Genomic DNA, 141,981 nt, shown 5'->3' with positions numbered 1-141,981 from the left:
TGGGTGGAGGGATCGTCTAGAAGCCAGGAACACACATCCTATCTGAGGCACAAATCCCTCCCGACCCCCAGCAGCCTTCCTCTCCCTGCCTGATTCCCATCCAAGGGTCTTATTGCTCAGGCACGCTCTGAGCTTCCTAGCTGCTGAGACCTTGTCCTCTGGCCGCTGGCTGCTGCCCAAGGTGCTTCACAGTCCAGCCCTATTTTCCTTCCACCCTCTCCATCCAATCCTTAAAGATACCGGAAGCCAGTCCTATCTTCCTGCCTTGCTCCCGTGGTCTCCTCTGCCCAGCTTGCCCTTCCCTTCTCTCCTCACCTCCCCACGTCTCCCTGTTAAGAGGCTAGCCCTTTGTCAAGGGTCTCCCCAAACGTCACCTGCACAAGGATGTGCTCCTGTGTTCCTGAGTGGCGGTTCACAGCCCTCCTTTATCCTCATGCCTACAGATCACCTCATGTCTGCAAACTCCTTCAAGTCTCAGAGCCTCAGTCTCAGCACCTGTCAAATGAGGAGAAGAAAAGCATGCCCCTCAAAGGGTTGTTGTGGGAATGAAATTCTTTAACACAGAAAATACTCAGCCCAGAACCTGACACAGGAGAGGAGCTCAGCCAACATGAGCTAAAGACCTCAGGAGGCATGCTGGCTCCAGAGCCCTGGCTGGTTACACCAGATCGGGGCCTCCATGGGCAAATGCAGAACCAACTGAATGAGCTGTTGAGCCTGAGCCCAGGAAGAAGGGAAGTGCGCACCTGGCAGGGAGGTGCCCATCCAGGATGACTCCCTGAAAGAGGATAGATTGCTTCTGCCAGGAACTATTTAGATGATGGCAGAAGATGAGGGTGAGATGTGGTGTGGGATCACCACGTGATTTCACCCCAGCACTGGAGTAAGAGACACATGGTGTTGGGCGGAGTAAATCATCAAGCCAGTGTCAATCATCAAGCCCATTTGAGGAGTAAGAGCTTTGTCCTGAAAGTCAAGGAAAGAAAACAAGGAAAAGAACCACGCATTTGTTGAGCACTTACTGTTTGCCTAGTGTTATGCTAAACACTTGATGGGTTCTGGTTTGGTTCACACCAAAGCTAGCATCAGGAGTGAAAGTATAACAGAAGAGCCAGTTCGAATCCCATTAAGAGCTGGGTTTGAATCCCAGCTCTACCTTGTGCTGGCTGTGTGACCTTGGGTAGGTCGCTTCCCCTCTCTGAGCCTCAGTGTCCTCATCTGTAACATAGGGTAGCAAAGGAAAAGACTTTTCCTTCTACCCTCCTAGGTTCTTGATTGGAGCTCCTGTAACAGAAAAAAACAGATTAACAAGGAGAAAGCATATAAATGTATTTAATATAAATTTTACATGACACAGGAGCCTTCATAAGGAAATGAAGACCCACAGAAGCAGTTGTAGCTAAGCACTTTGTTGCTGAGTTGGATGAAGGGCAGGGAGTCATGGGAAAATGTGAAGGACAGAAGGATCTGAGCTAAGGGCAGTAAACTGGGAACACCCAGCAGGGCGGCTTGTTGGATTCCCTGTCCCTCTGTCTTCAGAGATGAAGATGCTCCTTTCCTCTAGGTACAGGGAGGGCACCTCTCACGTGAAGGTCTTGTGATCTGCTTCAGGGAAAGTTCCAAGAGTCCTTCCTGTGCCTGCCAGTTCTCAAATTCTTTCGGTTTCAAATATTCAATATCCAAGGTACCATATTTTGGGGTAGTACATTCTGAATCCTCTCAACAGGGATAATAATATTAGGCTAAACCAAGTAAATTTGTCAACATTTAACTCTTTTGACCTATAATAATGGCAATTTCACACAGATCTGCTCTGGAAAGTTTTGGGGAGAATTACATTAATTAATCCATCTAATCACCTTAGCTCGGTGTCTGGCACATAATAAGTGCTCCATAGGCAGTAACTCTTCTTATTTATTTGTAGTCCTCGTCCTCACGTAATAGATTTTAAAAACTGATGCTCAGAGAGGTTAGGTAACTTGTGCAAGGCCAGCCAGCTGGCAGGCGGCAGAGCAAGGATTCAAACCCAGATGCGACTGGGTGCGGTGGTTCACGCCTGTAATCCCAACACTTTGGGAGGCCAAGGTGGGTGGATCACTTGAGGTCAGGAGTTCTTGACCAGACTGGCCAACATAGTGAAACCCTGTCTCTACTAAAAAAAAAAATACAAAAATTAGCTAGGCGTGAAGGTGCGCATCATCTGTAATCCCAGCTGAGGCAGAAGAATCGCTTGAACCTGGGAGGCGGAGGTTGCAGTGAGCCGAGATCACACTACTGCACTCCAGCCTGGGCAACAGAGTGAGACTACATCTCAAAAAAAGAAGGAAAAAATGCAAGTCCAGTGCCCCAATCTCCTTTCTGGAGGGGAGCTTCATCTCTGCAGGGCAAGCAAGGAACAGTCTGTGCAGCTCAGGCCCGCCTTCCCCCACCGCCTGCCAGATCCTGAGGGCTGGGGCTCGTGTTACCCCATTTCCATGAACCATTGGCTGGGTCCCCCTTCCCACCAGATCCCTTGCTTCAGGACCCTGACCCACAGCCACCTGAGTGGCATGTGACAATGGTGAGTGCTGGGTTGCCCTGGGAGAGGATGGAGGGGTCACTCTGAAGATCTCCGCAGGCAGCGGAAGGATGACAGGAGATTGGGGTCAGAGTCAGAGCCGGCTACACGCTTTTCTACAGACTTCCTTCCCAGGCACAAAGAACGTGACTCTGCCTGTGCGTAGGAGACTGAGAGAGTGAGCGTGTGTGCGTGTGTGTGTATGTGTGCCTATGCACACTAGGTGTGTGGGTGTACGCACCTGTGTGAGGATGAGTGGATGCAGGGGCACCGGGCGGAGAAGAGGGAGGTATGCATGCATAGGCGTGCCTGTGTGTGCACGAGGACGTTGATGGGGATGCACCCCTCTCATGTATGTTTCATGCGTGTGTTGGTGTTGTATGTGGAGAGTATGGGGCTACAGCTGGCAGCTTAGTGGAACATCTGGAGCACAGATTCTGGAGCGCAAAGCCTAGTCTGCACCCTGGCTCTGCAGCTTGCTAGTGAAGGGTACCAGCCACCCTAAAACAGGCCTCTTTGGCACATGGATTATTTTGAGCTAAAGGCCATTGAGAACCAGCCACCACAGGAAAAGCTGCTTACCTCCTCCTAACTGCCTAAAAATAGAGTGCAGACAATCCCCAACTTACCGTGGTCCAATCTGGGGTTTTTCGGCTGTGTGATGGTGCATTCGGTACGTTCCTGGACTTTGGGTTAACTCAGAATAAACCCATTGTAAATGGAAAATATTGTAAGTCGAAAAGGCACCCTCATAAGTCATGGAGCAGCTGCACAAATAGACCCTTCTGTAAGGGAAATTTCCGTTTGTAAAGATGTCTCATACCGGGAAGAGAGCTGCTCCTGGGGAGCCCTGCTCTCACCTGAGGTTTTTCTGCAGAACAAGATGACTCTTATTTACCTACACCTCCTCCTGACCCCTTCCCAGAACAGCCCTCCCCAGCCCAGAAACTCAAAACCCCTTTTCCTTTGTTGATATTTAAACCCCAGTCCCACCCACCCGTTTGGTTACTGATCGCTGGATGCTCTCATGTGTATGCACAATGCGCTTATTAATGAACGTCTGTTTGTTTTTCGCTTGTTCATCTGTCTTTTTCAAGTCTCCCCATGGGGCCCCAGCCAGAAAGCAGAAGGTGGGTGGAGGAAAAGGATCATCCCCCCGCCGATGCTGCAGGGGGGGCATGCTCTCCTCGAGGGGTGCTAGCCACCCCAAAATATGTCTCTTCGGCACATAGACTATTTTGAGCTAAAGGCCATTGAGAACCAGCACAAGGTGCAGGAGAAAGGCCACAAACAGTGTCAAGGAGGCCACCAGGAGCTCACACTTCCTAAAGCTCAACAGGCTTCAGGCAGGACACGCTGTGTGTGGGAACTGTGTGGGGGTGGGTGGGAGGCGGGGGAGGATGGAGGAAGAGATTGTGTGTGCATGGGGGAGGTACGCGGGTGTCCGAGTGTGTGCACGGGTGTTCTGTGAGTAGGGGTAGAGGGCTGTGGGTGTGTATGTGCATGTGGGTGGGGGTGCACAGGTGTGTGGCTGTGCATAGAGGTGTTCTGTGAGTAGGTGTAGGAGTAAGTGTGTGCGTGTGCATGTGTGTGTGCATGTGGGTGCATGGTGTGTGGGTGTGTGCATAGGTGTGTGGGTAGGTAAGGGTGTGTGTGTATGTGTGAAAGTGTGTGTGTACATGTGGGTACAGAGGTGTGTGTATGTGCACAGGTGTTGTGTGGGTAGGTAAGGGTGTGTGCATATGTGTGTGTGAATATGTGTGTGTGCATGTGAGGGATGCACAGGTGTGTGGGTGTGTGTGCACAGGTGTTGTGTAGGTAGCCCCTAAGGGGTGTGTGTGTGTGTGCATGTGGGGATGCACAGGTGTGTGGGTAGGTAGTGGTGTGTGTGTATGTGTGAGAGAGTATGTGTACATGTGGGGGGTACAGAGGTGTGTGTATGTGCACAGGTGTGTGGGTAGGTAGGGGTGTGTGCATATGTGTGTGTGCCTGTGAGGAGTGCATAGGTGTGTGGGTGTGTGTGCACAGGTGTGTGGGTAGGTAAGGGGGTGTGTGTGCGCATGTGGGGGTGCACAGGTGTGTGGGTGTGTGTGTACAGGTGTGTGGGTAGGTTAGGGTGTGTGTGTGTGCATGTGGGGGTGCACAGGTGTGTGGGTGTGTGTGCACAGGTGTGGTGTAGGTAGCCCCTAAGGGGTGTGTGTGTGTGTGCATGTGGGGGGGTACACAGGTGTGTGGGTGTGTGTGCACAGGTGTGTGGGGAGGTAAGGGTGTGTGTGTGTGTGCATGTGGGGGTGCACAGGTGTGTGGGTGTGTGTGCACAGGTGTGTGGGGAGGTGTGGGCAAGTTTTGTGTAGGTAGCCCCATGGGGTATGTGTGTGTGTGCATGGGGGGGGTGCACAGGTATGTGGGTGTGTGTGCACAGGTGTGTGGGTAGGTAAGGGCATGCGTGTGTGTGTGTGCATGTGGGGGGTGCACAGGTGTGTGGGGGTGTGTGCACAGTTGTATAGGTATCCCCCAAAGGGGGGGTGTGTGTGTGTGCGCACATGTGCATGCATGTGTCTGGGCCGGGTGAGACTGTCGGCACATCTGTGCACACACAGTCAGCTCCATCAAGGCTGAAGTTGAGGCTGTGACCCCTCACGGGGCCCCTAGGAATCCAGGCCTTGCTGCCATTCCTCAGCTGCAGGCCAGGCATCCACCCCAAGCCGTGGCTGAGGAGCAAGGTGAGAAAAAAGGGAAATTTTGTATCTGAGGAATGTGAGCCCCTTTAAACGATCAGGCCCAGAGAAGCATTGAAACATGACAGCAGCCATGTCTCTCTCCTGCCGTGAGCTAAATAATGACCTCTTGAAGCCACTTGCTATGTGGACTGACTGACACCAGGTAGCCACAAAATGCCATCTGGACACCATACGTCATACCCTATCATTCAACAATGCACAGCCAATCACGGCTCAGGGTCATCTCTGCAACCCAGTGAGAATGCTTGTCAAACAACTGTGTATCCGCTTCAAAAACCTGCTTGTAATGAAGGCTGGACGGAGCACTCCCCAAGGCACCTTAGAAGTGTGTCCTGGGCTGCTGTCCTCAACTTTGGCCCAAATAAACTCTCTATCTTAATTTTTGCCTCAGTTTCTTTATTTCAGTCAACAAAAGGTGACTCCATGCAGCTCAGCCCCACGGGAGACCCCAGGGCCCCTGCTCGGAGTCTGTGAGAGCCTGTGAGGGCAGGAGGTCGCCCTCCTGATCCCAAGGGAAGACACATTTCTGCAGCCCGCCTGTGTGACCTTTGTGTCCTCTCCTGGACCTCCGGAAGCCATGCCCTGAGTGGGCACTGGGATTCCACAGGGCTCGGGACGCACTCCACCTGGCTGTGGGGCCATCTCGACCTCAGGATGGTGGGGCAGACAGTGTGTCAGGGCTCAGAGGCACCGCAGAGCCTTCCCGGCCAGGGTCCCCACCGGTCCCAGCCACACACTGTAAGACACTGGAAAAACCAACTCAACAGGCCGGGCACGGTGGCTCAAGCCTGTAATCCCAGCACTTTACGGGTGGATCACGAGGTCAGGAGATCGAGACCATTCTGGCTAACACGGTGAAACCCCGTCTCTACTAAAACAATACAAAAAACTAGCCGGGCGAGGTGGTGGGCGCCTGTAGTCCCAGCTACTCGGGAGGCTGAGGCAGGAGAATGGTGTAAACCCGGGAGGCGGAGCTTGCAGTGAGCTGAGATCCGGCCACTGCACTCCAGCCTGGGTGACAGAGCGAGACTCCGTCTCAAAAAAAANAACCCAGTCAGAGTCCAGGCAGCCGCAAGAAGAAAACTCAGTGTCGAACTCAGTGAAGAGACTCACTCTGATGTCTTCATAGATTGCCAAGGACAACCCCCCCCAAAAAGGGAGGACCAGTCTGAGCCAGAAATGCCCCAGGGGGACACATGCCCTCCAGAGGCAGCCGGCTTCTCAGTCACATCCCTGACCTTCTTGGGAAGAGCCAACGCCTGCCTTCCTGTAGTACTCCCTCTGCACCCGCTGCTAACCAGGGACCTCTCTCAGGTCCTGAAATCATTCATTCATTCACAGAGCAGCTACCATGAGCTGGGTCCTTCACAGGGCACCAAGAACACAGCAATGAACAAGACAGAGACAGACTGAGCCCTCGGGGGCTTATGGGGTATTTGCGGAGAATGCAGAACAGGCAATGATTGACATAAGTAAGGTTGCCAGACAAACGACAGCAAGCCCAGTCAAATGTGCAGCGTGGAGAAACGATGAATGTCCCATGCAATATTTTGAACCTGGAAAAATTATTTGGTGTTTACCTGAAATTCAGATGTAACCGGGTGTCTTGTGTTCTTGTTTGCCTACATAAGATATTTGCAGCTGGTGACAAAGAGTCTGAGGAAAATAATCGAGGCTAGAGAGTGAAGGAAGGGGTCTATTTTAGCCTGAGTGGTCAGGGAAGCCAAAGCCTGAATAGAAAAGAGGCCTCCACCCCAGACTCCGCCTCCACTCCCCCAACTCATTATTGGTAAAGAGTGTGCAACTCACTCATTACCACGAGGAGAGCACCAAGCCCTTCTTCTCTTTTCTTTTCTTTCTTTTTTTTTTTTTTTTTTTTTTTTTTGAGACAGGGTCTCTGTCCCCCAGGCTGGAATGCCATGCAGTGGTGTGATCGTCGCTCACTACAGTGTTGACCTCCTGGGCTCAAGCAATCCTCCCACCTCAGCCTCCAGAGTAGCCGGGCCTACAGTACAGGTGTGCACCACCCAATTTCTTTAGCTGAGTCCTAGCTGCTTAAGCTGTGACTCACTGTCCCCATATAAACCTTAGAACTGTCCCCAGGAACCAGACAAAGGGAGGAGGTTCCATTGGATGTCATGTAAATACCTGTAGCTGAGTGGTCCCCAACAGATAAAAAGTCTTTGAACAGAATCCAGAATAGGATCAAGCAGTAAATCCATCTGCTGGCACCATGCCTCTGGTGAGGGCTTCAAGAAACTTCTAATCATGGCAGAATCAAGAAGCTTCCAATCATGGTGGAAGGTGAATGGGGGTGGGCATGTCACATGGCAAGAGAAGAAACAAGAGAGAGGGAAGGGTGTTATATGCTTTTAAACAGCCGACTGTCATGTGAACGAATAGAGTGAGAACTACACATGACCACAAGGAGGGCACAAATCCCTTCATGAGGGATCTGCTCTCATGACCCAAACACCTCCCTCTAGCCCCATTTCCAATATTGGGGATCACATTTCCATATGAGATTTGGAAGGAACAAATATTCAAACTGGATCATTGTGCCCCTGGCCCCCAAATCTCATGGCCTTCTTATATTGCAAAATACAATCACCCCTTCCCAAAAGTCCCCAAAAGTCTTAACTCATTCCACTGCCAACTCAAAAGTCCAAAGTTCCATCTAAGACACAAGGCGAGTTTCTACCACCTACGATCCTATAAAATGAAAACCAAGTTATTTGCTTCTAAGATACAATGGCGGTACTGGCATTGGGTGAAGATTCCCATTCCAAAAGGCAAAAAGTGGCCAAAACAAAGGGGAACAGGCCACTTTGGGAGGCCAAGGTGGGCAGATCACCTGAGTTCAGGAGTTCGAGACCAGCCTGACCAACATGGAGAAACCCCGTCTCTACTTAAAAAAAAAAAAAAATTAGCCAGGCATGGCGGCGAATGCCTGTAATCCCAGCTACTCGGGAGGCTGAGGTAGGAGAATTGCTTGAACCCAGAAGGTGGAGGTTGCAGTGAGCCAAGATTGTGCCACTGCACTCCAGCATGGGCAACAACAGCAAAACTCTGTCTCAAAAAAAAAAAGAAAGGAGAACAGGCCACATACAAATCCAAAACCCAGCAAGGCAGACATGAAATCTTAAAACTCCAAAATAATCTCCCTTGACTCCATATCCTACATCCAGGGCGCTCTGCCACAAGGAGTGGGCTCCCAAGGCCTCGGGCAGCCCCAGCCCCATGGCTTTGCTGGGTGGGCACAGCCCACGTAGCTGTTATCACAGGTTGGAGTTGAGCTTTTCCAGGCTGAGGGTGCAAGCTGCCAGTGGCTCTACTATTCTGGAGTCTGGAGAGCAGTGGCCCTGTTCTCCCAGCTGTGCTAGGCAGTGCCCTTGTGGGTACTCTCTGTGGGGGCTCCAACCCCACATTTCCCCTCACCACTCCCTTAGTAGAGTCTCTTCTGGGGCTCTACCCCAGCGCTATGTTTCTTTCTGTCTTTTTTTTTTTTTTTTTTTTGAGATGGAGTCTCGCTCTGTCACCCAGGCTGGAGATCTGTGGCGCGATCTCGGCTCACTGCAACCTCCACCTCCCAGATTCAAGCAATTCTCCTGCCTCAGACTCCTGAGTAGCTGGAATTACGGGCACCCACCACCACACCTGGCTGATTTTTGTATTTTTAGTAGAGATGGGGTTTCACCATGTTGGCCAGGCTGCTCTCAAATTCCTGACCTCAGGTGATCCACCCGCCTCGGCCTCCCAAAGTGCTGGGACTACAGGCATGAGCTACCTACCACACCCTGCCAATGCTTCTTTTTTATTTTTTTCTTGCTTTTAGTATTTTGCCAAGCCTGGGTCACCCAGGCATAACGCTTCTTATACAGCTTGCAGAACTATGAGCCAAATAAACCTCTTTTCGTTATCAGTTACCCAGCCTCAGGTATTCCTATAATGCCAAGTGGACTAGAACACCAACTGAATCCAAACTAGTGGTGAAGCCACCTGGGAGGGTATTACTTAGCCCCAAATCTGACTTAAGAAATAAGAAATGCATATGCCGAAGCCTGGGGACACAGGCTACGTCTCCGCCCTTTTTAGGTTATGGGAAATCCTGTTTAAATGACTAACAATAGGACTTGTGTCCTATCAAGACCTTGGACAAAACCTCCATCAAAGCCTGAAGTTTCCGTGGACATTAAGGAATCTTAGAGGAGGTAGGAACCCCAAAAATGGGTTGGAAAACTAATCTCGAAATTTTCTTGGTGTGACAACATCATTGCCTTAGCAGGCTCTCATTTTTTAAGCTTGACAAGAATTGAGTAAAGAAATGATGCAGAGAATCAAACAATTTCAACTTTGGAATTTGAAATGCTTTTAATATTTAAGAGAATATGGGCTATGTTAAGCTTGTCCAACCCTTGGCCAGTGGCTTTGGATGCAGCTGTGGTTTTAAATGCGGCCCAACACAAATTCGCAAACTTTCTTAAAACATTATGAGATTTTTGTTTTTGCAATTCTTTTTTTTTTTTTTTTTTAGCTCATCAGCTATTGTTAGTGTTAGTGTATTTGTATTTTATGTGTGGCCCAAGACAATGCTTCCCCTTCCAATGTGACCCAGGGAAGGCAAAAGATTGCACACCCCTAGTCTGTGTGAATAAAAGGTCAGTCTTAAGGTTTTAATTTAAAATGCACAAATGAAGCCGGGCACAGTGGCTCACGCCTGTAATCCCAGCACTTTGGGAGGCTGAGGCGGGCGTATCACCTGAGGTCAGGAGTTCGAGACCAGCCTGGCCAACATGGTAAAATCCTGTCTTTACTAAAAATACAAAAATTAGCCAGGTGTGGTAGTGGATGCCTATAATCCCAGCTACTTGGGAGGCTGACAGAGGAGACTCGCTTGAACCTGGGAGACGGAGGTTGCAGTGAGCCGAGATCGTGCCACTGCACTCCAGTCTGGGTGACAGAGTGAGACTCCACCTCAAAAATAAAGTAAAATGCACAAATGAATCATTGATTGATTTAGACTTGCGATATTTTAAGTTGAAATCTTACTATGTTTGTCAGAAGTGTTAAAAAGTTATAAAAATTTAAATTCATGATAAGCATACGTTACCAGATTTCTAAGAATAATTTAAGTGCTTGAGAACGTTGTGTTTGTTATTAAGGCAACTGAAGTATTTTAAAAAGAAATTGAATATATTAAATTTATACATGCAGTTAAAAATGTTTAAATATATGTCAACCTGAAATAACCAAGAGCGTCAGAGTGTAATTTAAAAAGAGTTTAGGCCAGGCACAGCGGCTCACACCAATAATCTTAGCACTTTGGGAAGCTGAATGTGAGTGGATCCCTTGAGTCCAGGACTTTGAGACCATCCTGGGCAACATAGTGGGACACCGTCTCTACAAAAAATTTTAAAAATTAGCTAGGTGTGGTGGCCCACACCTGTAGTCCCAGCTACTGAGGCCGAGGTGCGAGGACTGTTTGAGCCCAGAAGGTTGAGGCTGTAGTGAACCGTGATTGTGCCACTGCACACCAGCCTGGGCAACAGAGTGAGACCCTGTCTCAAAAAATCATAATAATAAAATAAAATATAAAAAACACTAAAATAAAACAAAATAGAGTTTATTCAAGCACAAGGTGTGAGGATGGCCACCCAGATACCCCAACTCCAAAGTAATGAACTCAGCATTCCGAAGTAGGGAAGTGACAGTTTCATTTATAGAGGCAGGGACAGAGGAATTTTTAGCCGGATTACAGCATTTTTCCCACAAGGCTGGCGCACAGTTACAGCCATTTGACTGGTTATGGGCAGTGTTTCTTTTCGGGGAGGGTACATTTCACATTTTTTGTGAAGGGTATGATAGCTATGCGTTTCCTGGCATCTGTTCCACGCAGAGCAGGACAACAAAGGAGAAGTGGATGAGTCACAGGGTCATTAATTAAGAAAGTAGGAGGGGTTTGTCCCTGACATTCTTTAATTCTCTCCAGTCATTGAACAGAACAAGAAAAATAAGAAAGCGAGTTCATCTACAATCTGAGGAACAAGAGGCACATGACTCAGATCTGTCACAGCTCTCTCAAGGCTGAAGTGTCTTGGGGGGTTCCGACAGCTTTTACATTATATTTTCATGCATGTTTAATTAGCCAAGATTATAAATGGAACCAAATATTCAGTTGAGGCATTTTAATAATTTAATAATAATTTTTAAAGTTTTTTTTTTTCTTTTAGAGACAGAGTCTCACCTGTCGCCCAGGCTGGAGTGCAGTGGTGCGATCTCCACTCACTGAAACCTCTGCCTCCCAGGTTCAAGCGATTCTCCTGCATCCGCCTCCCAAGTAGCTGGGATTACAGGCACGTGCCACCATGCCTGGCTAATTTTTGTATTTTTAGTAGAGACGGGGTTTCACCATATTGACCAGGCTGCTCTTGAACTCCTGACCTCAGGTGATCCACCTGCGTTGGCCTCCCAAAGTGCTGGGATTACAGGCGTGAACCACCATGCCTGGCCTACTAAAGTTGTTATATTTTAAAAGAATACTTTTTCTAAATTTTTTTTTTAATTTTTAATCGTGGTAAAATATACATACCGTACAATGTGCCATCTAAGCCATTTGTAAGTGTGCAGTTCAGCAGTGTTAAGTACGTTCACGTTGTTAAATGTAGCCAATCTCCAAGACTCTTTTCATCTTGCAAAACTAGAATTCTATGCCCACTAAATGACAATTTGCCATTCCCCTCTCTCTGCAGCCCCCAGGGCAACCTCCTTTCTACTCTCCGTCCCTGTGAATCTGACTATTGTAGGCACCTCATTGAAGTGGAATCATATAGGCCAGGCACAGCGGCTCATGCCTGTAATCCCAGCACTTTGGGAGGCTGAGGTTGGAGAATTATTTGAGCCTAGGAGTTCAAGACCAGCAACATAGTGAGACTCCATCTCTAGCAAATAAAAGAAAAAACATGGAATTTGTCCATAAGAGAAGATTTTTAACCTGAAATCAAAGCTAAAGTGGGATCGTTGAATTTGAAATGACAGTAAGTGGAATAATAATTTTTGAAAACCAAAGGAGATCCTTTTTTTTTTTTTTTTTTTTTGAGACAGGGTCTCACTCTGTCATCCAGGCTGGAGTGCGGTGGCTGACCTCGGCTCACTGCAACCTCTACCTCCCAGGCTCAAGCAATCTTCCCACCTTAACCTCTGGAGTAGCTGGGATCACAGGCATACACCAACACGACCAGCTAATGTTTTTGCATTTTTGTTAGAGATGGGGTTTCACCATATTGCCCACGCTGGTCTCCAACTCCTGAACTCAAGCGATCTGCCTGCCTCCGCCTCCCACAGTGCTGGGATTATAGGCATGAGCCACTGCTCCCAGCCAAAAACCAAAGGAGACTGATAATCCATTCTTGACACAAAAGCCTCAAGCCTCAAGGGTGCCAAAAATCAGCACTCACAGTCATGTAACGATGGCCATGAAAATTAAGAGCAGGTTTCCCCCTCCCACTTGCCCAGAGACTTAGGGTCACCACAAGGTCTGAATAGACCAGACATCATCAAGCCAGGCCCTAGTGACTTGTTCCTCTCCAGACAGACCAGGCTGGCTTCAGCCAGCATGGGTAATGCCTGTTTTCAGTTCCTGCCCACCAATAACAACAGCAGCAAACCAACGCCGACCCTTTTCTAAGCACCTACTACGTGCTAGGGCTTTATGTGCATCATCTCATTTCGTTCTTAAAACGATCACAGGAAGAAGGTACTTTAATCACCCCCATTTTATAGATGGGAGCATCAAGGCACAGACAGGAAAAGGCAGCGCTAGGATTCAAATGCAGCTCCAGGGTTCTCCACTGTGTCCTGTTAGACCTCAAGCTCCCTGCCCTGACAAAGAATGGGATCCCGGTAATTACTTCCTCAGAGTGAGCCCCTTTTTCCTTCCTTCCTTAAGCTCTGAGAGGTTGCGCCAGGTGCCTTTGCTCCTGGCGCCTCCTGCTGGAAGCTGTGTGTATGCACAGCCATGCCCATTGCTCAGGGAGGAGCTCATTGAGGCTTCTAAACAGGGGAAGGGCAGAGAAGCCTCCACGTTCCAAGATCTCTAGAATCTGCCCCAGAAAATTCCTTAACTTTCAGTTTGCGTCTCTCAAAGGCCAGTCCTATTGTCCCATCTCATCAGGGCCTCTTCACTTGTCACCTAGAGCGCAGCCTCCCACCTGCTCTCAGAATCCCTGAAACCCATTCTCACCAACACTCAGGGGTTCCTCCCTTTCATGGCTCTCTCCTTCCACAGAACCCAGTCGAATGCTCTGTGGCCTGGCACTCAAGGCGCCCATGGCTTAGCCCCAGACTATTTTCTTGGTTTTATACCCAAAATCTCCTCCTACAATTTACCCTACATACCCCCTGAGCTTCCACACTCCCCTCACTTGGCTGAGCTCTGCCTCCTGCCAGGAACGTCCTTCCCCTACCTCTGCTTGTCAAACTCCTACCTGTTCTTCAAAGGGGAGCTCAAAGGCCACCTCTTCCATGAAGCCTTCCCTTCTTGCCTTAGCTAGTATTAACCTTTCCTCTTCTGTTGAAGCCAAGACTGCACAAGAGCCTGACTCCGGACAGCATTGGCATCTCTGCCTGAAGGTTTTCTCTACCTTCGAGGAACAGACCTGGAGTGCAGGGGAAATACTCCACCCCACCCCATCCAAGCACAGCCCTGGACCCATGACTGGTGGAAGATAAATACCCCAGCTCCCTCACTCCTCACTGCAATAACTCTAAGTTTCTTTTTCCACAGTCTCCCAGAGACCCCCAGTGGGATCAAGCTCCAGTTGCCCATGGCCCTCGATTGCTTGACACTGCACTCTTTATCAACTCCCTAATCTCTACTGTCTCAATTCCTCACTCCACTATCAATATTTCCTGGGACTGACTCTCAAATGAACAATTTATGCTGAATTTCTGTCTCAGGATCTGTGTCAGGGGAACCCACACCCAGATACTGGTACATTCCCTCCCTGGTATTTAAAATTTTTTAAGGGATGGGGTCTGTGTTGCCCAGGCTGGTTTTGAATTCCTAAGCTCAAGTGATCCTCCTGCCTCAGCCTCCCAAGTGCTAGGATTATAGCCATGAGCCACCCCACAAGGCCCCTCACAGGCATTTAGCCTTTGCTGCCGCCCTATCCACCAGCGGCCTTGAGTAAGGCCGTTAAAACCACAGGCTGGATGGACCGAGCATTTTCTATGTGCTTGACCCTATGTATTATCTTGTTTGTTTATTTGTTTCGAGACAGGGTTTTGCTCTGTCACCCAGGCTGGAGTGCAGTGGCACCATCTTGGCTCACTGCAACCTCCATGGGCTCAAGCGATCTTCCCACCTCAGCCTCCTGAGTAGCTGGGACTGCAGGCACATGCCATCACGCCCAGGTAATTTTTGTATTTTTCATAGAGACAGGGTTTTGCTACGTTGCCCAGGCAGGTCTCAAGCCCCTGGGCTCAAGCAATCCTCCTCAGCCTCCCAAAATAGTGGGATTACAGGCGTGAGCCACCGTACCCAGCCTATTTTTTTTTTTTTTTTTTTTTTTTTTGAGATGGAGTCTCGCTCTGTCGCCCCAGCTGGAGTGCAGTGGTGCGATCTCGGCTCACTGCAAATTCCACCTGCCAGGTTCACGCCATTCTCCTGCCTCAGCCTCCCGAGTAGCTGGGACTACAGGCGTCCACCACTACATCTGGCTAAGGTTTTTTTTGTATTTTTAGTAGAGACGGGGTTTCACCGTGTTAGCCAGGATGGTCTCGATCTCCTGACCTCGTGATCCGCCTACCTCGGCCGCCCAAAGTGCTGGGATTACAGGTGTGAGTCACCACGCCCGGCCTATTATCTTGTTTAAACCTCACAACCACCTGGGAAGGAGGTGTCATAATTAACTCCCATTTCACAGATAAGAAAACTGAGACTCAAGTGAGATGACTTGTCCAAGGTCTCCTAAGCCAGGAAGGGCTAGGATGTCAATCCAGGTGAACTGATTCTCGAGATGGAAAATGTGACCACCTCATGGGGTATGGCAGAAATGATTATAGCGCCTTCTTCCAATGTGGTTGTAAATGACTACGTGGTGTTCTTCCTACACAAGGGTATGTGTGTGTGCATGTGTGCAAGTGTGCGTGTGTGCACGTGTTTGTGTGCATGTGTGTGTGAGCATCCGTGCATGTTTTTTGTTCCCACTAGGTTGCTCATAAGGATGGACCTGTGTCCCCACGCCCGCCCGCACAGCACCTGACTCTGTGATTTGTTTATTAAGTGGTTTTTAAAATTGAATCAACGACCCAGGCTCACAAGACAAAGGCATTGAGGTAACAGGACAGGCCTGAAGGATGAAACACAAAAGACCTCCCTCTTTTACCAACTGGCTCTGCGCCCTTGGGCCGGGCACTGCCCCTCTTTGGGCCCCACTCATCCTTCTCGGGGCTTCAGTTGCCCCTCTGTCCAGCGAGAAGTTCCCACTCTAAGGGACCTGCCACTGACCTCCCACAAAGGTGGCCCCTGAATTCTGACCCAAACCATCAGGACAAAGAGAGTCCCAAAAGCTGAAGGAAGGTGCTGAGTAGGGTGGGACAGAGGCGGAGGCATTCCAATCTCTCGGGCTCAGGCCGGCCAGCGCCTCCTCCCTGCTTCCAAGATGGGGATCTGGCGCCACCTTGTGGTCTCCGCCTCTTGAGGCCTTCGTGACTTGTTTTTAACTCTTGCTCTAACCCCACTGCTGCCCTCTGGGAACTCTGAAGCAATTCCACTCTCTTCACCAAATATTTATCTACTGTGCCCAGCTGTGCCCAGCTGTGCCCAGGCTCGACCCAGAAAAATCATGAACAAGTCCCTGCCTAACCGTTTAGAGGCGTGTGGATCTGCACCACCTATAGAAAAATGATGCAAACCAGCCGGGTGTAGTGGCTCACACCTGTAATCCCAGCAGTTTGGAAGGCTGAGGTGGGCGGATTACTTGAAGTCAGGAGTTCGAGACCAGCCTGGCCAACATGGCGAAACCCTGTCTCTACTAAAAATACAAAAATTAGCCGGGCACAGGGGCGCGTGCCTGTAGTCCCAGCTACTCCAGAGGCTGAGGCATGAGAATCACTTAAACCCAGGAGGCGGGGGTTGCAGTGAGACAAGATCATGCCACTGCATTCCAGCCTAGGTGACAGGGCAAGACCCTGTCTCAAAAAAACAAAAAAAGAAAGAAAGAAAGAAAAGAAAAAGAGAAAGAAAAATGGTGCCAACCACAAATGTGTGCCTCACAGTTAACCACATTTTCTAGTAACCACATCTTTTTTAAAGCTGAAATAAACAGATACAATTAATTTTAACAATACGTCTTTGGGCTTTTTGATGTTTGTTTGTTTGAGACAGGCTCTCGCTGTCACCCAGGTTGGCGTGCAGTGGCACAGTCACTTCTCACTTGCAGCCTCAACCTCCTGGGCTCGAGAGATTCCCCCCACCGTGGCCTCCTGAGTAGCTGGGAGTACAGGGTGCACCACCATGCCTGGCTAATTTTTAATTTTTTTTGTAGAGTTGGGGTCTTGCTATGTTGTCCAGGCTTATCTCAAACTCCTGAATGTAAGTGATCCTCCCTCCTCAGCCTCCCAAAGTGTTGGGATTACAGGCGTGAGCCACCACATCCAGCTAATAATACATTTGCATTTAATGAAATACATTCACCATATTATCATTCCAACATGGAGTCAATTATTTGTAAAATTACCTTCTTTTTCTCTTTCTAACTCCTTGAAACCTGTGTGTATTTTACACCAGGGGTCCCCAACCCCCGGGCTATGGACCATTACTGGTCTGTGGCCTGTTAGGAACTGGGCACACAGCAGGAGGTGAGCGGTGGGCTAGCAAGGAAAGCTTTATCTTTAGATTCTCGTAGGAGCACAAACTCTATTGTGAACTGCACATGCGAGGGATCTAGGTTGCACGCTCCTGATGAGAATCTAATGCCTCATGACCTGTCACTGTCTCCCATCACCCCCACATGGGACTGTCTAGTTGCAGGAAAACAAGCTCAGGACTCCCACTGATTCTATATTACGGTGAATTGTAGAATTGCTTCATTATGTATTACAATGTAATAATAATAGAAATAAAGTGCACGAGAAATGTAATGAGCTCGAATCATCCGGAAACCATCCCCCCCCCATCCATGGAAAACCTGTCTTCCACAAAACAGGTCCCTGGTGCCAAAAAGGTTGGGGACCACTGTTTTACACCTACAGCACATGTCAGCTAGGATTAGCCACATGAACCTCGTGTGGCAATGGCTACATGTTGGAAAAAATGGGTCTAGGACCTCCCGGGCTTACTCTGGCCACCTGGCAGCCCTTCAGACAACTGGTTTGTTACATCTTCTCCAGAATTCACCTTTCTAGCTTTGCTTCACTGACTAATGATAGAATCCTGGTCTGGACAAGTCATCTTACCCTTGGATGTGTAAAATAAGGGTAGTAAAAATACTTACTTCTGGGATTGTAGCAAGAATTCAATGGGATAACACACACAAAGTGCTTAGCACAGGTGCCAGGCAGGAAATAAATGCTCCATAAATGACGACCTAATGAATGAAAGCCTTAGCCCACCTTTCAGCGTGGTGATGGTTAATTTTCTGTGTAGAGTTGGCCAGGCTATGGTACCCCATCATCTAGTCAAACACCAGTCTGAATCAGTTGCTGTGAAGATATTCCTCAGATGTGATAAACGTTTAAATCAGTAGACTTTGAGTAAAGTAGATTGCACTCCAAAATGTTGGTGGGCCTCATCCAATCAGTTGAAGGCCTTAAGAGCAAAGACTGAGGTTTCCCGAAGAAGAGGCAATTCAGCCTCCAGAATGCAACATAGAAACCGTGTTGTTTCCAACCTGTAGATTCAGTCTCAAGACCGCGACATCAATTCTTCCCCCATTTCTGACTGGCCAACTCTACAAAATTTCAGGCTTGCCAGCCCCCGCAATCATGTGAGCCAATTTCTTAAAATAAATCTCTCTCTCTCTCTCTCTCTCTCTCTCTCTCTGCATATATAAATGTACCCCCGGGTGGGGTACAGCCACAGCAGCATGCAGAACAGACACGACTTCCTCATTCTGAACTCACACAGTATTAGAACAATGGAGCACCCCAGCCCTTCCCTCCCTCTGAGCGCGACGTCTCTCAGGACCAAGACCTGAGGCAGAGGTTGAATCAATGCCCCCATCCCAGAGACTCTTCTCAAGGGAGTGAAACCAAAGGGTGGGCTTTGCCAGGGGAAAGGGAGTGTGAGGGGGCCAGGCAGGGCCAGGGTTATGGGGATCTGCTCTTGAGGGTACGCCTGCAGGTCCTCATGGTGCAGAGGCAGGGGCTGGGGTGGTCCCTGGCCACAGAGGGATTGCTTTGGGGATCCATGGCCCAGACCCCGACCCCCTCCTTTCTCTGGTCTCCTGCCAGAATTCCTGTCAAATTTAGCTGCCCACAGCAGCCACAGTGATTTCCCTAAAGTACACATCGTGCCGTTGACACCTTCCAAAGTCCTTCCCAGGCTTCCCCCATGACCCCATAAAGAGAAAGCCCAAAAGCCTTTTCCACGACTTACAATGTTCTGTGTGACCTGGCCACAGCCAGCCCAGCCTCTCACGTTGTAGAAGCTTTGAAGTGTGTTATAAAACAGCATGTAGTCAGAAGCCCAGGTTTACAAAAACTTAAAATAACTACATGCGCATAGGAAATAACTACCGTCTATTGGAACTTGGGTCTGTGCCAGGCCACGATGCGCAGTACTTTACTGGGTATCATCTTGTTATTCCTTGTTCCTTATAACAATTTCTAGCATCTCCTTTATAGAAGAAGAAACTGAGGCCCAGAGAGGCCCCCAGCTAGTGAGGGACAGAGCCAGACTTGACCCCAGGTCCACCAAGGCCAAAGTCCACGCTCTTCACTGCCAGCCTGGTTGGTGCCTCTGTGCAAATGGAAGATAATAATAGCTCCCACCTCATAGGGCTGTCGTGAGGATTAAATAGGTTGAGATGTGTGTGTGAATGGGCTCAGAACAGCTCCTGGCATGGCACAAGGGCTCAGGAAGTGTGTTCACCCACAGCAGCCTATGGGCAGCCCGGCCAGATCATACTCAGACAGATTCAGACTGATCTGTGCTACCAGGGTCATGGGTGATCATGGTTTTTGGTTTTTTGTTGTTTTTTTTTTTTAACTTTTCCACAATGACCAGGTAATACTTGTGCATTTCTTTCTTTTTAAATTATTGTATGTATAGTGCTCTTGGTGAGCTGTTAGTTTCCTCAAAGCAGGCCTGTTGAAGTTTGAGTGGCTTCCCAGGTTCCCCCAAGGCCTGGCACAGAGACCCCACACCCAGTAAAGGAACCTAAAAAAAACAAAAGCACTCTGCCCACAGGTTTGGCAGGGGCGGGTGTTGGAGGGGTGGGTGCAGGTCAGTGCCAGGAACCGGCCTGAGCTAAGTCCCCAAAAGACACCGTGAGATGCTTTGTGGCTCTTCCGGACCCCAGGGGAGAGGGGGGAGCAGCCGTGATGCCTGCGACCTCCGGCCCTGAATCCACCAACAGCTGTGACCACTTCAGCTATTTTAAACCTCTGGGCACCAGGAAACTCCTGTCTCATCCACCAGGCTCTGGGCCCAACATCATGACCTGAGCCCAGGCAGGAGCCCTGAGTGTGAGTGGCCAGGTCTGAGTTGAGTTTTTAAGGGGAAGGGGCTTCATTTCTAGAGCCTTGTGCCAGGCTCCGTGCTAGTATTTTCTGCGCCTTGTTATCTCATTTAATACCGTCCTTACACCGTGCTGAGGGATCAGTTATTTCACAGAGGCAGAAAATGGGGCTCTGAATGGCAAGGTACATGTCTCGAGGCTGCACAAAAGCGAGCTGGGCCTAGAACCGCGACTTCCTCATCTGCAAAGCACGGACAATATTCTGCCCCTGCCCTCACTCGGCCTTGCCCCTGCCTCCACCCCAGTGGCTGTGCAAGTTCCTCCCTCTGCCACTCTTAGGAGCTCTGCAACCCAGAGTCGATTCCCCCACCTGCTCACAGCTCACTTTCTTCATCTGTAAAGTGGCGGAGTTACTGGGAGGGTTCAGTGATCTAACTCTAACACATGAAAAGCGCCGCTTGGAACAGTTCCTGACCCACAGAAAGAACACAGTAAGCGCCCGCTCTTACTCCTGCTCCCCTGGGTATTGCGGTCCGATGTTATCACTACCTTGCGCAATGTCCTGTTATTAGCCTCCCGGGGTCTCCGTCAGTGGGGGCACAGTGTCCTCCCCTACTCTGGCCCCAGTATCCCCGTGAGTGAAATGAAAGAACCCCAGGAAGGTAAGAACCCTAGTGGGTGTCCATTATCTGCTGCACAGCAAGGGCTCCAAAGTCACTCGTGGCAGAGGGGTGCCCAGACACGAGCTCACCTCTGGGGGCACCTCAAAGTCTCTCCAAGCCACACAAGTTTTGTCCCAGTTTGGCAGGTGGCCCCCAAGAGACTCCTCCTGATTGGAGGATGTGCTCAGCCGGTGCCTGGAGCTCATCAGAAGTTACTGGCTTCAGCCGGGCGCTGTGGCTCACACCTGTAATCCCTGCACTTTGGGAGGCCGAGGTGGGTGGATCACCTGAGGTCAGGAATTTGAAACCAGCCTGGCCAACACGGAGAAACCCTGTCTCTACTAAAAATACAAAAGTAGCCGGGTGTGGTGGTGCATGCCTGTAATCCCAGCTACTTGGGAGGCTGAGGCAGGAGAATCAATTAAACCTGGGAGGCAGAGGTTGCAATGAGCTGAGATGGCACCATTGTCCTCCAGCCTGGGCAACAAGAGCAAAATTATGTCTCAAAAAAAAAAAAAAAAAAGTTACTGGCCCGTCCCTGGGTCTGTGTGCTGTGCCTTTGGGGGACAAATGACCTCCTGGCTAAAATTCAGGCCTTCCCTCTTCCCCACTCACATTCCTGCCAAATTCCTGCCACTCAGAAGCAGCTGGGCTCTTCACCATCTCCTAATTTGGGCCGCCTCAGGGAGAAGGTTGGAGTCCAAGGGCTGGGTGTGTCTGCACTGGGCACTTGTGGGCCTCACCCCTCTTGTCTGGGGGCACCCCTTCCTGGAGCTCCATCTTCCATCAGCCCTAACTCCTTCCCAAACATGCATCCCCTCTGCCCCACTCCTTCCCTCCCACAGCCTCTGCCCACCCACCCTCAGGTTCTGTCCTCAGCTACCAAAGACCACTTCCTCATGCAGGCCTGATGTATGTGTCTGAACAGCGCTCTGATTGGGTCGGAGGGGAAGGGCTGGAACGCGGGTGAGGCTGGCTGAGGCCTGCACTGATTGTCATTCTACATCTCTGCCTCTATGGGACACACGATGACCTCTGTGTGGCACCCCCCTTCCCTTGGTGGCCCAGGCCAGAACCGGGGCCCTAATTGTTACCCCTCCCCTTTCCCTCAACCCACACATCCTGTCAGTCACCAGGTGCCACCAAAATCCCAGTCCATAAGCAGTGGCCGGATCAATCCCCACCTCTCCAGCTTTAGCCACAGCCAGGGGCTTCCTTGCCCATCCCCAGCCCAGCCTCCTGTCCAGGAGCAGCCGGCAGCCCGAAAGACCCATTTCACGAGCACACCCGACCGCGGCTTGCTGAGGCAGCCACTCCAAGATCCCACTCCCACCCTCTAATGCCTTGGATTGGCGTCCTGTCCCTGTCAGCTGCCGGGTTCCCCATCCCCACCGCTTCCCATTTTTCCTATGGTGAGGTCCATCTGACTGTTGGCGGGCGGGGGTATCGGGCTGTACCCAGATTTACACAGGCGGCTCCCTCTCCTCGCCTTCAGTTTGCAAACGCCTCCTTTAAGAAGGCTCGGGGATCCTCTTCTCTGGGAAGGCTTCCTGGCCCCCAGGCTGAGTTAGGGCACCCTCTTTGTGCTCCCACATTTGCATTTCCTGCCCCACTGGGCCAGGGCGTCCGGAGGGGAACCAGGGCCCCGCGTCCTGGCGCCCAACACCTGGGCGCCCACCGAAAGTTTGTTGAATGAAGGAATGAACAAACAAGCACAAAAGTGGTCCCTGATGACTTCACCACGACCGCAGCGGGGCGGGACGAGTTAGGGGCGGGACCACGCTTGACCGACAGGCCCGCAGCCCACTGCGAGAGGACTGGGGCGGGCCGCCCCGCCCACCGGCCACTGGATAAGGTGGCAAGCCCGGCCGTGGGGCGCAGGCTGCTGGAGAAGGCGCACCTGCTGCAGGTACTCCCGGCCGCCCCGGGCCAGCGAGCGCGGGCACTGCGGCGCGGAGGATGCTGCGCGAGCGGACCGTGCGGCTGCAGTACGGGAGCCGCGTGGAGGCGGTGTACGTGCTGGGCACCTACCTCTGGACCGATGTCTACAGGTGAGCCGGCCCACCGTGGTGCCCGGGCGGAGATCTCGCGCCCAGAAATCCTGAGACGCGCTCATACTCGGGGACGTGGACTGCCTTTGTCCAGCCCGAGTTGTCCCTAATCCAGAGGCCCCCGCGCCCAGAAATCCTAAGAACCTCATCCAGAAACCTGACAACCCCTGAACCTTGTGTCCACCTTCCTGAAACCCTGAGACTCTCCTAGACCCCCTAACACGGCCTCAGCCCCACCTCCCTCACGACCCCTTTTGCAGACCCTCCCTTTCACCCGTGACCCTCCGTCTGGCCCTCTCCAGTTCTTCTCCCGGGGGACCTCACACCCCTTCAGCTTCCCCGCCGTCCTCTCCCCTTTCACTTCCCCTCCGCACATCACTTCCCCTCGGACCCACCTCATCCCAGCCCCTCTCCTGCTTCCCACTCCCAGTTCAGCGGAGCTCCCGCGGAGACTTGCCCGGGACTGGGGCAGGACCCGAAGGGAGCTGCCCTGAGGCTGAATCTGGCCCTGGAGGTTACTCAGGCTCCGATTTCGCCCAGTGGGGGCTGCTGGAGGTTGCTTGTCCCCAGGCACTGGCCCTGAGCTCCGTGTCCCCAGATGCCTTCCCCTGAGTTCATTCTGAGACCGCAGAGGGACCATATTCCACCCAGCTGACAACAGGGACTTGGGGTATATAGTGGGGTACTTTGTTGGAAAAGGATCCTGATTCCGAATTCTACTCCCTCCCCTTCTCTCTGTCCAAGAACTTGGTTGAGTGCAGGATGTCTGAGACAGCTGAAGATAGGGCAGGGCCCTACCACTCCCCCCAAATCCCAGTAAGCAGCCAAGTCCAATGATCTGTCTCCCTAAGTACATGGGACAGGGCCTTGGAAAGGTGTAGCTGGTGTGAATGAAGGGCTGGGGTTATGCTGGGGTTTGATCCGCCCCCCTCTATTCCAAGTATTTAAAATGCTCCCATTGCTAGGGTTGGAGGGGTCAGTGCTGGGGGCAGGGGGCATGCAGGACTCTGAGGTGGGGCCCTGTGCTGACACCAGATGGGTCCCCTATCCTCTCTCTGCCTCAAGCTGAACTCACACAGCGGCACCATCATGGTTTATAGCTCCCCAATCATCCTGACACTTGGAGCACCCTTCCTCTCCCAGACCCCCCGAAGCCATCATGTGTCTCCCCACACAGCCCTGACAGCCCTCCCACCTGCCCAACCAGTCTCCTGCCACCTCTGCAGAGGCACTGGCCACACTGATACCTCCAAGCCCTGGGATCAGGGACCCGCCCCACGCCTCTGCCCCTGGCCTCAACCTCTGCCTCCCCCTGGGCCTGGGCTTCAGTTGTCCCTCATGTAAACCTCAGAGGCGGACTGGGTGGTCTCTGAGGACAAGAACACAGCAGTGGAGGGTGGTAGGGGCACCGGTGGGCTGGAAGAGCTCCCCTGCCTTCCCCACCCCCAGCTCTGAGCTGGCGCCGCTAGGGAGTGGGCACGGAGCCAGAGTGCTCAGGTCTCTAAGCCTCAGCTGTCACCATACCCACCTGTTTATTTGCTGGAGCATGGTTGGTGCAGCATGAAAGACTGGCATGATCCTCCCAGTTGGGGGTGGGGAGCAAAGGAGGGTTCCTGCTCAGGCCCCCTGCCATCGCTCTATCCTGGCAAAGAGAGGCCCAGCTGGGGTAGGGGCAGGCAGTGGGGCAGATGTGGACTCAGCCTCCCTCTAGCAGGGGGCAGCAGTGTGACAATTCCCCTTGTCCTGTCTCAATGACCACAAAGACCCTCACCCTTAAGAGCACTTAAGATTCTCTGCCACCATAGAGAGGGGCAGTGCGCTCTAGACCAGTACTGTCCAGAAAAGTCCAGTGTGAACCACAATAAAACCACAATTCCATTTTAAATCTTCTAGTAGTCCACATCTTTTTAAAAGTTAAAACAACAGGCATAATTTTAATAATATATTTTATTTAACCCAATATTTTAAAATATTATCATTTCAACATGCAATCAATATAAAAATTATTAAGGAAATGGTTTACCTTCTTTTTTTCATGCTAAGTCTTTGTAATCCAGTGCACATTTTACACTTCAGCACGTCTCAGCGTAGACTGAGTGCGTCTCAGGTGCTTACTGGCCACCGTGCTGGCGGCCACTGTCCTGGACAGCACAGGTCTAGTGCAGAGTTTCTCAATCTCGGCACTATTGCATTTTGGGCTTGATATTTCTTTATTGTAGCGGGATGTTTAGTGGCATCCCTGAACTCTGTCCCCTAGATGCCAGTAGCAACCCCCAAATTGTGACAACCAAAAATGTCTCCAGACAGTGCCAGCAGTCCCCTGGCAGGGGGGCAAAGTCACAGCCAGTTGAGGACTCACTGGTCCAGTGGAAGGAAGCCTCTTCCAGGACTGAGGAGCTTGAGTTGCTATTGCTATTGTGACTCGAATTCCTTGTAGTAATGAGAGCAATTGTCAGTATTGATAACAGGAGGAGGTATTAGTGGGCACTTAGGAACTGAACCCACCACCTCCTTTCTTCCTCACCATAGACCCTGGAGGGTTCATTGATCATCCCATTTTACAGATGAGGAAGGTAAGGTGCAGAGAGACGGAGCCATTTGTCCAGTGTCACACAGGACTCGGGTCCAGGTCTGTTTGACTCAGGACTCATGCTCTTATCTCCTGCTCTGTCCTATGTGACCCTAAAACCAGCAGGTTGAACTGGACGGCCCTCTCAACCTGTGTCTCTTCCACCCTGGCCATGAGCCCACTGTCCCCAGAGACTTCACCAACTCCCATTTGACCTTCCACTCTTCCCTGAGTCCTTTGCTGCCCAGACACAGGTCCTGGCTCAAGACCCCAAGTGATGTCCCCAGAGCCTCCAAGTAGACCCCAAGGATCAAGGCCCGGGGCTGCTGGGCCCAGTTAATTAGGGAGTGGCGTCCTGACCCTCACTCCTGAGTCACAAAGGTGAGCGAACCGGCCTCAGCACCCACTCCCCTTCCCAGGGGCTCTGGGCTCCCTTTCCTGTGATGCTGACACAGCCTGTTCCCCTCCAGACACACAGCAGGGGCCTCCCCAGCCCCATTCCTCAATAGACCTTGTGGTCCTGGCAGGCACTGCCCTACCAGCTTCCATCCATGGGCTGTGCGACCTTGAGTAAATCACTTCACTTCTCTGAGCCTCCACTGACCCAAATGAGGGTCGATCAGAGAACAGGAGGAGGGATTTTGTGTTCAATAGAAGTTGTACACTCAGGGTCACAGTGATGAACAATCGACCTCTTTGCTGCCCCATGAGGGGTCATCCAGGTCACCAAGGGCAGGGGTGCTCTGGGCCACCCATGCTCTCCCAGCAAAACTGGCCCCCCTGGGGATGGATGCCTTGACCTAGCCTCATTCTGACTGCTAGTCTCCAGCAAGCAATGAGCAGATACACAGAAAGAAGGAAGTAGGGTGTTTCTTAGAAATTGTACTTTGTGATTGTTGTTAAAGATACTCACAAGTGCCAGGAGGGCAGCCCAGCAGAGAAAGCAGGGGCCTGGGCTCTGCACCCCACAGTTTACCAGCTGTGCCATCCTGGACAAACATTCCTTCCTTCAGTTTCCCCAGCTGCGAAAAGGGGGCAATAATTGTACCTAACTCATAAAGTTGTTGCAAGGTTTAAATATGTAAATTATTAAATGCCCGTGAGATGAGCATGCAAAGTGCTGAGAAGGCTGCCGGGCGCAAAATAAGTGTTCAATAAATGTAAACTAGCAATATTAAGAAACAATGAGAAGTTGTGCAAAGAAAAAAATGTGATGAGACAGAGTAAAGAGTATCTTTACTCTGCTCTTCCCAAATGTACTCATCTTAGTCTTGGCACAGGTACACCTGGCCCACACAATCTCCTCCGGTGGCCCCTTTAGCCGAAAGCCGTGTCTTCAAGGGGGCTAGCCTGGGTCCCCATCTGATTCGGGCTTGACGTTGGAGAGAGGGCACAGAGGGAGTCCCTAGGTTGGTTCCATCCTGGCCACCCACCTCTTGTGAGCCCTGGAGGCATGGACACCCCCGGAGTCTGGAAGGATTAGAGAGAGGGCAGCCTCGGAGTAAAGTAGGTAGCAGGGTGGTCACCCTCTGCCCACAAGCTGGGCCTTGGGAATGGCTTCTTCTGTCCCTCCCTCAGCTTATGCCTCTGTCAGTGAGAGTTCTCAAGAAGGCAGGGCTCTTCTTTTCCTCCCTGGTGGACAGGGGCCAGGATCCGGATCCTGAGGTCTGCAGGAGCTTCAGGACACTGGAATGATGTTAACATTGTCCCTTTGCTGTGCAGAGCAGTCTCCTGGTTCCAGCTGCATCTGTGAGGTGGAGATGGGAGGAATCCCTTCCCTGGGATTCCCCAAGGCAGAGGCTGACCAGCCATTGTCCCAGCAGAAGACAGAAAGAAGATAAATGTCAGCTAGTAATATCAAGTAAATAATAATGATTTGCCCATAACTCGCTGGCAGAAGATAGGAAGAAGGTATCAGGCAGGCGCTCCTAGACACTGGCACAGACTCACTCCCAGACTTTCTGTCTCTTGGTTGGTGTGAGGGCTACAGATGTATTTGTTTTTTTGTTTTGTTTTTTGTTTTTTTTTTTGAGACAGAGTCTCGCTCTGTCGCCCAGGCTGGAGTGCAGTGGCGCGATCTCGACTCACTGCAAGCTCCGCCTCCCGGGTTCACGCCCTTCTCCTGCCCCAGCCTCCGAGTAGCTGGACTACAGGCGCCCGCCACCACGCCCAGCTAATTTTTTTGTATTTTTAGTAGAGACGAGGTTTCACCATGTTAGCCAGGATGGTCTCGATATCCTGACCTTGTGATCCACCCACCTCCACCTCCCAAAGTGCTGGGATTACAGGGTATTTGCTTTTTTTAAAAGTGTCATTAAGACAAAGGCCAGGAGGGTCTGAGATCCAGTTTGCCGTGATGGGGGCCTGAGGTGCTATGGGCTCCCCTCCCCATAGTGTGCCAGGCCCCACCTCACTGATTTCCTCTCCTGGCAATTCCTCAGCACACACTCCATTCCGGCCACTCTGGTTTTGTAGATGCTGTTAGCCTTTGGCTGTGCCAAGCTCGTTCCCACCTCAGGGCCTTTGCAGTTGCTGTTCCCTCTGCCTGGAACACCATCCACCAGATCCCCACAAGCCTGACTTTCATCAGCCAAGTCTCAGCTCCAATGTCACCTCCTCCAGGCAGCTTTCTTTGACTACCCATATGGTGCCCTACCCTGAGTCCCGAGAACTTCTGTCTCATCACATTTTTTTCTTTGCACAACGTCTCATTGTTTCTTAATATTGCTAGTTTACATTTATTGAACACTTATTTTGCGCCCGGCAGCCTTCTCAGCACTTTGCATGCTCATCTCACGGGCATTTAATAATTTACGTATTTAAACCTTGCAATAACTTTATGAGTTAGGTACGATTATTGCCCCCTTTTCGCAGCTGGGGAAACTGAAGGAAGGAATGTTTGTCCAGGATGGCACAGCTGGTAAACTGTGGGGTGCAGAGCCCAGGCCCCTGCTTGCTCTGCTGGGCTGCCCTCCTGGCACTCGTGTTTCAGGCATACCTCCTCCTTGTTTGTGATCCTCCCTGGAGTCAATGAAGGGCTCCCTGGATGGATGGATGGATGGATGGATGGATGGATGGATGGATGGATGAATGAATGAATGAATGAATGAATGAATGTGGCCTGTGATGCCTGTGGACTGGCCTGTCATGGGGCTGAGCTCCCCACCCCCAGCCTCAAGGGACAGGCACTGTTGGATGGGCCTGTGGAAGGTCAAGGGCACGTGGCCAAGCTTGGCCCGAGCAGCACTTGTTCCTGAGAGAATGACGGTGGGAGGAATTCAGGCCGGGTCAGGTGGCCCATAAATTAGAACAGCACCCAGAGCCCTCAACTCCAAACCGGAGGCCTTGCCAGGAGCTGCTCCAGGGCTCCGGTTTCAGACTAGTTCCCTGGGGTTGGGAGTGTTCTAAGGAGGACCAGGCCCACGGTCCCTGCATAGCTGGGGTCCCTGAGACCTTCCCTCGTTGCCTGCAGGGCCCTGAATTGGGATGGGAGCACAGTGGCAGGGGCTCACCCCAGTGCCCACCCCTAGCTGGCCAGACACACCTGCTACACTTTGGAGGAGGCAGTTTTTGAAGGCAGCTCTCTCCTGCCCAGCCACGCCAGACCTTGCACCCAGGGGCTTTGATGGGCCCAGGCCTGCTTCTCTATGTCATTTACCCAAGAACCCAGGACAGGAAGCCAGTCTTTGGTGTCCTTTCTCTGAGTCTCAGACTCCCACCTGTGAAATAAGTAAGGGGCTCTCATTTGGTCCCCTTCAGAGCCAGGCCTGACCCTCCCCTCTGCCCCACACCAGACACAGCTACCTGGCAGACCTCAGGGAAGACTCCAGACTTTGAATTCTCTTCCAGGGAGGGGGCAGCCAGGCCCAGGTCTCAGAGAGCTTGAGTTCTCCTCACACTCGGCCATGACTGTCCCTGAGACTTGAAGTGGGTGCTTGCCCTCTACAGGCCTCATGGGGTTATCAAAAGAATGGACTGAGGTCATGTAGGCCATGGGCTTGGTACAATCCCTGAGACATAATGAATACTCAGTTCCCTGGTGGTCTAGTGGTTAGAAAAATAATAATAATAATTGTAAATACTCAGTAAGTTGTTACGTATTAGTATTGAGTTTCTTTTGAAAACAAATAATAATGAGACCTGATCCCTGTCCTCAAAGAGTTTATAGCACTTACGGGAAAGAAATGTTGAACCACATTTATTAAGTGTTGTTTGAGACACCAATAAATGGAGGGAGAGATATATTCTGGCTGATGAGATCAGGGATGACTTCCTGGAAGAGGTGGCAACTGAGCTGGGTCTTGAAGGATGGACTGGGGTTCAGAGTGAGACCAAGAACATGCTACTCAGGGCCAGAGATAACTGGCAGGAAAGTTGGGGCACACAGAAGGGGCACAGTTTCAGTGGCCTGGAGTATAAGGCTGGAGGGTTGATGAGCTCTAACCGGGCTTTGAACGCATTGTTGAGGCATTGGACTTTGTTCTGTGAGTAGCAGGGAGTCATTGAAGGTTTCTGAGGACAGGAGCAGCTATAGATCAGATTGTTTCTTCTCTAATGAGAGGCCTGGGACAGCTGGATGCACCAGGTGGTGAGGGAAGCTGGCTGAAGGCAGACGTCATGGTTTGCCTCCACTGATCCCTGTTCAAGGCAGCTGCTCACCCACAGGGCTGCAGACATCACCAAGCCGAGCACCAGGTGTGAGGTCTGGACTGAGGTTATTCTCCCCCCGGTCCTTGCCTGCCTCTTGCTCGCCATGGGGTTACATGCCAGGCTGGCACCCACAACTCCCCCCCCCCAGACTCCTCTAAAGCCCCAATAGCAGGATGTCACACCCAGGCTGCCAGGAGCCGGGGTCACTCTGGGGATGAGCCCCGGCTGGTGTTAATGAGGCCCAGGCCAGGCGGGCAAGCTAAGAGAGCCAGATGCCAGTGAGGAACAGGCGCTTCATGCCCTCAAGTCTGGGGCTGGTGAGCCACCCCAGCCCTGCAAGGCCAAGCCAGTGACCCTCCCCACTGACTGAGCCAAGACCAGAGAGGACCCATGGCTCCTAGAGACCACGAGGCATTTGTGGGGCTGGGCAGATGTCCTTTGTTTGACACCAAGTGACCATTTCTATTTCCACCGCCACTGTCTGGTCCCAAGACACCATCATTGCTCACGTGGGCAGCTGTAGCCATCCCCTCCCTCACTTCCTCTGTTGCTCTCCTGAAATCCATCCCCCACCCTGCATTCTGGGTGACCCTGCACCCTGGATGATCTATCTACAGCGCAAAATTGATCATGCCACCCCTGCTTAGAAACCTTCAGTGACTTCCCTCTACAATCAGAGGAAGGCCAGCTCCTCACTGTTATCTAAAACCCCTGCTCCCACCACTCTCCCTCCCCCTTGCTCACAAAGTCCAGATACACTCCCCCTCTTTCCAGCTTCTCGAACATGCAGGACTAACTTCCACCTTGGGCCATCAAGCAAGCTGTCCTGTTGCTTGGAAATCTGTGCTCCTCTTCCTCTCCTCCCTTGTCCAACTCAGTGGTTTTCAAACTGTGGTCCCTGGACCAGCAGCATCAACATCACCTGGGAGCTTGTTAGAAATGCAGTTTCTCAGGTCCCACTCCATAGCTGATAGATCAGAGACTCAGGGGCTGGGCCCATTCACCTGTATTTTAGCAGGCCCTGTAGGGAGTGGGAATGCACACTCAAACTTAAGAATCTCTGGTTTAATTCTTTTTTTTTTTTTTTTTTTTTTACAGTCAGCACTGCAATGGTGTAATTAATTCCCACCTGTCCTTTAGAGTATAAAGTTTGGACCTTAGTTCAAATGCCACTTTCTCAGGGAATCCCTCTTTGAACCCCAGACTGGGGGCTCGTGGCACCCTCTCCCTCTCCTTTATAGCAATTATCACAGCTGTAATCGTGTCATCCATTGAAAGTCTATCTTTTCTGGACAGGCACGGTGGCTCACACCTGTAATGCCAGCACTTTGGGAGGCTGAGGTGGGCAGATCACTTGAAGTCAGGAGTTCCAAACCAGCCTGGACAACATGGTGAAACCCCGTCTCTACTAAAAAATATAAAAATTAGCCAGGCATCATGGTGGCATGCGCCTGTAATCCCAGCTACTCAGGAGGCTGAAGCAGGAGAATCGCTTGAACCTGGGAGGCGGGGATTGCAGTGAGCCAAGATCGTGCCACTGCACTCCAGCCTGGGCAACAGAGCGAGACTCCGTCTCAAACAAAAAAAAAAGGGTCTGTCTTTTCCATGGGCCCAGGGAAGGTGTTCACTTTTTCACCAATCTACCCCCCAACACCTAGAACTGTGCCTGGCACGTTGTAAGTGTTCAGTAAATACATGTTGAGTGAATGAATGACCATATAAGTAAGTCCTTCCTCCTCCAGCCCTCCTTCAGCAAACGTTTACACTTAAGGTGTGCCCATACTAGGCCAGGTGCTGAAACAAACAAACAAACAAACAAACAAGAAGATACAATCCCTACCTTCAAGGAGTGAACTGCCTAAAGGGCCAGTAACTGTGGGGGCAAATGGATTGAGTTAGGTCTTCAAGGAGAGATGGACATTTGCCAGGCAGAGAAGTCAGGAGAAAGTCTTGCTGGTAAAAGGAACAACATATGTCAAAATGCACAGTGAGATGGAACAATGCAGGGAGTTGAAGTGGTGGAAGGAACCACAGAAAATGAAACCAGAGAATCAAGCTGAGTTGCAATGGCCAAATGCCCCTAGTTCAACATGAGGATGAAGAGTTTGGATATTCTTGTATGGGCAGGCACTGAGGAGCCAGTGAATATCTTCAAGAAAGCAAATGACCTGATTTCTGTTTTTTGTTTTTTTTTTTTAAATCACTTGGGTAATACAGTTTGCAAAGCCAAGAAGGGCAGGTGCATTCATTCATGTATTGCCAAAGACTACATTGAGTGTAACCATGTCCTGGGTTCTGGGATTCCTTGGTAGGCAGAAGAGACCTGGCCACAGGGATTGGCAGCCTGTCCCTCCATCCATGCTCTCCTTAGCCTCTCTCTAATAAGCAAGAGGGTCATAACCACCCCCAAGGCCCCTCCCTTTCCCTCAGTACTGTCCTGGGCCCCTCCCTGCAGCCTCCAGGGACAATCCTGGTGCCTGAAGCCCCTGGCTCTCGGGTTTCTGCTTTCTGCGAGAGGGATTCTAAAGGGTTCTTCCTGGGCAGGAAGGCAGCCAACAGGATCTGCAGGGGCACAATGGGCCCCTTTGTTGCTTTGCCCAGAGCCACTCCAAGAATAGCTGTTTGCTCAGCTCAGACAGGGCTGGTGCTGGGGCATAGGAGGGTGTGGGGCCCTGGAGCTTCGATGTGGGCTGGGCGTTAACCCTCTGGAGCCTCTGAGGCCTCCTTTGGTTTCTCACTGGTCCAGAGGAATGAAGGTGGGCAGGAAGCATCACTTACAGTAACTGAGTCAGGGTCCTAAGAGATCATCTTGTAAAACATTTTTTCCTAAATAGAATTGTGTGCAGAAGCTCAATATATAAAACCAGATGAAATAATGGTGGCTCTGGGTCAGGTGTGGTGGCTCACTCCTGTAGTCGCAGCACTTTGGGAGGCCAAGGCAAATGGATCATTTGAGGTCAGAAGCTCAAGACCGGACAGGCCAACATAGTGAAACCCCATCTCTACTAAAAATACAAAAATTAGCCAGGCGTGGTGGTGCATGCCTATAGTCCCAACTACTTGGGAGGCTGAGGCAGGAGAATCACTTGAACCTAGGAGGCGGAGGTTGCAGTGAGCCGAGATAGCACCGCTGCACTCCAGCCTGAGTGACAGAGCAAGACTCTGTCTCAATTTAAGAAAATAAATAAATAAATAAATAAATAGTAGTAGTAGTGGCTCTGGTTAAGGCAGGGAGGAGGTGAGTGGCAGGAATCCAGCAGAGATATCCCAAGCTTTCTTTTTTTTTCTCTTTTTTTCAGACAGAGTCTCGCTCTGTCACCCAGGCTGGAGTGCAGTGGCACAATCTCAACTCACTGCAACCTTCACCTCCCAGGTTCAAGTGATTCTCCTGCCTCAGCCTCCCGAGTAGCTGGGACTACAGGCACACGCCACTATGCTCGGCTAATTTTTGTACTTTTTTTAGTAAAGATAGGGTTTTGCCATGTTGACCAGGCTGGTCTTGAACTCCTGACCTCAAGTGATCCACCCACCTCAGCCTCCAAAGTGCTGGGGTTGCAGGTGTGAGCCACTGCACCCAGCCATCCCCAGCTTTCTAGAGCCTTCTTCCTCACCCCTTTGCCCAGGACCTCTTCTCTGCACTCTGGACTCAGCTGCCTCTGCTCTGGTTCCATCCTCTCACCTAACACTCGATGAAACTGAGAGAGAGAAAGTCCCTGGCCCAAGGCCACCCAGCATATTGATGAGCAAAGCTGAGACTTGCAGGAGAGGAATGCTTCCCAGACCTGTGGCCACAGTTTCCCAGACTCTCATGGCTTTGGCCAAAATCATCTTCAACCTGTCGTACTATTAATACTTTTCTTTAACCCAACTCACATTTTTCTTAATAACTTTATTTTAAACAGAGATTTTGTAGCATTACCATAAATAGCAAGACTTTATCAGTCACCATAAAAAGATACTGTGTTTGATAAACACATAAGTCTTCTAGATTGTTCCTCCCTGTGCCACCTAAAGCATCCAGGGTGTGTATTCACACCTCTCCTTGGGAGCGGCTCACCTTCCATCCCACTCACCGCTGCCCCTTCCCTTGGGTGTGTATGATGGGCCAAGCCCTGTGCTAGACTCTGAAGAACGAGGATGGGAGAGGCCGGACCATACCCTCAGGGGACTTATAACCCAAAGGAGGGCAGGTACCACGTGGCAACACCACTCAGCAAAACGTGGCCCCAGCCCTAGGAGGAGTGAGAGGAGAACTATGGGCAGGAGGGCGGCAGTCCTCCTGAGGCGTAAGGACTAACAGATGAACACTCAGAATGTGCAGACCCCCTCAAGTCAGGGGCAAAGCTGGACTCAAACCCAGGTCCTCTGCACGTGCACCCTTAGTCCAGGGCTTTTGTCCAGACTCTGCACCCCTCTTAATGATGGATGTGGCCAGGCGCAGTGGCTCACGTCTGTAATCCCAACTCTTTGGGAGGCTGAGGCAGGTGGATCACCTGAGGTCAGGTGTTCAAGACCAGCCTGGCCAACATGGTGAAACCCCAGCTCTACTAAAAATACAAAAATTAACCAGGTGTGGTGGCGGGCACCTGTAATTCCAGCTACTCTGGAGGCTGAGGCAGGAGAATCGCTTGAACCAAGGCAATGGAGGTTGCAAGAAGCTGAGATCATGCCACTACACTCCAGCCTGGGTGACAGAGAGAGACTCCTCCTTAAAAAAATAAAAAATTTTAAAAAAAGATGGATGCAGAGAGGGGACAGCCGCAGGCCATGACCAAGAGGTTCCAGTCTCACATCATCCCAGGACAGGCTGTGGAGTTTGGAAGGGGGCAGGACAAGAACCAGAGTGACCTTGGGGTGTCTTCATTGAGCTCCTCTCCCAGCACTGGCCACAGGCTGCCGGGTCCTTCCCCATGCTCCTATCAGAGCACAAGACCAGGAGTCTTTGCCCGTAGCCCCTGAAGTCTGTGGCCCAGGTCAGAGAGACGCTGCCCGGCAGCCTCTACAGATTCACGCTCGCGGCTTTGGCCGGCCCAGGGCTCTGAACAGTGGTCCACAGTGCTGATTGTCTGGACTAGTGGTTCTCAAGGTGTGGTGCTGGGATCGGCAGCATCAACAGTTCCTGGAAGTAAGTTAGAAATGCAGATTATCGGGCTCCACGCCAGACCTCCTGAATCGGATGCTCTGAGATGGGGCCCCACAGTCTGTGTTGTGACCAGACCTCCAGGTGCCGCCGCCCCAGCCACTGCTGCTGCGCTTTGACAGCCACTGGCCTATACCTGTCATTCAACCCTGGCCACTGTTTCCGTCTTCAGCTGCCCCAGCACCCTCAGCCTCCGCCATGCCGGCCAGCCTCTCCAGAGATGGGATCCACAGATCTGCAGCCTTCAAAGAAAAACGCCCTATAGATTTAAACAGCACCCCTCATGATTCTGATGCCTGCTGCAGTTGAGAACTCCTGGAGCCCAAAAGCGCCAGGCCCCCAAAATAGCAGCTGTGCCTTTGAGACAGGCTTACACCTATGTGTTAGTCACAAATCCCACGAGAATCCCACCTAAGTCCCTCTGAGCCCTCTTGGGCCTTCAGACCAGTGGCTGGATTTAGCAAAGCCGCCAGCCCTGAGCACCTTCCTCCCTTAGTCCCCTGTCCTTCCTGTCACCTCTCCTTAAGCCAACAACACACCATGGACAGGGTGGCTTAAAAACAAATTCATCTTCTCACAGTTCTGGAGGCTGGAAGTCCGAGATCAGGGTGGCGGCATGGTCCGGTTCTGGTGACGGCTTTCCTCCTGGCCTGCAAATGGCCACCTTGTCGCTGTGTCCTCACATGATCTTTCGTCAGTCCATGGAGAGAGATCTCTACCTACCTATCCCTCCCTCTCTTGCTGCTCCTCCTCCTCCTTTCTCATCTTTCTTCTCCTATTTGATTAGAAGCCTGCCCTTGGCCAGGGTGGCTCACGCCTGTAAACCCAGCACTTTGGGAGGCTGAGGTGAGTGGATCACCTGAGGTCAGGAGTTCGAGACCAGCCTGGCCAACATGGCGAAACCCCGTCTGAACTAAAAATACAAAAATTATCTGGGTGTGGTGGTGCACGCCTGTAATCCCAGCTACTCGGAAGGCTGAGGCAGGAGAATCACTTGAACCCGGGAGGCAGAGGTTGTGGTGAGCCGAGATCATGCCATTGCACTCCAATCTGGGAAACAAGAGTAAAACTCTGTCTTACAAAAAAAAAGAAGAAGAAGAAAGAAGAGACAGGGTCTTGCTCTGTTGCTCAGGCTGGAGTGCAGTGGCACAGTCATAGCTCGCTGCAGCCTCAACCTCCCAGACTTAAGCAATTCTCCCACCTCAGTCTCCTGAGTAGTTGGGACCGCAGGCGCATACTAGCATGCCCAGCTAATTTTTTAATTTATGTAAAGACAAAATCTCACTATGTTGCCCAGGCTGGTCTCAAACTCCTGGGCTCAAGTGATTCTCCGGCTTTGACCTCCCAAAGTGCTGGAAGCAGGAGTCTCCTCTTAAAGCCCCCCCATCTCACCTGCCCCAGGGCTCCCCCTAACCCTCTCTCATCTCTCCCCACAGCGCGGCCCCAGCCGGGGCCCAAACCTTCAGCCTGAAGCACTCGGAACGCGTGCGGGTAGAGGTGGTGCGCGATGGGGAGGCCGAGGAGGTGGCCACCAATGGCAAGCAACGCTGGCTTGTCTCGCCCAGCACCACCCTGCGGGTCACCATGAGCCAGGCGAGCACCGAGGCCAGCAGTGACAAGGTACCACGGCAGGAAGTCCAGCCTCCGCGGGCCGGGGGCCATGCTGGGATAGAGGCAGGCTGGACCAGCCCTGTCCCTAGAAACCGCATGTGAGCCATGTGTCATTTTCAGTTCTGCAGTAACCACATTGAAAAGGCAAAAAGAAACAGGTCACATTAATTGTCTTAATAGATATTACTTAATCCCATCTATCAAAATATTATCATTTTGACATGCCATCTATATAAAAAATATTAACAAAATTGTTGTTTTTTGTTTGTTTGTTTGTTTGAGACAGAGTCTCACTCTGTCGCCCAGGCTAGAGTGCAGTGACACGATCTTGGCTCACCGCAAGCTCCGCCTCCCAGGTTCACACCATTCTCCTGCCTCAGCCTCCCGAGTAGCTGGGCCTACAGGTGCCCGCCAACATGCCCAGCTAATTTTTTTTTTTTTTTGTATTTTTAGTAGAGACGGGGTTTCACTGTGTTAGCCAGGATGGTGTCAATCTCCTGACCTTGTGATCCACCCGCCTTGGACTCCCAAAGTGCTGGGATTACAGGCGTGAGCCACTGCGCTCGCCTGTTTGTTTGTTTTTAAGAGACAGGATCTCACTCTGATGCCCAGGCTGGAGTGTAGTGGTGCGATCATAGCTCACTGCAACCTCAAGCTACTGGGCTCAAGCAGTCCTTCTGCCCCAGCCTCCCAAGTAGCTGGGACTCCAGGCACCTGCCATCATACCTGGCTAATTTTTTTTTTTTTTTTTTTTTTTTTTTTTTTGTGGAAACGGGTTCTTACTATATTGCCCAGGCTGGTAGTTTGTATTCTAAGAGGCTGGGACTCCAGGCACCTGCCATGATACCCAGCTAATTTTTTTTTTTTTTTTTCTGTAGAGACAGGGGTCTTACTATATTGCCCAGGGACTCCAAGCACCTGCCATTGTGCCCAGCTAATTTTTTTTTTTTTTTTTTTTGAGAGACAGGTCTTACTGTATTGCCCAGGCTGGTAGTTCATATTCCTTTTCCATACCAAATTTAAAATTAGTGTGAGTTTTACACCTTATAACACATCTCCATTCAGAACAGCCGCATTCCCAGCACTCGGTAGTCATGTGGATGTTGTGAGGTTAGACCATGGAATGATGGTTTCATAAAGGATGAAAAGTATAGACAGCTGAGTGATAGAAAGTTTAGGGGCTCAGAACCACAGAATCGTTGGAGCTTACAGTCACAAGTGTCCTTGGTCTCTCTGTAAAATGGGGTGCTGAACGCCTATGGGTGATTTGTCCAAGGGGTGAGGCTGAGACCAGAACTGTCTCCTTGCTGGGTTCTGTAATTATGAACTTTACCATGTGCCCCATCACAGTGATGGCACTGAACATGGTCCAGAGAAAATAGCCTCAGCCCTGTCCCCTCAGTAAGCACTAGGCATGCAACATGGCAGATATGGGCCCCCTCCCCCCGCCAGGCAGCAGAATGCACACAGTGGCACAGGAAGGCAGACGGCACCCTGACTGCACTCTCAGCCAGCAGGAGGGGAGTCCACAGTCTAGTTCAGTTAGCTGAGGGAAGCTGCCCGCCAACCCAGGAGTGCTTCCTGGAGGAGAGGGTTCTAATGCTTGGAGAGGATTGGCTTGACAGGCTGTGAGGGACAGCAGTTGCTTCAGGTTTTCCTGCTTGTGATCTGTGATCTCTGCTCTCTTTTCTCTCTATCCCAATGTGCCTCCTCCCCATCAAGGTCACCGTCAACTACTACGATGAGGAAGGCAGCATTCCCATTGACCAGGCGGGGCTCTTCCTCACGGCCATTGGTGAGTTAGCGTGGCTGCTGTCTCGGTGCCTTCATCTCCCAGGGCCTGGCACTGTTGTCCTTCTCTGGGGCACTTAGGCTGTTCTCAGTGCGGCTGACCTGGTACTTGGAGCTTCTTCTGAATGGCACAGTCCTGGGGAGGGATGTCACATGTCCCCTGCCCCGGCTCTTCCGTACTGGGGTGGGGACTTATCTGCAGGAAGAGGCACTCCCTGATTCATTAGTAATTCCCCCCAGTGTCAAGGTCCCCTTCCCAGGCTCTGTGGACCCTAAAAGAGAGAAAGGAAAGTGTGTCCCTCCCGCCCCCACTTCTCCCCTGCAGCCTAGAGAAGAGTGTCCCTCTCATGGCAAGCAGAATGGCCACAGTCTATAAAACTAGCAGCTGTTCTTGACAATCCCAGCTGCCCCCTGGTTCTCCCCACATTCAGCCCTGAGGGTGCATAGTCCTTTATCTGATCCACAGGATGGTGAGGCCCAGAGAGGTTAGGGAATTCATTCAACATCACACAGCAACTGGGTGGCAAGTTGAGTCCAGAACCCAGGATTATCCCTGTCTCAGGTTCTGTCCATGGCATCACACTGTCCTGCGCTGGGTGCCAGGCCTGCACGCCAGGGAGGCAGAGCCTAGCCTGGCTCTACAGGACACTGGACTGTGATCATCTGAACTCTCCATCACCCCACCCCCTGAAATTGAGGCATTACTTTTATGGCATTTTATTTCATTCTTTAATCATAGAATGTTAAAGCCAGGAGGACATTTCAGAGAGCCATTTTGTTCATCCAGCCTTGGTTTAACATTGACAGAGTTGCCACATGGCAGAGGAAGGGAACTACCGGTTATTGAGAGTCAACTGCATGCTGAGTGCTTTAAAAATAATGATGTGGCCTCCTTATTGCAAACCTACTCTGTGTCTAGAGCTGTGCTGGGCACTTTGATGAGGAGCAGGAGGGGGAGGATGATAAACACCTGATATCAATTGAGCTCCTATGGTGTGCCAGGCTCCAGTACTCAATGTTTTACCGTCACGATTTCAATCTCTTCTTCCAACTGTTTCAAGGATAGACATTATTATCATCCCCATTTTATAGATGAGAAAGTCAAGGCTCAGAAAAGGTAAAACAAAGAAATACTTGCCTGCAGCCACATCTCCGGAAAACGGTTGGTGAGATGCCAAGTCATTCCAGTTATCCCACATTCTCAGGGTGGGTCTCAGAACCTCCCCAAAATACAACCAGCTCCCAAGCCAGCCCCTCCCTCTCTAGCCCTGTGCTCTCAGCTGCTGAAATAGGCTTAGCAGCATGGCCCTTCTCATTCTTGGCTAATCCCAAATGGGCTTGGTTGCTGGTCCCCCTGTCCCTCTTTCTGCACCAAGGAGGTGCCCAGCCCTGGGGTAGGGAACCTCGGGATGACCTTGGTGAGGGCGGCAGATGATAACCAAAGACTCCTGGGTTGTGCTGAGCCCTGGCACGTGTGTGAACCTTGCATGCACACAGCACACAGGCAGTCTCAGATGACAGTCCCTGAGGAAACCTAATCCCACTGAGACAGGGACACCTGAGGACGGGGGCAGGAAGGACAGGGGCCTGACACCTATCAAACGACAGTGATCCCAGAAGACTGACTGCACCATTAACAAGACTTCCACCAAAGCAAGACAGCCTTAGGATAGATGGCAAAATAAGGGTCTATAAGGAGGCAGGACTGGACTTTTCCTGCTCGCTAGAAGATGATAAAGCTGTGCTTAGAGGAAGCCCACGCAGAGTTGGCAGCATGGCTGAGTCCCAAAAGATGCCACATGTGCCCAGGACAAGTGACCGAGTTCATCCGTCCGAGGTCTCTTAATAATTATTTAACCGCCACAAGTTCCAGATATTTAGATTCCATGGGCCAATCAAATGTCCCCTCTCCCCACCCCCCAAAAATGAGAAGACTAACAGTTTTGACGCTTGGCAAAAAAGAAAAAAAAATACGTTAATAAAACAATTTGAGGCCAGGCATAGTGGCTCACGCCTGTAATCCCAACACTTTGGGAGGCCAAGGTGGGCAGATCATGAGGTCAGGAGTTTGAGACCAGCCTGGCCAACATGGCGAAACCACATCTCTACTAAAAATACAAAAATTAGCCGGGCGTGGTGGCATGCACCTGTAGTCCCAGCTACTCAGGAGGCTGAGGCAGAAGAATTGCTTGAACCCGAGAGGTGGAGGTTGCAATGGGCCGAGATGGTGCCACTGCACTCCAGCCTGGGCGACAGAGCGAGATTCTGTCTCAAAAAGAAAAAAATTACTATCAACTATCACCATCATTTTAACTCCTAAGTAATAGGCAAGGCATAATCTCAGAATAAAAGACAGTCATGGCCGGGCATGGTGGCTCACGCCTGTAATCCCAGCACTTTGGGAGGCCGAGGCGAGAGGATCACCTGAGGTCAGGAGTTCAAGACCAGCCTGGCCAACATGGTGAAACCCTGTCTCTACTAAAAGTACAAAAACTAGCCAGGCGTGGTGGTGGCCGCCTGTAATCCCAGCTACTCAGGAGGCTGAGACCGGAGAATTGCTTGAACCCAGGAGACAGGGGTTGCAGTGAGCTGACACAGTGCCACCGCACTCCAGCCTCGGCGACAGAGTGAGACTCTGTCTCAAAAACAAAACAAAACAAAACAAACAAACAAAAAACAGAATAAAAGACAGTCATTCAATTACAAAAAGAAAACTTTATGAGAAACTAACCCCATTGAACTACTGTTTCCTGTTCCAACAGAGACCAGGGTGAAAATCTGGTTTCCCTTGGGAACCACTGTTACGTCTGTCCCTTCTGGGTCTTCTCTTTCGTCGAGCATCTGCCCCAGGAGCCCTTGAGCCCCTCATCCTGAGTAATCAGTCACTCAGGGACAGTGCCTCAGAGGCAAGGATACCCCAAATATCTCGAGATGCTGGGACTGTCCCCCAGGCACAAAAATATATCTGAATCTCTCTCACCCTGGTCCTATCCTGAGTCCACATTGAGCGGAAAGAGCCTTGGCTTCAGAGTAGACAGAAGTAAGCCTAAGATCTTTCTCTGCCCACCTCCAACCACCTTGTGACCTTGGACGAGTCACATCATCCCCCTGAGCCTTGGCTTCCTCATCTACAAAATGCACTTCACAGAGCAGCCTTGCATGGCGTTTGCAAGGATTCAGTGGGATGCTGTGTGCTAAGGGCCTGGCACAGAGTGAGTGCTCAGTCAATGCTCTGCCTGCTTTTCTCCGTTGCTCTTGGGGTAGCCACATTTTCTCTCTGCCTGGGTGAAGTTAAAGAAACGTAAGGTCTGTCTATCTTCCTCCTGGAATTTGGGAACAAATTCATGATTCCTTTGGCCAAATCAGGCTCTGGGTCTTGGTCCCAATCCTGCTAAGGACTTGCTGTGTGACCTTAACAAGTAGCCACTCCCACTAGGACTCACTTTTTGCAAACTATAAAATGAGGGGTTTGAGCTAATTAATCCCTAAGGACCTTCAAGACTCTGGGTAGGGTTGATTTGCAAAGACTTCCTTTTTTTGGGAGGGATGGGGGAGAGGGAGAGGTGAGGTGTGGGGAGGGAGGAAGAATCCCACCCTATTTGAGGTCCTGGCAGTGGAAGGAGTACCCACACGCGGGCCTCAAAAAATTTTAACATCAGCCTGAGGGGCTTGATCCTATGCCTTCTCGCCAGAGCCTGGGATACTTGCCCTGGTTGGCTGTGGGGGAGGGAGTCCTTCCTTTCCACAACACCTCAGGCTGCTTAGTAAGGCAAGAAGGCCAGGCACCCTGCCACTCTCTGGCGACCCTCCAAAATGCCAGTGCCTCTCGGTCACAGCTGAGGCCTCAGTGTCTTCATTCTCAGGGCAGACTGCCTTGAACCCAATCCTAGTGACATTTCCCGTCAATCTGCCCCACACCCAGGGGCCACCTGACGCCTTGGGGCTATTCTGGGGAGCTGAGGTGGGATCCAGAGCCTCTGGGAAATGTTGTCTGGAGCCCAGAGGCCCTGAAGCGGAGGTCCTCTCCCTCCTCCCCCTCGGGAAGGCAGAGCCATCCCAACAGGCAATGCTCTGGGCATGTTCTCTGCCCCTCCCCGCAGCATCCCCCTGGAATCTAGTTAAATCAGACACTGGGGGAGGCCTTACAGGGGTGAAGTCCTAGGGGCATGACTACGGGGTGGGAGGTCTCTGAGGGTGAAGGGGCCAGAAGGTCATTTCAGTGGATTACGGGGACAGGTCATGGGTCATGAGAGAGGAGTTATGAAACCCTGTGAGAGGTTGGGAGGACGATAAGGGAGCCACGCTGTGAAATGCCCACATTTCATAACAGGAAGGTAACAAAACCTGTCTGAATTCAATAAATGAAGAAATCACAATAAGCATGAGTATTTAGTATTAGGGAGGTTGCCTCAGGCAGCCAAGGAGAAGGGCTGGACAAGGAACTGCTGTCTTTCTTTAGAAAGTGTGTTACTGTTTTATTTGATTTTGTTTGCACTGTGTCCAAATATTACATAAATAAAATGTTTACATTTAAGAATTCGTAATGAAATAAAGCAGTCTAGAGTGCACCATAATCTCTCTCCTAGCCCATGGCCCCACTGCTATAATGAACCCACCACAAGGAGTCCCAATGTAATGTCACCTTGCAGCCTAGAGACGAAGGCCACAGGGCTGCCAAGGTGGGGACGTGGGCACTTCCTCTGGGAATGACCTTCAAGGGAGCAAGTCTTGGGTCTTTGACTTTGGGCTGGGCTTTTGGAAATGGCTTGTGGGGAAGTCAGCCTGTGTTCCTTGCAGGGAATAGCAGAGAGAAGGCATCTGGAGCCTGAGGCCCTGCTGAGAACCTGGCTCTGCTCTGGGAACTTCGGTGGTCACTTCCCTGCTGGGAGCCTGGGTTTCCTCATCTGTATCGTTAGGGGGTGGGGGTGATCACACCTCCCCTGGGGTGGCCGAGAGAGCACGCCATGGAAAACGCTGTGCACCTGCAGAGCAGGATGCCCGCAAGGGAGAGATCGTTACCTTGAAACGGACAGAGTGGCTCCCTAAAGAGGCTGGACCTGCAGCTCTTCCCAGGGAGGAGTTTCAGGAAGCTGAGTTCCCTGAAAGGCAGCATTCAGTGGGCGTGACCGGCTGGAAAGTTCACAAAGGTGCAGGAGCCAAAACCAATCTTATTCCTGCCCCTGCACCCCAGCCTCTTTACCAGCCCCTGGTGGTACCGCCTTCCCTTCTTTCCCCTGGGGTCCTTATCCTGCAGCGGCCTCCCAGATTACCAGCCCGATTTGCTGACAAGTGGCTTCTCTGAACCTGGGTTTGCTGCCCTGTGAAACGGGAGCCATGCTATTTATCTCATGGGACTGTGGACGCCTTGAGAGCAGGTGCTGTGCCTCCATTGCCCATTGCCTAGTACAGTTTCCGGAGCACAGTAGCTCCTCAGCAGTGAAATGTGGAGTGAATGCAATTGGAGGCAGGAGGTTACAAATTATGCCTTACAGCACCTAACTCACCGCAGGGCCGCAGAGGCGGGGACACAGAGGGCTGCCTCTCCCAAGGGCCAGGCGCCCTTGCAGCCTCCTTCTAGACCAGAGAAGTCACGTGCAGGCCTAGGGTATGCAGGCTATAGGCAAAGGGAGGACCTGAACGTGATCTCTGGACTCAATTGGGCTCGGTTGGCCCAGAGAAGGGTGACATCAGTGCGCTTCGTGTGCCAGGACCCTCCTTTCCATGCCCTCCAGGCAGAGGGTGTGCCTGCCAAGGGGACTAACCAGGAATGCATTCATTACCACCCAGCACCCACCAGGTCCAAGTCATGCTCAGCGTGAGACGAGCCCACTCGGGCAGCTCTAGGGGCCTGGAACCTGCACACGTCACGTATGTGACACTCGCAACACCTTCCCAACCACATCCCTACTCAACCCCATCCGTCTCCAACTCAAGGCAATTTCACCTCCCAAGGGACATTTGACAATACCCGGAGACATTTTTGGCTGTCGTGACTGGGAGGGATGTTACTGGCATCTGGTAGGTAGAAACCAGGTGTGCTGTTAAACATCCTCCAATGCACAGGCTGTACCCACACAAAGAATTATTTGGCTCAAAAATGTCAGTAGTGCCTTCCATTGCAGTTAATGCACCTGCTGTAACCAGGAAGGGCCCCATGTTACAGGTGAGGAAACTGGGGCTCATAGAGGTTGTCTAACCTGCCCAAAGTCACACAGCTTATAAGCAGAGAACCAGGGTCTAAACTCCACCTTATCTGATGACAAACCTTTTCATTTCCCTACAGTCTCCACAAAGCCTGTCTCCATGGCAGGCCTAGGGATGCTGAAGGTCCCTTCACCAAAAGAAGGGATAAGTGGGGGCCTGGCCCTGGTTCCTCCATCTGGACTCACAGGTGCCCTCAGACCAAGAGGGGTTAGAGACAGCTTCCCACCCACAGTAAAACCCTCAGTCCTTGAAGGTGGGATCTAGACCACTGGAAGTTCTTGGAGAGAAAGAGACATGCACACACAGGTGCACGTGTGCACACCTATGCGCATGCCCGGGTAGACTGAGAAAGGCAGTTTGGGAATGCTATGCCTGTAAGTTTTCAGAATATGAACTATGAATCAGACCAACTGCACTGTGTACCCCAGTTCTGCTAGCATCCCTATGTGACTTTGGGCATGTGACTTCACCCCTGAACTGAGGCTCCCAGATCTGTGCATCGAGGATCATTCCCCAACCCCCAGCAAGAACAAAGAAGTGGTGGGAGGACCTGGACCTCCCCGATGGCAGCTCTTGCAGCCATAAGCTACAAAGTCCACCCAGTGTCTGCCGATGGTCTTCAGTGGGTAGTGGAATGTTGAGGCAGGGGGTTGTGTAAGATGATGTCAGCGAGGTCCTCCCTTTCCCGTGAATGACTGAGACGCACCCTAATCCCACAGGTCTTCCTCGTGCCCCTGCCCCACCCTGCCTGGCAGGCTTAGCAACTCACCCATGTCTCTTCTCCCCAGAGATCTCCCTGGATGTGGACGCAGACCGGGATGGCGTGGTGGAGAAGAACAACCCAAAGAAGGTACCTAGCTATCAGGGCAGGCACCACCCTGAACCCCGGGGCTTCTGAGGGCACAGCCCCAGATCGTGCAGGCAGCCATGGTTCTCCCACCAAGCAGGCAATTCCCATTTCACAGCTCAGGAGACCGAGGCCCAAGACAGGCTCCCAGACACACAGCATACCAATGATGGAACCCACAGACGAGCTCAGGCATCTTATAGAGACGGCTACAGAGCAGGCTCCTGAGTCCTAGTTTCTCCATCCTGTGATGGGGATGTCCAGTTCATGGAACTATTGGAAAGGATAAATGTGCCTGCTGCAGAGGAAGCACTGTGAAGGAATTTGCTCTTGTTATTTTGCCTCTTTTTTTAAGACTGGGGAGGTGGGGGAGACAGACCCTCAGGACAGAGGGTTGCATTCATCATTCTCAGTTCCAGATGCGGTATTATCTCTGCTGGTGCATGCACAGCTCCTCTCCTCTTTCTATTTATTCATTCATTCACCATTCATTCATTTGTTCCCTCATTCATTTACTTATTTTCTTTTATCTTGCGTTCCCCACTCCCATTCTGCTGCCCCACAGAGGACCATTTTGCTGGGTTTAATGTGTCTCTTTCTGCTGTGGTGACTCTCAGGAGGCATGTGGTGTGGTTGGTGTGCATGTATTTTTAATTTGTGCAGACAGCATGGTTTCTCCATCTCGTTCTCTTTTGTACTTTTCCCTCAACACAGTTTTTAGGCTCCATCAGTCTTGCTCTGTGTACATTCAGGCTGTTGCTTCTAACTGCTTTCCGTTTTCTGCCCTTCTGTATCATCTAAATTTTTGCTGTGGGCATATGTGACTTTTATAATAACACTCTGAAGCCTAGGGTAAAGTATACATAGCGGGGTACTTATGAAGTGAAATAAACACAGCCTGATGAGAAGAAGCCTGGGTCCTAGAAGCCTGTTCCCTTGACTCTCTACAGGTCAGGAGAGGGTTCTCAGCCCTGTGGGAGAGTCCCTTCTTCTAGGATCGTGAGCAAGGCTTGCGTGAGACCAGGGCCAGCCTTGCACACTCATTCTCTGAGTCTGTGGCCAAGCCATATGAAAATGAACTCCACAGAGGCCTCTGAGGCCCAGCAGCCCCAGGTGAACAGCTTCCAACCTCCCCCAAGGGGCTGTGCAGTCTTGGCAAAGTCACACAATCCCATGAGCCTGAACTTGACCAGAATTTCTAAATCTGGGCCAGTGAAGTTTTCACATTTTCTTCAGTCATCCCATAAATATTTGCTGAGCATCTTTTATGTTCCAGGAGTGGGTCAGGCCCAGGGGATGCAGAAAGAATAAGAGAAACACAGCCCTGGCCTTAAGGAGCCCATGGTCCACATTAAAAATTGAGTGTTGTGGATGGCTGTCTCATCACAATTGTCCTAAGTCCTCCCAAAAAGGATGTGTACCGTGCCAGATGTGGATCTGGAAAAGCTGCTCTGTCCTAGAGAATCAGAAAGGCCTCCAGGAAGAAGAGACAGTTATGATGTAATAAAGGAAGGGTAGAGTGGGCCAGGTGGAAAGGGGCAGGACGGCAGCAGAGGAACTGGCATGGGCAAAGGGCTGGGAGCTTGAGTCTTTTGGGAGCAGAAAGGCGCCAGGATGGGTGGGGCAGAGTGAGCGAGGGGCAAGGTGGAGGAGATGAGATAGAGAGGAAGGCAAGTTTCACCAGGCCTTCCAGGCCACAGCAAGGAATCAGGGCTTCATCCTAATTCAACCAGGAGCCCCTGACCTGGCTTCAAGCAGGGAAGCAACACGATCTGGCCCGAGTTTGTTCTAGTAGCGCTCTGGCTGCAGTGTAGAAAGTGGAGCACCGTGCAGGTCCTATTTGGAGCACTAGGAGGGCGTCTGGAAACAGCTGGGTGTCATCCATCCAGGCATCTCCTCCTGAGCTCCCCTAGGGACCTCGGGACCTGTGGTAGAATGTCCGTCTGCTCATTTCTCTGGCCAGCCTCCACCTCCCTGCCTCCACCCATGCCAGATACCAGCCGCATCAGACAGGAGGCCCGTAAATGCCTCGGTCAGCCTTCCTGTCTCTGCGCCTTTACTGAATTTGCCTTTGATGCCCACGTTCATCTTCTGTGGACATCAGTCTTGAGATTCACATTTGCCAAGTCACAGCTGCCCCAGTAGGTGGTGGCTACTCTTTACCCTCATCCTGGGGCTGTCTCTCCGGTGTCCCATGGGGTCTATACAAGCCTAGAGAAGAGAGCACTGACCTTTCTTCCTGCCACTGTAGGCATCCTGGACCTGGGGCCCCGAGGGCCAGGGGGCCATCCTGCTGGTGAACTGTGACCGAGAGACACCCTGGTTGCCCAAGGAGGACTGCCGTGACGAGAAGGTCTACAGCAAGGAAGGTGCCAGCAGGCCCTGCACTTGGGGGGCAGGATGGGAGGAGTGAAAAGATTTATGCCCAGTCCTGGGCTGGGCTGAGGGTGAGGCAGGTGTGGACTCAGGCCTCTGGGGATGGTGGACACAAATACCACTCTTGCTTAAAGCCAAAGGCAAAACCATAGGAAATACATGAGGGCCGGGCGTAGTGGCTCACACATGTAATCCCAGCATTTTGGGAAGCCAAGGCAGGTGGATCATGAGCTCAGGAGTTCAAGATCAGGCTGATCAATATGGTGAAGCCCCATCTCTACTAAAAATACAAAAATTGGCCAGGCATGGTGGCATGCACCTGTAATCCCAGCTACTCAGGAGGCAGAGGCAGAAGAATCATTTGAACCCAGGAAGCAGAGATTGCAGTGAGCCAAGATCACACCACTGCACTCCAGCCTAGGCAACAGAGCAAGACTCTGTCTTGGGAAAAAAAAAGAATAAAAAGAAAATAGACTAGAAGGAAATTCCCCAAAAGGTTAATCATCTCCAGTGTTGGAAATGACAACTAGTTTTTATTCTGTTTTATGCTTTGCTTTGCTTTTTTCTTTTCTTTTCTTTCTTTTTTTTATTTATTTTTATTTATTTATTTATTTTTTTTCTGAGACAAGGCCTTGTTCTGTTGCCTAGGCTGGAGTACAGTGGCATGATCATAGCTCACTACAGCCTCAACCTCCTGGGTTCAAGCCATCCTCCTGCCTTAGCTTCCTGAGTAGCCAGGATTACAGGCACACGCCACCATGCATGGCTAATTTTTTTTATTTTTGTAAAGATGGGGTCTTGCTATGTTGCCCAGTCTGGTGTTTGTCTCCTGGCCTTAAGCGATCTACCCACCTCATCCTCCCAAAGCACTGGGATTACAGGTGTGAGCCACAGCACATGGTCTCTTTATGCTTTTCTATAGTTTCCATTAATACACATCCATGGGGACTTTTTCCTGATTATCAAAGTAAAAGGCATTGGGAAGCTGAGGCTCCAGCAGCAGATCTCTTCATTCTCACCTCCTGTCCCTCAGATCTCAAGGACATGTCCCAGATGATCCTGCGGACCAAAGGCCCCGACCGCCTCCCCGCCGGATACGAGATGGTTCTGTACATTTCCATGTCAGACTCAGACAAAGTGGGCGTGTTCTACGTGGAGAGTGAGTGACCCCAGCCCAGCCCAGCCCTTTCTAGCCACCCATCCTCCTCCCCTTAGCATCTGTGGCCTTCACAGGTGCAGGTGCCTGGAGAAGACCTGGATTGGTCTCTGGGTGATTGTAACATGGCAATGCTGCTGTCCCATGAAGTTGAAAGACTCCATGGGGACACATCGCTCCTCCTCTCAAAGGAGTCTGGAGTGACATGGGTCTATGTAGAACCCAGAGGCCCTTCTTCCCGACGAATCAGGGGAGGAAGGGCATTTGGGCACTTCTTTTCTGGAGTCATGTCACCTTCAGGATGCCTGAGGCAGGGCAGGCACCACCTCCAGGTATTTTCTGCCATCTCTGACTTTCAAAGACCCCCTAAAGATGCAGTGGGCACCCTCGAAGAGTTGACCCCTTGCTCCTCTTGATGGCAACAAGTGTCCTGGGCCCCCACTGTGTAGGGCACGGACTCCTGCCCTGGAGCTAGTCCTTGTAGCTGCCGGCTCTGCCTCACCCTTTCTGTGAATATGTGTTGAGCTCTTCGGTGCCAGGCGCTGTTCTCAGCTTTGAGATCTCTGCAGTAAACACGACAATCACACCCTGCCCTCGAGGAGCTGCCAGTCTAGCAAGAGAGACATAATCAGTACTACAATTGGAGGAAATGAAATAGAATAAGTGAGGAGAATGGCAGGGAAGAGGCACTACTAGATGGGTGCCTCTGGAAAGGCCTCTCTGAGGAGGTGACATCTGAGCTGAGACTCAAACGAACGATAAGAAGGAACCAGCCACTTGTGAGCTGAGGGAAGAGTGTTCTAAGCAGAGGGAACAGCATCTGCAAAGCCTGGAGGAGGAGACCAGTTTGGAGTGTGGGAAGAGCAGATGGAAGCCCAGAGCAGGGTTGGGAGTCAAGGTCAGTGAGCTGGGCCAGGGGCCAGAGCATGCAGACTGGGTTTGGATTTTATTCTGAGTGCAATGGAATGCCATTAGAGGGTTTTATGCAAGGGACTGTCATAATAATGATGTATGTATTCTAAAAGCTCCCTCAGCAAAATAGTCGGCATTGCAATCTGCCATGGTACAAGGCGGGTTGTGGGGTGGCGGGCGGGGGGGTGCTTCTGCATGCTCAGCTGCCTAGTGGGGCCAGGATCTCTGGCCCGGCCCTGGACCCACCTCTAGACAGGCCCACTAGATCCAGGGCACTTGCCAGGAAGTGAGTAGGGACCCCGGACCCTCCCATCAGAGAAGTATTTAGCCAGGATGGCAGTGGCCAGCAGTCACCCAATGCCAGTCCGCCTTCTGATCCACCCTGGGCTACAAGCAGTGACCTCACACAGGTTGGAATGTGCCCAGAATCAGGCTGGCTCCGCTGCCGCAGGGGGCCGGAGATGTTGATGTTTACACCATCCAGGCTAAGGTTGTCATGGAGGATGGGGTCACCAGCAGAAGCAGGAGGGATGCAAGCAGGACCTCAACCTTGGCCTCTTGACCTTGGTGTCGTGACATGAGACCTGTGGCAAATCATGATGTCTGGACATTATCTAGACGTTTCTTCTCTTTGCTAAAGGGAGTGGACTTTGGTCTGTTTCCATAATCTCGTCCCTCCCCATCACTTGCCATTTGAGACGGGTCCTGAGCAAACAAGAGAAAAGAGGAACTACTACTGCAAGGGCTTTGAGAATGTCCCTCGGAGCCTGTTATCTGGGCTGCCCATCCTGTGGGGAGCAGCCATGACTGAGACGGTGGAGACCCAGAAGAGACAGTTTCCCAATAATGCTGACTCTGGGTGAAAACTCTTCGACAGACACACACACACACACACACACACACACAAGCAAAGGATGACAGATAATTGACCAGTAGCACAGTCTCCTTTTCTTCCAGGTAAACACTTTGGAGTTATGTCAAATTCCAGGTACCCCTATAGATGAGTGAATGTCAGGTGTCCTGGTAGGGTCAGACCAGCTCTCCCCAAGGGCAGGGAGCTGGGTTGGAGACTGAACGACCCCTACAGGGAGTGCTGGAGTCAGGGAGCTACAATTCTGGGTCCAGGCAAGTCTCCTCACCAGCCCCAGCCTTGGGGTGCTCATCTCTGATGTGGCATGGGAATAGCAAGAGTCCCAACTGTCCCGACTATCCTGGTATGCTGGGTGTCCCAGATGGTGGTGGGGATCAAATGAGGAAGGTGTGTCAGGCACTGAGTGCGGTAGCTGGCCTTTGGAAAGCTCTCCATAAATGGCAATTAAGGCTTTTGTTGAAATTATGATGATGACTGTTGGTTATAATGATTGGAGTGGACAGAAGGCTTCAGTTTTCCTAGGAAGACCTGGTGACTGCCTCCGCCTCAAATTCTGCCCAGAACACCAAGCACTGGGGCCTTGCCTCTTTATACAGGGATATGGTAATCCAGTTTGCCCAGGACTTTCCTTGCTTTAGCACTGAGGGCCCCTCATGCCAGGAAACCCCTCAGTCCTAGGGAAACCAAATCAGCTGGTCACACTATCAAGGAGTCTCACTGGGAAGTGGAATCATTCCAAAGTAGCTGGAAAGGTTAAGGCAAATCATACCACGTGCTGGCCAACACCTGGGGCAGAGAGGTCACCGTGGTCAATGGGCCCAGCCCAAGGCACGAGGACCACTCAATAGAGCGGCATTGTTGGTTCCTGCAGAAAGAGCTGGCCACGCTCAGTGTGGGGTCTGTGCCGAGCCAGGGATGGAGGACGGGGGAAAGGAGGCTCCTGGGGACAATGGCTGAATTGTTCCCACCAAGGAATCAGTCCACCCGGAGCTGGCCCCAACTGTCAGAAAGCAGCCCAGAACAGAGGTGCATTGTGAATCACAGGCCACGGGCCACATCGGGAGGGAGAAAGCTGCCGGCAGACGGACTAGAACGTGTCCTCCACCTGCCCCACCACCACCCCGGCCAGATCCCTGTTCCTACCCCAGAATTTGGGGGAGACCCCCAGGTGCTCTGAGCCCTGGGAAAGCTTTGGCTGTGTGGCTTCTGCCAGGACAAGTTGGCTTCTAGGCCTGACTCTCCCCTGAGCATCAGTTCAAGTGCAGCCTGGGGCCTGTGGGCATGGGAGGGCGTAAGTGCTTGGAAGAAAATGTTTGCGTGATGCTAATCTATCTGAATCCACTGAGTGATAGGGCTGTAGGGTGCACACTGTTGTTTCTGGGTGAGCAGGACCTCACTTTCTATTCTTTGGGACTTTCAGTATCTGAATTTTTCCACCTTATTTCTTGGACTCCTCCTTCCCAAGGGAGGATGAGATGGGACATGGTTTCCCTGCCTTCTGTCCGGAAACTATTCAATGAAAACTCCTTCACGTCCTTGTAATACAGGTCCAAGCAGTGTTATCGATGGTTACCCATGGTTACTGAGGTTACTGAAGTTACTGAGGCTGTGTCATTTGCATTGACCCTGTGGCGTGGGTATCATTATCTCCCACTTAACAGATGAGTAAACTGGAGCTCAGGGAGGTTAAGTGAATTCTCTGAGGTTTGGTTTTTTTGTTTGTTTGTTTGTTTTTTGAGATGGAGTCTCGCTCTGTTGCCCAGGCTGGAATGCAGTGGTGTGATATCGGTTCACCACAACCTCTGCCTCCTGGGTTCAAGAGATTTTCCTGCCTCAGCCTCCCAAGTAGCTGGGATTACAGGCGTGCGCCACCATGTCTGGCTAATTTTTGTATTTTTAGTAGAAATGGGGTTTCGCTATGTTGGCCAGTCTGGTCTCAAACTCCTGACCTCGTGATTCGCCTGCCTCGTCCTCCCAAAGTGCTGGGATTACAGGTATGAGCCACTGCGCCCGGCTCCCTGAGGTTTTATAGCTTGTAAAGCCAGAGCAGTATTTAAACCAGGTCCCTCTGACATTGGAAGTCATAACCACCAAGGGAAGCACCCTTAGTGAGATTTATAACCCGGGTCTAATTCGGCACATTGTCCCACAAGAGGAACCCTCCCAAGCCCTGGCTTCGTGGTTCATTCACTTATTTCACACGTTTTAATCAAGCACCTGGTTTGTGCCAGGCTATTCTGGTTACGTGTTCTAACCCTTGAGCATCTGGTCATTAACCATTATCATTGTCGTTGAAAGCACTAAGCTGAGGCTGATTCTGCCCTTCCAGCTCTACAGGGCATAAAGAAATTCCTTCTGGAACTGCGTAGGGTCCTATCTCCATGCCTTTACCAATGCAAGTATCTCCTCTCCCCACCACACCCATTTCTGCCGCCCCACGAGGGCATCTCAAAGGCTGCCTTCCTCTGCTCAAATGCTTCCCATCTCGCCTCCTCTGCCCTCCCCACCCTACCCCAAGTAACCAGACTGGATCTCACCCATAGCTGCCGTTATGACGCTCCCCACATCTGCTGCATCTTATCATCAGCTGAGCACTGCTCTTAGAGAGGCTGCATCTGGACCACCTCTGTCTCCCCGAAGGTCCTTGCCTGATTCATGTGCTCTCAATCTGCCTGAAAATTCCCCCTTGGTCTCTCCCACAGGGAGTGTTGTGGGAGTCATTGGTTCGTTCAGTAGACATTTGTTAAACATGACCATGTGCCAGGCAGGCCCTGGGCCCCACTGGGCCTGTCTCTACCCTCGCACAGGTCACCCACATTTAAAAAGGCTGTGATGAGGCCAGGTGTGGTGGCTTACACCTGTAATAGCAGCACTTTGGGAGTGTGAGGCAGGCAAATCACTTAAGGCACGGGGTTCGAGACCAGCCTGACCAAGATGGCGACGAGACCCTGTCTCTGCTAAAAATACAAAAATTAGCCAGATATGGTGGTGTGCCCTGTAATCCCAGCTACTTGGGAGGTTGCAGTGGGCAGAGGTTGCAGTGAGCCAAGATCGCGCCACTGCACTCCAGCCTAGGCTACAGAGCGAGACTCTGTCTATAAATAAATAAATAAATAAATAAACAAATAAGTAAATAAATAAAGGCTGTGATGGAGACGGCAGGGGACTGTGGGAGCTCCAAGCAGAGCCCCTGGCTTTGTCTCTGGGGGATCTGGGCCGGATTGTTGCAAGTGACACAAACCAAGGCCTGAGGGAAGAAGGGACACGATTGTTTCAGGCAGACGGGACAGCACAAGTCGAACTGGGAGCTTTCAGGAGGGCAGGAGCACTGGAGGAACCTGCCTTTCCGCCCAGCCACAAAAATGGACAGCCCATGCACTGGCCTTTACACCAACACGGTTTCCATGATATGGAGGGAATTTTTGGTACTAATGGGCACGTTTGTGTTTTGTTTATACAAAGGGGATGAGAACTTGGGATTCAGAATTGGACTTGAACCTGAGTCCCAGCTCAGCTATTTACTGGCTCTCTGACTTCGGACAAGCCACTCCTCCTTTCTGAGATCGGTTTCCTCATTTGTGAAATGGAAACAATTATATCCTCCCCTGACACCACTAACTGCTCAGCTGGCAATTTCCTATCGGCCATTCACGAGAGAGCTTGTTCATTTCATAGATGGGGAAGCCAAAAGCCAGAGAGGGTGACTGTCTGGCAAAGCGCCACACAGCCAGCACACAGCAGTGCTGAGAAAATGACGATGACTCCTAGCCATGGCCACTCTGGTGGCATTTTCTGCTTGTGCTTTTCTCTCTGTCTAGAGAACAAACTACTTTGCCCTTTTGTCCCCATCAGTGATACCACCCCACTGACCTCTTTCTGATGTGAGTGGGAGTCTGACGTTGGTCCTTTCCCCTCCAGACCCGTTCTTCGGCCAACGCTATATCCACATCCTGGGCCGGCGGAAGCTCTACCATGTGGTCAAGTACACGGGTGGCTCCGCGGAGCTGCTCTTCTTCGTAGAAGGCCTCTGTTTCCCCGACGAGGGCTTCTCAGGCCTGGTCTCCATCCATGTCAGCCTGCTGGAGTACATGGCCCAGGTGAGGGCTCCAAGCTTCCACCACAGGGGGCTACCCCCGGGGGCCAGGGTGCGGCTTTTACCAGTGGGCCATTCCTAGGAGCCCACACTATGCTCCACCCCGCTCAAAGCGCCAAGGGGGTGGGTCCAGGCTAGGAGACCTCGATGACCCCTGCAAAGCCTGCATGTGGCTGCCAGGGTCCTCTGAGCCATGCTCCTGGGTCCTCTGAGCCAGTCTCCTTGCTGCTCCTGCTCCCCATGGATTCCCTGTGGGCAATGTTTTCTGACACATTCCACACCTGTGCCCTGGCCTTCCCTGCTCCCTGCCTAGGTCTGAGGCCCAGAGTCCTGCTGATTAGCACAAGGCTCTAAGCAGCCACCCGGGTGGGGTTTGCTGACCACCTACTGTGCGCTCTGTACTTCCTGCCCTACTCTGATCCCTCCCCCATCTGTGGGTTATACCATCTCTGACTGCAGGCTGAACCCCAAATCCCAGTTTCAGGTTGTGCCCTACCCTGGGGCCCGGCGTCTCAGCTAGCTTTGCTCTTGCTTTCGGGAGAAGCTGGATGAGAAGAAGAGGTCCTGTCCCTCTAGGGAAGCCCGCCTCACTGAGGGCATGCTGTGTGCACAAGAACCTCTCATCACAAAGACCTTTCATCCCCAGACCCTAGTCTCTCAGGCCCACCCTGTTTCACTCAGAACAAAAGGGAGGGACCTGACTGCTCTCACAGACACAAGAGCCCCTCATTTTTATCCCCAGGTCACTTTGGGAAAGGATACAATGGGTGCTATACAAGGGTGAGGCTGGATCTAGCTGAGATGTATGAGAATGAGCCCTGGCAGCAGACTTCCCAGGTTCAACTCCTGGTTTAACCACCACAAGACACTAGGCAAGTGAATTAAGCTTCCTGTTAATTTCCTTAGTTAAGGGTAATATGCCATAGTTTCTCCATCTATAAGACAGAAAATCTAAAAAGCATCTGCTGCCTGGGGTGGTTGTGAGCATCCAAACTTGTAAAGTTCTACTTACAAGGCACCCTCAAGCTCCCTGGGAAGTGCAAAAGGCAAAGCCAACAGGATAGAGGACAGGGATGGGGCTTCTGATGGCACCCATGCCCAGGGCAACCGGAACCCCAGGATCTCTCAAGCACCCACAGAGACTCAAAAGGCAGACCACGGCAAGCAAGCAAGCCATGCAACAGTCCCCCCACCCCCGCACCTCCCCACCAAGGATGGGGTCCATTTCCTATAGCTTTTGAAAGCCAGCCCCACAAAGGAACCCTGGAATCAGACCTCACTTTCCCTCGGGTTCCAGGCAAGCTGCTTGACCATTCCTTAAAACAAAACAGTCTGTACATAGCAAAACTGACCCAAAACAATGCCAAAATGCCTACACACAGAAAAGGGCAAGGTGCCCAGGGCAAAAACAGAGGAAGGCGTGGGGCTGGTTCAACCGTTGCGTGGGGCGATTTCAGGAAGAGAAGTTTGATTGGACAAGATAGGACAGTGGTTAAGAGTGTGAACTCAGCAGCTGACTGCCTGGGTGTAAAGCCTGGCTCTACCACTTACCAACCATGTGACCTTGGGCAGTTAACAGCCCCATGACTCAGTTTCCCCATCTGAAAAGTGAGGATCATAGCAGTATCTACCTCCTGCGGTGGTCGGAAGACAGAAAAGGATTGGCACATGTGAAAGTACTTAGCACAGTCTTGGTGCACAGCAAGTACTCAGGAAATGTATTCACTGTCATCAATTTCACCCGCTTTGAAAGGCAGGCAAAGAAAGCACCCTGACAAGACCTGTTGACCCCCCACGCCTTGTCTCTCACACCCAGGACATTCCCCTGACACCCATCTTCACGGACACCGTGATATTCCGGATTGCTCCATGGATCATGACCCCCAACATCCTGCCTCCTGTGTCGGTGTTTGTGTGCTGGTAAGGGGTGGCCCCAGCCCGGAGAGGCAGCATGGCAGAGTGGCCAAGAGCCAAGTCAGATGGACATGAGTCTAGTTCCTGGCCCCATCACTTACCACTGTGTTACCTTGAGCAACTTTCTCGGCCTCTCTGAAATGCCCACATCATAGAGTCACGGTGAGGATTAAATGAGGCGAAGCAGGCAAAGCATTTATCCAAGATCCAGCATGCAGGGTATACTCTAAAAATAATAGCTGCCATTCTGTTCTCTTGCTTAACCCCCTACCACGCACTTAGCAACCTCCTCTGCAGTGGAAATGCAGCTCATCTGACTCATTCATTAAACAGACTTTTATTGACCACCTATTATGAGCTAGGTCCACAACAGCAAGATGAGAACCAAGGGAAAAAGTGCCTATGATTAGATGTCTGGCAACCCAAAAGGGACCACTCGGGTCCTCACATGCATCCCATCTTCATGCCAGGCATAGCTCTTAATTGAAAATCTGTGGAGTCAGAGGTGTAAGGCATTGGGACAGGTGGGGGTGAGAGTTCCCCTCCTCATTTTATTTGTTCATGACCTTGACAAGCACCACATGAATGAGTGGGTTTACTTGGCCTTGGATTCCAGCAGCCTTTATAAAGGTGGCCGTGAGCACAGGTGTAGATTGATCTGCCCAGCATAGCCCAAAGATACCAGCTGCTGTCACCATCTCAGGGCGATGACTCTGGCCCCTCCTCACCCTTTCTCTTGGTCTCTCCTTCTTCCCCCAATTTCTCAGCATGAAGGATAATTACCTGTTCCTGAAAGAGGTGAAGAACCTGGTGGAGAAAACCAACTGTGACCTGAAGGTCTGCTTCCAGTACATAAACCGAGGTGATCGCTGGATCCAGGTAAGGAGCCCAGGTCCAGGCTGGGAAGGACATGACCCTGGGGTCAGGCAAAGAAGAATCGGCTTCATGTAAACTGCCTGGACCCAGCAGCTCTGCAGATGGAGATTCTTCTGTCAGCTCATATCTGCACACATGCACAAAGACATGAACATACAAGGCAGCGCACTGCAGTGCTGCTTCTTGTAGTAGCAAAAGATTGCAAAGCAACCTAAATGTCCATCCGTGGAGGACTGAGTAACAGCCTTCCCGGAGGTTCTGTGCAACTGCTACAAAGGATGAAGCCAATCTCTCAATATGGATACAGGATATGCTTCGAGTTAAGTTGTTACTCAAAGGAAAACATATTCAGGATGCTGTTTGCTATTTGTGTGTTTTGTTTTGTTTGAGACAGGGTCTCGCTCTGTCACCCAGGCTGAAGTGCAGTGGCACGATCTCAGCTCACTTTAACTTCCGCCTTCCGGGCTCAATCAATCCTCCCACCTCAGCCTCCCAAGTAGCTGGGACTACAGGCGTGCACCACCACGCCTGGTTATTGTGTTTTTTAAAGTGAGGTCTAGGCCATGCATGGTGGATAATGCCTGTAATCCCAGCACTTTGGGAGACTGAGGTGGGAGGATTGCCTGAGACCAGGAATTCAAGACATGCTTGGGCAACATAGCAAGACCCTGTCTCCACAAAAAATTTTAAAATTAGCCTGGCATGGTAGTGCACACCTGTAGTCCTAGCTAATCAGAGGCTGAGGCAGGAAGACCGCTTGAGCCTAGGAGTTTGAGGCTGCAGCGGGCCATAATCATGACACTGCACTCCAGCCTGGGCAACAGAGTGAGACTCTGTCTCAAAAAAAAAAAAAAAAAATGGAGCTGATATCGGTAAGAAACCTGCTTGTGATGTGCAGAGACCACCTGTGGACACCTATGCTGCCATCGTCAGTGTGAGGGGAGGAGGATGGGGGACCAGGGGATGGGGAACAAGATAGACATTCTTTTTCCTTGGTGCTCTTGTGTTTCTCGAGTTTTCTGCCCATGTGCACAAATTGTCCCTTGGGCTCATCTAACAGTTCTCCTTGGTGTCCCTGCAGGATGAAATTGAGTTTGGCTACATCGAGGCCCCCCACAAAGGCTTCCCCGTGGTGCTGGACTCCCCCCGAGATGGAAACCTAAAGGACTTTCCTGTGAAGGAGCTCCTGGTAAGATGCTTAGGGCCACTTGGGGATGGAGGATGATCCCGGAGACTCTCATAAGACAGAGTGGTCAGGAGACCCTGGGCCACCTTGACACATTCGTCTGCTGCCCAGAGCCTCTGTTTCTCCTCTGCAAAACGGGTCACTTGGGATAGCTGCCTCTGAGGTCCTTTCCTGCTCTGATAACTGATGTTTTTCCAAAACATGGAGCGTTTTCTAGTGGGAAATGGGAACTAAGGGAAATAGAGTAAGATCTAGTTCCAGAGGCCCTGGTCCCTGCTGCTGCCCTTCCCCTCCAAATTGCAGCAAAGTGAGTTAAGTAAGTTTCAAAGAAGAAAAAAACATAGTTATGCAGTTGTCAAAAATCATGGTTCCGACTTCCAAGTTCATCAGCACCTTGAGGCTATGGTTTTCATGTGTGGGTGTGTTCTTGTTTTTGTTTTCCGAGACAGAGTCTTGCCCTGTCACCCAGGCTGAAATGCAGTGGCTCACTGCAACTTCCATCTCCCGGGTTCAAGCGATTCTTCTGCCTCAGCCTCCCAAGTAGCTGGGATTACAGGCATGCACCATCACGCCCGGCTAATTTTCGTATTTGTACTAGAGATGGGGTTTCACCATATTGGCCAGGCTGGCCTCAAACTCCTGACCTCAGGTGATCTGCCCAACTTGGCCTCCCAAAGTGCTGGGATTAGAGGCGTGAGCCACTGTACTCGGCCATGTTTTTTGTGTGTTTGTTTTTAAGCCATCTGACTCCTCCCATTCTGGAAGCCATTCTCACTCCCCTTTTAGGCCCTCAACAACCTAGTGTGTGAGGGCAGAACTGAAATCAATCTTTCTTTTGTCTGCACTCTTCTGCCCTGAACACGCTGGGGGAGGTTTGAACAGGGCATGAAACAAGAGACTGGAGTAGGTCAGGGGACTTTTCCCAAGGTCACATGCAGGACAGCGTTCCTGTCAGATGCCAGGGCTGCCCAGAGCTGACCCTATGCCAGGTTCACACCTGTTCTGCCCCACATTCCTAACCCAGTGCCCTGTTCACAAGGAGATGCTAGAGCCAATGGTGTCGGCACAGAGCTTTGGAATGTCAGGCGGACCTGGTCTTGAGTCCTAATTGCACCTCTTAGCAGCCATGTGACCTTGGGCAAGCAATTACCTTCCACAAGCCTCAGTTTCCTCATCTGTAAAATGGGGATAGAAATGATATCAGTCTCACAGAATGTTGTGAAGATTGAAAGCGTTATATAAGGCATCAGTGCCATGGCTGACATAATAACCATTATTCGCTGTTGTTATGATTATCATTCCCTGGGCCCTGTCCTCAGTGAGCCTATTGTCCACTTTCCCTAACACTATCATGAGTATAGTCAAACCAACCACCAGCAATGGTTGCCACAGGCATGAGAAACGAGGCCTTTCCAGGTCACCACCTGCCTTCAGTACTCCAGGCTGGCCTGGTTCCAAGGCCCCCGGCTGCGTTGTTCCTTGAGGCCCAGACCAGGCCCAGCTTTGTGCTGCATACCTGCCCACCTGTATGGTGCTGCAGAGCCCCAGCACCCCAGCCTCGGCAAGCTCCCATGTTGCCAGCTGGGGCCCCAAGGTGAGAAAGTGCTAAGCTGCTGCCGTCCACCCCATGGGCTCAGCTGTCCCTGGAGCCTCTCAGCTGAGCCAGGATAAGCCACATCCTCCTACTCCACTGGATTTTGTCAGGCAAGCTTCATCCCAAGCCCAGTGCAAGCTCCCAAACAAGATTCCTGTATTTGTACCCCAAAAGTCATGAGAGGAATCTTAAATTTCAGGGGCCAATGGGGTTATGTCTTGTGTGCTAACTCCAGTTTTTTGGAGCTCTGTGTGAAGAAGGGTTCTGAGGCTTCCTCTGGGCTCAGTGGCAAGTCTGGCAGGTTGAGACTGGGTTGAGATGGCATGTATATTCATAGCTGCCACTTTCGCATGTATTGGTCAGCTTCACCAAGTAACAAACCAACCCGAAATCTCCATGACTGACAACAGCAAAGGCCTGTGTCTTGCTGGCATTCCATGTTGATTGCTGCTGCTGGTCTGCCACTCTGCTTCTTCATGCCTTCCTCACTCTAGCACTCAAGGTGCCAGAGCAGCCCCAGTCTGGGAAATGCCATTCTCCTAGCACAGGGAGAAGTCAAAGAGTTGGCAGACACACGTGGGGGTTCCTATGGCTTCTGCTGTTCACTGGCATGCATCCCTTCTGCTCACATTTCATTGGCCAAAGCAAGTCATGTGACCAAGTCTGACACTGGGCAGGGAAGTATATTCCTTTTGCAGGAAGATGCCAGAAGTCACATGACAATGGGTCAGGATGCAAAATTCTCTTACTGCACAGTACTAATACAAGCTGCTCCCCTTCCTCAGGTTACCTAATCTGGTATCTCTTTATAGATGGGGAAATGGGCCAGATGCAGTGGCTCACCCCTGTAATCCCAGCACTTTGGGAGGCCAAGGTGGGTGGATCACTTGAGGTCAGGAGTTCGAGACCAGCCTAGGCAACCCAGTGAAACCCCATCTCACTAAAAATACAAAAATTAGCCAGGGATAGTGCTTGCCTGTAATCCTAGCCACTGGGGAGGCTGAGGCAGGAGAATCACTTGAACCAGGAGGCAGAGGTCGCAGTGAGCTGAGATCGCACTACCACACTCCAGCCTAGGCGACAGAGCAAGACTCCATCTCAAAAAACAAACAAACAACAACAACAACAACAACACAAAAAAAACAGTTGGGGAAACTGAAAGTGCATAACATAAAATGGGGACTAATCCTGAAATCGCCAATATGTATCTGTGCTTGGGAAATAGAGGCACACACAGGAATGCAGATGCCCACACACTCACATTCACACTCCCACTCACTCTCACATGCACTCTCACCTGCACTCTCACACTTACACCGACATGCTCACACACTCAGCCTCCCCATGCCCAGGCCCCCTGCTCTTTATTAATCATAGGAAGACCATGGACAACCTGCCTAGAAACTAAGTGCCCACAGACCCAGACTGAAGGTGGTAAAAGAGGGTAGCTGGCTTGGGGGCTGAGGACCCTGGCTGCAGAAGACTAATGCAGGTGTGTGCCCTCTGCCTAGGGCCCAGATTTTGGCTACGTGACCCGGGAGCCCCTCTTTGAGCCTGTCACCAGCCTTGACTCATTTGGAAACCTGGAGGTCAGTCCCCCAGTGACCGTGAACGGCAAGACATACCCTCTTGGCCGCATCCTCATCGGGAGCAGCTTTCCTCTGTAAGAGAAGCCAGGCTGGGGCTGGGGGCTGTGGGAGTGGGGAGGTCACTGTTTCTCTTTTAGGGTGGCCTGGGTTGCTCACACATGGAGCAAGTGGCTGGGAGAATTATTCCCTCCCACGACTTCCTGTTAAGAGACTGACACCCTTGGAAAGAAAATTAAGCGAACCTTTACATCTTCGTGTGATTTAGGATCTAATATATAACTCAATAAACAACTCTCTTCCCCACATGGAAAGGTGTATAATGAGGTTATAAATCAGCTGGATGGCCGGGCACGGTAGATCTCACCTGTAATCCCAACACTTTGGGAGGCCAAGGTGGGCAGATCATTCGAGTCCAGGGCTTTGAGACCAGCTTGGGTAACACGGCAAACCCTGTCTCTACAAAAAATATGAAAATTAGCCAGCCATGGTGGCATGCACCTGTAGTCCCAGCTACTCAGGAGGCTGAGTTGGGAGGATCACCTGAGCCTGGGAGGTGGAGGTTGCAGTGAGCTGAGATCAGGCCACTGCACTACAGCCTGGGCAACAGAAAGAGACCTCATCTCAAAGATAGATAGATAGATAGATAGATAGATAGATAGATAGATAGATAGACAGACAGATAGATAGGCTGGGCACAGTGGCTCATGCCTGTAATCCCAGTACTTTGGGAGGCAGAGGCAGGCAGATTGCTTAAGGCCAGGAGTTCAAGACCAGCCTGGACAACATGGCAAAACTTCGTCTCTACTAAAAATACAAGTATTAGCAGGCATAGTGGTAATCCCAGCTTCTTGGGAGGCTGAGGCATGAGAATTGTTTGAACCTGGGAGGTAGAGGTTGCAGTGAGCTGAGATCATGCCCCTGTACTCCAGCCTGGGTGACAGAGAGAGATTTTGTCTCAAAAAAAATTAGGCCAGGTGCGGTGGCTCACGCCTGTAATCCCAGTACTTTGGGAGGCTGAGGTGGGCGGATCACCTGAGGTCCAGAGTTTGAGACCAGCCTGACCAACATGGACAAACCTCGTCTCTACTAAAAATACAAAATTAGCTGGGCGTGGTGGCGCACGCCTGTACTCCCAGCTACTCAGGAGGCTGAGGCAGGAGAATCACTTGAACCCAGGAGGCAGAGGTTGCAGTGAACCGAGCTTGTGCCATTGCACTCCAGCCTGGGCCACAAGGGTGAAACTGCGTCTCAGAAAACAAAATTAAATTCAATTAAATATTAAATAAATCAGCTGGGGAAGGGAGGGAGGAGTCCGGAAAAGGAACACTGACAGGTATGAGTGGGAGCACACCAATGAGTCCTCAGGAATACCGTACTTAAAAGAGGTATGAGCAGATGTGGTCCTGCCCCAGAAATGTGAGTCCCTGGCTCCCAGGCCTGTGCATGATTCTCCTCACTCCCTGCCCGGTTGATCCACCAGCCAGTGAAAAGATTCTTCCTTGTCAGGGCAGTCGCTGGGGAGAGAGTGAATACCTTAGGTTCTCGTGCCACAAAAGGGCTGCCAGGAGCCTGCACAGATGGGATCAGCCAGGATTTGGGCACCAGGTTCCTCCGAGTCACATGGGATGCTCAACCTTCTGTGGGAAGGCCACTGGCACAGGCAGCGATTGTTTGCCCACTCTTGCCTCCTTCTCCCTCCACTCAGTGGCCACTCATTCACTCAGCAACCATTTCCTGAGCACCAGCCAAGTGCCAGGCCCTGTGTCAGGCACAGGGTCCCAAACAGGAGGCCCAGCCCCTGCCTTCAAGGAGATGGCAGAGGTCTCAGGCATGCATAGACCCTGATGAAATAGAGGGACGTACAACGACAGAAAGAATGACAGGGAGTCAGGGCAGCCCAGGGAGGGGCCCCCAATCCCCTTGAGGAGCTCAGGGAGGCCAACATGGTGAAACCCTGTCTCTACTAAAAATACAAAAATTAGCCAGGCATGGTGGCACACGCCTGTAGTCCCAGCTACTCAGGATGCTGAGGCAGGAGAATTGCTTGAACCTGGGAGGCAGAGGGTGCAGCAAACCAAGATCATGCCACTGCACTCCAGCCTGGGCAACATAGCAAGACTCCATCTCAGGAAAAAAAAAAAAAAAAAAGATTAAAATAAGTAGAAGTTAATGTAGCAAAGAAGCACGTGGATAAGGGCAGATCTGGGAGCCCTCCTGTGCTCTAGCCCCCTCCAGCAGGCCAGGTGGGACTCTCACACACAGAATGTGGCCTCCGCACAGTCACAGGCACCCTCGAGGGCTGAGGTCTGGATTCCCTGCCCTTCATACAGGCCGCAGCTGCAACTAACACCTACTTCTTTCCCCTTGGACTCAAACGCCTTACTGCCTGTGCCAGGGTCTCTTAACCCAACCTAGTCTCCTTCCTGGGACTTCTCTGCTGATGCCACTCTGGGTCCGGGATGGGTCCCAGAGACCAAACTCCTTTTGCAGGCCCTCTGGTAAGGTGGGTAGTTTTCTGAAATTCCTCTTCCTCCCTTCTCCAGGTCTGGGGGTCGGAGGATGACCAAGGTGGTGCGTGACTTCCTGAAGGCCCAGCAGGTGCAGGCGCCCGTGGAGCTCTACTCGGACTGGCTGACTGTGGGCCACGTGGATGAGTTCATGTCCTTTGTCCCCATCCCCGGCACAAAGGTAAGCTAGCCCCCTGTGGCTGGAGTGAATGGGGTAGCGGCAAACCCATATATTACCAGCCCCTGCCAGCAGAGGGCAAGAGCTAGGGGAACCAGACAGCATAAAGGAAGGAGGAAGTAGGCTGAAGCTGGTTTGCATGTTGTTGCTGTGGCAGGTAAAATTTTAACCCCATAAATCCAAAATGTTAGCATTTCAACACGTAATCAACCTAAAAATTATTAACAAGAGATTTAAATTCTTTTCTCATACTAAATCTTCAAAACCTGGTAAGGATTTTACTCGTATGATACATCTCAATTCAGACTAGCCACAGCTCAAGTGTTCAATAGTCACACAAGGCTAGTGGCTACTGTGTTGGCGATAACACTCTAGAGAGAAATAGAGTATGCACCTGTGGCACTGGAAAGAGGTTCTTTCATTTTCTTATGGGTACAACTTCATACCCTGGAAATTCCCTGCAAATTGCGTGGCTGCTTGGCAACTTGGAGAAGTCCTGTCCAAGGCCACCTTTGGCTCTGAGCCTTGACCTGGTGACATTGCTGAGGTAGAGGAAAGGTGAGAAATATTCCTCTGAAGCAGAGAACACCCTCCCCGGCAGCCTTTGCCACTCGGCATTGGGGGCCTGAGGCAATGAGCAGGCAAGGCGCTGGGTCCTTAGCGCAGGGCCTCCGCCGTGCTCCTTGGGTGCCTTCCCACTGCTGACTCTGTCCCTCTGGACTGTCTCTTGGAGAAATTCCTGCTGCTTATGGCCAGCACCTCGGCCTGCTACAAGCTCTTCCGAGAGAAGCAGAAGGACGGCCATGGAGAAGCCATCATGTTCAAAGGTGAGTGGTCACAGGGCCTTGGCAGGAAGTGGCAAGCTGGAGGCCCCAGAGAGACCCTCAGGAGGGTGGGGCAGATGAGCACTTTGTCCCTGAGCACCCAGCTCCACTTCCCTGGGTGTCTGGCCTGATCCGGGGTTTGCGAGGTCGCCGTGTGGGAAGCACCTCTGGCCTCCTGTGACCTTTGCTGTGGTTGGGTGGACTGTGAGCAGCCCATAGCTCCTTAGTGTCACCAGCAGTGCATAGCACATCTTCAAGGCCTAGTGTATACTTTAAACGGCAGCAGACCCAGTGGAGGGTTAAATGGTTGAAAACTGACATGCAGCTAAATCTGGCGGCTCATGCTTACAATTCCAACACCTTCGGAGGCTGAAGCAGGAGGATCACTTGAGGCCAGGAGTTCGAGATTTGGGCAACATAGTGAGAGCCCCATCTCTATAATTTTTTTTTTTTTTTTTTTTTTTTTTTGAGACAGAGTTCCACTCTTGTCGACCAGGCTGGAGTGCAGTGATGAAATCTTGGCTTACTACAACCTCTGCCTCCCAGGTTCAAGCAATTCTCCTGCCTCAGCCTCCCAAATAGCTGGGATTACAGGCATGCGCCACCAAGCCCAGCTAATTTTTTGTATTTAATAAAGATGGGGTTTCGCCATGTTGGTCAGGCTGGTCTCGAACTCCTGTCCTCAGGTGATCCACCTGCCTCAGCCTCACAAAGTGCTGGGATTACAGGCATGAGCCACCACACCCAGCCTCTCTATAATAAAAATTTCGAAAAAGAAAAGAAAACTGATGTGCAGTCTGCATTCAAGGAGCTTGTATTTTAGAAAGAGAGATAGAGAGAAAAATAGATACAATACAATTTAGGGACAGGAAGAAAAGTGGACTTTGGTGGGCAAAAGGCATATTATGGTCAGACATCGTGGTTGTCAGCCCAGGAGTGAGACATGATCTTCTACATTTGAACATTCACATAATTGGGACATATATAGACGGGATGAGGTTTGGATTTGAATTAATCATGGAAAGAGGGAAAGATGATCAGGTGGAGACAGCCAGCCAGGTTACAGACACCATGCCAATTCCTCATACTTTTTTTTTTCTTTTTCAACTTCTATTTTAGATTTAGGGGGTACATGCGCAGGTTTGTTACCTGAGTATTTTGTGTAATTCGGGATATGAATGATCCCATCACGCAAGTACTGAGCGTAGTAGCCAATAGTTAGTCATTCAACTCTTTCCCTCCTGTCTCCCTCTCCACTCTAGTAGTCCCCAATGTTTTGCTGTTGCCATCCTTATGTCCAATACCTTTTTTATTGTGATAAAATATACCTAATCTAATACATTTATTTGTTTTTTTTGTTTTGTTTTGTTTTGTTTTTTCTTAGACGGAGTTTTGCTCTGTCTCCCAGGCTGGAGTGCAGTGGCATGATCTCAGCTCACTGCAAACTCCACCTTCCAGTTCACGCCATTCTCCTGCCTCGGCCTCCCGAGTGGCTGGGACTACAGACACCCGCCACTACGCCTGGCTAATTTTTTTTGTATTTTTAGTAGAGACGGGGTTTCACCGTGTTAGCCAGGATGGTCTTGATCTCCTGACCTCGTGATCCACCCGCCTTGGCCTCCCAAAGTGCTGGGATTACAGGTGTGAGCCACCGTGCCCGGCCTACATTTGTTATTTTAATCATTTGTAAGGGCACAGTTCCGGGACATTAAACACATCTACAATGCTGGCTAAGCATCAGCACTCTCTATATCCATTATACTTTTTTTTTTTTTTTTTTTTTTTTTTTTGAGACGGAGTCTCGCTCTGTCGCCCAGGCTGTAGTGCAGTGGTGCAATCTCGGCTCACTGCAAGCTTCACCTCCAAGGTTCAAGCCATTCTCCTGCCTCAGCCTCCCGAGTAGCTGGGACTACAGGCGCCCGCCACCTCGCCCGGCTAGTTTTTTGTATTTTTAGTAGAGACGGGGTTTCACCGTGTTAGCCAGGATGGTCTCGATCTCCTGACCTCAAGATCTGCCCGCCTCAGCCTCCCAAAGTGCTGGGATTACAGGCGTGAGCCACCGTGCCCGGCCTGTTTTTTTCTTAACTTACTTTTGTCACTTTTCTGCTTGGTATCCACTCCCATAGCTGGTTGATACATGACTGCCCCTCAGATCCAAAGACAGTGTTCCTAACTGTCACTGGTGTCTAGGACAGACAAGACCAATATAACACCACCACCCTTTTTAAATTCCCCATCAATGGGAAGTTTGTTCTTGGATTGGCAAGCTTGAGTCCTGACTTCCTGGAGGCTTCCTCTCTAATATTAAACATACCCTCAAAACCTACCCATAGGATATAGGGACCATTATTTTTGTACAAATAGGGACATGCAGTGCCCCAGATTTCTACTTGTATTTTAGAAAGAGAGATAGAGAGAAAATAGATATAATGCAGTTTGGGGACAGGAAGAAAAGTGGATTTTGATGGGCAGAAGGCATGGTCAGACATCGTTGTCGTCAGTACTGGAGTGAGACATTATTTCCTGGACTTAGACATTCACATAATTGGGACAGACATAGAGAGGATGTGTGGATGTGCAGTCAGCAGAGACTGGAAGCGCACAGGAGACCTGGAGAGGAAGGTGAACCAGGCGATGCCAAAGAGCCAGGATCTCTGCTGGATCAGAGCCCACAACATTGGGGGAAAACACATCCCTTTAAAAGATGATAAAAACTACAGACTTGCCCTCCAGAAAAATGCTTATATGAACCTATCCCCTGAACTTGGATCAGTTTTAGAAAATCACAGATCCCTAAAGTTTTCTGTCTCTACCAGGACCCTGCCTTCTGAGTCCCTAAGCCTCAAAAATTATATCCAGCTTATAGCTGGGCATCTTTGCTGCTATGCAGCTATAAACCTGGGAAGTGTAATTGACCAGCAGGCTCTTCACAGATGAGGCCAAAAAAGAATAAATAAATAAATAATAGGTTAAGAGCATAGGCTCTGGAATCAGACTGATCTGCACACCAACTCTGCCACTTCCTAGTGTAAGACCTGGGATAAATCACATAACTTCTCTGTGCCTCAGTTTCCTCATTTTTCAGAGTAGCGACTACCCCATAGAAATGTGGGGAGGATCCATGAGTTAATTCAATGTAAAGCATTTAGAAGAGTGTTGGCCACATAGTAGGTGCTCATTGAGCATTAGGCATTACTAATCAAGCTGGAAGCCATATAAGCCATCATGTGGTATGGGAGCCAGACGCAGGCCACTCCAGAGCAGCAGCCAAGATGAGGCAGTTCTGGGAAATGGGAAGGGTGTCCCCTTTGGCCATGCTGCTTCTGCCACATTCATGCTGGTCAGCTGCTCATCCTTAGGAGCAGGCTCTAGGTGGGAGAACCAGGGGGCTACTTGTACCACCCCTGATCCCACTGGCCGGAGTGAGAGCAAGGCAGCTGCCACCACTGTCCTGGCTCAGATGTCATAGTCAACACTGGAGAAAAGAGTGTGTGCTGCCCTTCCCAGACAGAGGGGGCCTGATTTCTCCTGGGAGTGCCCTCCTGTGATCCAGCCTGTCCCCAGCCCCATCTCCCCAGTCCCAGTCCAGCAGTTAGCCCAGGGACTGGAGGGTCTTGGCAAAAGGGGAACACCCAGCCTGGATATCTAAAGCTTGACCATCCCCTGTCCTTTGACCCCCGCAGGCTTGGGTGGGATGAGCAGCAAGCGAATCACCATCAACAAGATTCTGTCCAACGAGAGCCTCGTGCAGGAGAACCTGTACTTTCAGGTGAGGGCAGGGCATGGGGTGCAGGGCCAGAGGGCCCCTGGGAGGGATGAGGCTCAGGCCCTCACATCCTTGGGCCTTCCGTAGAGAATGGCCGAGGGCTCAGGAGCTCCTGACCCGGAGCACAGCAGCACGGGGAAGAGCCTCCACCAGCATTCAGCCAGCCTCCTTGCTTTACTTCTGGGCTAAAGTCCCAGGGTTAAAGGAGTGCCAAATTGTGCCGCCCCCTCACTTGGGACAGTAGGACCATGGGCAACTCACTAAGGCTGTCTTTGGTTCTCTCATCTCTAAAAAGGGGATAATGGGGGCCACACACAGTGTCTCATGCCTGTCATCTCAGTACTTTGGGAAGCCAAGGCGGGAGGATTGCTTAAGGCTGGGGGTTTGAGACCAACCTGGGCAACATAGTGAGACACTTGTCTCTACAAAATAAATAAATAAATAAAAATTTTGGCCAGGCGTGGTGGCTCATGCCTGTAATCCCAACTCTCTGGGAGGCCGAGGCGGGCAGATCACCTGAGGTCAGGAGTTCAAGGCCAACATGGCCAACATATTGAAACTCCATCTCTACCAAAAATACAAAAATTAGCCAGGCGTGGTGGCGGGCGCCTATAATCCCAGCTACTTGGGAGACTGAGGCAGGAGAATCACTTGAACCCAGGAGGTGGAGGTTGCAGTGAACCGAGATCATGCCACTGCACTCCAGCCTGGGCAATGGAGCAAGACTCAGTCTCAAAAAAAAAAAAATTAAAAGGGGATAATAATAGCATCTGTATCACAGGGCTGGAGCTTAAATAAGCAGTCTATGTAAAGCCCTTAGAAGTATCAGGCACATGTACACATTAGCTTTTGTTATTACCAAAATCATCAGTGTTGGGTGGCCCAAGGGGTCACTGAGGTGCTGTGTGGGAAACAGTTAGTACAGGGACCGGCTCTAGTGAGTGCTGGGGAAATGGCAGCTGCTGCTCTGACATCTGTGACCATCCTCTGTCCTGAACCCTGGTAGACAGGGCCGGGGAGAGGCTGCAGAGGTGCCCACTGAGTGCTAGAAGTCTCTCTGGAGTGCCGGGGCCCCTGGCCTGGTGCTGCAGGCTGGGATGGGGTTGACAAGGTGGCAGGTGTGTGTCCCCCTCACCTGCATGCCCTCCCTCCTTTCTCCTTCCCAGCGCTGCCTGGACTGGAACCGTGACATCCTCAAGAAGGAGCTGGGACTGACAGAGCAGGACATCATTGACCTGCCCGCTCTGTTCAAGATGGACAAGGACCACCGTGCCAGAGCCTTCTTCCCAAACATGGTGAGGCCCTGCGGACCCCAACCCTCGCCCCATGCCAGTGTAGGGCAGCCAGATCCAGAAGGACCCCTCAACTGAGGCTGTCCAATGGGGAGGCCCAGGTCCCAATCCTGGCTACACTGCTGTGTGACCTCACCTCAGGCAGTTGCCCTCTCTGGGCCTCCCTTTCCTCCTAGGGGTGATATGCTCGTCCTAGCTGCTTCACTGAGATACTGGGAACCCTTTTTCTTAACAGATAGGAAAGTGCTGTGCAAAAGATTAAAAGTCCTTTATGTACAGGAGGGATTCCTGTTACATAGAGGAGAGTCTTCCATAACATAGAGGTTAGAACAATACATATGCACACATGGACACATATATACACACATGCGCACACATAAACACACGTGCATGCGTGGACACGTATACATACACGTGCACACAGAAACACGTGCAGCATGAACATTTATACACACACGCACACACAGAAATACACATGCACACACAAATGCATACATACTCATGCATGTGTGCACATTCATACACATGTACATGTACACACTGATGCATGCATATATAGCCATGTATACATACATGTACAGACATGTGAATGCTTTTGCACACACATACATACAGAGGCAGATTGCCTGGTTTTCCGCCTCAGCTCTGCCATTTGTGAGTGACTTAGACCCACTCCGTCCCTATCCAATCACAGTTACTACTTCACAGGTTGCTGTGAGGGTTCAGTGAGCTTAAGCATGTGTATAGTAGGTGCTTACTAAATGGAAGCTGTTACCATCACAATCCCCCATCACAGGTGAACATGATCGTGCTGGACAAGGACCTGGGCATCCCCAAGCCATTCGGGCCACAGGTCGAGGAGGAGTGCTGCCTGGAGATGCACGTGCGCGGCCTCCTGGAGCCCCTGGGCCTCGAATGCACCTTCATCGACGACATTTCTGCCTACCACAAATTTCTGGGGGAAGTCCACTGCGGCACCAACGTCCGCAGGAAGCCCTTTACCTTCAAGTGGTGGCACATGGTGCCCTGACCTGCCAGGGGCCCTGGTGTTTGCCTCCTTCCCTGAGTTCTCCAGACCCCTCACATACCCAGAGCCTTCTGCTGACATGGACTGGACAGCCCCGCTGGGAGACCTTTGGGACGTGGGGTGGGATTTGGGGTGTCTGTGCCTTGCCCTCCCTGAGTGGGGCCTCAGTGTCCTCTGAAGCCATCCCCAGTGAGCCTCGACTCTGTCCCTGCTGAAAATAGCTGGGCCAGTGTCTCTATAGCCCTGACATAAGAAACAAAACAAAACACAGCAAATCATGTGCCCAAACCGTTCCCCAAAGAATTTTGAGTCTCTAGTCTGACACTGAATGAGGGGAGAAGGGAAGGAGATTCTGGGATCGCCAGTTCTTCCAGCAGCCATGCTCTGAAAATCAAGGTAGAATCCATGGAAAGGGACCCCAGGACCCCAGGACCCTAGACGTATCTTGAACTGCCATCATCATTTCAAATCCACCTCCCTTAGGGTTTCCAGGTGGCCACCTCCAATTTTTCATTCCTTACCAATCTCTCAAATCCTCTTGGCTTTCTCTCTGCAGCATGGACACTGTTGGCTAGTCCTCCCCACTCCCTGAGGGTCCAGTAAGTTAGCTTAGAACCTTCCTGGAAATATTTCATCTGAGCAGGTTTCCCCACGTGTGGGATGCTCCTTTTACCTCATCTGTCTCATGGATGCAGGTTCCCCCGCATGCATGGGGATTTCTCCCCAGACCAGCATACTTGTGGCCTGAGAGTTCAATGTGTAAAGATGCCCCTGGTCAGCCATATCCATCCTCTCTTGCCTGGTCCTTGATTCTCTGGCCAGTCCCTGACCTTCCTCCTCCCACTGCCTTGACTTTCTTCCTTTTTATTCCTGATGCCATCTGTCCAGGCAGCTAGACAAGAACTTGTTCACCAGCAGCCAGAATCAGGCCTTCCCTGGGGCATAATAAGTGACCAGCCCCTCCTCCCAGACACCACATCCAACACATAAGGACCCTGGCCTGCCCTCCAGCCCAACAGCCAGTTTTGGGTCAGCTGCCAGCTTAGGGGTGGTTTGATTATTCCATTGAAATTCACCAGTGCATTTGCCAAAGACCGTCTCATTTGGACATATCCAGATTCATTCCTGGCTCCAAGTGAAAAGACTCAATTTCAATCTTTAAAAGTTCCTTTAGGGCCAGAAGAATAAAGGAATTATAATCCCATTTTGAAGAACCAATTTATAACCAATGAAAAGGTTATAATGTAATTATATTCTTGGAGGAACAAGATTTTCATTTGGGATTATTTCTTTCAACCATTCAACAAACATTTGTTGTATGCCCCTAAGAGCCAGGCATGGCATTGGGCTCTGCAAACACAGTGGTTAGTAGCAATCTGGACCTGGTCCCTACTGGCATGGAACCCATCAGTCCCCAGCATGCAAAGTTCACATTTAAAGGCCAGCCCCTGCCCCTTCAGTGATGCGTTCTTTAGAAATGCCAGCCCACTATATTCAGAAATTCATCCTCAGGGCACAAAACTTCCAGCAAGTCACTGTCATGGTGAAATGGGCGGTGGGAGGGGGTGTTCTTTAAACAGCCCTCCTTCCCATCTAGCTGGCCAGTACCCATCCAGTGAGTCCCCAGAGCCTCCAGAAGCTGTTGTCTTCTCTCTGGGGACAGCAACTCCTGCCTTTGGAGGCCAAAGCCCCAGATCTCTCCAGCCCCAGAGCTGAAAACACCAAGTGCCTATTTGAGGGTGTCTGTCTGGAGACTTAGAGTTTGTCATGTGTGTGTGTGTTTGGTTAATGTGGGTTTATGGGTTTTCTTTCTTTTTTTTTAGTCTACATTAGGGGGAAGTGAGCGCCTCCCACGTGCAGCCAGTGTGTCTTTATAGATTTTTCTAAGGCTTTCCCCAATGATGTCGGTAATTTCTGATGTTTCTGAAGCTCCCAGGACTCACACACCCTTTCCCATCTCACTTGCCCACCCAGTGTGACGACCCTCGGTGTGGATGTACCCCTGTGGACTCATGGCTCTTCCCCACCCCCACTTTCTATAAATGTAGGCCTAGAATATGCTTCTCTGTTGCAAAACTCAGCTAAGTTCCTGTTTCCACCTTGATGTTGAAATATCCTGTGTAAGAGGGCAGGGGGTGTCATGAAGATGGCAAGAAGAACACATTTTCAAATTTCTGGAAAAGAGCCTGTGGTAGAGATCTAAAGATGTTTAGGAAAGAGCTCGACTAAAGAACAATGAAATAAATGGTCCAAGGGGAAGTCACATGGCTGTTGGTGTGATGTTCTTTGCTGCTTCATAGACATGGCCTGGAGTGAGGCAAGCCACATATTGGACCTTCCTGGTCCTGCAGCCCCTGCTGTTCTGGGCACGGGGTCTGGGCTCTCAGCATAGATATCTTGAGGGTTCGGAATCCCCCACACACTCAGTGACTGCATATTACATGGCCACCCCCAAAGGTGAAGACCAGTACCTGCAATAAAGTCTGACCATGTTGTTCTGATGGGGTTCCGCAGGAGCAGACCCTGAGATGAGCATTTGACAACAAGTGATTTATTAAGAAAGGGCCGGGCACAGTGGCTCATGCCTGTAACCTCAGCACTTTGGGAGGCCGAGGCGGGAGGATCACTTGGGCTCAAGAGTTCCATACAAGCTTAGGCAACATAGTGAGATCCCCATCTCTATAAAAATTTTTTTAAAAATAGCTGGGCATGGTGGCACATGCCTGTAGTCCCAGCTACTCGGGAGGCTGACGCAAGAGGATAGATTGAGCCTAGGACGTGGAGTCTGCAGGGGGCCACGATTGTGTCACTGCACTACACTCCAACCCACATGACAGAGCAAGACCCTGTCTCAAAAAAAAAGAGCCTCCAGGAGAAACCAAGATGGGAACTGGGGGAGCAGGCCAAGGAAGGGGAAGAAACTATACAAGAGTGTGAGGTGAAGCCTCAGCCCGATCCCTGGAGAGCTCTGGAGCACAAATGGCACCTCTGAGCTGTCCTGTCTGGAGGCTGAGTCTTTGTCCGTCTGCACCAGTCATTGGCTGTGGGGACTGTGGCCCTCTGAATGGGCGAGGGGGTACCAGGAGCTCACAGACAACCATCTAAAGATCACAACTTGGATTAGGAGCAAAGTCACAGGCTGGAGAAATGGGCTGCCACAACCAGAAGAGGGTCTGGGCAGGTCACCAGCCATGTCCACTGCTCTGGGTGATGCTGTGTTCTTTTAATAAAAAACTATTACACACAAGTATTTGTGATTTGACCCATGGTATGAAAATCCGTACAACATAACCGTGATCTAACAGGGTCTTCGTGTACAAACTCCTGAGGCCCTAAAACAGAGCCACCTGATTGGCTGCTGAGTCTAGAAGCTGCTTCCAAGTTCTTTGGGAGACACCTGGGGCCCTTCTCACTCCTTAGTCCCATCTTGGGCTTCTGGACAAATATCTTGGTGCCATTGTTTTAAAGAGGCCACTGCAAAATGAAAATCACTGGTTGACTTACTCCCAGGCTTAACCCAGGGGACCAGGCCTCTGAAATCCCCTTTTTGGGGGTTTGCTTTGTTGTTTTTTTGAGACAGTCTTGCTCTGTCGCCAGACTAGAGTGCAGTGGCATGATCTTGGCTCACTGCAACCTCCAGCTCCCTGGTTCAAGTGATTCTCCTGCCTCAGCCTGCAGAGTAGCTGGGATTACAGGCATGCACCACCACACCCAGGTAATTTTTGTATTTTTAATAGAAACAGGGTTTCATCATGTTGGCCAGGATGGTCTCGATCTCCTGACCTTGTGATCTGCCCACCTCAGCCTCCCAAAGTGCTGGGATTACAGGCGTGGGTCACTGCGCCCTGCTGAAATCCCTTTTATACCCAACTAATGTGGTCCAAGCCACTGCAAGGCCAATCTTTCATGGATTTCCTGATCCACCTAGTTCTGCAACTCCCCAACGGATGCTGGGATGTTCAACAAGTTCATCCTGGTGATGTTTTCACATCTTGGCCAATCACCCACCTCAGGGTCACTGAGTGTCACCTTGAGACTTTTGAGCAGCACTTTCCAATAGAAATATAATGCAAGCTACATAATGTGATCTTGAATTTCCTGGTAGTCACATTTAAAAAGTAAAATGCAGGTGAAATTAATTTTAATAATATATTTTCTTTAGCCCAATCTATCCAAATCATTATCATTTCAATATGTAATCCAAATTTTAAAATTTCAGTGAGATATTTTACATTCTCATTTTTGGTAGTAAGTCTTTGAAATCTAATGTTTATTTTATACTTATATCACACATCTATTCAGACTAGCCACATTTTAAGTGCTTAATAGCCACAAGTGGCTATCATATTGGAAGGTATTGTTCTAGAATCTTCTCTGCCAGGCTGAGCGCCAATTGTGGAAATAGGCACATTCCTTAAACCCTCAGAGTCCAGCTAGTTTGACTGCAATGGTTAAGAAAAGTTTATTATTATAATACTGAAAAGAGAAATGTAAAATAGATACGAACCATCACTGGCCCTGGTATGCAGACCCTTGCCCTTCCAGAAAGTCCTCTTGTCTGAATCATGGCTGCTGCCAAGTTACCAGGACCTCCCTCTCTCTCTGCAAGGTGATTGTCTTTGGCCAAGTTCCCTCTGCCCACTGTCAAGATGGGAACACCCCACCAGGTCCTCTCTTTACTCTCACTGTTCCTGTGGATACAACTGATTCTGCATTTAATCTAAAATGTGTACTTGGAGTCCCAGGCGAGAGCAGCTTGTTATCTCAGATTCCTCCAGCATTCCAGATGGGATCTGAGCCACACCTTGGCATAGCCAAAACCCCATGGAAGTGGTTGGGGGGAGGTCTCTCCCCCGAAACAAAAAGCAGCCAGGAATCCATCTGCCTCACCAGTGAGATTCATGCAGGATCGTCACCCAAGTGGTATCAGATCCAAGGGGCTGATGGAAAAGTTATTAGCAACTAAATACAGTGAGTGACACCAAATGGCAGCATGTAGGATCCCTTCTCCAGCTGCACATGCAGAAAAAGGATGCCCCCAGGCAGAAAGCCCAGCTCTGCAGCCTTGTCTCAAGCCTGGTTGATGTGAAAGACCTTCACCCCATCCCCCTGGCCAGCTGGGCTCTTTTTCAGCCCTGATCTTTGAAAAAGCAGAGGTCTTCTCTGGGTAGTCTCTAAGGAAACTGCTGGGTTCAGGCTACGCCAGCTTGGCCTCGACCCCTCACCTTCCACCAGCAAAAGTCTGCTTCTGACAGCCCTGGTTATACCCAAAGATGACTAACAGTCTCTGACCAGCATGCTAAGGCCCCATGCGCAGGCTACTGTGCTACTGAAGAGCTGAAGAGATACGTTCAGTCTTTAAAAGGAATGTTTTGTTTTCCGGCCGTGCACAGTGGCTCATGACTGTAATCCCAGCACTTTGGGAGACCAAGGCGGGCAGATCACCTAAGGTCAGGAGTTCGAGATCAGCCTGGCCAACAAAGTGAAACCTGGTCTCTAATAAAATACAAAAATTAGCCGGCGTGATGGCAGGCATCTGTAATCCCAGCTACTCAAGAGGCTGAGGCAGGAGAATCGCTTGAACTCTGGAGGCAGAGGTTGCAGTGAGCCAAGATCATGCCCCTGCACTCCAGCCTGGGGGACAGAGCGAGACTCCATTACACACACACACACACACACACACACACACACACAAAGGGGGGGAACACTCGCCATCAGAGAAATGCAAATCAAAACCACAATGAGATATCATCTCACACCAGTTAGAATGGCAATCATTAAAAAGTCAGGAAACAACAGGTGCTGCAGAGGATGTGGAGAAATAGGAACACTTTTACACTGTTGGTGGGGTGTAAATTAGTTCAGCCATTGTGGAAGACAGTGTGGCGATCCCTCAAGGATCTACAACTAGAAATACCATTTGACCCAGCCATCCCATGACTGGGTATATACCCAAAGGATTATAAATCATGCTGCTATAAAGACACATGCACACGTATGTTTATTGCAGCACTATTCACAATAGCAAAGACTTGGAATCAATCCAAATGTCCATCAGTGACAGACTGGATTAAGAAAATGTGGCACAGGCCGGGCGCGGTGGCTCAAGCCTGTAATCCCAGCACTTTGGGAGGCCGAGACGGGCGGATCACGAGGTCAGGAGATCGAGACCATCCTGGCTAACCCGGTGAAACCCCGTCTCTACTAAAAAAAATACAAAAAAAAAACTAGCTGGGCGAGGTGGCGGGCGCCTGTAGTCCCAGCTACTCGGGAGGCTGAGGCAGGAGAATGGCGTAAACCCGGGAGGCGGAGCTTGCAATGAGCTGAGATCCGGCCACTGCACTCCAGCCTGGGCGACAGAGCGAGACTCCGTCTCAAAAAAAAAAAAAAAAAGAAAAAAAAAGAAAATGTGGCACATATATACCATGGAATACTATGCAGCCAAAAAAAGGATGAGTTCGTGTCCTTTGTAGGGACATGGATGCAGCTGGAAACCATCATTCTCAGCAAACTATCGCAAGAACAGAAAACCAAACACTGCATGTTCTCACTCGTAGGTGGGAATTGAACAATGAGATCACTTGGACACAGGAAGGGGAACATCACACACCGGGGCCTATGGTGGGGAGGGGAGAGGGGGGAGGGATAGCATTAGGAGATATACCTAATGTAAATGAGTTAATGGGTGCAGCACACCAACATGGCACATGTATACATATGTAACAAACCTGCACGTTGTGCACATGTACCCTAGAACTTAAAGTATCATAAAAAAAAGGGGGGGAATATTTTGTTTTCCCACTGATGGCAATTCCTGGCTCATAGCTGGTGGTCAGCAAATGTGTTTTGAATAAAAGAATGAAACATCTGTTCAGCTAGGCAATGGAAGCAGAAAAGTCAGCCCAAACATTTCTTACACACTGATTGCATTCCCGCCAGGTGGAACTATATGAAACCCCATTTGGAAGGTCAAAATGGTCAAATAGAGGCGATTTTTGATGGTTCGACCTAATACTTTGCATTCGTCATCTCATCTAATTATCAAAACTAAGCTGTGAGGCTGTTATCCCCGCCTTACAGATGAGGAAACTGAAGCTCAGAGAGAGGAAGTGACTTGCTCAAGATTACTCAGCAGGAAATGGCAGAGCTGGGATTCATACCTGAGTGGTCTGGCTCCAGAGCCCACCCACTGAGCTCCTGCTCTTGACTACATCTCAGAAACAGCTTTCTAGCCGGGCACCGTGGCTCATGCCTATAATCCCAGCACTTTGGGAGGCCAAGGTGGACAGATCACTTAAGGTCAGGCGTTCAAGACCAGCCTGGCCAACATGACAAAACCCTGTCTCTACTAAAAATACAAAAATTAGCTGGGCACGGTAGCGCACGTCTATAATCCCAGCTACTGGAGAGGCTAAAGTAGGAGAATTGCTTGAATCCGGGAGGAGATTGCAGTGAGCCAAGATTATGCCACTGAACTGCAGCCTGGGCAATAGAATAAGACACCGTCTCAAAAGAAAAAAAGAAAAGAAAAAAGAAACAGCTTCCTAACCCAAGTTTAGCATTCTTTTATTCACAAATGTTACCTTATCTTTGCACCAGTCAGTTTTTAGCATGTCAGGTATCCTATTAGAAGAATCTTATCAACAAGATATCCCCTCTACCTGCAAGCAAGATGTCTAGCGATTATAGGATTCCTACAAACTCCTCTAAGGCAATAAAGCCCATAATGAAATGCTCTCTATGTAGCTCAGTATGCGTTCTCTCTAGTCCTCAGCTCAGAGGAAGATGGCATCTCTAAATCATGGAAAGCAAATTATATTCATTCATCCATCCGTTCACTTTCTTCCATTAACATTTGCCAAGAGTATACGGTGTGTAAAACCAGTGATCCTACAATTTTTCATCTAAACCAGGGTATTTCTGAGAGCTCAGAGGAGCCCTACAAATAATTCCACCAGGGCAACAGGAGAATCCGGAACTACGCTCGGCGAACCAGGATGTTTGTTCTCCCTGGAAAGCCCTGTGCATGAGACATGATCTCATCCCTCAAGGAGCTGACAGCCGAGTCAGGGAGACAGACAGGAAAACAGAGAGGCACACTGATGGAATAGGCACCTGATAAATACTTGCTGAATGGAGGAATGAATAAGGTACAAAAATCTGTGGACACACACACACACACACACACACACACACACATCTTTCCTGCTGGAAGAATGACCAAGGATGGCCTGGTGTTCATTTCTGCTAAGATGAATGACTGCCGAATGAATGTAGAAATGAATGATTAGGCAAAGAGGGGAGGAGGGGTTGCCAAGCTGAGTAGAGACACAAAGAGGTCCGGGTGTATAATATGTCTGCAAAATTGTGATTATAGTGAGTAGCTAAAATATAGATTGCAGTCATGCTGGAAACACTAGGGTTGGTGCCCTGGAAACCCTCTGAAGGTGTGAGGTCACTGCAGTCACATGATCAATCCTGTATTTTAGGAAACTGACAGTAACATGTTTGTTTATTGATATTAAACTCATAGGGAAAACATGTTTAAGAAATTGCCTGAGGAATAAGCAAACCAGGGTACAGCCCTGCTTTTAAATATTCTGCAGCACATATGATGAAACAGATCTATGCATACTAGTATGGAAAGACCTCCAAGACGCAGCACTTTATGAAAAAATGGCAGCTTGCAGAACATGTATATTATCATTTGTATTTTCTAAAAATAAAAACGGCCAGGTACAGTGTCTCACACCTGTAATCCCAGCACTTTGGGAGGCTGACGCAGGCAGATCATGAGGTCAGGAGTTCGAGATCAGCCTGGCCAACATGGTGAAACCCTGTCTCTACTAAAAATACAAAAATTAGCCAGGCGTGGTGGCGCACACCTGTAATTCCAGCTACTCGGGATGCTGAGGCAAGGGAATCACCTGAACTGGTAGGCAGAGGTTGCAGTGAGCCGAGATGTGACAGAGCGAGATTCCGTCTAAAAATAAAATAAAATAAAATAAAATAATAACAGCAAGCAAAGCCATTGATTTCTGTAGAAACATACATATGTAAATACATGCAAAGAAAAAAATCTGGAAGCAATCCCATGAAACTGACAATAGCATTCACCCCTGGGAAAGGAAGTGTGACTGAGGGGATTTAAGCTTTATCTATATTGCTTGAAATTTTTTACATAGTGAGAATTTAATTACATATGTACAGTATTCTAAAATAATTTTTAGAGCTGCCTGAAATCCTTGACATCATATGTATGCTGAAGTCTTCCCATTCTGATAAGCATAATCTATTTCCCCTAATAAGGCACAGCTATCTTTTACCTCTTTCCTTCCCCCAGCTGGGCTCTCCACTACCAATTTAAGATTGATGGCTCCCTATAGACACTAATTCACTTAATTCTCCTCCCTGCAATGTGACTCTGTTTCTTTTTTACCACCTTGCACAATGGGAAATGAAGGCACAAAGAGGTTAAGCAACTTGCTCAAGATCACAGAGCAAATGGCTGATATAACAGGATTTCAGATCCCTAAGGCCGGCACCCTTAACCATTCTAGCTACCAGCCTCCCTAAGAGGCCAAATTGCCTTTAACACTCTGCAGCTCTCTGACTTGTGTTTCCAGTCGGCTGACATCTAGCTGCTACACATGAATATTTATCACTATTCGTTTTTGCATTTCATTTGCATGGCTCTGTCTCTGATAGAAACAGTGCTCCAAATCCAGATTTTTGAGCCGGAAAGGGCGTTTGATCATGGCAATATACCGTGTTTGCAAAGCGCCCACTCATACACATCCAGAGGAACAAACTAACAGCTCATTTGAGAGTATGCTTGTGATGGCAGGCATCTGGGAGTGAGGCAGAGGTTAGCAGGGTGGGTGAGCTCCAAATGTATGTGTGTGTGTGTGCTGCTACAGGGCCAGCAGCATGACAGTCCCCAGAAGGCCCTGGACCACTTGCTAAGTCCCAGCAGCTGAGCTGACTTCAGCTGTATGAAACGCAGCTCCATCTGGAGTGGGGGTGGCTCATGACTTTTTGCTCCGGGAGTTCCACAGAGGCTGCTCTTGAAATTGGAGAAGACTGTAGCCTATGATTGTCCCCATCCCACTCGAAGAGAATATTTTGAGAAGTCTAATTATATGGTGGGGTTTGCATGGAATGAGGGAAGAGAGTTTAGATAAGGCCTTTCTAAGGGCAGGTTGGCAAGGTCTGGTAGGGAGCCTTGGGTAGTTCTGTGAGGCAGCAGCACCCTCTGCAGGTGGACCAGAGTGGCTGCAACCACCATGTTCCCAGGAGCCTCAGAAAAGGCTGACCTACTTGCTGGGTGACCTGCAGTGAGATGTTGACCCTCTCTGAGGCTCAGTTGCCTCAACTGTAAATGAAGAATAGTAATCCCTACTTTGTGCCGTTGCTGAAATGATTAGAGAGAGGACATGTACCCAAAGTGTTCTGCATGGTGCCTGGTACATAGTACGTCCTCCAAATGTGTCAGTTACCATCATCAGTCACCCCAGTATCCCCATGAACCTTAGTACAGATGACCACCGAGTGCCCTAGCATAAGGGACAAGGCTTCTCTGAGAACGATCGTAGATGGGACTGGAGTAGGGGCTAGAAAGGGTCTGTGCCGCTGGCTGGTTGACATTTTGATTTGCCAATTCCGTCTATTCCAGTTCTGGGAGTCCTTGACATCCGTCATGGGAGGCTCTGACAATAAATATATTCATAAAAAATTTAAAACAGTCCAGGCGGCCGGGCACGGTGGTTCACGCCTGTAATCCCAGCACTTTGGGAGGTCGAGGCAGGCAGATCACGAGGTCAGGAGATCGAGACCATTCTGGCTAACATGGTGAAACCCTATCTCTACTAAAAATATGAAAAATTAGCCAAGCGTGGTGGCAGGCGCCTGTAGTCCCAGCTACTCGGGAGGCTGAGGCAGGAGAATGGCGTGAACCCGGGAGGCAGAGCTTGCAGTGAGCCGAGATTGTGCCACTGCACTCCAGCCTGGGTGACAGAGCGAGACTCCCTCTCAAAAATAAAAGACAAAAAACTCGTTCAGTTCAGGCATGGACACACAGTCCTGCAATCCCAGCACTTTGGGAGGCAGGAGGATTGCTTAAGCCCAGGAATTCAAGACCATTCTGGGTAACATAGGGAGACTCCATCTCTCAAAAAAGCTCTGTCGCCCAGGCTGGAGTGCAGTGGCACGATCTCAGCTCACTGCAACCTCAGCCTCCCAGGTTCAAGCAATTCTCTTGCCTCAGCCTCCCGAGTAGCTGGGATCACAGGCGCCCACCACCACACCGGGCTAATTTTTGTATTTTCAGTAGAGACAGGTTTCACCATGTTGGCTAGGCTGGTCTTGAACTCCTGACCTCAAGTGATCCACCTGCCTTGGCCTCCCAAAGTGCTGGGATTACAGGCGTGAGCCACCGTGCCCGGCCTACAAAAATTTTTTTAAAAGTAGCTGTGCATGGTAGTGCATGCCTGTGGTCCCAGCTACCAGGGAGGCTGAGGTGGGAGGATCACTTAAGCACTGGAGTTCGAAGCTACAGTGAGCCATGATCATGCCACAGCACTTAAACCTGGGCGACAAAGCAAGACTCTGTTTCAAAAAAAAATAATTAAAAACAAACTTGCAGATAGCAATAAGTTATATGGAGAAAATCAAAGAGAGTTAAGTGGGTCAAGCCCTCAAATTGCCCACAGTCTGGGGAGGCAGACATATGAATGGGTCATTGTTAAAGCAGGTATTGCGTCATGGATGGCATATGCAGAGGATACTTTGATAGGGACAGTCAAGGAGGGACTTCCTAAGGGAGGAAAAAGTTGGAGCTGAGTCTTCAATGATGACAAGTCTGCCACATGAAGGAGGAGGAAAGGAGACTCCAAATCCAAGACACAGACATACGCAAAGGCATGGAGGTGGGGAATGAGGTGGGGAACAGAGCAGGTTGTATTACAGGAACAGAAGCAACTCGAAGGGCCCACGGGGGAGCAGGGGAGCCTGGAGCCTTGGAGGCTATGGTGGGAGTTGGTTGGATGTGGGGCGGGGAGAAGAACCAAGATGACATCGAGTTTCTGGCTTGGATATCAGGTAGATGGTGGTGCTAATAAGAGAAGTATAAACTCCTCAGGTGAGATGTACCGTAAGAGATAGTTTGGGTTTAAAGGACCATTGGGACACCCAGATGGAGATGCTCAGGAGACAGCCAGAGAGACAGAAAGGACGAGGCCCACTGGCCAAAGGCAAATAAAATCCTAAATTTTGGCCGGGCGCAGTGGCTCACGCCTGTAATCCTAGCACTTTGGGAGGCCGAGGCAGGCGGATCACGAGGTCAGGAGATTGAGACCATCCCGGTTAACATGGTGAAACCCCGTCTCTACTAGAAAAAATACAAAAAATTACCCGGGCATGGTGGCGGGCTCCTGTAGTCCCAGCTACTCAGGAGGCTGAGGCAGGAGAATGGTGTGAACCCGGGAGGCAGAGCTTGCAGTGAGCCGAGATCATGCCACTGCTCTCCAGCCTGGGCAACCGAGAAAGACTCCGTCTCAAAAAAAAAAGAATCCTAAATTTTAGATGGAAGGCCCCAGAGCCCCACCACAGCAATCTATTGCTGCAAGGTGGGTTTTTCCCAGAGGCAAATGAATCTCCCAAGCAACATCTGATATTTCCTCCTAAATCCAACCCTCCTTCACCCTCTGGCTGGGGGAAATCATCCAGGTTGCCCTAAATTACAAGACACCAGACTACAATTGATTGTACAAATGACAGTTGATACAACATAATGCTTTTCTATTTTGTTTTTTATTTTCATTTTTTTGAGACAGGCTCTTGCTCTGTTGCCCAGGCTGGAGTTGCAGTGGTGTGATCGCAGCTCACTGCAGCCTCAACCTCCTGCACTCAAGCAATCCTCCCACTTCAGCCTCCCAAGTAGCTGGGACTACAGGTGTGCACCACCACACTTGGCTAATTTTAAATTTTTTTGTAGAGACAGGGTGTCGCCATGTTGCCCAGACTGGTCTCAGACTCTGGGACTCAAGGGATCGATCCTCCCACCTCAGCCTCCCAAAGTGTTGGGATTACAGGTATGAGACACCTTGCCATGCTGGTTTTAATTTTCAGTTCCGGACGTGATTTCCAGCTCTTGGGGGAGAAAGACCTCCTAAAGCAAAATGCTCACCTAAGGCTGCTCAGTTTTCCTGCTGTCCAAAGACTGAGAAAGTCTGGAAAATAGGGGCAGCTTTTCCAACCCAAAAGTGTTGTTATGAGGACTAAATGAGACTGTTTATGTAAACACCGTTGTAAGTGATAAAGTTCAGTATAAACATAGTGCCTAGCAGACTGTCTGGTGAAAAGCAGTATGTCACTCTCTAGATGAATGGAAATAAACCAAAAAAACCGAGGGTCTTATCATGAGGACACCTTGGGAAAATATGTCAGGAGCAGGCCATGAAAATCTCTAAGTCCTTCTGCAGCTGTGACTTTCTGGAATCCCAAAGTCCAGGGCGGAGGTACAGCCGCCCAGGAATTTATTCCTCCATAACTTTGAGCTCCCCAAATCCCCACGAAGCCCAGGAATGATGTGACTGCAGGGCGTGTGGGCCCATTGGCACCAAGAGTCCCTCCATAAATCAAGGTCTCACTTATGCTGGCCTCAGACTGCTTTTTCCAAGGTGACCTGGGCAAACTAAAAGGGTAGTTGCTTATCTAGAGGTGCATCTGCCTTTGAGATGAAAGAACCCTGAAAATGCTAAGAGGACCAATTCTCTAGAAATACATTCCTTGCAGGAAGAGTTTTCTTCAGCTCAGATGACAATTCAGTTGGGAGTTAGAGAGAGAGTGGCAGTCTTCCCATATTTCAGCCAGTTTGGGTGACCCAAGAGGCCCCATGGGGCAGACCAGAGGGGCCCTGTTTCAGTCCTGGGTCAGTGCCAGTGAAAGTCAAGGTGACTCAGCATTGTTACCAGTTATCCACAAGACAGCCATGTGAATCACAGCATCTTAAATCAGAGGGCTCAACACCCTAATGGTTCAGGCAAGGAAACTACAAGTCAAACGTGGGGAGGGGCTTAGCCAAGGTCATACGGCCTTGAAGATTCCAGGTTAGACCTAGAGGTTCAGGCCTCACTACACACTCCCTTTAATGAGGCCACACGGGCAGTATAGCAGGGTTCCAGTCAAGGACTCCAGAAACTTAGCTCATCCAGCCAATTCACCTGGCCATCTCAGTGTCTCCAGTAGCATCCACATCAGTTGTAAGAGTGGAAACCAAAGACTATAGAACGTCACATGTCAAAAATAAGCAGGCAGAAAGGGGAAAAAAAATCACTCATGGGAAACCTTGGGACCTGCAAGGTTAACAATCTACACAAATGCCTGGGGTGACGGAAGAGGCAGGTGCCTTGGAGGCCCCAGGCGGTTCCTGCCCAAGGTAAGTCCCGAGAGTGAGGCCAGCTCTGAGCAGATCCATGGAGGGGGCTGAAAAAAGCAGCTGAGATGACTAAAATGGAAACTCAGAAAAAACAAAATCAGAAACCCTTCTTCACAGGACTGCTATGGGGATCAAGTGGGATAATGAACCATAATGTTTGGCGCAGAGTAGAAATGGTTTCTTATATTAAATGGCTAACAAAGCCACCAAGGACTGGGTGTCCTTCTCTGGGCACACCCTCTCTTACAGAACAGAGCTCACAGTGTCTAGCTGTCAGCTCACTTGCCCATCTCCACCACCAGAGAGTAAATTCGATGAGCAGTGACCACCTGACTTGCTCATTCCCTGTAGCATCCCAGCACTTGGTGCCTGCCACATAGTAGCCACTCCATTCGTATATATGAATGAATGAATGTATGAATGAATGAATGAATGAACGAACAAAAGAATGGCACCTTTGCCAGCCACCCTTGAAATCACCTCAGCTCATTCACCAACTGCCCAGTTTGTCTGGGACACTCAGTGAGGAAACCTAGGCAGCCTCCGGCAAACTGCACAATGTGCAACAGAAATGCCTGACTCAAGCCAGTAAGCGTCAGAGATGAGCAATAAGACTGACAAATTCTTAGAAAGGCCAGGCGCGGTGGCTAACCCCTGTAATCCCAGCACTTTGGGAAGTCGGAGCAGGATGATTGCTTGAGCCCAGGAGTTCAAGACCAGCCTGGGCAACACAGCGAGACTCCATCTCTACAAGCAATCTTTTAAAAAAATTACCCGGGCGTCCCGGCGTGGTGGCTCACGTCTGTAATCCCAATACTTTGGGAGGCCGAGGTGGGTGGATCACGAAGTCAGGAGTTCAAGTCCAGCCTGGCCAAGATGGTGAAACCCCATCTCTAATAAAAACACAAAAAAATTAGCCGGGCATGATGGTGGACGCCTGTAATCCCAGCTACTCGGGAGGCTGAGGCAGGGAATTGCTTGAACCCGGGAGGCGGAGGTTGCAGAGAGCCGAGATCGCTCAACTGCACTCCAGCCTGGGCGACAGAGCGAGACTCCGTCTCAAAAAAAAAAAAAAAAAAAAAAAAAAATTACCTGGGTATGGTGGCTCACGCGCCTGTAGTCCCAGCTACTCGGGAGACTGAGGCGGGAGGATCGCTTGAGCCTGGGAGGTCGAGGCTGCAGTGAGCCAAAGACTGCACACCGGCCTGGGCAACAGAGTGAGACCCTGTCAAAAAGAAAAGAAAAGAAAAGAAAAGAAACAAAGAAAATTGGCTGGGCGCGGTGGCTCATGCGTGTAATCCCAGCACTTTGGGAGGCCGAGGTGGACAGATCACGAGGTCAGGAGTGCAAGACCAGTCTGGCCAAGATGGTGAAACCACGTCTCTACTAAAAATACAAAAAATGAACCGGGTGTGGTGGTGTGCGCCGGTAATTCCAGCTACTCGAGAGGCTGAGGCAGGAGAATCGCGTGAACCCGGGAGACGGAGGTTGCAGTGAGCCAAGATCGCGCCATTGCACTCCAGCCCGGGAGACAGTGCGAGACTTCGTCTCAAACAAACAAAAATTCCAGGAAAAAAGGGGTTAAAATCGGGGCAGAGACCAGGGTAGGATGGCTCCGCCCCATCTAAGTCTTAGCCCCACCCCCTGAAAGTCGCCCTGCCTCTCAGACTCCTCCCCTTTCTGAGAAGGTCACCGGGGGAAGCCAAATGGGCATGCGCCGCTACTGCGCTACTGCGCACGCTCGCTGTGACTGCTCGCTGTAACTTGCCCCGCCTTCCCTCCGCCCATTCGGGAAACCGGAAGCCGCCTGCCACTTGGTGGCTCCTACGCGGCTAGCGGGTCCTCAGTGGATGCAGGCTGGGCGCCGCGATGTTCGACGGGACATCGGCGGAGAGAGACCTCGGGGTTAAGGGGTGGGGCTGACGTCAAGAGCCAAGATGGCGGCGGTGGTCGCACTCTCCTTGAGGGGCCGGTTACCGGCCACAACCCTTGGCGGAGCCTGCCTGCAGGTGAGTCCTGGAGTCTCAGAGAGGGAAAAGGCAGGAAAGTCACGGAGACTGCCTGGAGCTGATAGGTCCGCGGAGAGACTAAGGAAGCATAGGGCAAGGCCTCAGGGAGAGGGAGGACCTCCTCCCGCTGGCGCAGTGCTTTGGTTTGGCTTGGAGCATCCCTGTCAGTTATCTTTCTGCGCTTCGCCGCAGCTTGAGGTAGGGCAGGGGCAATTTTTTACAGCTAAGGGAGGGGGGGGAGTTCAGAAAGGGGACTTGAATTACTCAAGGTCAGATGGCAAGCGAATGACTGCAGAAACCAGAAACCAGAATCCGAATCCAAACATTGGCGTTCCAGCCCTTTTTCTGCCACCAAACTATCGCCTCTGTAGAAAAGGGAGACCTGCGGGGTGTGACGAATGGGAATTGGGAAGCGAGGTCATTCCTCTAGGGTACGAGGTTGAGGACCGGGATTGGTGAGGAAAGGACGTGTGAATTGGGGACAGGGCAGGGGAAGGGAGAGATGGAGGGAAATGCATCCAGCCCCTTACCTGGAAGGATCCCGGCTGTGGGTGGCGGGAGTTGTAGGAAAGACTGGGTTCCTTAAAGCAATGTCACCACAGTTTCGCTAATATCCTCTCAGTGTTTCTGACTCTAAAGGGCATGTAATAATACGGACCTCATAGAGTTGACATGGAATGACAGGTAGAGAGCTTGGCGCTGTTCTTGTTTATAACTATGCAATGTGCTGTGACAGATTTTCCCACGCCCCTTCCACGGCCAAGAAACGACACATTTCTGACCTGCCTTCTAAGTGGGAACATATAGAAGGGGAAGGGAAATTGCTTTTGTATACATAAAGGACCAAGGATTTGCAAATCCTTTCTAAGTCTGTTCCTCTTCTGGGCTTCTCAACAACCCCTTTAAGCTGGGCAAGTAAGAATTCTTACCCTCCTTTTTGGAGCTTTGAAAACTTGAGGTCCCCAGAAAGAAAATATTTGGCTTGCTCAAAATACCACATTCCCAAGAACTGGCAGACCTGAGACAGTTTTTTAACATAGTACCGGAAAAACTCCTTAGCGTAGATCTTGGGACATGGTTGGTGTCCAAGAAATTTTAGTTCCTCTTCCTCTCTTGCACTTAAATGAGGACATCTTTCATCTTAAGTACCTGCCATGGCTGCATAACACAGTACGTATTGCCCATGTTCTAATCCTAGTTCTGTCCAGTGTGCTGTGTGTGAACTTGCATCCACTCTGCATCAACCTTTCTGAAAAGGGGAGATAGAGGAAGAAGACAGCCTACCAGAGCCTCAGCTGACATCTTATGAGTATTAAATTGATGATTGATAATGAGCTTGTTTACCTGTTCTTTTTATAGTTGCTGAGCAAACAATTAAATTGTGAGAGCCCCACTAATGAGACAGAGTTCTAAAGCTCAGGCCCCTCTTCTAGCAGTGAATTGTAGAAACGGCTAGTTTCATAGGTCATTGTTGAAATTCCAGGCAAGGCCTTTGCAGGGCCTCCTGAGGGCAACAGAAAATAGAAGAGCCCCAAGGCCTCCACTTCCTTGTGGGAATGTACATTTATACCCACAAAAGCCACCTCAAAAGAATTCAGTAATGAGCTTGGTGTGGGTAACATTCAAGTTCAGGTTCTGAATTATTTTTATGCATATAGTCTGACCACTGAACCACAATTCTGCCTTTAAGTATTTAACTGTAATATATTAACTATTGTTTGTGTTGCCTTATTTCTTCATCTGGACTATGAACTCCTTTAGGGCGAGAACCACCTACTTAAAAGTGTGCATCTTGCCAGGTGCAGTGGCTCATGCCTGTAATCCCAACACTTTGAGAGGCCAAGGCAGGTGGATCACCTGAGGTCAGGATTTCAAGACCAGCCCAGCCAACATGGTGAAACCCTGTCTTTACTAAAAAAATATATATATATATACACAAAAATTAGCTGGGCTTGGTGGTGGGCTCCTATAATCCCAGCTACACAGGAGGCTGAGGCAGGAGAATCGCTTGAACCTGGCAGGCGGAGGGATGCAGTGAGCCGAGATGGCACCATTGCACTCCACCCTGGGTGATAAGAGCGAAACTCAGTCTCAAAAAAAAAAATTTTTTTTAATGTGTATCTTGTTCCTTAGGCTGGCAGGACTAGGGTACCTATCTACAAATCAGAAGGATACAAAGACTGATAAGGTTGCCAATCGTGTAGAGCAAAAATTATTTTCTGGGCTATGCTAGAAGCTTGACCCCCCCGGTTATCTTATGAGGCAGTTATTAATACTACCCACCCTTTACAAAGGAAGAAATAGAATCATAAAAGTTAATAATTTGCAGAAGAATGCACAGCTAGTAAGTGATAGAGCTTGGATTTGAAGCATCACCGATCACACTTTTCAGCAAGCCTGCACCTTGTATTTTACTCAGGCTTATCTTCATACAGTCCTTTTCGCCTTCTTCCTCTCTATTTCCCACCTTCTTCTCTGGCCTCCAAATCTTTCTCCACTCCATCCAACTCCAAGCCTGCACCCTAAGGACACTTTACTAGAGAAACAACAACCAGCCTTCAGCACCATTCAGAATTCACCCTTCTCAGTTCAGTTGTTGCTTACCTTGCTTAAATTATAAACTATGAAGTTCATATTACCCAGGATTTCCTAGGAATGTGCTTTCTGCCTTGAATACTCATTAGTCTTGTAGATTAACATAAAAATGCTTTCAAGGGGCCCTCTTTCATTAAGGATTTGTAGTATAAATTGCTCCAAAGGGGAGAAAATCATATAGTTTCATTGTATGATTAGAGTAACAACTTCTCTTGTTCCTTGGATCTCATTGTGAAATGGAATTATCTTTTTGCACTGTTCCATTTTATGTTTGCATTTTCACTACTAGTTATAATGGCTAAAAGCTTCGGTTTTTGAATCAAGTGACCTGTGTTCCTATATGATCCTATCCTCATCTTTTAACTGGGAACAATATAACATTTTTCATAGAAATGTTATAAAGATTAGAGATTATTTGACACAGTGTGTGACGTAAAGGTTCAATGAATGAAATGTGGCAAATTTTTAGATTTATGTATTCAGCGAATTTTTTGGTGGATCACAGATAACATAATCCTAAGAATTAACTCTTTGTACAGACCTCAAGATGAGCAAAGCTCCATCACTTTCAGAACCATGACCACCTCTGCTGATTTTGATTTCAGAATCTTCTTTCATTCCGGTAAACCCCCTTTGCCCCACAAAATGTTGTATGAAATACCTTTTTTTTTTTTTTTTTTTTTTTTTTTAAGACAGAGTCGCACTCGCCCTGTTGCCCAGGCTGGAGTGCAGTGGTGCGATCTTGGCTTACCATAACCTCCGCCTCCTGGATTCAAGCAATTCTCCTGCCTCGGCCTCCTGAGTAGCTGGGATTGCAGGTGCCCGCCACCACATCTGGCTAATTTTTTTGTATTTTTAGTAGAGATGGGGTTTCACCATGTTGGCCAGGCTGGTTGAACTGCTGACCTCAGGTAATCCACCCGCCTCAGCCTCCCAAAGTGCTGGGATTACAGGCATGAGCCCCCACGCCTGGCCTATAAAATACATTTTTGACACAAAACAAATTTAAATTAGTTGTACTGAAAAAAAATGACATTTTGGGGCACCCCAAAACTGATGTTGGGATACATTGACTTAGATATTCAGTGTAGTACATCCTGGCATTGCTCTTATTTCATATCATTCATATGATAAGACTTCTTAAAAATTTAAATTAGCTCTAATACAAACTTAATCTCTTTTGGAAAGATAATACACGATCGATTATCTGTGTAGAGTGAACATGAAGCAGATGTTTAAGTATTATAAAGAAATGTTGAAGGGAAAACATTGCAGGTAACCACAGTCATCCCACAGACCTTGTGGGACTGACACCCAGCTTGATAGAGCCTAATGCCTGTTGCCCACTGACAATACTAAATCAGGCTTTAGAACTAGGGGGTTGTGCCGGGTATGGTGGCTCACGCCTGTAATCCCAGCACTTTGGAAGGCTGAGGCAGTTGGATCACGACGTCAGGAGTTCAAGACCAACCTAGCTAAAATGGTGAAACCCCATCTCTACTAAAAATACAAAAAAATTAGCCCAGCATGGTGGCACGCGTCTGTAATCCCAGCTACTCAGGAGGCTGAGGCAGGAGAATCGCTTGAACCCAGGAGGCAGAGGTTGCAGTGAGCTGAGATCTCGCCACTGCACTCCAGCCTGAGCGACAGAGTGAGACTCCGTCTCACGAAAAGAAAAAAAAGAACTGGGGGGTTATACTTCAGTCCCAGATTCTGTTTAAAGCCAGGTTAGGGGCTGGGCTGGTTGTTCGCGCCTGTAATCCCAACACTTTGGAACGATGAGGCAGGTGGATCACTTGAGGCCAGGAGTTCGAGACCAGCCTGGCCAAATGGCGAAACCCTGTCTCTACTAAAAATACAAAAATTAGCCAGACATGGTGGCACATGCCTGTAATCCCAACACTTTGGGAGGCTGAGGTGGGAGGATTGCTTAAGCCCAGGAGTTCCATACCGGCTTAGGCAACATGGCAAGACCCTGTCTCTACAAAAATTAGCTAGACATGATGGTGTGCACCTATGGTCCAGCTACTTGGGAAGCTGAGTCAGGATGATCACCTGAGCCCAGGAGTTTAAGGCTGCAGTGAGCCATGATCTCCAGCTTGGGCAATAGAGCTAGACCATAAGTCTATAAAAATAAAAAATAAAGGCCTGGTACAGTGGCTCCCACCTGTAATCACAGCACTTTGGGAGACCAAAGCGGGCAGATCACCTGAGGTCAGGAGTTCAGGACCAGCCTGGCCAATATGGTGAAACCCTGTCTGTACTAAAAATATAAAAATTAGCTGGGCGTGGTGGCAGGCACCTGTAGTCCCAGCTACTTAGGAGGCTGAGGCAGAAGAATTGCTTGAAGCCAGGAGGTGGAGGTTGCAGTGGGCCAAGATTGCGCCATTGCACTCCAGCCTGGGGGACAAGAGTGAGACCCTGTCTAAAATAAATAAATAAATATATTTTTTTTTAATGAAAAATAAAATCCAAATTAGAAGGCAAAAACTTGAAGTAGCCCCATTTTTTAAAAGGCATATTGTCCCATTTACCCTACTACCTGCCTCAGGCACAGCAGCCACCCACTCTGGAAAATAGTTTTGTCAGTTGCTTAAAAAAAACTAAACTTGGCCGGGCGCGGTGGCTCAAGCCTGTAATCCCAGCACTTTGGGAGGCCGAGGCGGGTGGATCACGAGGTCAGGAGATCGAGACCATCCTGGCTAACATGGTGAAACCCCGTCTCTACTAAAAATACAAAAAAAAACTAGCCGGGCGTGGTGGCGGGCGCCTGTAGTCCCAGCTACTCGGAGGCTGAGGCGGGAGAATGGCGTGAACCTGGGAGGCGGAGCTTGCAGTGAGCCGAGATCGCGCCACTGCACTCCAGCCTGGGTGACACAGCGCGAGACTCCGTCTCAAAAAAAAAAAAAAAAACAAAAAAAAAACTAAACTTGTAGCTACCATACAGCCCAACAGTTACACACCTGGGTGTTTATCCTGAGAAATGAAGGCTTAACGTTCACACAGAAATTTGTACACAAGTGTTCATTTCAGCTTTATTCATGTCACCAAAAATTAGAAACACCCCCAACGTCCCACCCCCAACCAACGTAGTTATATGGTTAAGCAAACTGTGGTACATTGTACCGTGGAATGCTACTCAGCCATAACAAGAAAAAAGCTATTGCTGTACACAGCAACTTGGATGAATCTCCGGAGAATTAGGCTGAATGAAAAAAACCAATGCCAAAAGGCTACATACTAGATGATTATATTGATATAGCATTCTTTAAATGACAGAATTTGAGAAGTAGAGAACAGATTAGTGTTTGCTAGGGCTTAAGGAGTACAGGGGAGGGAGGGTGGGAGGAAGTGGACAGGGCTATAAATGGGCAATGTTAGTGATCCTGTGCTTATGGGAATGTCCCGTATCTTGACTAGCACGGTCAGTATTCTGGTTGTGGTGATGTGCTGCAGTTTGCAAGATGTTCCTGTTGGGGAGACTGGGTAAAGAATATGTGGGTCCTGGCATGGTAGCTCATGCCTGTATCCCAACTGTTCGGGAGAGCCAGGCAGAGGATCACTTGGGGCCAGGAGTTCAAGACCAGCCTAGGCAACATAGTGAGACCCCCATCTCTAGAAAAATAAACATAAAAAAACTAACTGGGCATCATGGTGCATGCCTGTAGTCCTAGCTACTGGGGAAGCTGAGATGGGAGGTTCGCATGAGTCCAGAAGGTTGAGGCTGCAGTGAGCTGTAATCATGCCACTGCACAATCAATGACAACAAAACCCTGTCTCTTTTTTTTTGTTTTTGTTTTAGATGGAGTTTCGCTTTGTTACCCAGGGTGGTGTACAGTGGCGCAATCTTAGCTCACTGCAACCTTTACCTCCCAAGTTCAAGGGATTCTCCTGCCTCAGCCTCCCAAGTAGCTGGGATTACAGGCGCACACCACCACACCCGTCTGATTTGTTTTTGTATTTTTAGTAGGGATGGGGTTTTACCATTTTGGCTGGGCTGGTCTTGAATTCCTGACCTCAGGTGATTCCCCAACCTCAGCTTCCCAAAGTGCTGAGATTACAGGTGGGAAGAGCATGTGGAGTCTCAGTATTATTTTCTTTGTTTTGTTTTGTTTTGTTTTGTTTTGAAACAGGGTCTCACTCTGTCGCCCAGGCTGGAGTGCAGTGGCACAATCTTGGCTCACTGCAACCTCCGCCTCCCGGGGTCAAGTGCCTCTGCCTCCCAAGTAGCTGGGATTACAGCCGTGTGCCACCACAACGGGCTAATTTTTGTATCTTTAGTAGAGATGGATTTTCACCATGTTGGCCAGGCTGGTCTTGAACTTCTGACCTCAAGTGATTTGTCTGCCTTGGCCTCCCAAAGTGCTGGGATACAGGTGTGAGCCACTGCACCTGGCCTCAGTATTATTTTCTGTAAATGCATATGAATCTGTAATTATTAAAAAGTAGAAAGGTTGGCCGAGCACGGTGGCTTACACCTGTAATCCCAGCACTTTGGGAGGCCAACGCAGACGGATCACCTGAGGTTGGGAGTTTGAGACCACCCTGACCAACGTAGAGAAACCACGTCTCTACTAAAAATACAAATTAGCCGAGCCTGGTAGCGCACGCCTGTAATCCCAGCTACTCGGGAGACTGAGGCAAGAGAATCGCTTGAACCCGGGAGGCGGAGGTTGCGGTGAGCCAGGATCGCACCATTGCTCTCCAGCCTGGGCAACAAGAGTGAAACTCCATCTCAAAAATAAATAAATAAATAGGTTAATTTTTTAAAAAGCACTTAAATATGGATATATGCAGTAACATATATGAATCTCAGAAGCATTATGTTGAGTGAAAGAAGCTAGACACAAGACTACGTACCATATGATACCATTTATATGAATTCTGTAAAAGGCAGATTCGTGATGATAGCTGATCAGTTGCTAAGAGTAGGGAAAGGGGACTTATGTTTGCCACCAAGGGCACAAAAGACCTTTTTGGATGGAATTATTCTGTTGTAATTGTGGTAGGATTACATTGCTTTGTCAAAACTCATCACATTATACCCTTAAAACTAGTGAATTTTATTATAATGAATTATACCTCATTAAATGTCACAGAAAAAAGACCCCAAAAAATGGGACATTAAGCAAGCAAAGACCACTGGAGTTGATACCTTTAGGAATCTTTCCTCTTCTCACTTCCAAATACCACAAGGTGGCATTGGGTGTTCATGTCAGTTTACAAAATGGGGTTCCTGGTGAAAAACATTTGTAGAAATGGCTTTCCTTTTGTTGATGATTTTTGCCAGCTTGGTGATAAGGTAAAACGTTTTCATCTTAACTTTCATTTCCTTCGTATATTTTATTTTCTACTGTTAGCTGATGTTTGTATTTTTAGCTATAGTTAATACGGGAACTTTAACAAGAAATAATGTTACTGGCGAGGGTCTTGACCATAGGTCATCCAGGTTCTTGGCATGTTGAACAAAGAATAGGACAAAACACACAAAGCAACAGAAGACAAAAGCATAGATGTATTGAAATGAAAGTACACTCCACAGAGTGGGAGTGGGATCCAGCAAGTGGCTCAAGAGCCCCAGCTGCACAGTCTCTGGGATTTAAGTACCCTGTAGGGGTTTCCTATTGGTTACACCCTATGCAAATGAAGACTTGGCCTGAGACGAATCAGAGGCTGTAGTGAAGGCTTCCTGTCTCCAAACGGTCTTCTACTGCCTCAGTAATAAACACCACTGCATCTTTTTGTAATTAGTCAATTAACCTTCCGAGTTTTTACTTTTCTATATCAGTTTATTTTAAAAATTAGCAGGCCTGGAATATAGTCTTTTCTTTCTTTCTTTGTTTTTATTTCTTTTTTTTTATTTTTTATTTTTGAAAAAGAGTCTCACTCTGTTGCCCAGGCTAGAGTGCATTGGCATGATCATGGCTCTCTGCAGCCTCAACCTCTCAGGCCCAAGTGGTCCTCCCACCTCTGCCTCCTGAGACGCACACTACCACACCCAGCTAATCTTTATTTTTTGTAGAGATGGGATTTTGCCCTGTTTCCCAGGCTGGTCTCAAACTCATGGGCTCAATCAATTCTCTCACTTCTGCCTCCCAAAGTGCTGGGATTACAGGCATGAGCCACCACCCTCAGACCACACCCCACACTCCTTCCCCTCAATACTGGTTTGTCAAGCCACCACTTAGATGTCGCTTGAGGAAGCCTTCTCTGACTCTTACACTCATTGAAGTCTCTGCTGTATTCATCCAGAGCTCCCTGTACTTTCCCATCAGTATTACTCTTTATATTCATTGTGAATGTTTAACTTAACTCTTGTTCACTACAAAGTAAGTTCTGTGAAAATGAAGGTTTTTGTGTATTTTATTAAGTGCTGTAGCACTAGCCCCTAATACCATGTCTGATATATTAGCATATGATAGGTGCTTAATACTTGTTGGATATTGAATGACTGCCTTTTCCCAGAAGATTATATATCAGTAATGTGTGAGTTTATATCCAGCATTACATCTGTTGTGCCAGCAAAATGGAATTGTCTTGCATTTCTAATTTTTTTTTCCTTTTTGTGAACTTTTAAAAATTTCAGGCCTCCCGAGGAGCCCAGACAGCTGCAGCCGCAGCTCCCCGTATCAAGAAATTTGCCATCTATCGATGGGACCCAGACAAGGCTGGAGACAAACCTCATATGCAGACTTATGAAGTTGACCTTAATAAGTGAGTATCTCTATGAAAGCCAGGTATTGAAGGAGAGTTCTTGATTCGATTTAGGGACATGCTTTTCACACCCTTGGAAGGCTTAAAAATCCGAGATCATCTGGTGGCTCTGGAATCTGTTGTTTTTAAAACAAGAATGAGGTTGGACCGGGCACAGTGGCTCACGCCTATAATCCCAGCACTTTGAGAGGCTCAGGCGGGCAGATCATCTGAGGTTGGGAGTTCCAGACCAACCTGGCCAACATGGCAAAACCCTGTCTCTACTAAAAATACAAAAATTAGCCGGGTGTAGTGGCTCATGCCTGTAATCCCAGCCACTCAGGAGGCTGGGGCACAAGAATCACTTGAACCCAGGAGGCAGAAGTTGCAGCGAGCTGAGATCATGCCATTGCACTACAGCCTGGGCAACAGAGTGAGACTCTGTCTCCAAAAAAGAAAAAAGAATGAGGTTGGTACCTGATCCAGAAAAATAATACCAAAATAATTCCCAAATGAAAGTGTGACAAATTTCTAGAAATACTGGTACAGTTAACTTTATGCACAGTATTTAAAGTCATTTAGCATATTACTATTTTTTTAATGCTTAATGTATTGATTATATCTTATACGTCTGGACCTGTGTTTTCTGTAATAATAACAGAACTGCCAGAAACTTGCCTAGAATGGACAAGGTAGGGATGTGGTTAAAATGTTAAAAATTGGACTTGTGTGTTAGTTTTCTATTTCTGTCAGAGCAAATTACCATAAAATTAGTGACTTAAAACAACCTAAATGTATTATCTTATAGTTCTGTAGGTCAAAAGACTGGTATAGTCTCATCAGACTATAATCAAGGTGTCAGCAGGCTGCGTTCCTTTCTGGAGCCTAGGGGAAAATATTTTGTGTTCATTTGGGCTATTGGCGGAATGCAGTTCCTTGTGGTTGTGAGCCCGAGGTCCCTGTCATTCTGCTGACTGTAAGCTGAGGGCCGTTTCAAGCTTCTAGAGGCTGCCGCACTACTTGGCTCTTGGCCTCTGCTTCCATTGTCAGAAGCAGCAGTAGCAGGTTGAGTCCTTCTTCACATCACATCTCTCAAAACTACTCTTCTTCCAGCATCTTTCACTTTTAGGGAACTCCACAGTTAGCCAAAGAAAACAAAGAAGCTAGCAAGCTAGGCTCTAGCCTCCTGCTGCTCCAGTCCATGCCCCCGTACAACCAGAACTGTTCTTTGATCTATTTTATGTGTAAGTGAATAAGTGTTTTATTTGTTTCAAACAAAAGCTTCTGTGGCACCAAAAAAGAAGTTTGAAAACCACGAATACTCTTAATGCTTATTTTGACTTTCTGTGATGACACGTAAGTGCTATTAATGAGGTAGCATTAATTGATACATAACCTTCTTAAATAGACAAAATTTTCAAATACTCAGCAACCAAAAGTCCCCAGCAAAATTCAAAGGAATAGAAATTGCACAGACCACATTTTTGGACCAAAATACAGTAAAACTAAGAACTCATATTAAAAATATAAACAGGCGGGGCGCGGTGGCTCACAACTATAATCCCAGCACTTTGGGAGGCCGAGGCAGGTGGATCGCTTGAGGTCAGGCATTCAAGACCAGCCTGGCCAACATGGTGAAACCCTGTCTCTACTAAAATACAAAAATAAGCTGGGTGTTGTGGCAGGTGCCTGCAATCCCAGCTATTTGGGAGGCTGAGGCACGAGAATCATTTGAACCTGGGAGGAGGAGGTAGTGAGCCGAGATCTCACCCCTGCACTCCAGCCTGGGTGACAGAGCAAGACTGTGTCTCAAAAAAAAAAAAAAAAGCAAAAAAAAAACTAATAAAACAAAAAACGCTACTGCTTAGAAAATAAAAAGTACATTTCTAACTGCCTATTTGATCAGGAACACATAAAAAATATTGCCAGATACCTAGAAAGTAAAGACATTGCAAATCACAACTTAGAGAATGTGGCTAAAACTGGAAGAGTTAAAGTCATAACTATCTTTTTGAGACAGGGTCTGTCTGTCACCCAGGTTAGAGTGCAGTGGCATGCTCACGGTTTACTGCAACCTCAGCCTCCCAGGCTCAAGCAATCCACCTGCCTCACCCTCCTGAGCAACTGGGACTATAGGCACATGCCACCACACCCAGCTAAGTTTTGTATTTTTTGTAGAGATGGAGTTTCACTATGTTGCCCAGCCTGGTCTCAAACTCCTGGGCTCAAGCAATCCACCCATTTCAGCTTCCCAAAGTCCTAGGATTACAGGCATGAGCCACAGCACCCGGCCCATAACTCTTATTTAATGATAAAAATTTTTTTTTTTTTTTTTTTTTTTTTTTTTTTGAGGCGGAGTCTCCCTCTGTCGCCCAGGCTGGAGTGCAGTGGCCGGATCTCAGCTCACTGCAAGCTCCGCCTCCCGGGTTTACGCCATTCTCCAGCCTCAGCCTCCCGAGTAGCTGGGACTACAGGCGCCCGCCACCTCGCCCGGCTAGATTTTTGTATTTTTTAGTAGAGACGGGGTTTCACCGTGTTAGCCAGGATGGTCTTGATCTCCTGACCTTGTGATCCGCCCATCTCGGCCTCCCAAAGTACTGGGATTACAGGCTTGAGCCACCGCGCCCGGCCAATGATAAAAAATTTAAAGAATCTTTGGGTTCATTTCCAATTTTGGCACAGTAGCTCTTATCAGACTAACCCTCCTACAAATAACAATTATCAACTCCGGACGAAATGTAAGAAACAAGTGCCTGAACAGTGGAGAAGGACCAAGAGTGAGCAGACACTGGAGGGGAGTTGACACTTGGAAGAATGAAATGGCATTGGACAAATTACCATTTTATTGTTACATGATTTTGCTGAGGACAAGTCCAAGTTGGTATGGGAAGTAACGGGACTAACAGTTGGATGGAAAACCACAATCCGGCTGGGTGCGTTGGCTCATACCTGTAATCCCAGCGCTTTGGGAGGCCAAAGCAGGCCAACATGATGAAACCCCATCTCTACTAAAAATACAAAAATTAGCCAGACATGGTGGCACATGCCTCTAATCCCAGCCACTCTGGAGGCTAATGGGGGAGAATCACTTCAATGTGGGAGGTGGAGGTTGCAGTGAGCCAAGATCACACCACTGCACTCCAGCCTGGGCAACAGAGTGAGACTCTGTCTCAAAAAAATAAACAATCTTAGCTTGAATAATGAGAAGACACATTTTGGGGCTTCCACAACCACTAGGAAATGAGGGGGAAAGCCTGGAAAGAAGAGAACCACAGAGGAGGCACACTAAATGCTGTTCATGAACTCTGCCCAAATCTTGTGTTCAGCCATGTTAATTGCCTGTGTAAAATGTTAAAATCCACACTTTTCAGAAAAACATAGTACAATCCAGATTCTCTACAGCATATTAATTTTTCTTTTTTTTTTTTTAATTTTTTTTGAGTCTGAGTTTCATTCTGTCGCCTGGGCTGGAGTACAGTGGTGCGATCTTGGCTCATTGCAACCTCCGTCTCCCGGGTTCAAGCAATTCCCTTGCCTCAGCCTCCTGAGTAGCTGGGACTACAGGCGCCCGCCACCACACCCGTCTAATTTTTGTGTTTTTAGTAGAGTTGGGGTTTCGCCACGTTGGCCAGGCTGGTCTTGATCTCCTGGCCTCAGGTGATCCACCCACCTCAGCCTCCCAAAGTGCTGGGATTACAGGCATGAGCCACTGAGCCCAGTGGAATTTAAAGAATTTTTTAATTTCCTCACATATAAAGGAAATTATGCTCATAATGAAATAGGAAATTTCCATAGAGAAATAGAAACTATTGAAAAGCCAAATGGAAAATCTAGTACTGAAAAATGCAATGTGTGAAAAGGAAAATTCATCAGATGGCTTTAACAGCAGATTGGAAATGGCAATAAGAAGAATCAGCAAACTTAAAAATATTAATAGAAATTATCTAATTTTTTTGTTGTTTTGGGGGTTTTTTTTGTTTGTTTTTTGAGACGGAGTCTTTTTTTTTTTTTTTTTTTTTTTTTTTTTTTTTTTTTTTTTTTTTTTTGAGACGGAGTTTCGCTGTGTCTCCCAGGCTGGAGTGCAGTGGCGTGATCTCCTCACTGCAAGCTCCGCCTCCCAGGTTCACGCCATTCTCCCGCCTCAGCCTCCCAAGTAGCTGAGACTACAGGCGCCCACCACCACGCCCGGCTAGTTTTTTGTATTTTTAGTAGAGACGGGGTTTCACCATGTTAGCCAGGATAGTCTCGATCTCCTGACCTCGTGATCCACCCGCCTCGGCCTCCCAAAGTGCTGGGATTACAGGCTTGAGCCACCGCGCCCGGCCTGAGACGGAGTCTTGCTGTGTCACCCAGGCTTGAGTGCAGTGGCGCAGTCTTGGCTCATTGCAACCTCTGCCTTCCAGGCTCAAGTGATTCTCCCACCTCAGCCTCCTGAGTAGCTGGGATTACAGATGTGCACCACTATGCCCCAGCTAATTTGTTGTATTTTTAGTAGAGACAAGGTTTTGCCATGTTGGCCAGGCTGGTCTTGAACTCCTGACCTCAAGTGATCCTCCCGCCTCGGCCTCCCAAAGTGCTGGGATTCCAGATGTGAGCCACCACGCCTGGCCAAAATTATCTGTTCTTAAGAAAAAGAAAGATTTTTGAAAAGGGAAAGAGCTCCTGTGATCTATGGAACAGCATCAGAAGGTCTAGGGCAGGCATGGTGGTTCATGCCTGTAATCCCAGCACTTTGGGAAGCTAAGGCAGAAGGATCACTTGAGGCCAAGAGTCCAAGACCAGCTTGGGCAACCTGTGAGACCTTGTCTCTACCAAAAAAATTTTTTCTTTGAAAAATCAGCCAGGCATGGTGGCACATACCTGTAGTCCTAGCTGTTTGGGATGCTGAAGCAAGAAGATAGCTTGAGCTTAGAGGCTGCTATAAGCTGTAATTGTGCCACTGCACTCCAACCTGGGCAACAGAGCAAGACCATGGATGGGTGAGTAGATGGATGGACCTAACACACATGTAATTGGACTTCCAGAAAAAATGGAGAGAAAGAAAAGGCAAAATAAATATCTGTTTGAAGAACTCATGGCCAGGAATTTCCTGAGCCCATGAAAGACATAATTTACATGTCCAGGAAGCTTAGTGAACCCCAACTAGGTAAATAAAAATAAAACTATGCCCTGCTCCATGATGTCAAGTTGCTGACAACCAAAATAGGAGAAAATCTTGAAAGCAGCTGGAGAAAAACAACACGTTACATACAAGGAAACCATATGAAAGATTGCTGACTTCTCATCAGAAACTGGAGGCCAAGAGACAGTGAAATAAATAGCGTCTTTAAAGTACTAAAAGAAAAACTGTCAGCTTGGAATTCCACATTCAGAAAAAAAGATTCTTCAGGATGATTATGAAATGAAAACATTTTCAGATAAACAGAAAGAAAAAGAATTCATGGCCAGAAGACCAGTACTACATGAAATGCTATAGGAAGTTAGTCAGGCTGAGGAAAAACAATACCAGGTGGAAACTTGGCTCTTAGAAAAGGAATGAAGAGCGCTGAACATGGATTTTTTCCTCTTAATTTTGTTGAAATTGATATGACTGTTTAAAGCAAAGTTAAGATATTCTATAATATATAACTCACATAGATGTAATGCATATGATAACTATAGTGTAGGGGCTGGGAGCAGCAGGTAAATAGACCTATAATAATGTAGCAGGATTCTTGCATTACATAAAGTGGCACAATAGTACTTCTAAACAGGTATAAAAAGTTAAAGATGTAAATTATGTAAGTTATAATTCTAGAGTAACTTTTTTTTTTTTCTTCTAAGACAGGACCTCACTCTGTCATCCAGGCTGGAATGCAGTAGCATGATCATAGCTCACTACACCCTCCCAGGCTCAACCAAGCAATCCTCCCTTCCTGAGACCTCCTAGGCTCAAGCAATCCTCCCACCTCAGCCTCCCATGTACCTGGGACTATAGGCATGTACCACTATGCCTGGCCAATTTTTTTTTTTTTTTTTTTTTTGTAGAGACAGGGTCTCACTATGTTGCCCACGCTGGTCTCCTGGGCTCAAGCAGTCCTCCTGCGTCAGCCTCCCAAAGTGCTAGGATTATGGGTGTGAGCCACCATACCCAGCCAAGAGTGTTTTTTTAAATGCAAGGAGATATAGCTAAAAAGCCAATACATAAATTAAAATTGATTTCTAAAAATATTTACTTAGTCTAAAAATATTAGAATAAGAAGGGAAGAAGAGAACAGCAGCAAAATGATGGAACAAATAGTAAAATGATAGACCTAAATCCAGCCTCGTCAATAACTATATTAAATGTAAAAACCATTAAATACTTCCAGTTAAAAAGCCAACAGTGTCATAATAGATTTTTTTTAAGAAAAGCAAAACTCAACTTACATGCTGTTTAAATGCAAGAAAAAGTGCAAAATAAATAAATACATTTGAAAATCAGTGTGATTCACCGTATTAACAGAATAAAGGGGAAAAACCCATTTGATTGCTTTAATATATGCAGAAAAGCATTTGACAAGATTCAACACTAATTCACAATTTTTAAAAATGATAATGGGGGCCGGGCGCGGTGGCTCAAGCCTGTAATCCCAGCACTTTGGGAGGCCGAGGCGGGTGGATCACGAGGTCAGGAGATCGAGACCATCCTGGCTAACATGGTGAAACCCCGTCTCTACTAAAAATACAAAAAACTAGCCGGGCGTGGTGGCGGGCGCCTGTAGTCCCAGCTACTCGGAGGCTGAGGCAGGAGAATGGCGTGAACCTGGGAGGCGGAGCTTGCAGTGAGCCGAGATCGCGCCACTGCACTCCAGCCTGGGTGACACAGCGCGAGACCCCGTCTCAAAAAAAAAAAAAAAAAAATGATAATGGGTTAAATAATTTTCAGTGTGTATATTTTAACAGAATAAATAAATAAAACTATAAGGAATTTGAATTAAAAGAAATAGTCCTAATTTTATTTAAATAATAATAACTGTGAATAGGAAAAGAAGGGAACTTCCTCAGCCAGATGAAGACTGTGAAAACCACAGCTGATAGCATACTTTATTGTGAGATGTCGAACACTTTCCCCATAAGATCAGGAACGAGGAAGGTTGTCCACTCTGTTTTTGAGTTCAACATTGTACTGAAAGTTCTAGCCAGTCCATCAAAGGCAAGTAAAAGAAGTAGAAGGCATATATAAGCTTGTAAAGGAAGAAATTTAACTCTAGTCACAGGCAACATGATTGTTTATATAGAAAATTTCAGGGAGTCCACAAAACTAAAAGAGTAAGTAAATTTAGCCATGCTGCAGGATGTAAGGTCAGTATGCAAAATACTATTTTTGTGTGTGTGTATTTCAGTGGCTACGAATAATTCTATTTTATATGCTAACATCAGCCATTCAAAATTTTACTGGAGGCTTAGCCAGGGTAATTGGGCAAGAAGAAGAAAGAAAAGGAAATTGGAAAAGAAGAAGTAAACCTATCTCTCATAGATAACGTAATCTTGTAACACAAAACCTTGGGCAGGCGCAGTGGCTCGTGCTTGTAATCCCAGCATGTTGGAAGGCTGAAGCAGGAGAATTTTTTTTTTTTTTTTTTTTTTTGAGACAGAGTCTCACTCTGTTGCCCAGGCTGGAGTACAGTGGTGCGATCTTGGCTCAGTGCAACCTCCGCCTCCCGGGTTCAAGCAATTCTCCTGCCTCAGCCTCCCAAGTAGTTGGGACTACAGGCACGTGCCACCACGCCCGGCTAATTTTTTGTATTTTTAGTAGAGATGGGGTTTCACCATGTTAGCCAGGATGGTCTCAATCTCCTGACCTGGTGACCCACCCGCCTCGGCCTCCCAGAGTGCTGGGATTACAGGCATGAGCCACCTGCCTGGCCAATTTGAAATTTTTATAAGATGCAAATATTAGCCTTTGTAATGTAAAAAAAAACAAAGACTGGTTTTGTCATTTAAAATATGCTAGGACAAGAACAGGCAGATCATTAGAATAAAAATGTAGCAACAAAACAGTCTTAATTTTATCTGAGGTCCCAGTATTAAATATGGGAGAAAGGTATTACAAATAAGAAGCAAAAGAGGATTTAGTCAGTGATTTGGGACAACTGATAAAGTTTTTGCAGTTTTAGGGGAGTAACTTAAAATTTTTTTTAAGTAGAAGAAAATGTAAAGTATCAGACCTCAGGAAGGGCAGTGGTCTATTTAGGCTTAAAAGTGATAGATAATGTTGTAAAAGAAAAAATAGCCACCTTTATTAACGTAAACATTTAACTCATGTATGTTTAAAATTCCGTTACCAAAATTAGGAGTCAAATAGCAAATTACTATTGACAGTGAGGGAGGAAGCAGAAATAGCAACAGATATAATATATGAGAGCCTCAGATCATATAAAAGAATTCTTAAGACCCCGGTAAACAGAGGCAAAGAATGTGGACAGACTGAGTGTCTAGAATGAGTCCTCTGGAACAGAGCTTTGTGCAGGCAGGTGGTATCGTGTCTTTTATTCTCTGCTGCATCCCCAGCATCTAGAACAGAACCTGGCAGAGTAAATGTTCAATAAATAATTGTGAAATAAAGAAAAATTAGTAAATTTCTGACAAACATTCAACCTCTGTAGTATTCAGAAATCTCAATTTAAAACACTGAAAACAATAACACTTCGCCAGTATCAGAATAGCAAAGGTTTTTAAAGCTTCCAATTCCCAGTGTTAGCAGAGGTCCAGCAGAAAGGATGTCTGCATATTGCTGATACAAATACAGATAATGGGCCAGGTGCAGTGGCTCACACCTGTAATCCCAGCATTTGGGGAGGCTGAGGCAGGTGGATCACTTGAAGTCAGGAGTTTGAGACCAGCCTGGCCAACATGGGGAAACCCATCTCTACTAAAACTACAAAAATTAGCCGGGTGTGGTGGCATGCACCTGTAATCCCAGCTACTCAGGAGGCTGAGGCAGGAGAATCGCTTGAGCCCAGAGGGTAGAGATTGCAGTGAGCCAAGATCGCACCATTGGTTCACACTCATAATCCCAACACTTTGAGAATCCAAGGCAGGAGGATCACTTGAGTCCAGGAGTTTGAGACCAGCCTGGGCAACATGGCGAAATCCCATCTCTACAAAAAAATACAAAAATTAAGCTGGGCGTGGTGTCGCACACATATGGTCCCAGCTACTGGGGGACTGAGGTGGGAGGATCTCTTGAGCCCGGGATGCAGAGGTTACAGACAGAGCAAGACCCCATCTCAAGGAAAAAAAAAAAAAATGGAATACAGATAATGCTAAAAGAAATGGCATATTTTTAAATATATTTTTAATCTCATGCTAGATAATTACTGAGAGGAATGGGGGCAGGGGTGGCAACCAGAAAATAGATTTGTGGAGCACTTACTATGTGCCAGGTACTGTGAAAACTACATATTTTTATGTAATTTTCACAATAATCCTGTGCCGTAAATATTAACTCTACAGATAAACTGAGGTTCAGAGAGAGTAATTTCCATAGAATCATAGTTTCTACATGATGATTATTATAGTTAAACTATGATTTATGTGTCAGATGCTGCTCTAAAGATCTCGTGTGTATTAACTCACCACCAGAGACGCAGGTGCTGCTCTGTGCACTCAGTGGATGAAATGCCTTGGCAGAAACTAAATCATTTGCCTGTAGGCTGGCAAGTGGCTCAGCCAGAGTTCAGACCAGGCTCTTGGCTGCCAGGCCCGCACTCCAGGTCCCACGCCTAGGGATGCTGCGCTTAGTACCATGCCACTGCCCTTCTATGTTCCAGGAGGCTCACAGTGATTTGATTAGGGGACTGTGAGTGATTGGGTGTCTTTTATTCTCTGTACTATGTCTTCTGTTACGGTTATGTATTATTAATTACTATTTAAAACTATTGTCTAAATCCTAAAAATCAAACTAAAATTTGAAATAAATTATTTGGAAAAACTTTGCAGGGAGCTTCAGAAATAAAAAACAAAAACTTGGCCACTGCATGGAAGTTGTTTCATACTTGTCTACTTCTACTTTAGCTTTCCATTTCCTAGAAATATGTTTGCACTGTGATTTTCAAAATAGAACTGTGCAGTACTTAAAATGTGTAAGAATCTGCAAAAACTACGGAACAAATTCTGAAGGTGACCTGAGAAGGCCAGATGGATAAGCGAATGCATCCAGGTGTCCCTGATTGTATTATGATAAAGTGTAGGGAGGTTGAACTTTACATAAATACCACTGGATATTTTTCTTTGTTAGATGTGGCCCCATGGTATTGGATGCTTTAATCAAGATTAAGAATGAAATTGACTCTACTTTGACCTTCCGAAGATCATGCAGAGAAGGTGAGCATTTCATTCCTGTTGGGCTCCAGATACTTGTGGTCTTCCAGAGAGGCTTGAGCTGGCCAAAACTGATAGAGACATCTAGAAAACAGCTGCAGCTCTCTGCTGGGATAACTTGCTGTGTGACCTAGTTCCTTTTCTTGGGTAAATGCATCCAAAATTCTAACCATGGTGCAAGTTCTGGTTTCTGAGTTTACTTTCCTTTAGGAGCATTCTATCCTGTGGTTACTGCACCTGGCGGACCCTATGAGCTGCTGCACGCCTCAAGGCCTAGCTAGGACCTGCTGGCTGGCACCCTCCATGCTGCTGAGCTATTTTATTAAGGGAGCAGTGGAGAGCTTCTGTCTGGCACTTATGCTTGTCCAGCAGGGGAGATGTGCGTGTCTCCCTCAGCTCCCAGCATGACGTGTACTCGGTAGCTGTGTTCCGGATTGGTTGGCCCAGTGTCTCCCTCAGCGTGTGGTTACTTGTGCTGCTGGCACCACGTGAGCCCATTTGAGGCAGTGTGCAGACCAACATTTTCTACGTCAATAGCAATGTATTTATTTTCTGTATCGGAAAAATATAATTATTGCTGGGTGCGATGGCTCACACCTGTAATCCCAGCACTTTGGGAGGCTGAGGCGGGTGGATCACCTGAGGTCAGGAGTTCGAGACCAACCTGGCCAACATGGTAAAACCTTGTCTTTACTAAAAATACAAAAATTAGCCGGGCATGATAGCGGGCCCCTGTAATCCCGGCTATTGGGGAGGCTGAGGCAGGAGAATCACTTGAACCCGCAAGCTGGAGTTTTCTGTGAGCCGAGATCATGCCACTGCACTCCAGCCTGGGCAATAGAGTGAGACTATCTCAAAAAAAAAAGAAAAATATAATTACTAATAATGGTATAATAAGGATATAAGTGGTTTTTTAGTGTGAATTTAAGCAAACAAGTTAAAGAAAACTCAAGAGATACTTTAAAGAAAGTTGATGCAGGTGGTTCTCAGATATGGCAAAAATTGCACGGGGTGCCGTGAAGGCCGACTGGCCTGATGGCCATGGAGCCAGACTGTGTGCCCGGCCCTGGTCTGTGCACTGGACATGAGGTAGATGAGTGTGCTTATTATTGACCTTCAATTTAAAGGAGAGGCCCAGAAAGGGTAATGGACTTCCTGAAGGACACATAGAGAGTGACTTAAGAGCCAGGAGTCAGTCAAAGCTGTCAGATTCCAGACTCCAGATCTGCTCTCTCAGGCACTGACTTGGCTTGAAACACCTGGGATAAAACAAAAGCAGAGAGTAACTTGGTTTTGTGAGGACACTGAGCTTTTTTCTAAGAGAACCCTAAAAAAAAAAAAAAAAAAAAAAAAAGGAAAAGCCAGTATAGATATTAGCCCATTGCTTTTTATCTGTTCGACTGTACATTTCAAGCATTTCAAGTCTTTTCTAAATCTAATTTTTGCAAATGCTGATGGATATGATGATAGTTCAGCTGAGTCCTGCTGTTCAGGGAACATTCTGCAGCAGTTAAACAGCAGCCTTCCCCATGTAAGTCCTGACACCACAGGAAAGGTAGATGCTTTTCAGTAACCTTTCCCTGTAGGTCTCTTTCAGAGCCAAGAACATAAGGTATGACCCATCTGGACTAAAAGAAAAATGAGGCAGAATTGTATCAATTGCTACTCCTTTTTATGCCCATCTTGTTTTCTTTTTTTTTTTTTTTTAATTCCCATCTTGAAAGAGAATTCCCAGAGAGCCTTTTTGAGAGAAAGGTCATTGGATTTATTTTTTTAATTTTTATGCCATTTCTTGTAAAAGCAAACTGCTCTAGTTGGATGCCAGGTGTACATAAATGTATTGATAATATCCAGTCTCTTGCTTAAGACACATCTTTGTGTTCTCTTAAACTCTTACTAAGATTTACATGAGAGGGAGAGAGTCTTACTGTCTTTTCTAGTCTTATGAAAGTGATAACTGACTGGGCACAGTGGCTCACGCCTATGATCCCAGTACTTTGGAAGGTCTAGTGGTAGGCCAGCTTGAGGCTAGGAGTTTGAGACCAGCTTGGGAAACATAGACTCCCTTTCCATTTAAAAAAAAAAAAAGGTGAGGCCAAGCGTGGCGGCTCATGCCTGTAATCCCAGCACTTTGGGAGGCTGAGGCAGGTAGATCACAAGGTCAGGAGTTTGAGACCAGCCTGACCAACATGTTAAAACCCCGTCTCTACTAAAAATATAGTAATTAGCCGAGTGTGGTGGCACGCGCCTGTAATCCCAGCTACTCAGGAGGCTGAGGCAGGAGAATCACTTGAACCTGGGAGGCAGAGCTTGCAGTAAGCCGAGATCGCGCCACTGTACTCCAGTCTGGGCGAAAGAGCGAGATTCCGTCTCAAAAGAAAAAAGAAAATGGTGATAACCAGTGCAACTTTCTCAAGCAATCAGGTTTCTCTGACCTAATGATCTTCAAAAAACAGCTTCAGAGGACTGGCACTAGAGGTTTAGAGTACATAATCATTTTTAAACTCCGAAATGCCCAGGAAATTTGCATATACAGGAAGTAGGTCCAGGCTAAGAAAATTCTCTGTCAGGGTCCTGAGTCAGCATGTTTTTTGTTTAGTTTGCTTTGCTTTGCCTCAGTTTCACATTAGTTGATTTTCTTCTCCTCTTTGGAAAGTCCATGCTGAGTCAGTTTTTGTGGGTTTCATAACCCCACGGTACTATGCTGCTTATTTTAAGTAGGAAAGCCTTACGTCTGTTGAGTGTGGTAGCTCAGGCCTGTAATCCCAACACAGTGGGAGGCAAAGGCAGAAGGATTACTTGAGGCTGTGAGTTAGAGACCAGCCTGGGCAATAAAGTGAAACCCTGCTCTACAAAAAAAAATTTATTTTTTTTTTTTTTGAGATAGAGTCTTGCTTTGTCACCCAGGCTGGAGTGCAGTGGCGCGATCTTGGCTCACTGCAACCTTCGCCTCCCCAGTTCAAGTGATTTTCCCGCCTCACCCTCCCGAGTAGCTGGGATTACAGGCACCTGCCACGACTTACATTTTTAGTAGAGACAGGGTTTTACCATGTTGGCCAAGCTGGTCTCGAACTCCTGACCTCAAGTTGTCTGCCCACCTCAGCCTCCCAAAGTACTGGGATTCCAGGTGTGAGCCACTTCACCCAACCTACAAAAAATTTTTTTGAATTCGTCGGGCATGGCGGCACATGCCTGTAGTCCCAGCTACTCAGGAGGCTGTGGTAGAGGTTCGCTTGAGTCCAGAAGTTTGAGGCTAAAGTGAACTACAGTGAGCTATGACTCCCCCACTGCACTTCAGCCTGGGTGATAGAGCAAGACTCAGCCAAGAAAAAAAAAGAGTTATCTCTTGATAATCTGTATCCAGGTCACCTCAACCTTAAGATGACCAAGACAGTGTTGATTTACTTTACTTTTGAGTGTTGTATCTGTTAGATTTGTGTTCAAATAACAGTGGCTTTAAAAAACAGGCTTACAGGCGTGAGTCACCACGCCCACCGCTAGTCGGGAGGCTGAGACAGGAGAATCACTTGAACCGGGGAGGCGGAGGTTGTGGTGAGCCAAGATCGCGCCATTGCACTCCAGCCTGGACAACAAGAGCAAAACTCTGTCTCAAAAAAAAAAAAAAAAACATTGACGGGTGCGCAGTGGCCCACACCTGTAATCCCAGTGCTTTGGGAGGCCAAGGCAGGCAGATTGCTTGAGCCCAGCAGTTCAAGCCCAGCCTGGGCAACATAACAAAACCCTGTCTCTACAAGCCCCATCAGTACAAAAATTACAGAAAATTAGCTGGGTGTGGTGGGCTGCTTCTGTAGTCCCAGCTAGTTGGGAGGCTGAGGTGGGAGAATCACTTGAACTCAGGGGTTGAGGGCTACAGTGAGCTATGATTGCACCACTGCACTCCGGCCTGGTGACAGAGTGAGACTGTTTCTTTAAAAACAACAACAACAGGCCGGGCGCGGTGGCTCAAGCCTGTAATCCCAGCACTTTGGGAGGCCGAGGCGGGTGGATCACAAGGTCAGGAGATCGAGACTATCCTGGCTAACATGGTGAAACCCCGTCTCTACTAAAAATACAAAAAACTAGCCGGGCGCGGTAGCGGGCGCCTGTAGTCCCAGCTACTTGGGAGGCTGAGGCGGGAGAATGGCGTGAACCCGGGGGGCGGAGCTTGCAGTGAGCCGAGATCGCGCCACTGCACTCCAGCCTGGGAGACACAGTGAGACTCCGTCTCAAAAAAAAAAAAAAAAAAAAAAAACAACAACAACAAAAAAAACCACACACACAGGCTGATTTTTCTCTCAAAACACTTGACACATAGAGCTAGAACTGCTGTGGAAACTCCATGGCGCCAGTAGTGCCCAAGCCCCTGGCCTCCTCCAGTGCCATCCTTGGCATGTGGCTTCTAACCTCAAGGTTGCCACATGGTCATGGAGTGGTTTTTGGAACTCAAGCCATTAGAACCACATTCGAGGCAGGAAGAAGGAAGGAAGGGAGAAAAGGCCACAGGCACCTCTGTCAGAGGCATGTTCCATGTCAGTGCTGCCCCTGATGGCAGAGCAAGGAGGACCCAGAAGAAAGGATTTGGGGCAGGACTGATTCCAGATATGGGTGAGGATGTGTTAAATGTGTGTCTCTTTCAGGCATCTGTGGCTCTTGTGCAATGAACATCAATGGAGGCAACACTCTAGCTTGCACCCGAAGGATTGACACCAACCTCAATAAGGTCTCAAAAATCTACCCTCTTCCGCATATGTATGTGATAAAGGACCTTGTTCCCGTGAGTTTCTGCATCTCTCTGGTTTTGTTTTTGTTTTTGCTTACATGGGGGGTGGTGCTATGTGCGTTATGCTATTAGTTTTTCAGGGCAGGATTTGAGTATTTAAGGCTCCTCTTCTAGTCAGATAGTAAATAGATGGGACTATTTCCTATGTTATGGCAAGAGGAGGACCACAGTGTCACTGAGAGGTTAGGAAAATCCCCAGATCTAAGACAGTGTGACCAGAGTTTAATTAAAGAATTTGAATGGCAGAAGATAAATGCCTAGAAAATCCTCCAGCAGCTCATTTGGTGAGGTTTGTTTGAGAATAACAGGGCACAGAATTTTAGAGTTGGAACATTCCCAGAAATGAATAATTTGGCCATAACTACAAAGAAATCATGTGGAAAATACCTGTTGGGAAAGCAACAGCTGTTTATGAGTTCTACTTTAATTTCTGCCTCCCTGTATTTGACCACCTTTGCTGACGTGGTGTTTTCAAGGGCAGAAAGGACTGTGGGATTGGCAGGTTTCCCAGGTAGGTGAGGGAGACGTTTCCTAACCATGCTTAACATTGTGACCATTTCTCCTTTTGTAATCTTTGCATATATTCGTGACAAGAGAGTCTGGCTTCTGCCTGGCATAGAGTGGACGACTAGTCAAGTGTCCAAGAAATGGGGTAAATAAAGCTGAGGTGATGATGGAATCTGATCCTTTTCTTCTTCTTCCTCTTAACCACAGGATTTGAGCAACTTCTATGCTCAGTACAAATCCATTGAGCCTTATTTGAAGAAGAAGGATGAATCTCAGGAAGGCAAGCAGCAGTATCTGCAGTCCATAGAAGAGCGTGAGAAACTGGTCATTAGTCCCTATTTATTGTTTTGATCTGAAAAATTTATTGCAAAGATGTTTGCCAGGAGTGTGACTTGTCAGGGAACATGAGCTGATGCAAGCCATTTAGTGTATCCTGGAAAGGAACTGGCACAAGGGTGGGGCAGTCATCCTCTTAGGGCCGGGTGAGTAGTGTGAACCCATGAATGGCCCAGAGTGGACCAAGGAGCTAGAGCCCCTGTGCCACACGGCAGGGGCAGGTGGTTGCTGTGTTGCAGTCCATCTTTTTCAAAATAAACCAGTATGTAAATTGCCTGGGCTTTAAAAGGTGACCGGTAAGTCAGAACTGTTCCCTCACTGGGGGCAAAATGAAACACATATGCTGGCCAGTTGTAACTACCACCATCCTGCTTTACAAATGGGAGTGAAATGTTAATGGCAAAACAGAGTATCGATGTTCATAATTCTGGTGATCTGTGGGATGGGATTGTTTCTGGCCTGCTGACTGTCTGGGAGTTGCCATTCCCATGTACAGGCTATAAAATCTTAAAGCAGAGGCATCATTATCAAGTTTTCAGTCTTTCTTCTTCTACACTACTTTTACTCCTCTGCGAAGAAATCTTCTGTGATTTGCACACTCCCTCCCTGCATACTCATGGACATGAGGAGGTAGGAATGGGCCAAATGGAGACAGAGCCCCAGCTGTAGACCTGCACAGGGCCAAGGGCAATGGCTGTGTCTTTTTCCTTTCTGGATCCCTAGGCCCTGGCGCATGTTATTTTATCAACAAATATTAGTTATGTAAATACTGTAAAAATATATAGAAATTTTTAAAAAGGCCAGATGCAGTGGTGCATGCCAATAGTCCCAACCACTCAGGAGTCTGAGGTAAGAGGATCACCTGAGCCCAGGAGTTTGAGAGTTTGACGCCAGCCCGGGCAACGTAGCAAGATTTTGTCTCTAAAACATGTACATATATATGAATATATGAAAAGTATCAGTTGTTTGAATGAATAAATGAATTCTACCTTTTAAGACTTGGCAAATATTTAGCATCCTGTCCCGTTGCCCATAAAATGTTAAGAAAGGGGAGTTCGGCCAGGTGCAGTGGCTCACCTGTAATTCCAGCACTTAGGGAGGCTGAGGTGGGCAGATCACTTGAGGTCAGGAGTTCAGGACCAACCTGGCCAACATGATAAAACCTCATCTTTACGGAAAATACAAAAATTAGCTGAGTGTGGTGGCTTACACCTGTAATCCCAGCTACTCAGGAAGCTAAGGCAGGAGAATTGCTTGAACACAGGAGGTGGAGGTTTCAGTGCGCCAAGATTGTGCCACTGCACTTCAGCCTGGGCAACAGAGCAAGACTCCGTCTCAAAAAAAAAAAAAAACAAAAGGGGAGTCCTAGTAAGTGTGCCCAGTCTGTCACCATCGAGATAGTGAGGGTCAGCACAGTGGCCTGCAAGTCAGAGTAAGCCTGGGATGAGACTTCAGAGCCACTCTTCTCAGACTGCAGCTCTGCCCCTCAGTTTCTACCTCCCAGAGTCTCGTGCATCCCAGAGTCCAGGCTGAACCAGGCCCTCTGGCCCAACGAGTCCTCTTGCATTCCTAGGCAGGACTGATGCGTAGCTAGCGAACATCTCCCAGATGGGATACTACTAGGGATTGAAGAGTTCCCCTGAGCATGTTTGGTTTCTAGATACAAGTTGAATATTCCTTATCCTAAATGCTTGGGTTTCAGTGTTTGGGGTTTCAGGTGTTTTCAGATTTTGGAATATTTGCCTTACACTTACCAGTTAAGCACCCTAAATCCAAAATCTGAAATCCATGCTCCAGTGAGCATTTCCTTTGAGCAGCATATTGGTGCTCAAAAAGTTTCAGATTTTGGAACATTTTGGATTTCAGATTTTCAGATTTGGGATGCCCAACCTGTAATAGAAATTTACTCATTTACATACCAAACATTTAACATTTTTTTGCTCCCTTGAATTAGTATGCTGAACTTAATAAATAATTGGAAAATATGGAGAAATTTATGTATGTATTTATTTTTAATTGGGCAGCCCCCAAACTGGAATAGGTTCAGAGAGGCTCCATCGTTTTTTAAATAAGCTATAATTTCCAGCCTGGGGAACATAGGGTGACCCTGTCTCTGCAAAAACTTTAAAACTTAGCCAGTCATGGTGGTGTGCACCTATAGTCCCAGCTACTTAAGAGGCTGAGATGGGAGGATTGCTTGAGCAGAAGAGTTCCAGGCTGCAGTGAACTGTGATTGTGCCACTGTGCTCCAGCCAGGGGGACACAGGAAGACCCTGTCTCAAAAAAATAATTGATAATTCCACCACCAAAACATAATCTCTGTTAATATGTTAATATTTATAATTTCCTTTGTTTTTTGTTTATTACACTATATTTTTATGTAGCTGGGACCAAAATGTAAATATGCTTTTATATTCTGCTTTTTTCACTTATGTTACTGTGAGCATTTTCTCCATGTTCTTAAAATTCTTCATTAGCATTAACTTACACTTTGCTTTCTACTGCTTCAGATGTATGCACCATGCATTATAAAACCATTTCACTATTGCTGGACAATGAAATTGTTTCCAGTTTTTTACTGTTAGAAATAAGGCTAGATGAACATCTTTATCCTTCAAGTTCTGCCCCAAAACATTCTAATTTCTTTTTACGGATTTTTCTAGGAGTGGGTTAAAGAATATGACTATTCTAAAGACCCCTAATCCTATGACCTTATGCCTTCTAGCCCAATGGGGCCAGTTGACACTCCCACCAGCCGTCTGAACAGCTGAACCAAATAGATTTGGTTGAAGACTCATGGTTCAGTCACAACCATCGGTTCTGTCTCATCTGTTCTCAACTGTCACCTCAGGTGTCAGTGGGCCCCTTTCGTTTTGCTGCTTTTAATCCATTTCTGTTGTTTCCAAACTCAGAAAGCCCGGTTTGTGTTTCGGACTTGTTGGGCAGATTGAGCCAGTGTGGCAGGTGTGAAAGTGCAGGAAGCCAGAGCCAGCTGCTGGGGCCACATCCTGATTCTGCTGCCTACAGTGGCACGTCCCTGGGCACATGGCCTAACTCGCTCTCTGTGCCTTGGTCTTTACCTGTAAGTGGAACTTGCTGGACTCACCTCACAGGATTACTGTGATGATCAGTTGAGGAAAACGTGTAAGGCGCAGGGCTCTCCGTCAGGATTGGCAGTGGCAGTCACTGGGGATGATGTTGAGGTTTCCAGTGAAAACCTGAGGGCCCTTCTGCTGAGCCCAGGGCAGAAGCAGCTGTAGACTTCTGCTGCTTCAGCCCCCAGGCTTTTGAATCTCTCCCCTCTTGACCGCATTCCAGGAAGCTGGAATTGATGGGAGTTGTTTTTGTATTCTTGTTTTCTATTTCTTTTTTAGACAAGTGAGAGGTTCTTGTTTATTGAAGTTTCGGAAAGTGCACTATACGTGGACTTAAGAACCCTGGGCAGATGTTTACATTTCACTTGCAAGATCTTTATTAATCTGCTAAATATCTGCAAATCACACCTTGGATTTTGCCAAGAAAATTCACGTGCAAGCAGGCATTTTATTCATGCACTGACCCCAAAGGTCACATTTAATCAGCTGAAGACATAGCAGAGTCTCTACCCTCACAAGCTCCTGCCTGTCCTTTCTCCCCATACAGGACGGGCTCTACGAGTGCATTCTCTGTGCCTGCTGTAGCACCAGCTGCCCCAGCTACTGGTGGAACGGAGACAAATATCTGGGGCCTGCAGTTCTTATGCAGGTGAGGTTCTCCTTAATTGCTTTAAGAGAAATTGATACTGAAGCATCCAGAAGTCCAAGAGGACAATAGACAGCTGTAAGCCAGCCATTCTGAGGGGCCTGGTTTCCTTCATTGCCATCCAGTCCAAACAGGGTAATTGGTTGTATTGCATTCACTTGCTTTCGGTAAATCTGGGGCCTTGTCTGCAAATTGCCTTTGTTTCAGTGTGGTAAGAGTCACCCCAAGGGGTGGCAAACCATGCCTTGCAGATGTTTAAAACGTATTTCCGTATGCCTGGTGGTCAGAGGCTCCCCATCTCCCTCTGATAGGATTTGTAACATAAGATTTGTAGTGTGCAAGCAGGGGAGAAAGCAGTGTCTTTGAAGGGCAGCTGCCCAGCTATGAGATTAGAAGCTGTTTCCCAGCTAATGAAAGCCTGGATTTAGGGGTTGCCTAGAAAGAAAATAGTATTGGTGTTCACTGCAAAGAAAGTCACTGTCTTTGTTCCCAGAAAGCTTGTGCTTTTTTAGATGTGTGCTTTTCATAGTGTAAGCAACTCAAAAACCAACTTCTCTTTCTCATTTTCCCACAGAAAGAGAAGTTACAGGTTTGTGTGACCACATGAGCAGTATTGATTCCCAGCCATGTAAAGATTGAATAATGAAGTATGCTTACACTTGTCACTTTACCAGCTGCTCTGAGTTGTTGGGGATGTAGAGGTCCTCTAAGTAACACTGCTAGAGCAGTTCCATGGTCATGTGATTAATTCGTTTCAGCTTCTGATTCAGGCTGCTGAGAGGGCTGTGTGAATTCAAAGAATCGTTAAGTGGGACAAATACTATCTGTAGACAGGTCTGTTAAATCATTCCTTTACTCAGAGACAGCGAGTCCAACATGGGTAGGTGCCATAAAGACAGATAAGAGGGTTATATGATACAGTCCCTGCCTTCACCAAATTATAAGCTGGGTAGGAAGCTATTAAGCAACATGAAATAATTAGGAGATGATGCCCAGTGTATATAATGAAGCACCTGGGTACCAGGTGCAGTATGGATCAAAGGTTTGCAGGGACCATTAATCAAGTGGAGCTACACGTGTTGGGAACCTTTCTTTGCAAGATGGACAAGAATTAGAGTGTGGAGATGAGGCATCTAAGCTGAGTGAATTCCCTTTCCTCTGCACTCCCAGAGCTTTGAGTTGAGCCAGGGTACCGCTCTGGCCTGTTGATTGGCAGCTCAGCTAATCATTCCCTGGTTTTCCAGGCCTATCGCTGGATGATTGACTCCAGAGACGACTTCACAGAGGAGCGCCTGGCCAAGCTGCAGGACCCGTTCTCTCTATACCGCTGCCACACCATCATGAACTGCACAAGGACCTGTCCTAAGGTACGTGGGGCTGGTGACCCTCAGCTCTGCCTCAGAGCTGACATGCCAGAGGTAGCATGTGCTCACAAAGAGGCAATTGGTGGAGAGCAACCCTAGTCACTTGAGATGAAAAGGGAGCAGCATGTGCCTGTCCCTTCAGTGTGAACCTAGGAGCTAGTTTGGCTCTTAGTTGCAAGAAGTAGACTGACTCGGGCCAGCTCAGGAGCAGGCTTTATTTGTGGGCTACACAGGGACATTGTGGGAGTTAAGGATACACAAGAACCCATGAGCAGGTACCTGCGTTCAGCCTGACTTCATAGGAAACAGAAAGCGAAAGCCATCAGAATGCGGGCAGCTGTGAGGACTACATTTCTTCTCCATCTCTTTCTTGCGATGTCGGCTGCTAATCTGCCCTGCTCTCCAGCAGCCTGTTCTTTCCTTCAGCTCTGTGGAGGTTTTCTCTGACTCAAAGCTCTGACTTTCGTTCCTCTTCCTGCTTGCATTTGCTGCTGCTTTTGGCTCACTCTGGCCTGGATTCTGCCTCCCAGCACACTTCCAGCTTCAGCCACCCGTCACCTGCTCCCAGCACTTCTCAGCACAGGTTCCCAAGAGGGTGTCACATTGGCCCAGCTCAGCTTCTCATGCCTGCACATCAGAGGCCACAGCTGGCTACAGACTGGCTGCCCTTTGGCCAGGTTCTGTCTCAGTCTGTTTTGTGGTACTATCACAGAATTTCACAGACTCGGTAATTTATAAAGAAGTTTATTTGACACACAGTTCTAGAGGCTGGTACCGGCGTCTGACAAGAATCTTCATGCTGTATTACCCCATGGCAAAAGGCAGAAGGGCAAGAGAAAGGGAGCCCAAGCTTATCCTTTTTTTAGAGATGGAGTTTCACTCTTGTTGCCCAGGCTGGAGTGCAATGGCACAATCTCGGCTCACCGCAACCTCCGTCTCCCAGGTTCAAGCAATTCTCCTGCCTTAGCCTCCCGAGTGGCTGGGATTACAGGCATGCCCCACTCATGCCCGGCTAATTTTGTATTTTTAGTAGAGGTGAGGTTTCTCTATGTTGGTCAGGCTGATCTCAAACTCCCGACCTCAGGTGATCTGCCCACCTTGGCCTCCCAAAGTGCTAGGATTACAGGCATGAGCCACCATGCCCGGCCCTTCTCATCCCCTTTTTTTTTTTTTTTTTTAAAGACAGGGTCTCTGTTGCCCAGGCTGGGGTGCAGTGGTGCAATCATAGCTCACTTCTGCCTGGAACTCCTGGCCTTAAGTGATCCTCCTACCTCCTGAATAGCTAGGACTACAGGCACACACCACACCTGGCTAATCCAAACTCATCCTTTTATCGGGAACCTACTCCTATGATAATGGCCATCCATTGGTGAGGGCAGAGCCACCATAACCTAATCACCTCTGAAAGGTCCCACCTCTCAATACCGTTGCAGTGGGGATTAGGTTTTCAACACATGAGCTTTCAGGGACACGTTCAAACCATAGCAGGTGTGAGCCCTGGTCCAGTCAGCCTTGCCCAGTGGGCAGGGAAGGGCCAGGGCTGTGTGGTTCAGAACATGGCTGCCTTCTGAGCAAAGACTGTGGGCGAGTGATTTCACTTAAAAGTTGCAGTGAGTCGGTGGACGGCAAGGTGGAAAACTGAAGGGTGGCCAGTTAGCGGTAAAAAAAAGATTACATCATGTATTTGAAAACATCAAATCCAAGCTGTAGAATTCACTTGTGATTTTTTTTTTGCCTGGAAACTCTCTGTGTTTCCAGTGGCCTCGCCAGGGGAGCCCCCAGGCTCCAGCTCCCTTCTGTTGCCTGGGCTTCCATCTGGGTCCTGTCCCAGGACTGTGATTTGCCATGCTTGCGCCTGTGAATAGCTACTGACCTCTGAGGCAAGTTATGCTATGAAAGCGCTTGGAACAGTGCCTGGCATAGAGTAAGCACTCAATAAATGTCACCTTCTGTTATTTTTTTAAAACCATGAGTACTGAGCTTGTTTGAGACAGAGACAGCATCTTCAGTGGTGGGGCCTGGCTGTGTACTTCTTCAGAAGCTCTGCAAGTGACTGTAAGGTACATTCCTGGTCACAAACCTGTGCATGGAGGGGATGGGTGCAGCAGACAATGAGACAGCCAAGAACAGGTTCTCTGTGCCTTGCCCTTCCTTCTATAAAACGGCTGGAAGTTGGGACTGAAACAGACATAGGCCGATCATGAAACTGGAAGGGACTTGAGAACCATCAAGTTTAACCCCCTTATAAAGATGGGGAAATTGAGCCCCAGGTGGGGAGGGGAGTGACTCGCCCAAGATCACTGTCAGGTCAGTGGGAAGGTAGGACTAGAGTTAGACCATCTGCCTCCCCATCCAGTGCTCTTTCTTCCTGCACGGATTGGGTATGTACCAACCTTCTAAGTCTAAACACCTTCCTGACCCTGTGGGGACCGGAAATACGCAGGTGGTTCCAGATTGAGAAGGCTATACAGTGAAAAGTCTCCCTCCCACTCCACCCAGCCGCCTCCCTAGAAGTCAGATTCTTGTGTGAACTTCAGAGGTATTTTATGCTGCACACAAATGCATATATGTCCTCTTCTGCCTTTTTTATATCACACTTATCTGTATTTTTTCACCCACTATATTTTGGAGATTATCCCATGTCAGTATATGAAGCATGTCTTTTTGACCAGTCTAGACAATATAGTGAGATTCTATCTCTACAAAAAAAAATTTTTAATTAGCCAGGTGTGGTGGCATGTTCCTGTAGTTTTAGCTACTTGGGAGGCTGAGGCCGGAAGATCACTTGAGCCAGGAGTTCCAGGCCACAGTGAACTATGATCACACTTCAGCCTGGGTGACAGAGCAAGACCCTGTCAAAAAAAAAAAAAAGTATCTTCTTTCTCTTCTTCTCTCAATATCTCTTTTCTTTCTTTCCTTTTCTTCTTTCTTTCCACAACACTTTGGGGGGTAGACTTATCCTTCTAAAATGAGGGAAGCCTTCACTAACGTCAGATAAGACCTTGTCTCATTTTACCAAGTACTTGCTTGTCTCCCTTTCTGCTTCAGTGAGGGTGGCATTCAGTGAGTTTAATTATTATGCCTCCTGCAAAGCAGATGTTAACAGCTGTAGGGGCAAACTGCAGCTAACACCAATGGTATTGGCCAGTTGAACTCATCATGGTTTTACAAAGGGTTAATAGAGGGTCGTTTCTTCCATGTACCTTTGAGAGCTGGTATATGCTGATTTCTGCTGCTGCCGATTTAATAATGTGATGATGTAAAAGATTTAGAGATGTCTGGCTGATTTTGACGTTGGCCTGTAGTCCTAGAAGAGACACTATCCTGGGTGTCTTTGAACATTTCAGAGAGTGCAGCTCTGCCCTGGGCCTGTTTGCCTGTTAGAGTGAGCCACACAAGAAGGAATTGAACGTGGCAGAGCTCTTGCCAGAGGGAACTAACCATCTTCAAATGTTAAAAAAGGTAGAAGAGAGCCCTTAGCCCAACCCCTATGGTTTTGAGGGACTTGATTTGCATTCACCTTGCTTTGACACTGAACCAGCTGAGGAAGGAGTTTCACCCAAGATCTTGGGTTTTCCCATTCAGTTTCAGTTATCATTTGTTATTGATTCTCTTCTCTTTTTTAAAGGGTCTGAATCCAGGGAAAGCTATTGCGGAAATCAAGAAAATGATGGCAACCTATAAGGAGAAGAAAGCTTCAGTTTAAGTGTTTCCATGCTAAACATGACTTAAAACCAGCTCAGAGCTGAACATAATTTATATCTAATTTGAGTTCCTTTAAAGATCTTGGTTTTCCATGAATACAGCATGTATAATAAAAATTTTAGGAAATAAATGTTATTCTACTTTATTAACAAAAAAAAAGAACCCTGTTCCTTTACTTGCTGCAGAGGTATGTGAAGGTGCCAGGAGTCCTTGTCCTTGGAGAGATGGACAGGGCTCCAGAGCTGAGCAGGGGTGGGGTACCCTAGCTAGAAGGAAGTGATGAGGCGTGGAACTGACATCAGACAGGGCCTGTGGCTTGTTCCCAGCTTTGCTGCTCACCAGCTGGACAACCTTGGACAAGTTCCTTCACCTCTATGCTGCTCCATTTGCCCATGTGCACATGGGATCCATAATTGTGCCTACTTCATTCATCTGGTATGAGAATGCCTGGCACTTATTCTGAACACTCAGTGTTAGTGTTCTATGTCATCCCAGTTTCTATAGTTTTCAGTACCAGAATTACTGAAAACTAAATCTTGGTAAGTCTTTGGATATGTTGGTGAAGCCAGGTTTGAGATTCCTCCAGCACAGAGCAATGACCCTGATCAGCTGTGAATCCAGTTAGTTCCACAGAGGACCTCATGGAGCTTCTCACTGCAAACATGAACTCCACAGCACCTCTGCCTTGGCTGGGAGGCTCACTGCACAGCCGGGTGTGGTAGCTCATGCCTGTAATCCCAGCACTTTGGGAGGCTGAGGCAGGTGGATCATTTGAGGTGAGGAGTTCGAGACCAGCCTGGCCAACATGGTGAAACTCTGTCTCTAGTAAAAATAGAAAAATTAGTCGGGCAGTAATGGCACGTGCCTGTAATCCCAGCTACTTGGGAGGCTGAGGCAGGAGACTCACTTGAGCCTGGGAGGTGGAGGTTGCGGTGACGGAGATCACACCACTGCACTCCAGTCTGAGCAACAGAGTGAGACCCTATCTCCACAAAACAAAAAAGCAATGCAAAAAAGGGGAAAGGGGGAAAGTAAAAGTGGAAGCTCCTCCAAACTCATTGCCTGTTGACAGCTTAGATATTTCCTTCCACACCCTACATTATTACAGATACGTAGCATATTTAAAACTCTCGCTTCAAAAGTAAGGCACCGTAGAGCCAGGAGCTGTGGTGTGTGCCCCTAATCCCAGCTACTCGGGAGGCTGGGGTGGGAGCATCGCGTAAGCCCAAGAGGTTGGGGCTATGGTTTGCCATGATTGCACCTGTGAATACCTACTGCACTCCAGCCTGGGCAACATAGTGAGACCCCATCCCTTTAAAAAAAAAAAAAAAAAACACTTGGCACAGTGGTTTACACTTGTAATCCTAGCACTTTGGGAGGCCAAGGTGGGAGGATTGCTTAAGGCCAGGACTTCAAGATCAACCAGGCCAACATAGTGAGACCCTGTCTCTTTGTTTTTTTAACCTATTAAAAAATTTAAAGAAAAATAGGGTACCCTGTAGTCTGCCAGCAGCTTTCTATTTTTACCTCACATAGAAGGGAGTTCAGTGCTAATAAAGACCTACCTTAATCTGTGTGTATGTGTATGTAAAAATTTTTGGAACTGCAGCTTAAGAGCACTGTGGCATGGGTGTACCCTTACTTAACCATTCCCCTACTAAGGCACATTCGGGTGGTCCCTATTCACCTTTTCACCCAAGGGTGCTTTTTTAAGTTGTAGCTGGAAACCTCTGGATCATCTGGAAAACAAAAGCTTCATGCATCCTGAGGCAAGCAGCTGAGAAAACGTGTGACTCACCCGATAATGAGCCTTAATGAGCATTTTCTGGCTTAAAAGGGGTTGATTCAACAAGCATTGTCTCAGGCATTATAGAAGGTGAGGTGCTGGGGACAAGGATGAACAAGATTTGTTCCCTCCTACCACCTAGGAGCCAAGGTCACAAAGGAAAAAGGAACAAACATCAGAAATTTTGAGAACAGGGCCATGTACCCTTCACTACAGCATCTTGGAACTCTTGACTATCTCAGTGAGACACACGGCACACGGCCCTGTGGCGTTGAAGCCTAAGATTGTGGAGTGCAGCTGGCTTCTTGAAAGACAGTGGAACCTGACCTGCAGGCCATGTCTGTGGGTAGCTTCTGTTCCCCAGCTCAGACCTCCAGTGGCTTTCTATCAGCCTGGGGAAAGGTCACATTCCTTGGATTCATGGATACTTTGACTTGGCTTCTAATCTCCAGATCTGTAAGGAAAGATGGGTTTCTCTCATGAATGACTTATTTATTTATTTATTCATTCATTCATTTATTTATTGGAGTCTCTCTCTGTCACCAGGCTGGAGTGCAGTGGTGCAATCTTGGCTCACTGCACACTCCACCTCCCGCGTTCAAACCATTCTTCTGCCTCAGCCTCCCAACTAGCTGGGATTACAGGCATACCCACCACACCCGGCTAATGTTTGTATTTTTAGTAGAGACAGGGTTTCACCGTGTTTGTTGGGCAGGCTGATCTCTAACTCAAGCGTTCCACCTGGCTCGACCTCCCAAAGTGCTGGGATTACAGGTGTGAGCAAGCACACCCTGCTTCTCATGAACAACTTAATGCCTTGTAAAGATGGGTCCACAACAACTGCTAAGAGGCAGGGTGTAGCTTGGGAGTTGCCACTTCAGATCAACGTCATCAGAGGCTGAGTTGACTCTGATGGTCACTCTCCACAGTTGAACTCCAAGTTAAATTGGTAGTTATCAACTGATAGTTTAGTTTACTGCTTATTTAATCTTTCATTGAATTGGAGACAAATATTCTATTGAAACAGTCACAAAGGCTTTTCCCTGCAGACCTGTGCAGGGAACGGAACAGTATTTTGTCCTGTATGTTACTTCTGTGTCCAATGTGCCTTCATTTACGAGATAATACTTCCAGCCTGGCCCTGTGGCTCACGCCTATAATCCCAGCGCTTTGGGAGGTCGGAGGATTATTGAGCCCGGGAGTTAGAGGCTGCTGTGAACTATGATCGTGCCTCTGCACTCCGGCCTGGATCACAGAGCCAGAACCTGCCTCTAAAGAAATTAAAAATAAAAATAGAATTTCGTAGGACTGAAGCCAGCCATCCCTTCTTACCTAGCTCTGGACATGTTGAACATCTGTGACTCTATTTTCCTATCTGTAAAATGGGAATTAACAGCACTCCCTTCTCAGAATTATGGTTGAAGTCTAAATAATAGTAAATGTGAAAGCATCTTGCCTGCAAGAGAGTAAATGCTCCATAAACTCAAGTGAACGGATTTGTCTTGAGTACCTACTATCTGAAAGACTCTCTAGTGAATGCTGGGAGGCTGCAAGAGTAATTTCTTCCCAGCCCTCTGGAGTTGACAGCTGGTATATTTCTGACATGACTGGCCAGAGCTAGAGGCCTCCCTGTTGGGAGGATGGTTTTACCGTGCAAGGCTAATATTGCTTATTTCTCATCTCTCCCGTCACATTGCTCAGGGCAGGGAGGGACTCCCATTGGTCAAATTCTCTTCAGGCCCCTTCCCTTTCTGGCCCCAGGATAACTACCATACAAAGTGCTGAAACTCGGCCGGGCACAGTGGCTCACTCCTGTAATCCCAGCACTTTGGGAGACCGAGGTGGATCTCTGAAACCCAGGAGTTCGAGACCAGCCTGGGTAACATGGCAAACCCCCATCTCTAAAAAAAAAAAAAGAAAAAAAAAAAAAACAGAAAAATCAGCTGGGCGTGGTAGTGCTCAACTGTAGTCCCAGCTACTCAGAAGGCTGCGGTGGGAGGATCACTTGAGCCCAGAAGGTCGAGGCTACAGTGAGCTGAGGTCACGCCACTGCACTCCAATCTGGGCAGCAGAGAGAGACCCTGTCTCAAAAACAAAAAAAAAAGAAAAGAAAACTGAAAACCCACTTTACTGTGTGTCTAGATAGCCATAATCCTACCAACAGGATTTACTAGGTGAAAAAAATCCTCTTTTGTTGCAAAAATCTGGCGAAACTAGAGAAATCGAAAAGTAAAACAATGCTCTGGAATAAACTAGCCCAAATTAGTGATTTCTCAAGCTTTTTGCCACTGGGACCAGGCCTATTACGCCCTCTGCATGGGCTCCCAAGAGAGCCACAGCCTAGAAGGGAAACTGTTCAGTCGGTTCTCGCCCATGTGGGACTGGAAATCTCAGACACGGTTATCCGGGAAGACAGCCTGGGTCACAGACCTCCTCAATGACCACACACTGAGAGCCACTTCCCCAAAGGTAACCCCAAGCAGATGGCAGGGCCTCCCACATCCTCTGTGGTTTGGAAGGAAGCTTCCTCTGGCCTTCTGCTTTAAGAAGAGCCGCTTTAAGGCCAAGTAGCCTTAGCAATAAAAAGAATGAAGGGGGCACCCTTGCAAGGCAGTCTCCCATGCAGTCCCCAAGTCCTCTGCTTTTCTATTTATTTATTTTTATTTTATTTTTATTTTTTATTTTTTAGAGGGAGTCTCACTCTGTTGCCCAGGCTGGAGTACAGTAGGCTCACTGCAACCTCTACCTCCTGGGTTCAAGCAATTCTCCTGCCTCAGCCTCCTGAGTAGCTGGGATTACAGGGGCGCACCACCACACCTGGCTCATTTTTGTATTTTTAGTAAAGGTGGGGTTTTGCCTCATTGGCCAGGCTGGTCTTGGACTCCTGACCTCAAGTGATCCACCCGTCTCAGTCTCTCAAAGTGCCTGAATTATAGGCATAAGCCACCACACCCGGCCCCCTCTGCTTTTCTGAAGCCTCACATCCAGTGCCAGGATCTAAAGCAAGCAGCTGGCTTCTACCAAGTTCCTGCCATCTCATTTCATCCTCTCCATGACTTCCATTTTGTAGGTAGGGGGAAGGAGAGGCTTAGAGAGGGAAAGTGACGTTTTAAAGCTCACACAGCTAGAAAGCAACTCACGCGTCCATGTCTTTCTGATGCCATGTCCCTTGCCACCGTACCATACTACCTCTTGCCAAGGCCACCTGGGCTAGCCACTTCCAAAGCCAGCCTTCCTCTGCCCTGGGGCCTGGGTTCCTGCCAGAAATTGAGCTAAGCCCTGGGGGAGGACATGGGAGTTCTGAAAAGTTAAGCAACCTGCCTCCCCTGGAAGTGTCACCGGAAGATGAAACAACTCTTGTCACCTGGCCCAAGGAAGCCAGTCCCACGCCCCAGGTGGTCAACAGGAATGGCCCCCAACCGGCTGGCTCGGGCAGCCTGCCCCAACTGAGTAAATGGCTCCTGGAGACCCAGCTGCTCAGGCCAAAACCCTGAGAAGCATCTTGAATTCCACACATTCCTGCACCCCCACATCCTATCCACCAGCAAGTCCTGCCAATGCGTGTTCCTGTACCAAATAGTCACTGGGATCTTGCTATGAATCAGGTGCTGCTTTCCCTCCTGGGGTCTATCCCCTACCCACACCCTCACCACCATCACAGCTGTGTCTCCTTCCAGCCCCTTCCACAATAGGGATCGTTGGAGTTTTCCTTTCCTTGACTAGGGCTACTTCTCAGTAGACAGCAGCCTCCACAGGAACAAAGGCATCTCTGTTTTGTTCATTCTCACGTTCCTGGCTCCTAGAGCGGTGCTGGCACTCCATAAGTTCATCCTGGACAAATGACTGGTGATCCTGCCCAAGTCTATCCTTGGCCCTAATGTGAACCCTCCCTTGTTTGCCCTGGGATCTCACAGATCCACTCTCCCCTTTGGAGCTCCTCTGTCCAGAGGTCCTGGAGACAGGGAGCACTATGCCTGTGCCTGTCACTATGGGGTAGCGGGATAAATGCTGCACACAGGTATGACATCTCTGGTGCCTTTCAGGGGTCTCCATGAATCCCCTCAGTGCAGGTGTGTCTACAGGTCACGCTGTGAGGCTTCTCTTTCTCTGGCATTTCAAGGCCTCCAGTGCATCACGGCAGACTCTCCCTGGGTCTCTGTGGAGGCACACCTGTGAATCTCTGGGCAGGTGTGTCTTCCTTCTCCGCATTCATCAAGCAGCACCAGGCACTGTCTCAAGTGCTTGATACGCATTTTCTTTTCTTTTTCTTTTTTTTTTTTTTTTTGAGACGGAGTTTCGCTCTTTTTGCCCATACTGGAGTGCAATGGCACGATCCCGGATCACAGCAACCTCCACCTCCTGGGTTCAAGCGATTCTCCTGCCTCAGTCTCCCGAGTAGCTGGGATTACAGGCATGCGGCACCACACCCAGTCGACACGCATTTACTTGTGTGATCCTCGCAGCAGTTCTCTGTGAAGCAGGCATTGCTATCCTATAAGTTGGGAAAAGAGGGCCAGAGAGGATCGGTGACTTGCTCACGGTCGCATGGCCTGGAAGACATGGAGAGCTGGACCAGCACGCACAGTCCCTAACCATTGGGACATGCAGGGGGGCTGCCTCCGTGAGGTGTGCGTCTCAGGTCGCCCCGCCCCCGGTGTGTGCTGAGGAGTCGGCGGGGACTACAAGTCCCGGCAGCCCGGGCGCGGGCGTGGCGAGGGCCGCAGAGGGCCGCAGAGGGCCGGGCGGGGCTTGCGGCGCGCACGGAGGGACTGCGGCAGTGTCGGAGCCGCGCAGAGCCTGGTAGCCCAGGTGCCCCGCCCGCGCCAGCCCAGCTCCAGCCCCGCGCCAGCCCAGCGTCCCCCGCCCCGGGCCGCCCGGACCGCGCCCCTGCCCAGGGCCTTGCGCACGCCGGGGCCCAGGCCGAGGGCCGCAGCGCCGGGGCCGGCGATGAGCTCGAGGAGTCGGCATGAGCGCAGGTGAGTGCGGAGCCCGGGTCGGCCCGAGCCCTGTGCGGTCCCCGGCCCGCCCGTAGTCGTCGCCCCTTCGAGGGAGAGAGGAGGTGACGCCCCCCATCGCGGGGTCGCGAGCCCAGGGAGGGGGCCCTGGGCGGGGATCCTGGGCCCGTCCCCTCCCTTTGGACGGGGACTCGGCCCCGGTTTCTTCCCAGAGACGCCGAGGCCGGGGATGGCGTCGACGCGCACAGCCGGTCCCTCCCCTCCCCTGCACTCCACAGCCGCGGGATTGGAAGCCCGGCGCTTGTGCAAGAGGGTCCTGGGGCCGTGCGGGGACGGGGAGGCCACCCCACGTCCACTTAATTGGATCTCACCCCGAGTGACGGATGTCCAGGTCGGGGAGGCGGCTGCATCCTCGGGCCTCTGGGCAACCCCTCTGGGCTGAATGAATGAATGGGGTTGGGGAAGCCAGGACCGCATTTTCTGGGTAGATGTCCGGGCCACAGCACCACTCCTGATCCCCTGCCTCAGGCCCCCAGAGAAAAGCTGTCACACCCAGGACCAAGGGCCACACCCTCCATGCGACCCATCCCGGGCCAGTTGCCCTACGCCCACTCCTCCAGGGTCTAATTTAAATCCCACCTGCTGGGAATGGGGCCAGTCACCCTCCTCTATCCAGAAAAGTCTCATCTCAGTGTCTGTCACTCAGCCTCCAGCCCCACAGCCTAGAGTGCACCCCTGGCGAGGGAGGGGAAAGAATGAGGAAAGACGTTCCCTAGAATCCGGATCCAAAGATGGGAAGACAGTTCACACACACTCGCGCCCCAGCCTGGCAGAAGACAGGAGCTCCCTGCCTCCGGGAACCACAGCCCCGGAGGAGGCAGCCGCCCTGGACTGCTGCCAGGTCACCAGCAGGAAGCCCAGGCTTCCGCAGGAAATAAGAGGTCCCAAATGGCTCTAGCCCCTCTGCTCCACAGTGCTGGTGACATTGCCCTGGGGCTGTGACCTCAGACCAAGTTCAAGTCCAGTCTTGGCCGCTCATAGCTGTGTGACTTTGTGCTTGTTAATCCACTTCTCTGAGCCTCATTTTAAATGGGAATCCTAATCTGTACTGTTCATGGAATGGTCGTAAGGAGGAGTGTGCTCATTCAGACACACTCATTTCCAGCTTCTCCCCTTTCAAACTCTATGACCCTGGACAAGGGATTCACATGCTGTTCCTCAGTTTCCCCAACTGTGCAATGGGGATAATCATAGTCACTATCCCAGAGGGTTGTGTGTGAAGCTTCATTGAGTTAGCACACTGAAGGGCTTCCACAGGGCATGGTGAGCGCTCCATGGGAGCTGCTGTTAATCAGAAGAGCAATGACAGGCCAGGCACGGTGGCTCATGCCTGTAATCCCAGCACTTTGGGAGGCCGAGGCAGGCAGATCACTTGAGGTCAGGAGTTCAAGACCCGCCTGGCCAACATGGCGAAACCCCATCTCTACTAAAAATACAAAAATTAGCTGAGTGTGGTGGCGTGTGCCTGTAGTCTCAGCTACTTCAGAAAGCTGAGGCAGGAGAATCGCTTGAACCTGGGAGGCAGAGGGTGCAGTGAGCCAAGATCTCGCCACTGCACTCCAGCCTGGGAGACAGGGAGACTCCATCTCAAAAAAAAAAAAGAGCAATGCCATCATGAAGGTGCTCTCGCCCCCCACACAGCATGTGGGTGCCTGTTCTGGGCTGGTCTGAGCTGGTGAGTGTTCGGATACCCTCCCGCAGCCGCCCTGGGGAGACTGGGCTGTGGCTGGGGATAAACAGATGTACTGCAGGAGAGAGTGCCCTGGGCGTGATCCTTGCAGGGAGGGGCTCTGGAGGTTTCCACAGCAGTGACTTCCTCCCTCAAGTTCCGTACCCCTTCTCCTCCTTGCCAAGGTTGACTGAGAGAGTGTCATTGTGAAGTGACAGTCATACGATTGACATGAGGAAGAACTTCCCAGGGGGACTGCTATTTACATACTGGGGACTCCACCCTCTTTATGAAGAACCTTTTGTTCATAAAGAGTCTTGAGGCTGGGCCTGGTAGCTCAAACCTGTAATCCCAGCACTTTGGGAGGCTGAGGTAGGAGCATCGCATGAGGCCAGGAGTTCAAGATCAGCCTAGGGAACAAAATGAGACCCTGTCCCTACTAAAAAAAAATTAGCCAGGTGCAGTGGCACCTGCCTATAGTGCCAGCTACCCGGGAGGCTGAGGCAGGAGGACCTCCTTTAGCCCAGGAGATCAAGGCTGCAGTGAGCTAGGATCGTGCCACTGTGCTCCAGCCTGGGTGACAGAGTGAGATCCTGTCTCTTTAAAAAAAAAAAAAAAAAACAAGAGGCTCGAGCCCCTCCCCCCCAACTCCCAGCACCTTTGCCTTCAAGCTCTGTTGTGTCCATGAGACGGGCATTCATTCAGTCAGTCAGTCAGTGTTTCCTGACCCCCCAGCTCATGGCAGGTACTGTGAGCAGGCAGGGCAGTGACACCCACACAAGCCTGATGCTGATGGGAATGTCAGGAGTAGGTGTGCTGGGCAGAGAGGACCTGGGAGTAAGGTCAGCCCTGTTCCAGCTGTGAGACAAGTCTGAGGGCAGCTGCCCCAGAGGCTCAGTGCTCTCGTTTGTCAAACGGGGTAAGGGAGCCCACCTTGTGGGTTGGTGCGGGAGGAAATCAAATCAGCACCACAGTGATGGCTCCTTTCCCATCCCTTAGCCCGCTGGGCTGTTGGCCTGAGGGTTTTTTTTTTTTTTTTTTTTTCCCCTGAGTCTCGCTCTGTCGCCCAGGCTGGAGTGCAGTGATGTGATCTCAGCTCACTGCAAGCTCCGCCTTCCGGGTTCACGCCATTCTCCCGCCTCAGCCTCCCAAGTAGCTGGGACTACAGGCGCCCGCCACCACGCCCGACTAATTTTGTTTTTGTATTTTTAGTAGAGACAGGGTTTCACCATGTTAGCCAGGATGGTCTCAGCTAGTCTCGATCTCCTGACCTTGTGATCCACCCGCCTCAGGCTCCCAAAGGGCTGGGATTACAGGCGTGAGCCACTGCACCCGGATGGCCTGAGGGTTTTAAGGTACAAGGAGCAACTGTTGAATGGGCCTAGGGAGCCGTGGGGCAGCCAGGGCTTCAGATAGCACAGTGATGTGAAAGGAGAAGAGAGCCTGGGCAATGGATGAGCAGAAGCCACACCCCCCTGGCCCGGGAGCCGGGTCCTGCTCACCTCTCCAGGCAACCCCCGCAAGGAACTTCAAATGCCTGGGAGGAGCCGGCTTCTGCCTCCCTTTGTGCTGGATGCTTCGAGACTATCATCCTAGAGATGAGAAATGGAAGCCCAGAGAGGCAAAGGCACTTGCTGTATAAAACACAGCATCAAAAAAGAAATTCTTAGGAACAAATGATGGGCAAAAAGACAAAACCCCATCTCTACAAAAAAAATTAGCTGGGCGTGGTGGCCTGTGCCTGTAGTCTCAGCTATTTGGAGGCTGAGGTGGGAGAATCGCTTGAGCCTGGGAGGTCAAGGCTGCAGTGAGCTATGATTGTGACACTGCACTCCAGCCTGGGTGACAGAGAGAGACTCTGTCTCAAAAAAAGACTTATACACTGACAACTGTAAGCTGGGCCTGGTGGCTCATGCGTGTAATCCCAGCACTTTGGGAGGCCGAGGCTACAAGAGTGAAAAATAAATAAATTAATTGATAATGAAAGGAGATCACAACCGAGGTTACCTGGCAGGGTTAATACGTTAGCCATGTAAAGAGAGCCAGGGCAAGGTGACCCTGTGCACAGTGAGCCCTCTAGGAGTCTTGAAGCCAGAGTGCTTGGCGATGGGGCTGTTCAGAGGCTGGGGATACTGTGCCCACAGCAGCTGCCTGGGGCACTCTGGACTCTGGGTAGAAATTTTAGAAGGGCTCAGACTGGGGGATGGAGGAGGGAGCCCAGAATATCAGCAGCCTTCCCCCCACCTGCCCAACTTTCCCAGCCTGCTCAGTGAACTTCTCCAGAGGCTCCTATGAAACCACAGATGCCCAGACCACCCCTGCCCCGGCCTGAGGAGTCGATCCAGCCAGTCTGGGGAGGGCCCCGGCATCTGCATGTGTAAAAGGTGCTCCCGGTGGTCTAGGACTGTAGATGAACCCTGACAGAGGCTGTCCAAGGGCGGGAGTGGTGAGCTGTACCCACTCTGGAACCCCCGAACATCCACTGGCTGTCTGCCCTGCTAAGGCCACAGCTCTACAGCACAGGAAGGAGGAGTGAAAAAAAGGTCTGTGGCCGGGCACAGTGGCTCAGCCTGTCAGCCCAGCACTCAGGGAGGCGAGGTGGGCGGATCACCTGAGGTTGGCAGTTCGAGACCACCCTGACCAACATGGTGAAATCCCGTCTCTACTGAAAATATAAAACTTAGCTGGGCGTGGTGATGGGTGCCTGTAATCCCAGCTACTCGGGAGGCTGAGGCAGGATAATCGCTTGAACCTGGGAGGCGGAGGTTGTAGTAAACCAAGATCATGCCATTGTACTCCAGACTGGGCGACAGAGTGAGACTTTATCTCCAAAAAAAAAAAAAAGAATATCTACAATAGAACCACCTGATAACATTCCCCAGGTCTCAGTTTACCCATCTGTAAAGATAGGCCTGCAGGACTGACCTCTTATCAGTCCAGACTCGATTTTGCATCTCCTCCCTGCCAGACCTGGGCTGGGCACGGATCGAATGAAGATAAGCAGCCATGACCCCTGCCCTTAGGGTGAGGACTGGATGAGGATGGAAAAGTGAGACCCAGAGCTCCAAGAAAGCTAATGGCTGGATGCACAAGCACCACGGGGGCTTGGGGCACTGACCAGGCCCTATTCTCCAATTCTGGGCCATACGCAGCAGAGAGAACCACACACGCAAGGAAACAAGACACTATTGGCCAAGCACGGTGGCTCACGCCTGTAATCCCAGCACTTTGGGAGGCCAAAGTGTGCAGATCACTTGAGGTCTGGAGTTTGAGACCAGCCTGGCCAACATGGTGAAGCCCCATCTCTACAAAAAAACAAAAATTAGCTGGGCATGGTGGTGCCTGCCTATAATCCCAGCTACTCAGGAGGCTGAGGCAGGAGAATCTCTTGAACCTGGGAGACAGGTTGCAGTGAGCCAAGATCACGTGACTGCACTCTAGCCTGGGTGACAGTGACACTCCGTCTCAAAAAAAAAAAACAAAAACACTGTGAGTAAGAACTGACAGAAGAGCCAGATAAGGGACACAGTAAGACGTGAGCTTTGGGCTCTATCAGACCAGGTGCTTATTGTTTTTTGTTTTGTTTTTTGAGATGGAGTCTCACTCTGTTGCTCAGGCTGGAGTGCAGTGGCATGATCTCGCCTCACTGCAACCTCCACCTCCCGGGTTCAAGTGATTTTCCCTGCCTCAGCCTCCTGAGTAGCTGAGATTACAGGCACGTGCCACCACGCCCGGCTAGTATTTTTATTTTTAGTAGAGATGGGTTTCACCATATTAGCCAGGTTGGTCTCGAACTTCTAACCTCAAGTGATCCACCCGCCTCGGCCTCCCAAAGTGCTGGGATTACAGGCGTGAGCCACCATGCCCAGGCTGATGTTTATTGTTTTTAAGGAAGCAAGAGGAGGAGGCACCTCCCCAAATGACCTTTCTCTTTTCTGTCCACAGACAGCAGCCCTCTCGTGGGCAGCACGCCCACCGGTTATGGGACCCTGACGATAGGGACATCAATAGATCCCCTCAGCTCCTCAGTTTCATCCGTGGTGAGTGGGCAGAGTGGGGTGGGGAAAAGCTGCAGGGGGAGAATGCCCAGGCCCACCCAGACACCCCAGCTTCCTACTCCAGCCCTGCCCCCACCCCGACCTGGGCCCTCTCTCGCTGTGTTCGCAGAGGCTCAGCGGCTACTGTGGCAGTCCATGGAGGGTCATCGGCTATCACGTCGTGGTCTGGATGATGGCTGGGATCCCTTTGCTGCTCTTCCGTTGGAAGCCCCTGTGGGGGGTGCGGCTGCGGCTCCGGCCCTGCAACCTGGCCCGCGCAGAAACACTCGTTATCGAAATAAGAGACAAAGAGGTGAGAGTCAGGCCGAGCCTGGGGCTAGAGAAGGGCAGTAAGGGTCAGGGTCGGGGGTGGAGGATACTTGGGTGCCAACCCAGCCACTGACTTTCCATGGGACAATAGGCAAGTCCTGCTCTTCTCTGGACCTCAGCTTTCCCATCTGAGCAGTGGGCACAAGATACGAGTCGGGTGGTTTCTGGAGGGCTCCCCATAGCCTTGATTTCTGCCTTCTCCAGCAGGGGCCCCCTGGCTGTGGGACAGGGCCTGGGAGGGGAGGGTATTCTTCTGGGACTGAGTCCACACCTCTGTGTTCCAGGATAGTTCCTGGCAGCTCTTCACTGTCCAGGTGCAGACTGAGGCCATCGGTGAGGGCAGGTGAGGCAGCCCCATTGCCGCTTCCCAGAAGCCCCTGATCCCCTGGCCTCCCCAACCCTCTGCCCCCCGATGAAGACTGACTCTGGCACCTCCCATCCTAGGGAGGGAAGGTGGCTCTGTGAGCACAGGGAGGTGCCAGGGCAGCTCCCAGAGCTTGATAGTAACTCCCACCCCCTCTCCCCAGCCTGGAGCCACCCCCACAGGCCCAGGTGGAGGATGGCCGGAGCCAGGCAGCAGTGGGGGCGGTACCAGAGGGTGCCTGGAAGGATACGGCCCAGCTCCACAAGAGCGAGGAGGCGGTGAGTGGACGGGTGGGTTCTGGAAAAGTCCTTGCCCCTCTCTGGGCCTCAGTTTCATGATCTGTGCAATGGGAGAGTCAGACTTCATATTCTTCAATTACCTGTTGGTTCTGTTGTCCCAAACATCCAGGATGCTCTCTGAGCACGTTTACACTTTCAGGCCCCTCCCCACCTCTCCGTCTGGTGACTCCAGTCCCTGCCCGCTACTCCCCATCCCTCAGCTCCCAGCACAAGCACACTCCTGGGGCTGGGGCCAGCTTCCAACCCATGCTCTCCTCTGTCCCACCCAGAAGCGGGTGCTGCGGTATTACCTCTTCCAGGGCCAGCGCTATATCTGGATCGAGACCCAGCAAGCCTTCTACCAGGTCAGGTAGGAGTCAGGGCCTGTGTGGCTCTCATCACCTCCCAGAGTGGCACTGGCTCGGGCATAGATGGTGGCATGGCATGGCCTGGGCTCCCCTCTCACCTCTGATGCTTTTGCTCTCTGAAACCTTGGGCAGGTTACTGAGCCCCTCCAGGCCTGGGATTTCTGTCTGTAAATAGAGCATGAAGACAACTGCTTCCTCCTAGGATTGTTTCGACAGTGAAATAGATAATAATTCATGTAGAGCTCGGCACCGCATCTGGTCCGAGGTGGTGACACCACTGTGAATCAGACCATCAGCTCTGGACTCAGACTGTCCCCTCGGGGTTTAGTCATTGCTCTGCCACCTACAAAAGGCTTAAGAAACATGAGCTCGGGCCGGGCGCGGTGGCTCACCCCTGTAATCCCAGCACTTTGGGAGGCCAAGACAGGTGGATTACAAGGTCAGGAGTTTAAGACCAGCCTGGCCAAGATGCTGAAACCCTGTCTCCACTAAAACTACAAAAATTAGCTGGGCATGATGGCACGTGCCTATAATCCCAGCTACTCAGGAGACTGAGGCAGGAGAATCGCCTGAACCTGGGCGGCAGAGGTTGCAGTAAGCCGAGATCACGCCACTGCACTCCATCCTGCCTGGGTGACAGAGCACGACTCCATCTCAAAAAAAGAAAAACACAAGCTCACCACACACCTTAGTTTGTTTTGTTTGTTTGTTTTTTAAGATGGAGTTTCGCTCTTGTTGCCCAGGCTGGAGTGCAATGGCACAAGCTCGGCTCACTGCACTTCCGCCACCTGGGTTCAAGTGATTCTCCTGCCTCAGCCTCCCGAGTAGTTGGGATTACAGGTGCATGCCACCACACCCAGCTAATTTTTGTATTTTTTGTAGGGACTGGGTTTCACCATGTTGGCCAGGCTGTTCTCGAATGCCTGACCTCAAGTGATCTACCCACCTCAGCCTCCCAATGTGCTGGAATTACAGGCGTGAGCCCCTGGGACCTGCTCACATACCTCAGTTTGAATGCCCCAGAAGCAGACCCCCAGCCGAGGTCGCAAGGGCCGGGAGTTTGTTCTGAAGATGATCCCAGGCAGTGCTGGGGAAGGGATGGAAGCACGGAGGGAGGTTATGCTGGCTGCCACTGCCGTGGACACCCCAAGTTCAGTCACCCTGGGGATCTCCTCAGGACAGTGGAGACCACACACCTCCGGGCGACCTCACACAGGGAGTGAGGGAGCTGGGACACTTACCCATCAATTCCCTGCCATTATCAGTCATGGGACACAAACCTGTGCTTTCCAGGCTCACAGGCAGAGGGTGCGCACACAGCCAGAAGGCCTCAGGTAAAGACAGGTGTTTACAGGGTCCAGCTGTCGTGGAGGTGAGGCAGAGGGGAGATGGGGATGGCAGCAACAGCCTCTGCTGCGTAATGGGGATAATAGCAAAAATCACTTGTGCATTCATCACTTAGCAAATGGCAGGCACGTCCAAAGCAGTCCATGAGGCTTGCTCCACTTAATCCACCCATGGCCCTGTGTGGTAGGTGCTGTCACTGCCCCCATTTTGCAGATGAGAAAACTGAGGCAGAGAGGTTAAGTGACTCGCCCAAGGTATCATCAGTATAAATAGTGCCCTTATCACTAAATAACAGCTACTCTTTCACTGTTCATATTGTTAGCATCATCTCTCTGTTCTCCTTCTTCAGTGACTTGGTTTGGAGCCCAGTGAGAGGAATAAAAGGGCAAAGCCAAGCCTTGGGTTCAAGGGGGGCTTACTTGCTCCCAGGAGCTCAGTGTGGCAGAAGAGGGATGGGAGGCCTGGAGCCAATAGTCTCCAGCCTGCACAGGGTAGGGAATGCAGAGCTCAGGCCCCATGGCCCATGCGTGTCCCCTCGCACCCATCCCCAGCCTGCTGGACCACGGCCGCTCTTGTGACGACATCCACCGCTCCCGCCATGGCCTCAGCCTCCAGGACCAAACAGTGAGGTCAGTGCTGCCCTGGGCCGGGGCGTCCTGAGAACTGAGGCCCCTTGTGTTGCGCCCCAATGTGGTTGGCTTCCAGTCACCTGCCTTCTCTGGGCCTCAGTTTCCCCAGCTATAAAATGGGGAGCTCCTTCACCCCGGGAGGGTCCAGCCACAGCTCCTCCTTCTGATGGCTTGGCCTCATCCCCTCTTCTAGGAAGGCCATTTATGGCCCCAACGTGATCAGCGTACCGGTCAAGTCCTACCCCCAGCTGCTGGTGGACGAGGTAGGGCTGTCTCTGGGTCTTGCTCCAGCCCTGGCTTGGCGTGCTGTGTGACCTTGGCCCAGGGCTTGCCTCCTCTGGGCCACTTTACGGTGGCAACCAGACCAGCTGTCCCCTTCTCCATAGTGGATCGTCATCTCAGAACCTACCGCAGTCAGCCCAGCCAGAGAGACCAGGTCCAGGAACTGGAGGTTCTGCCCAAGGCTTGGGTCACAGATTGGGGCCCCACTTGCAGGGATTGGAGGCCAAGCTCCTACTGGGCCCCCAGAGACACACTCTAGAGGCTGGGTCCTCTCTGTGCATCCTCCACTTTGTTCTCCCAACAGCCCCGTGGGTTGGGCCTGGGACTGCACTGTTCATACCTGAGAAACCCAAGCTTCAGTGGGAGGCTGTGACATGGCCAAAGTCACACAGGGACAAAGAGAAGCCAGTGAGTGACCTGGACACATCTAGAATAAAGTGTGAACATCCCAGCCCTCTGACCAGGGGCAGGCACCATGAAAGAGAGAGAGATCTTTGAGTCTGGCCCCGTATAAATCAGTCTGTCACTTTTGTTTTTTGTTTTTGAGATGGAGTTTTGCTCTTGTTGCCCAGGTTGGAGTGCAGTGGCGCGATCTCGGCTCACTGCGACATCTGCCTCCTGGGTTCGAGCGATTCTCCTGCCTGAGCCTCCTAAGTAGCTGGGCCACCACACCCAGCTAATTTTTTTTTTTTTTTTCATATTTTTAGTAGATACAGGCTTTCACTATGTTGGCTAGGCTGGTCTTGAACTCCTGACCTCAGGTGACACACCCACCTCGGCCTCCTAAATTGCTGGGATTACAGGCATGAGCCACCGCACCCGGCTGGAACTATGTGGTTTTAGGCCAGTGGCTTAACCCGTCCATGCCTTGGTTTCCTCATCTGTAGAATGGTACTAATGGTGGCACCCGCCTTGTAGAATTGTCATTGCCGTTGTGTGACACTTAGATAAAGCGCTTGGCATGTAGTGGGGGTTCAGTAAATACCCTTGTCCTATTTATTTATTTGTTTGTTTGTTTGTTTATATTTTTTGAGACAAGGTCTCTCTCTGTCACCCAGCCTGGAGTGCAGTGGCACAATCTCAGCTCACTGCGACCTCCACCTCCCCAGCTTAAGTGATCCTCCCACCTCAGCCTCCTGAGTAGCTGGGAGCATAGGTACAGGCCACCCCATCAGGCTAATTTTTGTATTTTTTATAGAGATGGGGTTTCTCCATGTTGACCAGGCTGGTCATAAACCCTTGTCCTCTTTGGAGTGGAGAAACTGAGGGCCCTGGGGATGTCTGGGTGGGTGGGGATGGGATTGACCAGGAGAAAGGCCTGGCTCCAGTCCTTTGGCAGCCACTGGGCCCTCTGCTCCCATGGGCACAGGAGACCCAGCCTGTGGCTGGGCTGCCCTGGGGGATGCGGCCCTGACGCTGCCTCCTGCCCCTCCCCCAGGCACTGAACCCCTACTATGGGTTCCAGGCCTTCAGCATCGCGCTGTGGCTGGCCGACCACTACTACTGGTATGCCCTGTGCATCTTCCTCATTTCCGCCATCTCCATCTGCCTGTCGCTGTACAAGACCAGAAAGGCGAGTGCCATGAGGTGGGCGGGGACGGGGCAGGTGGGTCCCCAGGGGCCCCCACCCACTCATGGCCCTCTTGTCCCCTGCCCACAGCAAAGCCAGACTCTAAGGGACATGGTCAAGCTGTCCATGCGGGTGTGCGTGTGCCGGCCAGGGGGAGGTGAGGAGCTAGAGCCCAGGGAGTGGGGGCAGGAACCTGGGGGGGCATGGCTAGGGCTGGCCCCGCCCAGCTGAGCTCCTCTCCTACCTGCCTGCAGAGGAAGAGTGGGTGGACTCCAGTGAGCTAGTGCCCGGAGACTGCCTGGTGCTGCCCCAGGAGGGTGGGCTGATGCCTTGCGATGCGGCCCTGGTGGCCGGCGAGTGCATGGTGAATGAGAGCTCTCTGACAGGTGAGCCCCCAGCCCCTGGCCTGCAGCTTCCTTCCTCCCCTGCCATCCAACCCTTTGCCCTGCAGCAAAAGTTTTCATTTGAGTTTCCAGTTTCCTTTTCCTTTTTTTTTTTTGAGACGGAGTTTCACGCTGTTGTCCAGGCTGGAGTGCAGTGACATGATCTCAGCTCACTGCAGCCTCCACCCCCTGACTTCAAGTGATTCTCGTGCCTCAGCCTCCTGAGTAGCTGGGACCACAGGTGCATACCACCACGCCCAGCTAATTTTTTTTTTTTTTTTTTTTTTTTTTTGAGACGGAGTCTTACTCTGTCGCCCAGGCTGGAGTGCAGTGGCCGGATCTCAGCTCACTGCAAGCTCCGCCTCCCGGGTTTAAGCCATTCTCCTGCCTCAGCCTCCCGAGTAGCTGGGACTACAGGCGCCCACCACCTCGCCCGGCTAGTTTTTTGTATTTTTTTAATAGAGACGGGGTTTCACTGTGTTAGCCAGGATGGTCTCGATCTCCTGACCTCGTGATCCGCCCGTCTCGGCCTCCCAAAGTGCTGGAATTACAGGCTTGAGCCACCGCGCCCGGCCACGCCCAGCTAATTTTTGTATTTTTAGTAGATACGGAGTTTCACTATGTTGCCCAGGCTGGTCTTGAACTCCTGACCTTAGGTTATCTACCCACCTCGGCCTCCCAAGGTGCTGGGATTGCAGGCATGAGCCACCGCACCCAGCCTCCTTTTCCTTTTAAGTAACAATCCCGGCTTTAGCACTTACTAACCTCACACCCTTGGGCCATTACAACTTAACCTCTCCGTGCCTCAGTTTCCTCTTCTGTAAGATGACTGTCAGTCGCTCCTCCTGGACAGAGTTGTGCAAAGCGCTTAACAGCATGACAGGTGCAGCATAAATGGCTGGCCACCCAGTGCATCTGAGCTATTTCTTCCTTTTTTTTTTTTTTTTTTTTTTTTTGAGATGGAGTTTCACTCTTATTGCCCAGGCTGGAGTGCAATGGTGCGATCTCAGCTCACTGCAACCTCCGCCTCCTGGGTTCAAGTGATTCTCCTACTTCAGCCTCCCAAGTATTACTGGGATTAGAGGCATGCACCACCACACCGGGCTAATTTTATATTTTTAGTAGAGATGGGGTTTCACCATGTTGGTCAGGCAGGTCTCAAACTCCTGACCTCAAGTGATTCGCCCACCTCAGCCTCCCAAAGTGCTGGGATTACAGGCGTGAGCCACTGCACCTGGCTGCATCTGAGCTGTTTCTATACCAGTGCCCACTTTCAGGTCATAAAGATTCCAGATGGCACAGGAGAGTGCGAAGCCCTCTCCCAGAGTGAGAGACTGGGGTCCCCATTCACTCCCCCACAGACCCTTTCCCTTCCCTTCCCTTCCCCTCCCCAGGGCAGCCACTGTGAAGGGTATGAGGTGTCTTCCACGCCTTTTTCCGTGTAACGTGTGTGCACATGCGCTGATACGCCTCTCCTTTTGTTCTGACTGTGGGATCATGTGCTGTGTATTGTTCCATACTTTGCTTTTTCTCCTGGGCATCCTTCCGCAAGCACGGATGGCCCCACCTCACGGCTGCCTGAGAGTCCACAATACAGATGTATCGTAACTGACTCAACCGGCCCACTCGCCATGATATTTAGAATGTGACTTTCCAGCCATTGCAAAGGATGCCACAGGAGCAGCTTTGTCCTGTGTCTCTTGATATGTGCAAGTATTTCTTTCTCTGAGATGTGTTATATTTTGGT

At 49.6% G+C, this 141,981-nt stretch overlaps 3 protein-coding genes across 4 annotated transcripts in view; all 3 read left to right on the top strand.

Moving 5' to 3' along the window:
* The first annotated feature begins 22,524 nt into the window (after positions 1–22,524).
* On the top strand, positions 22,525–73,928 carry PADI2 (peptidyl arginine deiminase 2). The gene is made up of 16 exons (XM_025392571.1): positions 22,525–22,692; positions 36,488–36,671; positions 38,385–38,457; positions 45,446–45,507; positions 47,756–47,873; positions 48,914–49,039; positions 54,738–54,916; positions 56,729–56,832; positions 57,594–57,705; positions 58,784–58,891; positions 61,994–62,145; positions 64,615–64,759; positions 65,490–65,583; positions 69,264–69,349; positions 70,513–70,641; positions 71,435–73,928. The coding sequence occupies exons 1-16, from the start codon at positions 22,601–22,603 to the stop codon at positions 71,666–71,668; spliced, it is 1,998 nt and encodes a 665-aa protein (XP_025248356.1). The 5' UTR covers positions 22,525–22,600; the 3' UTR covers positions 71,669–73,928.
* A 13,945-nt stretch (positions 73,929–87,873) lies between these two features.
* SDHB (succinate dehydrogenase complex iron sulfur subunit B) lies at positions 87,874–122,321 on the top strand. Its single transcript, XM_025356709.1, has 8 exons — positions 87,874–88,111; positions 97,293–97,420; positions 107,661–107,746; positions 112,381–112,517; positions 113,238–113,354; positions 117,009–117,110; positions 118,352–118,474; positions 122,100–122,321. Exons 1-8 carry the CDS (start codon positions 88,040–88,042, stop codon positions 122,175–122,177), a joined length of 843 nt encoding a protein of 280 aa, XP_025212494.1. The 5' UTR covers positions 87,874–88,039; the 3' UTR covers positions 122,178–122,321.
* Positions 122,322–128,694: 6,373 nt separating this feature from the next.
* ATP13A2 (ATPase cation transporting 13A2) overlaps positions 128,695–141,981 on the top strand; it is a 27,075-nt gene continuing 13,788 nt past the window's right edge. Inside the window, exons 1-11 of one of the 2 annotated variants that reach the window (XM_025384853.1) lie at positions 128,695–128,938; positions 134,592–134,686; positions 134,814–134,996; positions 135,298–135,356; positions 135,541–135,655; positions 135,946–136,025; positions 137,922–137,999; positions 138,193–138,262; positions 139,720–139,854; positions 139,942–140,008; positions 140,106–140,237. In XM_025384853.1, the coding sequence (XP_025240638.1) occupies positions 128,929–128,938; positions 134,592–134,686; positions 134,814–134,996; positions 135,298–135,356; positions 135,541–135,655; positions 135,946–136,025; positions 137,922–137,999; positions 138,193–138,262; positions 139,720–139,854; positions 139,942–140,008; positions 140,106–140,237 (1,024 nt within the window). In that variant the 5' untranslated portion in view covers positions 128,695–128,928. Of the gene's footprint in view, positions 128,939–134,591; positions 134,687–134,813; positions 134,997–135,297; positions 135,357–135,540; positions 135,668–135,945; positions 136,026–137,921; positions 138,000–138,192; positions 138,263–139,719; positions 139,855–139,941; positions 140,009–140,105; positions 140,238–141,981 lie in introns of both variants that reach the window. The other variant, XM_025384850.1, reaches the window with a different exon arrangement.

The sequence above is a fragment of the Theropithecus gelada genome, chromosome 1, assembly GCF_003255815.1.
Source record: "Theropithecus gelada isolate Dixy chromosome 1, Tgel_1.0, whole genome shotgun sequence".
Classification (NCBI taxonomy): Eukaryota; Metazoa; Chordata; class Mammalia; order Primates; family Cercopithecidae; genus Theropithecus; species Theropithecus gelada.
Note: the sequence above shows the minus strand (reverse complement) of the source record. Positions and strands in the feature narration are given on the sequence as shown.

Excerpts from the sequence above, each read along its gene's own strand:
- PADI2 (XM_025392571.1), top strand. The coding sequence starts at position 22,601 with ATGCTGCGCGAGCGGACCGTGCGGCTGCAGTACGGGAGCCGCGTGGAG. Across the intron at positions 47,874-48,913 it reads GAAGGTCTACAGCAAGGAAG|ATCTCAAGGACATGTCCCAG; the intron begins GTGCCAGCAGGC and ends CCTGTCCCTCAG. Across the intron at positions 62,146-64,614 it reads ATCGGGAGCAGCTTTCCTCT|GTCTGGGGGTCGGAGGATGA; the intron begins GTAAGAGAAGCC and ends TCCCTTCTCCAG.
- SDHB (XM_025356709.1), top strand. The coding sequence starts at position 88,040 with ATGGCGGCGGTGGTCGCACTCTCCTTGAGGGGCCGGTTACCGGCCACA. Across the intron at positions 107,747-112,380 it reads CCGAAGATCATGCAGAGAAG|GCATCTGTGGCTCTTGTGCA; the intron begins GTGAGCATTTCA and ends TGTCTCTTTCAG. Across the intron at positions 113,355-117,008 it reads TAGAAGAGCGTGAGAAACTG|GACGGGCTCTACGAGTGCAT; the intron begins GTCATTAGTCCC and ends CTCCCCATACAG.